The sequence below is a fragment of the Palaemon carinicauda genome, unplaced genomic scaffold, assembly GCF_036898095.1.
Source record: "Palaemon carinicauda isolate YSFRI2023 unplaced genomic scaffold, ASM3689809v2 scaffold48, whole genome shotgun sequence".
NCBI lineage: Eukaryota > Metazoa > Arthropoda > Malacostraca > Decapoda > Palaemonidae > Palaemon > Palaemon carinicauda.
Window position 1 is genome coordinate 256,811 of NW_027171739.1, and position 103,190 is coordinate 360,000.

The window sequence follows — 103,190 nt, forward strand, 5'->3', positions numbered from 1 at the left end:
TTTGGCTACGATGTTAAACGTGTGCGTGAGTTTGTAAACAGGTATAACAACCAATCACAACTGAGAAAATACAGCCAATCAGAGGGTTGGATTATCCCGCCAAGAGAGAGTTCCTGCGACCATCTCGCCTTAAGTATATTTAGCGGGAAATATCTGTTGTTTCATTGGCTGATTCGCCCTCTTCTGTGATTGGTGGTTTTAGGTGATGTCACTAATCGTGTTTTTATGAATGAATGCTAGTGTAAGCCCCAAGGGGATGAACCAATGCCCATTTCAGATGAATTCGGGCCTTAAAAATTAAATTTTACAAAAAATAATCTCAGTAATATTATCAATTTCAAAACAAAATAAATAAGGAATCTTATTAAAGGCCGTAAGTTAAAAAAATAAGTCATATTCGAAGGAATAATTGACTAACATTCTGGCTACGATGTTAAATATGTGTGTTCGTTTGTGTGTGAAACCGTAGTACTGAAGGCAATAACCAATCACAGCTGAGGAAAATATAGCCAATCAGAGGATTGGAATGTACCACCGAGAGTTACGGGAGCTTATGAGTTGCTGTTGAAGAAATCTGCCCAAATTCCCGTAAATTTTACATTAAAACGGTTAACATATACGGTGGATAGATAATTAGTTAATTATATCATATCATATTGAGTCGAATACATGCATAATCAACCTTAATACATCATTATATGGATTAAATGCCAACAATATACTTATTTCAGATAAAGTATGGCTTAAAATTGCAACTTTTATTAAACAAACTCGAAAATAATAATTTCGTAATCAAATAGCATTGTTGTACGTACGTATAAAAGAAGAAATATGATGAAAAACGCCATTAGCTAGAGAGCGTTTGCGCAAAATCTCCCGTGAATCTGACTTTTTCGTCAACAGCAGCTCATAAGTCGGAGACTCGGAGGAACCCTCTCGCCTTATGCATTTTTAGCGGGAAATATCTGTCGTCTCATTGGCTGATACGTCCTCTGCTGTGATTGGCGGTTGTATGTGACGTCAGGCAATAGTATTTTATGAATGAATTTGACTCGGTAAGACTGAAGTATCTATACGTATTGCAGATTATTTTGGACTGATAAATTATAGTTTCCTGTAAAAATACACTTTTAATATAATATATTTCCAAATATAATAGATAATAAATCTTGTTCGATTGCCTAAGCTGAATAAATACGTCTTTTTTGAAGAAATAATCAACTAGGTTCTGGCTACGACGTTTAACTTGTATGTGGAATTTGTAAACAAAGGTGACAACCAATCACAGCTGAGAAGATACAGCCAATCAGAGGGCTGGAATATCCCGCCAAGAGGGAGTTCCTGCGATTTATGAGTTGTTATTTGAGAAACCAGTTACTTATTACATTAAAAGCTCAAAAGCTTTACCAATATTTATTTGTACACCAACAACAGCCCATAAACCAGAGGAACGGTCTCACCTTATCTGTACATTTAGCGGAAAATATCTGTTGTGTCAATGGTTGATTCGTCCTCTGTTGTGATTGATGGTTGTAAGTGACGTCACTAATCATATTTATGAATGAAATTACGTAGGAGGCATAGGAGGGAATACCTATACGGATATCAGATGAATTATGACTTAGAAAAATAGATTTTTTACAATAATAGCCTTATAAAGGTAGTACTCTTTTAGATAAACATATAAAGGCTCTTATTAAAGGCCGCAAGTTAAATAAATACGTCAAATTCGAAAGAATAATAGTCTGTGTTTCTGGCTACGCTGTCTAGTTACGAGAGGCGGGGCAGAAGATTTATTGTTTCATGGGAAATTAAAGATATATTTCAGCAAAATATATAGAGATAGTCCTTATAAGATGTTTATATAACATAATCTATCAAAAGGATACATTTTAATTACTAAATCTGTTTTTTATTAAGAAAATACGTTTTAGTGACGTCATCAAAATTAGGATGCATTTTAAACATTGGTTAAATGACTGAATAATTTTATTTGCTGGTTTGAATGAGGTACTGGAAAACACTAATATTGGACATGCAATATATACTATTGTTATAAAGAGGTTAGATAGTGACGGAACTACATAACTTTAATTCGTATTTTGTAGAATTTCAAGAGTAGCATAATTACTTGAAGGAATAAATGACTGTTTTGGCTACGATGTTTGTGTGTGAAGCTGTAGTATGTATACAATTTAAGCAAACATGAAACATATGATGAAACCCGTTGATTAATCTTATGATCTGAAAATTATCCCAGATGGTGTAGATATTCTAGGTAAATTAGTATAATTTGGTAATTAAATAAACTACACAGTTAAATTAGTGTGAATTAATAGTGATAGTATTTTCTAATAACTATCAGGAACTCTGATATTTAGCGAAAAAAGTAACTGGATTTCTTTATCAGAACTCTAAAACTTGTAGAGATTAATGTCTCTTATATATACTAAAACATCTGGCCCAACGAGCTGTTTAAATTTAGTATATTTCATTGTCTTTGTGAGCTATGGATGGGATGGTTGGAGACAATTTATGTGTCTACCTGTCGAGTCATTACCAGCCATTGTCTGGCCATAGCTTGAGTGCTGTGATCATATGTATATTTGATCAGTCTCTAGGGCATTGTCCCTTTCCCTTACCTCTATCACTATCTAAATATCAAGTTATGAACATAAGTTTCATCTGCAAATATCTTTTGATTGGTTGCTGAAGCCACCAGATAGTAGTCCAGTATAATAATACAATGTAGCCTACCTTAGTTTTCCACTGTCTTGGGTTAGTTCTCTTACTTGAAGGTACATTTGGACACTATAGTCTATCTTATTTCAATTCATACTTTTTATGTTTTTTTAGAGAACCATGACTTATGAACGTCACCTGTGTGTGACACTGTGAACGTTGTAGAGCACACCCCTCGCTTGTACATAAATAGGAACGATTTCCATTTGTATTTGGCATGTAAACAATGTACAAACGAGCTACAAGCGAGGGGTGTGCTCTACAACGTTCACAGTGTCACACACAGGTGACGTTCATAAGTCATGGTTCTCTATAGAGAACCATGACTTATGAACGTCACCTGTGTGTGACACTGTGAACGTTGTAAAGCACACCCCTCGCTTGTAGCTCGTTTGTACATTGTTTACATGCCAAATACAAATCATTCCTATTTATTTTTACTATTTTTGAAATATTTTGATTCAATTGTTCATTACTTTCTTGTAGTTTGATTATTTAATTTCCCCACTAGACTATTTTTCCCGGTTGGAGCCCTTGGGCTTATAGCATCTTGGTTTAGCACCATAAATGATATTCTCTATTTCATCTGAGCAGATGTTTAGCAGCATAAGTTATTAACAAGAAAATTCTAAATAGGTTTCATGCAAATGTTTATGTGAAATTTGATTGGCAAGGATGTATGGATTTTGGGACATTTGGCCTCCCTATGGGCTCAAAGAACCTTTTTACTTATGAAGTAAAAATGTTGGACAATGAAAAGGAAGAAAAGAAACATTAAATTCATGCTTACAGTACACAACATGAAGAGTACCTATCTCCATGTTAACAAAGGATGACCATTTGTATCAACATTAAATACGTCTTCAACGCTGTGAGTAACATCATCAGTAAGGATGGCATTTACATTGTAGATTAAAGCCAGTTGAGATACTACCGCTCGAGAGTTAGGGGGTCCTTTGACCGGTCAAAGAGCATTACATTGGATCCTTCTCTCTCATTACGGTTCATTTCCCCTTTGCTAACACACACACACTGAGCAGTCCGGCCCATTCTTTACATATTTTCCTCTGTCCTCATACACCTGACAACAGATTACCAAACAATTCTTTTTCACTCAAGGGGTTCCTACACTGTAATTGTTCAGTGGCCACTTTCCTATTGGTAAGGGTAGAAGAGACTCTAGCTATGGTAAGCAGCTCTTCTAGGTGGACACTCAAAAATCAAACCATTGTTCTCTAGTCTTGGGTAGTGCCATAGCCTGTGTACCATGGTCTTACACAGTCTTGGGTTACAGTTCTCTTGCTTGAGGGTACACTCGGGCACACTATTTTATCTTCTTTCTCTTTTTTTTAAAGTTTTCATAGTATATATAGGAGATATTTATTTCAGTGTTACTACCCTTCTTAAAATATTTAGTTTTCCTTTTTTCTTTTCCTCGCTGTGCTATTTTCCCTGTTGGAGCTCCTGGGCTCATAGCATCCTGCTTTTCCAACTAGGGTTGTAGCTTAGCTAGTAATGATATAAAACTTGAGATTTGAACAACGGGGAAAGAATAGTGTGAAAATGGATAAAAGCAAAGACTAAAATTGTTGCTGCCTAAGATGGATTCATGAAATTAGAGCTAAATACCCAGCACTAAGACCTACGAGACTCAGTGGAACTCAGGTCTATTCACATACTATAAATAAGTTTTAATTTCAATAATTGTTATCAAACTTTAAGAAAATATGCACCACATCAGAAATAAATAATACTACATAGTTGAATGTAATTATATCTATGATTTGCAATGCATTAGTTAGCTCTGTCCATCAACACGAGTTACTTCAGATCCCCTTTATGATCTGGATAATTTGCGATAAACCACCAACACAGTAATACTGTAGTGTTTCTTTCTTATCTTGCCAATTGAGTATCCTACGTGGGTTTGAATTTCCCTATTCAAACAGGTTATAATACTCTGGGAATGCAGTTTTGGGTTTGGAGGGCGGTTAACGATACCCAATGATCTGCCATACCTCCTCAAAGAGGATAACGTTCCCCTATTTAAGCAATAGCTGTTGGAACAATTCTTAGATACTGTACTGTGCAACATTTCATGCAAAGAGATGTTTTCCCATAATACCCTACACTAATTTCTCTCCCTTCTCATAAGGAAAAAACATGTTAAAGGCATAGATAATGACGTTTTAGTAGGTATCTTGCAACCTGTGCCTACTGGGAACAGTAACCAAATGGTGTACCTGCATGGTGGTGGTAGGCAAAACAGATGACACCTGGAGAAGGACCGTACATTTTCAGAAACTCATTGCATGCGGTAAAAGGGAAATCAGTCATACATTTCCATCGTTTGATATGGTATTAAAAGGGTAATATTTCAAGAGAGTCCCACCCAGCCATTACTGCTTGCCAGTAAATTGGAGCTTGATGTTTTTCTCCTTTTGTGAGTCAAGTACACGGCAGAGCAAAAACCATTAGATTTCAGTAATATTTTGATAGAACCCTTAAGGGTTTTTGCTCCACCGTGCACTCACTTCGCTCATGTAAAAAGAAAAACATCAGGCTCCTATGTACTGGCAAGCAGTAATGGCTGGGTGGGAATCTATTGATATATTACCATCAAATGTCCCTGTACATACTTTTAAGACTATGATTGATGTAAAGTTCTCAACTCATAAACTCAATAGATTTTCAGCAACAAAGGTCAACGAATAGTCCTGTTTCACATTGCAAATGTCTTGCTTATTGCAATAAATTATATATTGTTTTATCACAGTATTTCATTATGAACTTTTGATACAATATCTGAGATTCAAGATCTCCGTTGGATTTGTGTTTGTAAGTTGAGGACCTTCTGCTACCAAGGATTCCATCCATTAGTTGGAAAAAGAAAGTCGAAAGCTTAAGGCTTTCATAGCTAACTCTAAACCCAAATTAATTTCAGTTTGGTCAAAGGGATGAGAATTTTCTGGGTTATTGTGCTGGGCGCAATATCGATTTTCAAAGGATAAGCCGCTTACTATAAAGAAGTACCCGATGCCTGATCAGACAGTTTGGGCTGGTCAATCAGTTTGCTCCCCATTGCAATAACTGTCATGACACCACTGGTATCATGGTAAAACGTGCCAGTCCCAAGCCCGGATAAATGGGGAGAATTGAGTGGAGGGTTACACCCCTACCTTGGAAAAAATCTATTGTTACTGAAACTCGAGAAAGACATATACCGGATGGATCTGATGAAAACCCACGAGGAATTGGACAAATACTCTGGAAAACTCCTATAACGCTTGCTACGTGGAATGTGAAAAGCTTGTGCACAGATGAATACGGTAAAACTATTATTCAGGAATTAAAAAATCACAAGAGACAAGATGGACAGGATATGGAGAATTCATCATTGATAAATTTTACATTATATATATTGGAAAGACAGATATCCATCAACAAGGATTGGGAATATGTATGTCAGGAAAAGTGAGAAAATCTTTGATAGATTTCAAGGCAATCGATGAAGTATACGAATGAGATAAATGGTTTATCATAACGAAAGGTCTGGGGTGGAGATGGATGAAAAAGCCCCCTCCACCAACCAATTTTTATCAGATTCCAACGGCAGATTTAACACTTTACACAGATCTCCTTCTGAAGAAAGCAATAAAAGAGGTAAAATGCTTAAAATTTCAAGGACGTTTGTTCAGAGTGCCAAAGAAAGACTCGAAGAAACGAAGAGTAACTTAGATCTGTCTCATTTGAATACATACATTCAACGCGGCTAGTTCCATATGCTGACCGTCTCACAGGTGAGGACTTTATGTAATCGTGGGGCCGTCAACACCTCTATAGATCTTACAGGCGTTTATTTTCATGTTCCAATAGTATGGCTTTTTCGTCCTTTCCAAGGATTCAAGCTAGGCAAACGGGCTTACACCTTCAAGATGATCCCGTTCGGACTCAACATAGCGACCAGGATATTCACTAAGTTGGGGGAGACAGTAGTCAAAGAGATGAGGACTCAAGGAATACAGTTAGTGGCCTACCTAGACGATTGGTTTATCTGTGCCAACAGCGTCGAGGAATGCCACAAGGCGTCGGACAAAGTAATAAAATTTCTGGAATACTTAGGATTCCAGATAAATTTAAAAAAGTCCCGCTTTACTCCAGCAACGTGCTCCCAGTGGTTAGGTCTATAATGGATCCTGACCACACACAAGCGGTCGATTCCACCACAGAAGAGGATAGAGATAATAAGAAACACAAGAGGATCTCTCAAGGACAAACTAATGACCCGGAGAAACCAAGAAAGAATCCTAGGTTTACTCCAGTTTGCCTCAGTAACAAACACACTACTGAGAGTCAAGCTGAAAGACATCAATCGAGTTTGGCGGTCCAAAGCAAACGAGAAATATCGAGACAAAATTTCTCAGAATCCACCAACACTATGGAAAAGACTTCAACCATGGACGAAGGTAAAAAACCTAGCAAACTCAGTACCTTTACGATTCCCAGCGACAACATTGGTGGTCCATACAGATGACTCCCTGAGCGCTTGGGGAGGCTATTCCCAATACGAACAGGTCCAGGGGTTGTGGACAGTGACACTCCGACAACTACACATCAATATCCTAGAAGTCATGGAAGTGTTCTTGACTCTAATAGGACTTTCCCCATCAAAGAAACAACATATCAGTCTAATACTAGACAGCCAAGTGATAGTCCACTGCATAAACAGGGGAGGTTCCAAATCAAGTCACATAAATCAAGTGATGGTAACTATCTTTTCAATGGCAACAAGGAACCATTGGCACCTGTCAGCTGTTCACCTGGCAGGAGTAAGAAATGTGGATAGGGATGAACTTACAAGGATACCTCCGCGGGAGTCAGAATGGTCCTTGGACAAAAAGTCATTTAATTGGACCTGCCAACAAGTTCCGGGTCTCCAAGTAGACCTATTTGCCACGGAATCCAACCACAAGCCACAATGTCATGTAGCCCCCAAACTGGACCTTCTGGCCTATGTCACAAACGGCATGTCCATAGATTGGAACAACTGACGGAGGATTTACCTGATTCCATCTATAAACATGCTAATGAAAGTCCTGGACATGCTCAGGACTTTCAAGGGTTGCATTACCCTCAATTGGCCCAATGGAATTGGTTTCCTCTCTTGGTGGAACTAGGACTCCGACCTCGGCGGATTCCCGAACCAAGTAAGCACAGATGGTACTATCTCACAGTGTGTCTGCTTCCTCACGAATTCAGAGTGCCTTCACTTTATGGACTATATGAGATTTGCAACACAAAGAGATGCAGAGATTGACCCTCTTAACACATTGTTCCTAGTGTCAGATATACGAGATTCTACCATTTGGCAATATGATTCTGATGTAAGAAAGTTAGTCAAATTTCTGGAAGACTCAGAGGTTCGGACAATGACTATAAATCTGGCAGTTCCCTTTTCAGAACTTTCTTTGAAGGAGGCCTAGCCAATAATACTATTACTATGATTAAATCTGCATTAAAAGAAAATTTTTCAGATCGGGTTCAATATCAATCTTACAGATTCGTATTTTTCATCTATTCTGAGAGCCTGTACTAGACTAAAACCAGTAACTCGCTCCCACGCAGTTTCCTGGTTTTTAAATGATGTCCTTGATCTGGATTCTGACACTGATATTGACTCATGCACTTATATAGCGCTTCTTAGGAAGACGTTATTTTTAATAAGTTTAGTCTCAGGAGCCAGAATATCTGAACTCTCAGCATTATCTAGAGAACCAAATCGTATTGATTTTCTTTCTTCTGGTGGAATTTTATTCTTTCTAGACAGAAAATTCTCAGAAAAGAATGAGGATCCACAGAATAGATGGTCCCCGTGGAAGATTGTCCCACTTCCACAGGATCTACCTCTGTGCCCAGTTAACACTCTGGAAGAATATTTAAATAGAACTTCTTAAAAAGTCTTCATGACCTTTGTTTCTTTAGAGAGGATGGAGGAACCATTTCCCTGAAAGGAATCAGACAATAGATTCTTTATTTCATTAAACAAACCAAGCTGGAATCTGTCCCACAAGCCCAAGATATCAGTCAATTATTTTCGTCACATGAATTTTGAAGAATTAAAGATATGGTGGTTCCTCCAGATTTAACAAAAACCATTATAACAGGATCCTATCTTCATACATATTTTTCCCTCTTAGTGCCTTGTCTCCTAATAAGGAGCAGGGCGACACCTGCCTTGCCTATTCCCCCTACCTTAACATTGACCTTTATTTGGGTTGTAATTAATAGATTGGTATATTAAAGATTATTAGTAAAACTCTCTTAGTTAAACTACTCTATTTTTAACTCGGTTCCTTAACTTTTTGTGTTTCCACATAAAAATTCACAAGAGGACATGGGAATCATTAGATGATACTGTATTACATTTAATCAAATTGACCACATTTTTATTAATAAGGAACATAGAGATGCACTACAGGATGAGAGGAACTTCAGAGGAGCAGATTGTGACACAGACTATTACTTAATATGTGCTAAAATAAAAGCAAGACTGTCAATGAAAAGGTCAACACCAATGAAGAGAAAAATGTACGTTTTGATGTTGATAAAGAATGATAAAACTCTAAATAATTTCCAGGTAAAGCTTACAAATCGTTAACAGACACTCGATATACTGGAAGACCAGGAAGACTTAACAAGATTTCATGTGAATACAGTATGGAAGAAAAAACAAAAGCCAGAAAAATAGCATATTTAGCAACACTTCAAAATCCAAATAATGAAGAATTGCAAGGAATACTATGGGGAAGGAATAAGGAAGTAAATTGAGTGACAAGACAAAGAGAGGGACACTCAATGAAGAATTAGAGGAGACTGATAAAAACAGAAGGGAGGGTAGAGTTAGACAACACTATCAGGGAATTGGAAAGCTGAGGAAAGGACATCAAGCAAGACCCGCAATGATAAGAGACGATCAAGGAAATATGATAACAGAAGATGAGGAAGCAATGATTGAGAGGGAAACTACTTTGAAGAATTATTGAACAGACAAGAACCCAATGAAACATTTCCGACACGATATTATACGGTCATGAAATTGAAATGGAGGAACCAGCCTTTGGAGACATACTAATAAAAGAGTCTGATGACTGGGAAGAAGGAATCATTGTACCATTACACAAAAAGGGAGATTTACTAAATTGTAAAAATTATCATGGAATAAGTCTTTGGTCAACAGCTAACAAAATCTTCACAATAATATTAAAATACAAATTAGTTGTTTATGCAAAGGCTGTTGTGGGAGAATACCAGGCTGGTTTCTCGAAGATCAACACCAAACCAGCTATTTACAATTAGACAGATTACTGAAAATTAAATAACTACTGTACACCTTACACCTCTTCTTTGATTATGTATTACATAATTAAGGAACTATCGAGAATCAGTATTGGAAGAAAGAGATTGAAGTAAATGATGGAGGAAGAGAGTTGGAAAATGACTGTTGGATACAATTAAGTGTAGAAGAACCTAAAGACATTACTTTTCACAAGATCATATGATTTGGAAGATGCTACAATCAAAGAATTGTATAAGTTATAATGAAAATGTTTCGTTAGATGATTAATATGGACCCGCCCGAGAAGTAGTTCATTCGACTTCAGTGGAGGGTTGGATTTAAACCCAAAACAAGTAAACACGTAAGAAACGTTGGAAGAAATAAAATGAGTGACGATCCATCCGTTCTCTTCCTCTGCAATGTCAGTTACATTTTCGGGTTGGTGACGTTAAGTCATCTTTAGTATCGCCTCGTCACATTCTTCTATTAACGTCGGCAGCACCTGGAAAAAAATTCAGAGCACTTATAATTCGTCAAAACATAAACATTTCAAAAACTGTTGAACAGGTCCTAATAACACAAAGAATATATTGGATGACTATAATAGAAGATTGTTTAGCAGCTGCAAGGCTGGCCGGAGAAACAAGGATGTTTATGAAACGTAAGAACAGGTCGTTTTAAATTCACTTGCACAATACGAGAAATTCAGCCAAACACTGTTCAGTAGTTTGAATAAGTGAGGAGACTTAAGATGTGCCTTCAAGACAAATTAAACATGAGTTGGTTTCATCAAGTAGAAGACATGATTGATTGAAATCTATTGCAAAAGAAAATGGAAAAATAAACCTGATTGAGGAATGATCTTCCTAAAGAAACAGACCAATTCATTCTTACATCTACAACACATTACTACACTAACTTTTAAGAGAGGTTTCTACATCATACTTCAGAGGACTTGTTTCCCATCTGCTGTTCGTATGTGCATTTCATTTTCATCAAACAGTACAGTACTTTACCACCTCCCACGATTCAGTGTGATCAATGCCCTCAATTATTCAGGGCATGAATTAGTCTTAAGAGCCATTATACGGCTCACCACCCAAACAATAATTAACCTACTATGACCTTCTCTATTCAACCTTCGATTGGGACTGAAAACTTTATTTGGATACGAATACATGCTGACGACTTTACCTATTTCTTTTTTCTTGAATCACCCTTTTCAAACGTAAGTACTTTATTCTACAAAGACGGGTTTTACAATGTGCTGGTCATATTTGTTTTGTCCAAAATAATATTACTATCATCATTAACAATACATGAACCATATGTATTTTACAACTGGTTATCTTGTATTTATCAATCTCTCATACAGCATCAACAGCACACGAAACTCTACGGAAAATACGCGACTTTGGCTTCAAATTGGTCGACCACCCACCTTACAGTACTCCCCAAACCTGATCCCCTCCGACTATCACCTCTTTCCACAACTGAAGAAACATCTCAAGTGAACAAAATTTCACGAGTTTTCATAACCCAGTCAAAAAAGAATTATGAGGATCTCAGTGTGAAACTGGGCTCTTAGGTGAGGATTCTATAGTGGCATAGCTATATCTTGCTCCCCCAGATTGCTATTTTAGTCTCAGAGCTTTGAATCTACCAAAATTATCTTTATTTTCTAATTACTTTTTCATAAATATGCAACTTCCAGTGTACACTTGTCTTCTCTTATTATTATTATTAAATGCTAAGCTACAACCCTAGTTGGAAAAGCAGGATGCTATAAGCCCAGGGGCCCCAACAGGGAAAATAGCTCAGTGAGGAAAGGAAACAAGGAAAAATAAAATATTTTAAAAATAGTAATAACATCAAAATATTTCCCACATAAACAATAAAAACTTCAACAAAACAAGAGGAAGAGAAACTAGATAGAACAGTGTGCCCGAGTGTACCCTCAAGCAAGAGAACTCTAACCCAAGACAGTGGAAGACCATGGTACAGAGACTACAGCACTACCCAAATTCTGGCCACGGCTTCATCATAGTTTGCAGAATCAGCTAGTCAGTTTGAAAGCTCCATTCCTGAACGAAGTAGCAAGTAGTACTGTAAAGGGAAGAAACAAACACTGCAAAGAGTTTTTCGTAAAGATTACGGTGTGCCAGGCACGGCATATGTGCAATACCCCTTTCAGATCTGTTCCGTAATCATGAACAAACAGTGAGAAATCAAAATTGTTCTCCAGTCTCAGGTAGTGCCATAGCTTTTCACTGCCTTGGGGTAGAGTTCTCTACTTGAAGGTACACTTGGACACATTATTCTATCTTATAACTCTTCCTCTTTTGTATGTTTTTTTTAAGTTTTTATAGTTTTAATATGAAAGATTTATATCAATGTTGTATCCATTCTTAAAATATTTCATAATTGTTCATTACTTCTCTTGTATTTCATTTATTTCCTTTCCTCACTGGGCTATTATTCCCTGTTGGAACCCTTGGGCTTATAGCATCCTCCTTTTCTAACAGGGATTGTAGCTCACCTTTTCATAAATATTATGTGAAAGGGACAAATGTATCGAGTGTAAGCAAGAAAAAATTTAACAGAATCTATAAAACAGACATTAAATGTTAGAAATAAGTACTTCATATTGATTAGTCAAGTCAAGGCAATACATTTTTGGATTAAATTTCTAGAAAATCCCCAGGTAATTTCCAATTTACTTACCAGCTATCAAACAAAAGAAAGCATCTTTCTCTGGTGACGAGGGGACCAAGATGAGGCCCAAGGCTCCGATCAGACTGGAAACTGCTGGACACACGTCTGGGGGTGCCGTGAGATGCCCATCTTCCACAACATCTGCAAAACAAAGAAATAAACTGTACAGAAGGTCCTTAAACTTACAAACTTAATAGGTTACAAGAAGCTGTTTGTAAGTGAAATTTTGTTAGATTTTGACCTAGGGTAAGCCTAACCTGAAACTCATGACTACGATTTCCAGATAGAGAAGTCAACAAATAGTTAGGTTTCATATGAAATAGATATCAGGTTATTCCAACTGTTGGTTTGCTTATTGCATTAAATGATATATTATTGTTTTATTACAGAATTTCTTTATCTTATCTTTGTTATTTTCAGTTGGATTTGTGTTTGTATCTGTTAAGGTTTGTAAGTTGGGGACCACCTGTGCGATGAAAATGCACTTCCCCTGAATAATACATGTTCAGATTTTAATTATTATCATTATTATTATAATTACTAATATTAGTATTATTATTAACATTATTATTATTACTATTATTTTTACTTGCTAAGCTTGGTATGTTTCATGAGTAAAGAAGGTCCCAACCTCACAAACATTCGGACCTTTTCAACTGGGAAGGCCTATGGGGATATAATCAATTATATTGTCACATGAGGCATGTACATTGATGTTGTTGATGAATATAACAGTCTTTTAATATGTTTCAGAAGATTCACAACTGTTCATAGCTATCTGATACTGTGCACTGATTGAAGCTCACAAATAGTATTGGCAAATAAAGACCTGAAGAGTGCCATTAACAACAATGGGACATGCATGAGGTCACTGAACGTGGAGCAAAAGAAGGCTTGAAATGGAAATTTATTCGTTTTGCAAATGCTGTATGGCAAAACGGTATAAGGCATTAGTTAATTAAAATATTTTAATTATAAAATAAATTTTTGAATATATATAGCTGCAACTCTGTTGCTCGACAGACAAAAAAAAAACAGTAAAACTCGCCAGCGATCGCTATACAGGTTGCGGGTGTGCCCACCAGCGCCAACTGTCGGCCAGATACCATACTCGATGTAAACAAAGACTCAATTTCTTCTCATCCCACTGCGTCTCTATTGGGGAGGAAGGGAGGGTCATTTAATTTATATATTCACCGGGTAAGTATATTCAAAAATTTATTTTATAATTAAAATATCATTTTTAAATATTTAACTTAGCCGGTGAATATATATAGCTGATTCACACCCAGGGTGGTGGGTAGAGACCAGTTAAATATGTTTACATCGTTTAAGCTAAGAGTTTTTATTTCATTTTGGAAGTTATCAATATAACGAAAACAAAATAAATAGGTACCTGGTAAGGAAGTCGACTTAGACGATTACTCTGCCTTGTAAGTACGTCTTCCTTACGGAGCCTCGCGATCCTCTTAGGATGCTGACAGACCCCTAGGCGCTGAAGTATCAAGGGCTGCAACCCATACAACAGGACCTCATCAAACCCCTAATCTGGGCGCTCTCAAGAAATGACTTTGACCACCCGCCAAATCAACCAGGATGCGAAAGGCTTCTTAGCCTTCCGGACAACCCATAAAAAACAACATTAAAAACATTTCAAGAGACAAATTAAAAGGATATGGAATTAGGGAATTGTAGTGGTTGAGCCCTCACCCACTACTGCACTCGCTGCTACGAATGGTCCCAGTGTGTAGCAGTTCTCGTAAAGAGACTGGACATCTTTCAAGTAAAATGACGCGAACACTGACTTGCTTCTCCAATAGGTTGCGTCCATTATACTTTGCAGAGATCTATTTTGCTTAAAGGCCACGGAAGTTGCTACAGCTCTAACTTCGTGCGTCTTAACCTTAAGCAAAGCTCGGTCTTCCTCACTCAGATGTGAATGAGCTTCTCGTATTAACAATCTGATAAAGTATGACAAAGCATTCTTTGACATAGGCAAGGATGGTTTCTTAACTGAACACCATAAAGCTTCAGATTGGCCTCGTAAAGGTTTAGTACGCTTTAAATAGAACTTAAGAGCTCTAACAGGGCATAAGACTCTTTCTAGTTCATTGCCTACGATCTCCGATAAGCTGGGAATATCGAAAGATTTAGGCCAAGGCCGAGAAGGTAGCTCATTTTTGGCTAGAAAACCAAGTTGCAGCGAACAAGTAGCTTTTTCCGACGAAAATCCGATGTTCTTGCTGAAGGCATGAATCTCACTGACTCTTTTAGCCGAGGCTAAGCATACCAGGAAAAGAGTCTTAAGAGTGAGATCTTTCAGGGAGGCTGACTGTAAAGGCTCAAACCTGTCTGACATGAGGAATCTTAGTACCACGTCTAAATTCCACCCAGGCGTAGCCAAACGACGCTCCTTAGTGGTCTCAAAAGACTTAAGGAGGTCTTGCAGATCTTTATTGTTGGAAAGATCTAAGCCTCTATGCCGGAAGACCGATGCCAACATGCTTCTGTAGCCCTTCATAGTGGGAGCTGAAAGGGATCGTCCTTTTCTCAGGTATAAGAGAAAATCAGCTATTTGGGCTACAGAGGTACTGGTCGAGGATACAGAAACTGACTTGCACCAGTCTCGGAAGACTTCCCACTTCGATTGGTAGACTCTAATGGTAGACGCTCTCCTTGCTCTAGCAATCGCACTGGCTGCCTCCTTCGAAAAGCCTCTAGCTCTCGAGAGTCTTTCGATAGTCTGAAGGCAGTCAGACGAAGAGCGTGGAGGCTTTGGTGTACCTTCTTTACGTGCGGCTGACGTAGAAGGTCTACTCTTAGAGGCAGACTTCTGGGAACGTCTACTAACCATCGAAGTACCTCGGTGAACCATTCTCTCGCGGGCCAGAGGGGAGCAACTAACGTCAACCTTGTCCCTTCGCGAGAGGCGAACTTCTGCAGTACCTTGTTGACAATCTTGAACGGTGGGAATGCGTAGAGATCCAGATGTGACCAATCTAGGAGGAAGGCATCTATATGTATTGCTGCTGGGTCCGGGACTGGAGAGCAATAGATTGGAAGCCTCTTGGTCAGCGAGGTTGCAAAGAGATCTATGGTTGGTTGACCCCAAGTGGCCCAAAGTCTCTTGCACACATCCTTGTGGAGGGTCCATTCTGTTGGAATTACTTGCCCTTTCCGACTGAGACAATCTGCTATGACGTTCAAGTCGCCCTGGATGAACCTCGTTACTAGGGAGATGTCTCGATCTTTTGACCAGATGAGCAGGTCCCTTGCGATCTCGTACAACGTCAGTGAGTGGGTACCTCCTTGTTTGGAGATGTACGCCAAGGCCGTGGTGTTGTCCGAATTTACTTCCACCACTTTGCCTCGAAGGAGATACTCGAAGCTTTTCAAGGCCAGATGAACTGCCAACAGCTCCTTGCAGTTGATATGCATGCTCCTCTGACTCGTGTTCCACAGACCTGAGCATTCCCGACCGTCCAGCGTCGCTCCCCAGCCCAAGTCCGATGCGTCCGAGAAGAGAACGTGGTTGGGTAACTGAACAGCCAGGGGAAGACCCTCTCTTAGGTTGATATTGTCCTTCCACCAAGTCAGACAAGACTTCATCTTTCCGGAAATCGGGATTGAGACCGCCTCTAGCGTCTTGTCCTTTTTCCAGTGGAAAGCCAGATGGAATTGAAGAGGACGGAGGTGTAGTCTTCCTAGTGATACAAATTGCTCCAGGGATGACAGCGTCCCTACCAGACTCATCCACAGCCTGACTGAGCAGCGTTCTTTCTTCAGCATCTTCTGGATGGAAAACAGGGCTTGATCTATTCTGGGGGCTGACGGAAAAGCCCGAAAAGCTTGACTGTGAATCTCCATCCCTAAATACAGAATAGTTTGGGATGGGACCAGCTGCGACTTTTCCAAATTGACTAGGAGTCCCAATTCCTTGGTCAGATCTAGAGTCCACTTAGGATCCTTCAGACAGCGACGACTGGAAGAGGCTCTGAGAAGCCAGTTGTCCAAATAAAGGGAGGCTCGGATGTCCGATAAGTGGAGGAATTTGGCCACATTCCTCATCAGCCTCGTAAATACGAGAGGAGCTGTGCTTAGGCCAAAGCACAGGGCCCGAAACTGGTAGACCACATCTTCGAAGACGAACCTCCGAAAAGGTTGAGAGTCTGAGTGAATGGGGATGTGGAAGTAGGCGTCCCTTAAGTCTAGCGAGACCATCCAGTCTTCCTTTCTGACCGCTGCTAAGACTGACTTTGTGGTCTCCATGGAAAACTTCGTCTTTGTGACAAAGACATTCAGAGCACTGACGTCTAGCACCGGTCTCCATCCTCCTGTCTTCTTTGATACTAGGAAGAGACGGTTGTAAAACCCCGGTGATTGAAGGTCCGAGACTTTGACCACCGCTCCCTTCTCTAGCAAAAGAGACACTTCCAGTTTCAGGGCTTGTCTCTTTTCTACCTCTCTGTACCTGGGAGAGAGATCGATGGGGGACGTCACTAGAGGGGGTTTGCGTACAAAAGGGATCTTGTACCCCTCTCTGAGTAACTTCACAGATTGTTGATCTGCGCCTCTCTTCTCCCAGGCTTGCCAGAAGTTCTTGAGTCTGGCTCCTACTGCTGTCTGAAGTTGCGGGCAGTCAGACTCTGCCCTTAGAGGACTTGGATCCTTTCCTCTTCCCTCGCTTCCCTTCGGCACGAGCACCTCCTCTGCTGGAGGCTCTGCCACGAAAGGGCGGAATAAAGCGAGACGCTGGAGTGTCTAACCTCGGTCTAGCAGACAATGTACGCAAAGGGGGAGCTTTGCGAGCCGAGGACGCAACTAGATCGTGGGTGTCCTTCTGAACTAAAGATAGGGCAATTTCCTTTACCAAGACTTCAGGAAACAGGCACTTGGAAAGGGGAGCAAAGAGTAGCTCGGATCTTTGGCATGGCGTCACTCCAGCAGACAGGAAAGAACATAGAGACTCTCGCTTCTTCAGGACTCCGGACGTAAATGAGGCGGCTAGCTCGTTGGACCCATCACGGACGGCCTTGTCCATGCAGGACATAATGAGCAAGGAAACGTCCTTATCTGCAGAAGAGATCTTCCTGCTCAGGGCTCCTAGGCACCAGTCTAGGAAGTTAAAGACTTCGAAAGCCCTAAAAATCCCTTTAAGAAGGTGGTCCAGGTCCGATGGTGACCAACAAATCTTCGAGCGTCTCATGGCAAGGCGGCGGGGAGAGTCTACAAGACTTGAGAAGTCGCCCTGGGCAGAGGCAGGAACTCCCAAGCCGAGAACTTCTCCCGTGGCATACCAGACGCTCGATCTAGACGAGAGTTTAGATGGGGGAAAGGCAAATGCTGTCTTTCCTAAACTCTTCTTAGTCTCTAACCAGTCTCCCAACAGCCGCAAAGCTCTCTTGGATGAACGAGAGAGAACGAGTCTAGTAAAGGCAGGTGTGGTAGCAGGCACGCCTAACACAAACTCTGACGGCGGCGAACGAGGAGCCACAGAAACAAAGTGGTCAGGGAACAACTCCTTAAATACAGCCATGACTTTTCTAAAGTCCAATGATGGTTGAGTTGCCTTAGGTTCGTCAAGGTCTGAAGGTTGATCCTCTTGCGGTTCAGCAACGTCCTCATCTGATAGTTCCTCATCCGAAAACTGATGAGGAAACGGCAACGGAGTGGGCAACATTTGGCTCGCTGAGTCCGGTCGCACTGGTGCATGTGTGACGGATCCGGACGCAACGTCATGGAACTGCTGCACAGTCTGTGAACTGTCAACAACCAAGGGTGCGCGAGGACGCACAGCGTCCACCCGAGACTGTTTAGACCGTCTGGGTTGTGCAGTCAACACCATACCGGGTTGCGGAGGTTGACGCACCGCGTCAAAACAAGTCACCTCTGATGGTTGTTGAACGTCCTGAACGTCAACAACCACCTCCGTGCGTCGCCTAACGTCAACGTGCGGCTGGCAAACCACACTGGGTCGCATCGGTGGGGGTACAACCTCAACTGGTAGACGCGAGAAAGTAACCTCAGCGTCAACAGGACGCACAACAGACCGCTTGGATGGTTGTTGGCCAGAAGGTTCAGCAGCAACTTCTCCGCAATGAAGTCCTCCATCAAGGACGCAAGCTTGGACTGCATGTCCTGTAGCAATACCCATTTAGGGTCTACGGCAGCAGGTGCGGCAACAGATGGGGTGAGCGACTGAGGCGGTACCGCTTTGCCTCTCTTAGGCGGCGAGCAGTCATCAGATAACGGCAACGAGTCCGAACTGACCCAGTGGCTACAACCGGGACGTTGGACTTGTCCTGAAGGGACCGACTTACGCTTCAAAGGTTGTGAGACATTGGTCCAAAGTTTCTTACGAGAAACACCTTCGGACGACGAGGTAAAAACGGGCTCTCTCGTCTTACGTTGGTAGGGGCGATCTTGGGGAGATACGCCCGATACCATAGAGGGAACGTCTGTTCGCTGATCAAAGCCTCTCGAACCCATGCGTCGTACGACATTGCTTCTCCCCTGGGCTTGGGAGCTTGCAAGAGGTCCCGGACTAGGAGGACGACAGGCACGAACAGACGAACCCTCAAGCGCAACACTGTTCACAACACTTTGAGAAACACTAGGCACTTTATCACTTCCCGCGGCACTTTGGCACTTTAGTTCCTTAACATCCGCCATGAGTTGATTGCGGTCACTTGCAAGGGACTCAACTCTCTCCCCCAAGGCATGGATAGCACGCCTCATGTCAGCCATCGATGGTTCCTGAGTGCTAGGAGGGGGGTTAGGAACAACCACTACAGGGGAAGGATTAGGTTGAGGGGCATGAGGAGAGGAAAAATCTACCGACCTAGAAGAACTTCTCCTTACCCTATCTCTCTCTAGTCTGCGTGTATACTTCTCAAATTCGATAAAATCGAATTCCGAAAGGCCCACGCATTCCTCACACCGATCTTCCAATTGACAGGTTTTACCCCGACAATTGGAACAAACAGTGTGAGGGTCGAGAGAAGCCTTTGGAAGACGCCTATGACAGTCCCTAGCATTGCATTTTCTAAACTTGGGAACTTGTGAAAGGTCAGCCATTTTGAATTGGTCAAGGGAAAATTCAAAAAAACGATCTAAGTCATCAACAATGAATCCGATACAAAAAAAGAGTTCAAGGATTTATTTGAAGAAAAACCCTGTACTGCGAAAGCTCATAACCAAATTAAAGTACTTCACCAAATATGATGGGAAAAACTCCAGGTTTCAACAGCGAGTAAAGTACGTCTTGTCGACACGTCGACAGAGAAGAAATTGAGTCTTTGTTTACATCGAGTATGGTATCTGGCCGACAGTTGGCGCTGGTGGGCACACCCGCAACCTGTATAGCGATCGCTGGCGAGTTTTACTGTTTTTTTTTGTCTGTCGAGCAACAGAGTTGCAGCTATATATATTCACCGGCTAAGTTAAATATTTAAAAAATAGGTTTCTGTTATTGCTCGTAGGGGCTACTATTTTAATATTTATGTGATTTACAGAACTTTTTTTGAAATACCAGACTTAATGAATGGCAGGCCTATTGGATTGAAACCTGATATGGATGTGGAATTAGGAACATTGTGTGTCCAAACTATTTACTTTTGGGTACAGCATGAAATACAGTACCATATGGTTCATGGTCTACTTCAGGTGACACTAAGAAGTGTTTAAACTTTATACAAAATGTTGTCAACACTTTTTGGCATAAGTGGCAGAGAGATTTCTCCACGCTCATTGTACGGCGAAAGTGGCACTCGGAAAAGAGAAACATACAACTCGGTGATATCGTTATAATAAAAGATAAAAATGTTGTGCGAGAGAAATGGAAAATGGGACATCTTGTAGGTACAGAACAGAGCTGCCAGGTTTCTAAGTGAAAAAAGGCCAACTTCTAATCAGCTGTAGCTTGAAAAGGCCAACCCATTAGAAAAAATGGCGAAAAACATAACATTTAAGGCCAACCTTTCTTATTATGATATTGCTAACAGCCAACCAATTTAAAAAAAAGGGCCAAAATTTGAAGTTTTTGACCTGAAAAAGGCCAACCTGGCAACCCTGGTACAGAAACAGGCAGAGATAGTAAAGTGAGAGATGTGAGAATTAGATACAAAATACAAAGACCAGAAAAATATTAGAGACATGGTGACAGTTATTAATAGATCTGTTCACAAGTTGGTGGTATTGCCACCCACTGAGGAGCAATCAAAGTGGCAGGAGTGTATTATTAGTTACAGACACTAATATTATTATTATCATTACTAGCCAAGCTACAATCCTAGTTGGAAAAGCAAGATGCTATAAGCCCAAGGGGCTCCAACAGGGGAAAATAACTCAGTGAGGAAAGGAAATAAGGAAATAAATAAATGATGAGAACAAATTAACAATAAATCATTCTAAAAACAGTAACAACGTCAAAATAGATATGTCATATATAAACAATTAACAACGTCAAAAACAGATATGTCATCTATAAAAAAAGACTCATGTCAGCCTGGTCAACATAAAAACATTTGCTCCAACTTTGAACTTTTGGAATAAATGTTGCCAGGCATTTACCGTTTTAAAAACGGACATATTGACGTAAAGGAGTGATAATACAGTCACTAACCTGTAAAAGATAATAACAAAGTAGGGTAGAAATTACGGTCGCCTGTATTTTTAGGAAATACGGCTGAGAACAGTATATTTCTACGGAGAATTTCCGATTAAAATTACATTTTTTTCATAAGTGTAGAATGTAGTTTTTTTCTTTGTCGTAACTTTCTAGTTTAGTAAACTGTGCGATTGTCGATGCTTACTAATGAAGTGTAAATTTAAAAAAGATTTTAGTTAAGAAGAGATCAATACCATAAGCGTGGAAAGAAAATGAAAATTGCATCTACCAGAATGATCAGCTTGGTTAATGTTGTTGTGTCCAGTGTCTTCTAGGAGATAGACACTCCAAAATCAAACTATTATTCTTTTGGGTAGTGCCATAGCCTCTGTATCATGGTCTTCCACTGTCTTGGGTTAGAATTTAGAGTTCTCTTGCTTGCGGGTACACTCAGGCACACTATTTTATGTTTCCTCACGGGGGTATTTTCCCTGTTAGAGCTATTAGGCTTATAGCATCCTGCTTTCCATAGTAGGGTTATAGGTTAGCTAGTAATAATAATAATCGTAATACTGTATTCAACTGTAAGGACACAACCCATCTAAACTAATTCAGGGTAATTAAGAACACCACTTACTGTACTTGATCTACAATATGGATACCACTCACCTTTTCATAAATAATATGTCTCCTGAAAGGGACAAATGTATCAAGTGAAAGCAAGAAAAAAGTTAACAGAATCTATAAGACAGACAATAAATGTTAGAAATAAGTTTTTTGGAAAATCCCCAGGGAATTTCCATTTTACCTACCAGCTATCAATAAGGACAGCATCTTTCTCTCGTGACGAGGGGACCAAGATGAGGCCCAAGGCTCCAATTAGACTGGATAGAGTTGGACGCACGTTTGGGGTGCCGTGAGATGCCCATCTTCCACAACATCTGCAAAACAAAGAAATAAACTGTACAGAAGGTCCTTAAACTTACAAATTTAATAGGTTACAAGAAGCTGTTTGTAAGTGAAATTTAGTTGGATTCTGACCTACAGTAAGCCTACCTGAAACTCATGACTATGATTTCCAGGTAGAGAAGTCAACAAATGGTCGGGTTTCATATGAAATAGATATCAGGTTATTAAAAATGTTGTTTTATTAGAGTATTTATTAATCTTATTCTTGTTATTTTCAGTTTGTTTCTGCAAATATTTGTGAGTTAGGGACCACCTGTACGGTGAAAATGTAGTTTCCCTGAATAATACATGTTCCGTTTTAAATTATCATTATTATTATTACTATTATTATTATTAATACCTGCTAAACTACAACCATAGTTGGAAAAGCAGGATGATACAAGCCAAGGGGCTCCAACAGGGAAAATAGCCCGGTGAGGAAAGGAAACATGGAAAACTAAAATATTTTGAGAACAGTAACATTAAAATAAATACATAATAATCATAATCATGCTCCTTTCTATGTGAGCGATTGTGACGCAGTTCCGGTATACTAACAGTCATGCCTTCTCAATCACAAGACTCAACAATACACAATATTCTGGAAGTTTTATTCCAGCCGTGACCAGATTGTGGAATGACCTTCCTAATCAGGCAGTTGAATCGGTGGAACTTGAGAAGTTCAAACATGCAGCGAATATTTTTATGTTAAACAGGCTGACAGAAGCCTTTCCTCATTGTTTATATATGACAGATCTAATTCAACGTTGTTACTCGTCTCAAAATATCTCATTTCAATTGTTCATTACTTCTTATATAGTTTATTTCCTTACTTTCTTTTTAAACTGGAATATTTACCCACTTGGAGCCCTTGGGCTTATGTCATCCTGCTTTTCCAATAACAGTTGTAGCTTAGTAAATCTTAGAGCTCCTGTAAATAAGGCAACAGCTCCTCATACTCGGGACTTGTCTGAGAGTATCACAGCATTTATCAGTAGCATTCAAAATATCTGTCATTTTACATACAGCCATGGTCGGCTTTTCGTGAGTGTTACGTTCCAAGACCCCTTGCAAAATGCAAATCCTCGATAAGCGGGGGATGACTATATACATTAAACAATTCTTCTTCACCCAAGGGGTTAACTACTGCATTGTAATTGTTCAGTGGCTACTTTCCTCTTGGTAAGGGTAGAAGAGACTCTTTAGCTATGGTAAGCAGCTCTTCTAGGAGAAGGACAATCCAAAATTAAACCATTGTTCTCTATTCTTAAGTAGTGCCATAGCCTCTGTACCATGGTCTTACACTACCTTGGGTTAGAGTTCTCTTGCTTGAGGGTACACTCAGGCACACTTTTCTATCTTATTTCTCTTCCATTTTTTTTGTTAAAGTTTTTATAGTTTATATAGGAATATTTATTTTAATGTTGTTAATGTTCTTAGAATACTTTATTTTTCTTATTTCCTTTCCTCACTGAGCTATTTTCCCTGTTGGAGCCCCTGGGCTTATAGCATCCAGCTTTTCCAACTAGGGTTGTAGCTAAGCAAGTAAATAATAATAATAATAATAATAATAATAATAATAATCCCTCAGGTCACTCTACAAAAAGAAATCTTAGTTAAATAATTTTATAAGTGTACTTTACAGTACTGTACTTCACACAGAAGCTTAATACTGTATACGGTTTATATAAAATTATAGCAGATTATAAGTAATGAAAGCTCTCAACTTAAAAACTTAATAGGGTCCAAGAAGTCCTTTGTAAGTCGAAATTTGATAAATTTTGACCTAGGGTAAGCCTAACCTAACTCACACGCCTATGGTTTTCAGCTGCAAAAGTCAACAAACAGTTCGATTTCATATTGTAAATGTCTCTATGACGAAAATTAAGGCTGTTAGAGCAATTTTTAAAAAATATACTGCAAAATGTGCTTGAAAAAAATTAACCCCTGGGGGTTAAGGGTTGGAAATTTCCAAATAGCCTGGGGGTAAAAAGGTTTAATTAAATAATTTTGTTCAATTACAGTATTTCATCATGAACATTTGATACAATATCCGAGATTTAAAATTTCAGTTGGATTTGCATTTGTACGTCTGAATGTTTTTAAGTCGAACATTTGTGATTATAGAGTGAAAATCAACTTACGTCAGGTTTCTAGGAAATCTATTAACCCTTTTACCCCCAGGCTATTTGTAAATTTCCAACCCTTAACCCCCAGGGGGTTATTTTTTTCCCAGCACATTTTGCAGTATATTTTTTTAAAATTGCTCTAACAGCCTTAATTTTTGTCATAGAGAGGTCAGGTTGGTCTCATTCTCTTGGAAAATGCCTGAAGTTTCTTAAAAAAAATATGAAAAAATATGAAAAATGTTATTTTCCTTAGTAAAATAAATTTTTGAATATACTTACCCGGTGATCATGTAGCTGCAGCTCTGCTGCCCGACAGAAAAAACCTACGGGCGGGATACGCCAGCGATCGCTATACAGGTGGGGGTGTACAACAACAGCGCCATCTGTCGAGTAGGTACTCCAGTACTTCTTGTCAACAAAGAACCAATTTTCTCCTCGGTCCACTGGGTCTCTATGGGGAGGAAGGGAGGGTCCTTTAATTCATGATCACCGGGTAAGTATATTCAAAAATTTATTTTACTAAGGAAAATAACATTTTTCAATATTAATCTTACCCGGTGATCATGTAGCTGATTCACACCCAGGGGGGTGGGTGGAGACCAGCATACATGTTAACATTAGAAGCTAAGTATCCCGTATTTCCTTTTAGCAGTTATTCAAAATAACAGACATAAAATAATAAGTACCTGGTAAGGAAGTCGACTTGAACCATTACTCTGCCTTTTTAAGTACGTCTTCCTTACTGAGCCTCGCGATCCTCTTAGGATGCTGAGCGACTCCTAGGTGCTGAAGTATGAAGGGCTGCAACCCATACTAAAGGACCTCATCACAACCTCTAATCTAGGCGCTTCTCAAGAAAGAATTTGACCACCCGCCAAATCAACCAGGATGCGAAAGGCTTCTTAGCCTTCCGTACAACCCAAAAACAACAATAAAAAGCATTTCAAGAGAAAGATTAAAAAAGGTTATGGGATTATGGGAATGTAGTGGTTGAGCCCTCACCTACTACTGCACTCCCTGCTACGAATGGTCCCAGGGTGTAGCAGTTCTCGTAAAGAGACTGGACATCTTTAAGGTAAAATGATGCGAACACTGACTTGCTTCTCCAATAGGTTGCATCCATTACACTCTGCAGAGATCTGTTTTGTTTGAAGGCCACTGAAGTAGCGACAGCTCTAACTTCATGTGTCCTTACCTTCAGCAGAGCATGGTCTTCCTCATTCAGATGAGAATGGGCTTCTCTAATCAAAAGTCTGATGTAATAAGAAACTGCGTTCTTCGACATCGGTAAAGCAGGTTTCTTAATGGAACACCATAAAGCTTCTGATTGTCCTCGTAATGGCTTCGTACGTCTTAAATAGTACTTAAGAGCTCTTACTGGGCATAGTACTCTCTCTTGTTCGTTTCCAACCAAACTGGACAGACTTGGAATCTCGAACGATTTGGGCCAAGGACGAGAAGGGAATTCGTTTTTAGCTAAAAAACCAAGCTGTAAGGAACATGTAGCCGTTTCAGATGTAAATCCTATGTTCCTGCTGAAGGCGTGTATCTCATTGACTCTTTTAGCTGTTGCTAAGCAAACGAGGAAAAGAGTCTTCAAAGTGAGATCTTTAAAAGAGGCTGATTGAAGCGGTTCGAACCTTGCTGACATCAGGAACCTTAAAACCACGTCTAAGTTCCAACCTGGTGTGGCTAACCGACGCTCCTTTGAGGTCTCAAAAGACTTAAGGAGGTCCTGTAGATCTTTGTTGTTGGAAAGATCTAAGCCTCTGTGGCGGAAGACTGCTGCCAACATGTTTCTGTAACCTTTGATCGTAGGAGCTGATAGGGATCTTACCTTCCTTAGGTGTAAAAGGAAGTCAGCTATCTGCGTTACAGAGGTACTGGTTGAGGATACTGAATTCGCCTTGCACCAGCTTCGGAAGACTTCCCATTTTGACTGGTAGACCTTGAGAGTGGATGTCCTCCTTGCTCTGGCAATCGCTCTGGCTGCCTCCTTCGAAAAGCCTCTAGCTCTTGAGAGTCTTTCGATAGTCTGAAGGCAGTCAGACGAAGAGCGTGGAGGCTTGGGTGTACCTTCTTTACGTGCGGCTGACGCAGAAGGTCCACTCTTAGAGGAAGAGTCCTGGGAACGTCTACTAGCCATTGCAGTACCTCGGTGAACCATTCTCTCGCGGGCCAGAGGGGAGCAACCAACGTCAACCTTGTCCCTTCGTGAGAGGCGAACTTCTGCAGTACCTTGTTGACAATCTTGAACGGGGGGAACGCATAAAGGTCTAGATGGGACCAATCCAGAAGAAAGGCATCTACGTGAACTGCTGCTGGGTCCGGAATCGGTGAGCAATAATTTGGGAGCCTCTTGGTCATCGAGGTAGCGAACAGATCTATGGTGGGCTGACCCCACAGGGTCCATAGTCTGTTGCAAACATTCTTGTGAAGGGTCCATTCTGTAGGGATGATCTGACCCTTCCGGCTGAGGCGGTCTGCCATGACATTCATGTCGCCTTGAATGAACCTCGTTACAAGCGATATCTTTCGATCTCTTGACCAGGTGAGGAGGTCCCTTGCGATCTCGAACAACGTCATCGAATGAGTCCCTCCTTGCTTGGAGATGTACGCCAAGGCTGTAGTGTTGTCGGAGTTCACCTCCACCACCTTGCCTAGAAGGAGGGACTTGAAGCTTCTCAAGGCCAGATGAACTGCCAGTAGCTCCTTGCAGTTGATGTGTAGTGCTCTTTGATCCGGATTCCACGTGCCCGAGCATTCCCGACCGTCCAGTGTCGCACCCCAGCCCGTGTCCGATGCGTCCGAGAAGAGAAGGTGGTCGGGGGTCTGAACAGCCAGTGGTAGACCTTCCTTGAGAAGAATGTTGTTCTTCCACCAAGTCAGTGCAGACTTCATCTCTTCGGATATAGGAACTGAGACCGCTTCTAGCGTCATGTCCTTTCTCCAGTGAGCAGCTAGGTGATACTGAAGGGGTCGGAGGTGGAGTCTCCCTAACGCGATGAACTGGTCCAGCGATGAAAGCGTCCCTATTAGACTCATCCACTGTCTGACTGAACATCGGTTCCTTTTCAGCATGCTCTGGATGCATTCTTGGGCTTGACTGATTCTGGGGGCCGACGGAAAAGCCCGAAAAGCTTGACTCTGAATCTCCATACCTAGATAGACTATAGTTTGGGATGGGACGAGTTGGGACTTTTCTATATTGACCAGGAGACCCAATTCCTTGGTCAGATCCATAGTCCATTTGAGATTCTCCAGACAGCGACGACTTGACGCAGCTCTTAAAAGCCAGTCGTCCAAATAGAGGGAGGCTCTGATGTCTGCTAAATGCAGGAATTTGGCAATATTCCTCATCAGTTTGGTAAACACTAGAGGTGCCGTGCTTAGGCCAAAGCACAGGGCTTGGAACTGGTAAACCACCTTCCCAAAGACGAACCTTAGGAAAGGTTGGGAATCTGGGTGGATGGGGACGTGAAAGTACGCGTCCTTTAGGTCTAACGAGACCATCCAGTCTTCCTTCCTGATCGATGCTAGCACCGACTTCGTCGTCTCCATGGTGAACGTCTGCTTGGTGACAAAGACATTTAGAGCACTGACGTCCAGCACCGGTCTCCACCCTCCTGTCTTCTTCGCTACTAAGAAGAGACGGTTGTAGAAGCCCGGGGATTGATGGTCCCGGACTATGACTACCGCTCCCTTTTGTAGCAAGAGAGACACCTCTTGCTGTAAAGCTAGCCTCTTGTCCTCCTCTCTGTACCTGGGAGAGAGGTCGATGGGAGTTGTTGCTAGAGGGGGCTTGCGCAAGAATGGAATCCTGTGCCCCTCTCTGAGTAACTTCACAGACTGTGCGTCTGCACCCCTGTTCTCCCAGGCCTGCCAGTAGTTCTTGAGCCTGGCTCCCACTGCTGTCTGGAGAAGATGGCAGTCAGACTCTGCCTTTTGAGGACTTGGAACCCTTCTTCTTTTTGCCACGTTGACTATCGGCACGGGTACCTCCTCTGCTGGAGGTTCTGCCACGAAAGGGCGGAATGAACCTAGACGCTGGTGTGTCCATCCTAGGTCTAGGCACGGAAGGTAAAGCTGTGATTTTACGTGCGGATGACGCCACCAGGTCATGGGTGTCTTTCTGGATCAACGAGGCGGCAATCCCCTTGATCAGCTCTTCAGGAAAGAGACACTTGGATAGCGGAGCAAACATCAGCTCTGACTTCTGACAAGGTGTGATCCCCGCTGACAAGAAGGAGCAAAGGTGATCTCGCTTCTTAAGAACTCCAGACACGAAAGAAGCCGCAAGCTCGCCAGACCCATCCCGAATGGCTTTGTCCATGCAGGACATGATGAGCATGGCAGAGTCCTTATCCGAAGGGGAGGTCTTTCTGCTCAACGCTCCCAAACACCAGTCCAGGAAGTTGAAGATCTCAAACGCACGGAAAACTCCCTTCAAAAGATGGTCCATGTCCGAAAAGGTCCAGCAAATCTTGGAGCGTCTCATAGCCAGTCTGCGGGGAGAGTCTACCAGACTTGAGAAGTCGCCCTGGGCAGAGGCAGGAACTCCCAAGCCGAGAACTTCTCCCGTGGCATACCAGACGCTAGATTTGGAAGCAAGCTTGGTCGGGGGAAAGATGAAGGATGTCTTCCCAAGTTGCTTCTTGGCCTGCAACCACTCTCCCAGTACCCTTAAAGCTCTCTTGGATGAGCGAGCGAGTACGAGCTTCGTAAAGGCAGGAGCTGCTGACTGCATGCCTAAAGCGAACTCAGAGGGAGGTGAGCGTGGAGCTGCAGACACAAACTGGTCCGGATACAACTCCTTAAACAGGGCAAGGACTTTCCTAAAGTCTAAGGAGGGAGGCGTAGTCTTGGGTTCATCTATGTCGGAGTGTTGATCGTCCAAATGCGCAGCTTCGTCGTCATCAGAGATTCCTTCATCCGAATGCTGAGGAGGAAGCGGCAAAGGAGGAGAAGAAAGCTGAACGGCTGAATCTGGCAGCACGGGAGCATGCGTAGCTGCACTGGATCCAACATCATGCCGCTGCTGGTCAGTCTGAGAGCTGGCAACCACAAAAGCGGAGTGGTGGTGCGTGGTGGGGACTGCCGTGGGTTGCGGAGACTGCCGCATTGCGTCAAAACACGGCAGCTTGACTGCACCTTCCCACTGCTGATGCGGTAGCTCACGCATGTCAACGGAGGGTGCCGCACGTCGGCTAACGTCAACATGCGTCTGGCAGGGTCGACTGCGCATCGGTGGTGGAGCTCTCACAGCCGGAGTGTGGGAGCAGGCAGCCGCAGTGTCAGCTGAGCGCACAACCGTGGCAGGTTGTAGGTTAACGGGTGCAGCGTCAACCTTCTCAGCACGATACTCCTGCATGAAGGAAGCTAGCTGAGTCTGCATAGACTGCAGCAAAGACCACTTAGGGTCTACAGCGGTTGGTGTGGCAACAGACGGAGTGATTGCCTGCTGCGGAACCACTCTACCTCTCTTGGGAGGTGTGCAGTCTTCGGAAGACTGCGGCGAGTCCGAACTGACCCAGTGGCTACACCTGGGTCGTTGGACTCGCTCGGAAGGGACCTTGCGCTTGAGAGGTCGTGAGACCTTGGTCCAGCGTTTCTGACGAGAAACTTCTTCCGCAGACGAGGAATGAATGGGCTCACTCGTCTGTTTGTGGGTGGGACGATCTCTGCAAGATACGTCCTCAACCACTGAGGGTACATCTGTACGCTGATCAAGGCCTGTCGAACCCTTTGGTCCTTCGACATTGCTTCTCCCCTGGGCTTGGGAGCTTGCAAGAGGTCCCGGACTGGGAGGACGACTGGCACGAACAGATGCACCCTCATGCGTAACACTGACACTTTTCACAGCACTTGCACTCACTACACTTCCCACTGCACTTTTCTCCTTCAACTCTTTGACGTCGGCCAAGAGTTGATTGCGGTCATTCGCTAATGACTCAACTCTGTCACCAAGAGCCTGAATGGCACGCATCATGTCCGCCATCGAGGGTTGCTGAGAGCTAGTAGAAGGGTCGGGTGTAACCACTACAGGGGAAGGAATAGGTTGTGGGGCATGGGGAGAGGAAAAATCAAGAGCGAGACGAACTCCTCCTGATCCTATCCTTCTCTAGCCTACGTGCATTCTTAAGGAATTCTTGAAAATCGAATTCCGAAAGCCCAGCGCATTCCTCACATCGATCTTCCAATTGACAGGCTTTACCCCTACAATTGGAACAAACGGTGTGAGGATCTATATAGAGGCCTTCGGAAGACGCCTAGAACAGTCCCTAGCGCTACACTGCCTGTACTTGGGGACTTGAGTAGGGTCAGACATCTTGAATTAGTCAAAGGGGGAAATCCAAAATCTATCCAAGTCGTCAACAAATAATCCAAAATCTAATCAATGAAAGCTTGATAAGGTATTGATGATAACTCCTGTACAGCGAAAGCTAATAACTAGAGAGAATACATCACCAAATAGCGTGAAAATCAACTCCAGAAACAACAGCGTATCAAGTAGGTCTTGCCGGTGGCACGACAGAGAGAAAATTGGTTCTTTGTTGACAAGAAGTACTGGAGTACCTACTCGTCAGATGGCGCTGTTGTTGTACACCCCCACCTGTATAGCGATCGCTGGCGTATCCCGCCCATAGGTTTTTTCTGTCGGGCAGCAGAGCTGCAGCTACATGATCACCGGGTAAGATTAATATTGAAAAAAAAATTTTATAGCATTTTTTTGCAAGGACGTACCGGTATGTCCATGGGGGTAAAGGGATGGCTTTTGTGAAATGTACCAGTACGTCCTTTGGGGGTAAAAGGGTTAAGCAGACCTGAATATTACTGTACCTGGAAAAGCTGGGTGTTTGAAGTGTCCGATCACCAGGACTAACGAGCAGACCGTGTAAGACACTATCTAACCCCCTGCAGTTGGGCCGATTAGTTTCTCGAACATCCTGAAAGAAGATGGATCCTTCAGATTTAATGAGATTGATTGAAGATTGTTACCAAAAGTGTAAACAAATACATAAGAAAAGACTCATCACTAATAAGAGTAAAACCACAAAATATCAGGGGAGCAAAAATAAAAAATCAGAACATCATTTTAGGGCTATGAAAATGTCCATACCTGTTGAAATTACATAAAAATATTATTACCATTACTAGCTAAGTTACAACCCTTATAGAAAATGCAGGATGCTCTAAGCCCAAAGGTCTCCAAGGGGAAAATAGTCTAGTGAGGAAAGAAATTAAGGAAAAAGATGTGTGACTGAGTGTACCTTCAAGCAAGAGAACTCTAACCAAAGACAGTGGTACAGAGGTTATGACACTACTCATGATTAGAGAACAATGGTTTGATTTTGGAGTATCCTTCTCCTAAAAGAGGTGCTTACCGTAGCTAAAGAGTCTCTTCTACCCCTACAATGTAGAAATTAGATACAGAACAATTACAGTGCAGTAGTTAACCCCATGGGCGAAAAAGAGTTATTTGGTAATCTCAGTGTTGTCAGGTGTATGAGGACAGAGAAGAATGGGGAAAGAATAAGCCAGACTATTCGGTGTATGTGTAGGCAAAGGGAAAATAAGCTGTAACCAGAAAGGGATCTAGTGTAGTACAATCTGGCCAGTCAAAACGGCCCAATAACTCTCGCAGGAGTATATCAACAGATGGAATATGGATGGATAAGCCGAATGAATAGAGGAAACGGCAGTAGAATTGATGTACAGTAGAACAAGAGGTTTGTTTTTAGGTCAGAACATATACGATTAAAAGCCAAGTTTATTAACGGCCAAAATACTATAAATTTTAAAAGTAAGTTGTATTTTTCTTAGCAATACAAACCTGAGTTCTTTATATGGGTTAGCTCTGTTATTGTTTTGTTACAAAAAAAAATTGATGAAATATCGTGGCGCAGCACTGCCCTGGTCTCAAGGGGTTAAGAGTACCAAAGACACGGTCCAAGACCGTGTCCTTGCCCTCTCGAGGAGGGATCTCTGGGTCGGAAAACCCATTGAGAGCCCTCATTAGAGTCAGAACTTGCCAAAACGCATGTTCTGACTCTTGCTGGTCTCCTCCTGCTGTAGGACTTGCAGCGAAGTCTCCTGCTATCCCCAAAGGCTCTTCTTGGGGAGAGTCGCGGACATTCCCTGAGGGGCTAGCTGGCTCCATCCTAGTCCTAGTAGAGGACTTCGGCAATGTTTTGGAGTCCTTAGATTCCTTCCTGGGAAGGATGTAGGACTCCAACATTGACAAGGGTGGCATGTTCCTTTCAATCCCCGACTGAGTACAGTAGACCCCTCGGCGCGAGGAGAGATTCCCCCATTGGTGCGATGGGGAAAAAGTCTCTCTTTGCGTGATTCCCTTGGGGACGGGAAATCTACGTCCGAAAGGGAAGGAGAGGAAGTCTGAGGAAAAGAAGGAACCTGCCTCGAAGGTCTGCGTGGAGTCAGTTTCGCCCTTGGGGAAGTGACCGCGTCTGGAACTCCTCTTTTTCTCTTCAAAGGGGTAGGGGTAGAAGAAACCATGGTTCTGTGTCCCAATTCACAGAAGACCGACTTGAAAGCCTGCGTTACGGCTCTGACCAGTGCACCGAACCAGGGCTGTTAGCTGACAGACGCGCTGTCAGACATACCCCTTGAAGGGACAGGGATTGAAGGATCACTGGGAGGAGTCCCCACCATTGGTGGATTTGCCTGTGGTGGCTTTGGGATCCTGGACCCATCTGGATGTTTCCCTCCTCCCACAATGCGCAGCGGTATGCGCTTACGTGGAGGGGAATGAGGCGATGGCGACCTTGCCGTGCGCGCGGGAGGATATTGATGCTCGAGCGAGGGAGAATATCGGGGCTCGCTCGCGGGACACTGTTGGCGCGCGCGTGCGGGAGAGTATTTGCACTCGTGCAGGATTATCACTTTGAGCGCAGACGCGCGAGAAAATGTTGGCGCGCATCTGTTGGAGAGGATGGGCGAGAGTGCGCAGGGCGCGCGTGTATCCTTGTGGATGCACGCAGGAGAAGGCTAGCGCGCAGATGAGCGCTGGCGCGTGGGAGAAGCCAGCATTGCTGACTTCCCAGAAGTACTACTTTCAGTAAATCGTTGGCACGCGGGTTTTTCCTGGCGAGTATGATGATGCGCAGCATGGTGCCGAGAGCTGGATGTTGGGCGCGTATGCGCGCGGGCAGGAGCCTGATGGCGCGCAGGTGGTTTGCGCACAGGTGAGTGTTGGCGCGCAGCTGGGCACGGGCACGTAGGAGAATGTTGGCGCGTAACTGCGGGGCGCGCAGGAGAAAGTGGGCGCATATGCGCATGAGGGCGCGCATAGCGTGTGATGGAGCTATGCTCCTGTTGGAGCATATGCGCATGTTGGCACATATGCCCTTGATGCCCTGAGTTAGGGTTTAGTGATAAGGCCTGACGAGCTACTAAGGAGCGTTCATCAGGTCTCGTTGGCAGGTAGCGCATATGTGGTTGGCGCGCAATAGCGTGCTTTGGTGGAGCCTTGTTAGGCCCATGTAGAAAAGGTGACGGCAGGTTGGTAGGTCTGTCGGATGGAAGGTCGACGTGCCCTTTAAAAGGACGATCTTCCATCGAAGGAGATCGCGAACAATCTGCAGAAAGGTCCAGGACCAATGCAGGAGCAGTGATGGATGATTGGTCTCGACGCTCCCCTGTGGTGGACTGCATCGAAGATGTTGAACCAAAGAGGCGCCACCTCACCTCCCACAGGAGAAGGAAGGCCTCTAAGGCGAAGAGGAAGGCGAGCCTTCCGACGAATGCGCCCTCTGGGGGCCATTGGATCAGCACGCTGACCTTCCGCAGTCCTCCGAAGAGGAGTCTCTGTAAGTGAACTACCCTGAGGGGGAGAAACACTAGCAGGAGAGACTGACGATGGACTTAGTCTCTCCCTCGTAGGTTGAACAGGAACGGGAGAAACTAAGCCGTCGGCTATCGTAGAGTTTGGAGAGGTAGAGGTGATGGGTGATACCACATTGGATACCTCTGACACCACAACGTCGACAAGAGACAGAGGATCAACTTCTGACGGTGACGACGATTGCTTGACAGCGGCACCCAATCAGATGTAGTTAAGCAAAACCTCCTTGGTGGGCGAACCCGTAAGCCCCAAGGAGGACCAAGGCTGGAAAAGGGAGGTAAATGACATATCCTCCCCCGGGGGGAGAGGTGGAGCTGCTTCGCCAGGGGAAGCACGTCATCTCTCGAGTCCCGAGGTTGGTAAACAATACATCGGTCTACGCTACCACTCGACGGTCTCTCGAAAGAGACCGACCGAGTGGGAGCTTCAGAGGAGGTGTGGGCAACGGAAGAAGAGGCCTTGGGTTTTTCTCCTTTCGAAGCAACCTTCGAAGGAGAAATATCCCGTTTGAACTTCTTATCGTCGCGAAAACCTCTCCCACTGGGAGGTAGACCACTCCCTACACCTGTTGTTGCTATCACACCGTTGGCTTCTACAAAAAGGGCAAAGGGCGTGAGGATTAGTCTCGACCGCCAATATGAATGTTCCGCAGGGGCGGTCGGGATACCCAGCGCAAGTGCGCATGATTGCAGAGGCCAACTTCACATATACAGAACTAGAAAAAGAAAACACAAAAGCAATTAAATGGCTGCCAAATGACGGCGAGGATGAGAGCTGACACGTCCGACCACCATCAGAGCCGAGAGCAAAGTGAGCTCAAGCACAGGTGTGTGATGGGGGGGGGGGATAGCAAGCTACCCTCCCCTACCCCCGCTAATTAGCGGTGTGGGTAGTAAACCCTCGTTAAAAATTAATGGCTCGTCATTTCAGCTACGCCGAAAGTAATACCCCTATTAAATAGCGTGGTTTGTATTCCAGTTACGGAGCAAATAAGCTCAGTTAGGTTAAAGTTCACGTAGTGTAAGTCAGAGTAAGTTACGGTACATTATCGCAGTCACCATCTCTACCTCCTCGCCGATTGTCCGTCTCCTCCTGCGTAGCAAATCCTACACCTGCGTAAGGTAAAGTGACATTAAAAACCCCTTTTTTATTTATTATTTCTTTATAATTATTCTTTTTTACATCTCTCTTATACAATGCAATTGTATTATTGTTATGTGAAATCATGTGTAGTAATTTACTAAGGAGTTATCATAGGTTTTTGGGCTGTAGAACGAATTATTCAAATTACAGTGCATTCTTATGGGAATATTTGCTCCAACATATGATTGTTTTAACATACGAAGCAGGTCCCGGAACGAATTAAGATCGTATGTAGAGGTTCCACTGTATATGACTACCGTAGGCTCTAGAGACTTTAAATATGCTGTCCAGAGACTAAACAATAAGCTCCCACTAGACATCCAAAAGACTGAAGATATTAAGCCTTTCAAGAAGAAACTGAAAACTTTCTTGTTCTCAAAGTGCTTCGATAGTGTGGAATTGACAGTAAACTAGCAATATGCGTTGTGAAATGTTGAATGCTTTCAAACGAACATGATAAAATGACTGTGGAGGTCCTATAGAGAGTAGGGTTCCCCTGTTGCATAGGACCAGAAGAGCAGGCCTTAAAGCAAAGTAAAGTATTTCAAATTAGTTCAATAATAGATGCAAAATTACACTAGTACCTGCTCTAAATATATACCGTTTTCTATTAAATCTTATCAAAGAAAATTAAAAAATTCTGATAAGATAATCTTAGATATTCTGAGAGAGAGAGAGAGAGAGAGAGAGAGAGAGAGAGAGAGAGAGAGAGAGAGAGAGAGAGAGAGAGAGAGAGAGAGAGAGAAAGGTGGAAAGATTTTGTACGTAAACATGTAAACATTTCAAATATTTATTCTAGCCCCTGAAGCCTTATCTCCTCTAACTTCTGACTTCACTAAGATTAACAGCTACCCACAATAATTACCTCCGCCAACGAGCTTGGGAGGAGGTTATGTTTTCGGCCGTTTGTTTGATTGTGAACAACTTCCTGCCCACTCGTAGGGAAGTTATTCAATTTTGAAAGTCCAAGGTTAAAGGTTAACGGTCAAGGTAAATGTTAAAGGTTAAGGTAAAGGTCTGTGCTCTACTGAGCGCCCCTCTATTTTACTCTTCTTTTACCCTAACTGGTGTTACTGTTTTAAAAATGAATAGGGTTTTAACTCACCTTAAACTTTAAGTTTTAAAATCCATTCCCGTTAGGCTCTACTTTCGCCTCAAGTTCAACAGATATTCCTCCGCTTGTCCTAGTTCCTTCAGTTGAAAGTAACACAATTTAAATGTCTTATTTGCCATAGTAGTTTTCATGTAAACCGCTATACACACCTGGAAGGGAAAATTTCACTATTTATAATCTAAAATTGTAAACTGAATGGAAACAGCTATTAACATCTGAAAATATTAAATTACGCTTTTTTTATAACCTGAAAAAAAACTTAAAAGTAAAAGCATATCTCACAAAAGAAAGCATTAATGTTATGATAGTTTATCTCTACAATACACGACTTCTCACAATCTTCTCAGGGAATTCGTGAATTGCCTAACTATAAGCTAATTGTTCAAGTACATAACAGACATTATGATGTCGTAAGTTCTCCTTCATAAAAATAAACTATATTGGCATTTCTTTGTTGGGGGAAAAAGGGAAAACTCCTTATTAAACATTTTAGTTTTTCATACAGTGCTTGCTCAAAGCAAGAATCAGAATTTCATCTTTGAAAGTTAAAGGGCTGGTTGCTCAGAAACTCACTTAAGGACATGAAGAAAAGTGGAACAGCTTTTGCGCTAAAGTAAATCTGTAACGGGAACAAGAATGTAGATCCGACAGAATGTACTGATAACTGTTAGTCAGCTGTAGCTATCGGGGAAACTTCAAACACTTTCTTCTTCCTTACAGCCCTTGTACATTACGATCTACCAACTAATTATCTATAATATTAAAGCAGTCAGCTGAGAGAATCGGTCTTAGGTCTGTATAACCGACGGCTGAAAACAGAGAGCTCAGTGTTCTGTCGGGTGGGTGGGCTTCCTTGCCACCTGGAACAAGTCACTTCATTCAAGTTTTTTATATCCAAGTCATTTCACTGAAAACATATTCCTATCAAAGGGTTTGTATTTGTGAAAAACAAATACCAAAGTTTACTTGACTACTTTAAATAATGAATAAACCTGATATTCTACATGATAAAGATTTATTCAAATAATTATAGAAGAAATAATGAAGTAAACTCCAATAAGTAAGGGTCAACTTAAGTTATTTCAAGGGATGGATACAGTAGATGCAATTTTTTTCTGCATTGAAACATACACTGGAGAAGCAGAAGAAACCAGAAAGGACTACACTTGATATTATTTGATTTGGAAAAAGTAAATGACCAGGTACTAAGGCAAGAAGTATGGAGAAAAATGAGAGAAAAGGCAATATCTCAAAAATTATGTTAAAGCAGTACAAGATGAGTATATAAAGGTAACCTTACAGATAAGAGCGTGGGAAGTACAGAAAAGTTTAGGGTGAGGAATAGCTCTTAGTCCCTACAATTCTGACCTTGTGGTAGACATCATAACATCAGGCGTAAGAGAAGAGATCCCTAGAGTACATCCTTTTCTCCTAATTTTATTTGGGCAAACTCAAAAGCTAGAATTATGGAACAAGCGCTTGAAGACCAAGGCATTAGATAAGCATGAAGACAGAATTTCTATGAATGATAGAAGGAAAACAGGGCACACTGATAGAGGCCTGCAGAAGCTTGTGTGTGAGTGGAACTAACAATGTGGTTTGTCTTAAACATAGGAACTTGAGCACCAAACCTATAGTTCTTAAGACTTACCTAATACCTTCCCTCACCAAGGTATTGGGGACATAAAGTATTCTTCTATTCTTAGGAGGCACAAGGGAAATGAGTCTTACTTGCAGCGAGGTGAGGTCAGCTATGCTGAGGCTTGCAGAGCTGTTTTCCCCAGACGGGAAAAGGTGAAAGGAAGAAAGGATCCAGTTATTCTTACTCATTCACCACTGACTAACCCGGGTAACCTCAGCCCTCAACCCTCTGCTACTTGTCCATCATGGAGCCTGAGGTGTATAGACCATTTGTTGTGCGACCACCGCAGGACCAATGGAAAAGGTCTCAATGTTCCGGTGGGTTACGTCTTTGCAGGTAGTGGGCCGTGAAGGTCGACTGACACTTCCACAAGCCCACTTACAGTATCTGCACCAGAGTAGTTTCTTGAAACCCAGGGACGTAGCAACGCCACTGACGTTACAAGCTCTGGGTCCTAGGATGGAGGAGGGTCTAGATTGAGAGCAAACACAATAGCCTTCCGATACTGGAGGGCAAGGGAATCCTTGTGATCCTCCTCTTGATCTTCCCTATGCGGGTCAACATTGCCGACTCACAGGGGCGAGCTGGTGTCATTCTCTTAAGGTAACACCACAGACTCCGCACTGGGTAAAACCTCAGTTGAAAGGGTCTTCGGTTACAGAACGAAGACTCGCTATCCGGAATGGGCTGCACCTAGGGTACCGCACACTTGGATTTTGAGTCTTGGCAATCAACTCAAGAACGCCGCTGAGTATTACTTCTTCCCGTCTCCTAGAGTAGGAGACATCAGAAGATGGATCATACAACTCACTAACTCTTAGTCAAAGCCCAAGTGAGTAGAAAGACTGTCTTCCATGTAAGAAAGCAATCTGTTGCCAGGCATAAAGGTTTGTAGAGAGGGTATTTCAAGGACTGAAGGACCCAAACCATGTTCTCAGGAGGAGGTTGAGATCCGACGGGGGACAAGTTATCTCAAACTTTGTATGAGTAAAGGCATCGAAGGGAGAGAACCCACTTCCACGGAATCAGTCACAAAGGACCGAATACTTCGCCTGGGAAACTGACACTGAAAAGTGTCTGAGGTGTCTAGACATCTTTTCCGCAACTCTCAGAGAGAGGTGTAGGACCATTTCTGGGCGTGAAGTCAAAGCTAAGCTACAGCTTTCGGAACTGTTGGCATGTGGCTGCTTGGACAATCGTGTCGTGAAGGAAGGTCCCTCGGAACACCGTCGGGAGCTGCAGAAGGTCAGGGAACCATTCTGCGTGATGCCATAGCGAAGCTATTGGAGTCATTGATAAGATCTTGCTTATCCTGACTTGGATGAGGACTTTCTCACCAGACCAAATGGGGGAAAAAGCATACACCTCTAAGCTGCCCCACCGATTTTGGAATACATCTTGTTCGAGGGCCTGGTGTTCCGGGACGGGGGAACGGTCGAGCGGGAGTCTGAATTTCAGGGCCAATGCGAATAAGACCAGTCGGGGGACCTCACAAAGTTAAGACTTTGTTGGCTACAAGATGGTTCAAAGACACCAGGAGCCCACTATCTGAGTGGTCCTGTTCAGATTATCTGCAAGCACATTCCTGTACCAGGAATGACTCAAGCGGATGGGGGCACCTAGCTGTCCTCTGTCCATCTGAGGCTTCCTACTGCTAGATGGTTCTCTAAGAGAGATGAATACTGGTACCTTTCTGAATCAGGCCAACAGATGAAGATGGAATAGTGCGGCATATGGCCCCACCACTCCTCTTTTGATGCATCGAAGAAAGCATCAAATCCAGAGGGGAGACGAGAAGATTGGCCTCTTTGCAGACGCTCTTGTCTGCCACACACCATCCGCGGTTTGTCCAGCGGGGGGGGGGGGAGAGATTGCATAGCAATAAACACATCTTGAGGTCATGTTGAGACGTGTAACTATTTGCACGTTCTTACAATGAAAGGGAGGAGCCTGTTCTCCCTCCAACTGCCACGAATCTAGGGGGGGTTGGCCGAATAAGACCGATGCCAAACGGTAAACCAGAGAGTGAGTACAGCTTATGTTATAGGAGCAAATCTCCATAGAGATCGCCTTACGGACAGGAGACCGGTCGGTAATCACCAAACACATCCCACAACCCCAAGAAGAGATTGAGACGTATCTTCAAACTATTGTTGGATGGCTAATAAGCATAAGTCGACTGTAGCCCGACTTAAATTTGTGTCCAGAACTCAGTTGGAGAACGTTGAAAACGTGTGTAATGGTGATTCCTCCTTTTTAGGACGAAAACGTTCGTACTTCTCCGTCTCCAATCGGTAAACTAGCATAAGTACTGAATGTTCCTTACAAGGGAACAGATATGCTTATGAGAAGTTTCCGGTCAAAGTCGTTGTAGGAGACTAAGACTTCCAATCGAAAGAAAGGAAAAAGTGCCTATAAGAAGCCAGAACGTAAATGCCGTATGTCTGGTTACAAGAAAAGAGCTAAGTAATGTACTGAAGAACCTGGTTTCAGTAAGGGATATAGCTATACTGTACAACTTAATAGAACGGAGTTCTCGTTGCAAGATATATATAGCCCTTATTGGCAGAAAGATCGCTTGCACGCATATATACTTGCACATCTGCATTAGTACATGTGTATTCTCTGCCTCCAGGAAACGTTTGCAACGGATCCGGTTGCGGGAATAGTGTATGTGCGACGAATCGCAACATTATTGCCCAAGGAATTTTTTATCGTTGACTAGCTGTAGCAAATTTTTGAATGAGAGCGCATACATTCTCAAACAAAATATACAGTTATAGAAGCGATCATTTCTCCTTTGGTTTGCCCCTCCTCTTTAGGTGAGAGGCTAGCCAGCGTTCATACACAAACAAGGATGCGTGGTTCGCTGTAGACGGGGTTTGAAACGTTCATAAACGTAATAAAAACCTGCCCATGCTGTTGCTATCGTAAGCTAACACTGCTCCTTTGGGACTAATTGCTTGAGACAATAACCCTGTAAGAATAAAATGAAAAGTTTCAGAAGTCTATCTTGTAAAACGGTAAGCAGTTGTACCCGACGTACGATGATGGGATGTGGCTGACTCAATCAAACGGTAGAACCCGAGTTTATGACAGTACCCTCACAGTTTTGTCTTGGATAGAGCGCATGCTCCGCGAAGGCTTACGGCCTTTATGAAGTTTTAACAACACCCGTTGAAGTTATGCAAAACTTCTCCGGAACAAGTGTCTCCCGAAAAGGGTGAAGTCTCGTATGTGGGGTCTGCTTCAACAAGACCAGACATAGATTGCCCTCGACCGCTTAACTGAAGGAGTTGTCATTGAACACTCTCGCTAGCAAGAAAACTACGGTCAGGCAAGGCCTGCCAGGGGAAATGAACTGGATTGTAAATAATGTTTCATTCCCCACTAGTTTCCATACCGGCAGTTGAGGGTTTCTCGAGGACGAGAAAGGATCATAAGCCCACTGCTAACCCAACCACTCGAAGAAGAGGGTGGAGGGAAGATGACGGTTGTTCGTTAGAAAACGAGAGGATCGGTGCTGGCGAGACCAGCCTAGTTGACATAGTAATCAGCTGGGAATGTATTGTGACGTAACAAGTCACGCTACGCTGAGGTTGACCATAGAGTTTTCAGAAAAAGCTCTGGATCGCTGGAACCGAGAGATTTGGCGTGACGAGAACCTATGGGTTCTGAATTTATTTTGTGAATGCCTTTCTCCCGACCCTAAAGGATCATGAATCTATTTCGCATGACCCTAAGGGATCGTTGTGACGAGAAACCCCAGAAACTCTGTCGCTGATTTTCTGATGGGATCTTCAGAAATCGTGTCATGTGAACCCACGGGGGTTCACGAGACCAGAAGCATGATCAGAACCCAAAGGAACTATGCCATATTACCTGTATGGAGACGGAAACCACTAGCCAGCAGGCATCCCTCAGGGTTTAGGAACATCGGAAGGTTTCTGAACCTTCTTGCCTCTGGGAGGCTTCCCGGCAGGCAAGAGCGGTACAGGCCTACCCTTAGGGATAGGGTCTGGGCATTGTTGCATGGGCAACTGCTGTAACTGATGCAATGGAGGCCTATGAGATTGGAGAGACTGATGGGTGTCTCTCCTTGCAGGAGAGTTACCCTTTGCAGCCAAAGAAAGGAGATGGTACTTCGTCCGAGGATGAGGTTACCGCCAAAGCGAGTTTGGTACCGTGAGGATGGCAAACCACGAGAACTCTCTCTCGACTGAGATGTAAAAACGTCAAGCGCTGGCGCTTGGAAAGCGTCGCGAGATGCAACGCAAGAAAGAGCTGGGTCCAGAGCCACAGAGGGTTGTGAACCCCGATTGCGCGCTCTGTCAGAACTCGCGTGGTGAGGAACCTCGTCGCTAACTCCTGTTGGATGGAAAACCGGACGTGGGCTGCGTGAGCCTGAGGGTTCAACAAAGCGTTGATCACGTGAGCCAAGTGAGGAAAAGAAATAAGGAAATAAACAATATGAGAAGTAATGAACATATTTTAAAAACAGTAACATTAAAACAGATATTTCATATATAAACTATATAAAGAGACAAATCAGCGTGTTCAACATAACTACATTTGCTGCAAGTTTGAACTTTACCAATTCAACTACTCAATTGGGAAGATCATTCCACAATTTGGTTACTGTATATCACTTTAGCAAAAAGCAAACTTTTCTCAAAGACCTATAACACCTATACTGTTGTTTGTCCCCTATTTTCCCTTATCAAACCACAATAAAAACAACAAATTTGAAAGTAATTTGTATTTTTCCTAGTACAGTATACAAACCTGAAGCTATTCATTTTGGGTCGATGGCAAACTCCTGTCAAAGATTTATGACACCTGTACTTTCGTTTCTCTCTTCTTTAATCAAAATAAAAAAAGTAATAACTTAACCTAATCAAAATACAATCTACAAAAAGAGACCAAGAATGTTCAGAAACTTCCTAAGAAGCAAAATTATTGAAAACCAGTTTATCCTGCAAATACCAAGTTTGAAATTGAAAGAAAACTCTCATTTCTGTTGCATATCATTTTGATGTCATCAAAATGGCCACTTACCATATATGATTTAATGAAAATTTCTTATTTATGGTCCAATTTCAATTATTTAAATCATTGTAAAGGGAATTTCATATACTGTACATAGAAAATGATCTAAACATTTTTTTTTATTTAATGAAGTTTTTGAAATAAAAAGCTTTAAAAGTATTTGTTCATGATATTTCAAGTTTAAACAATATACATTACTGTACATCATGATATCACTTTTAAAAAACAAACAAAATAATTATTCCTCTTATAATAAAGCTTCATTTTTATGTGCCCGAATGGAGTTGTGAATGAAGAAAATTCTTATAGAAGTAAAATGGAACATATGGATGATGCAAGTATACCCTAATCAGAAAAGAAAAAGGGGCTTACATTTGGTTTAAATGTTAATCTATATTTACTATGTCAGTCTCAAAGAAAAGAAACCTTGGTTGAAAATTCGAACTGTGCTGAAAAACTTGTTGACAGTTTAAAGATTCAGAGTGACTGCGATGGTGAAAATTATATGCATGTTTCTCAATATCCGAAGGATAAATCTGTCGAAGCCTTACTGAAGAGCATTGTAAAAGGGCATCTTTCTTGCTCATACTAAACTAAGCATAAATGCTGTGAACTCAGAGAAGATCTAATTACATTGGGAGAATGGTCCAGAAAATGGGAAATGCCTTTCATCTGTGGGAAACGCAAAGTTATGCACATAGGTTATAGTAACCCACAAACAGATTACTCATTGCTATCTAATGAAATACAAAGGGTAGACAAAGAGGAAGATATCAACAGTACTACATTGGATCCTTCTCTCTGGTTACGGTTCTTTTCCTTTGCCTACACATACACCGAATAGTCTGGCCTATTCTTTACAGATTCTCCTCTGTCCTCATACACCTGACAACACTATCAACAATTCTTCTTCACCCAAGGGGTTCACTACTGCACTGCAATTGTTCAGTGGCTACTTTCCTCTTGGTAAGGGTAGAAGAGACTCTATAGCTATGGTATGCAGCTCTTCTAGGAGAAGGACACTCCAAAATCAAACCATTGTTCTCTAGTCTTGGATAGTGCCATAGCCTTTGTACCATGGTCTTCCACTGTCTTGGGTTAGAGTTCTCTTACTTGAGGGTATTCTCGAGTACACTATTCAATCTAATTTCTCTTCCTCTTGTTTTGTTAAAGTTTATATAGGAAATATTTATTTTAATGTTGATACTGTTCTTAATATTTCATTTTTCCTAGTTTCCTTTCCACACTGGGCTATTTTCCCTGTTGGGGCCCCTGGGCTTATAGCATCTTGCTTTTCCAACTAGGGTTGTAGCATAGCAGATAATAATAATAATAATAATAATAATAATATTATGTAGCAAAGATTTGAAGTTTACCAAACAGAGCATAAAAGTTGAAAAGAGAGCATAGAAACTGAGAAAACACAGAGTTGTTGAGCTACGGAAAAAGGAATGCAGATGGCGCCGTCGGCGGCGCTGTGCACACACTCGAAACGGGATAGGAGAGGTACCTTATTAACGGCTCTCCTTTCATTCTCGTTTTTCGTTTTCTTGCCACTTTGACCCCTCGAAGTGTTAATTCTATTCGGGGTGTAGATTGCTATGTGGCGTGTCAAGAATACGTCCTCTGATATTATGCGATATCCCATGTTAAGTTTATTTAGGGATATTCGCTCCAGGAGTTAGAATTCTGGATACCTTAAGGTAAATTCTCTGGGAATATCATCGTAGTCAAATATACCCTAGGAAGCTACCCTAAAGGAACTTCCATCAGGACAACATGGCCTGAGCCCCAAAAAACTAATAGGTTACATAAAGAGACAATTCAAATACAGAAACAAAGACATTGTCCTGGAGCTGTGCACATCGCTAATAAAACCGCATCTAGAACAAGGAGTCCACCCTGGGCTCCAAGTATTCAGAAGGATATAGATAGATTTAAAGCAGTACAAGCTAGGGCCACCACACTAATCTCAACACTAAGACAATTAAGACATCAGCGGACAACGGAACATTTGAACTTATCTGATCTACAACCTCGACAACTATGGGGACAGCTAATAGAAACATTCAAAATTCTTGAAGGAATAACAAATGTTATAACATTAATATTACTGACTTAATACTTATCATTTTATTAATACTATAACACTGATTATTATTATTACTAATATTATCATCATCACCATCACTATTTTTTAATTTATTATCATAATACTTATCATTATTATCATTTTATTATTACTATAACACTGATTATTATTTTCATTACTATTATTATCATCATTACCTTCACTATTATTGTATTATTATAATTTTACTAGAATTTTTCTATTATTATACACTATTACAATATTATTATTAGTAGTATACACTATAACCTAATAACATTATTCTATCATTATTATTATTATTACTATTAGACTAAACACTATAATAGCATTATTTTATTATTCTTTATTATTATTATTATCATTAGTATTATTTTATGATCATTAGTATCATACACTGTAGGTACATTATGAATACGATTATATTTCACAGATTATCATGACACAAATATCTACCTTTTCATTATTTACACAGGGACAACTCTTTACTTTACATCCTCCATCTCGAACAAACGCTGACAGACCAAGTGTTGATGCCTTTGTATAAAGAAGGACAGGGACACATGCCTAAAACACTGTCTAGCCTAAACTTCTTCCCCTTAACCTAAAAGACGTGTCCTCACCTAACGGCCTGAGACTCGACTCCTTACTTTACATCCTTCATGTCCAACAAACGTCGACAGACCATGTGTTTTGTTGGAGCCTTTGTATAACCAAGGACAGGGACACGTGCCTAGATCATCATCTAGCCTAGACTTCCTCTCCTTAACCTAAAAGACGTGTCCTCACCTAACGGCCTGAGACTTAACTCCTTACTTTACATCCTTCATGACAAACAAATGCCGACAGACCATGTGTTTTGTTGGAGACTTTGTATAACCAAGGACAGGGACACGTGCCTAGATCACCATCTAGCCTAAACTTCCTCTCCTTAACCTAAAAAATGTGTCATTACCTGACGGCCTGACACTCAACTCTTTACCTTACATCCTTCATGACAAACAAATGCCGACAGACCATGTGTTTTGTTGGAGCCTTTGTATAACCAAGGACATGGGCCACATGCCTAGATCACCATCTAGCCTAAACTTCCTCCCCTTAACCTAAAAAATGCGTCTTTACCTGACGGCCTGAGACCCACCTAGACAGCCGTAATCTTAGCAATGGGGTTGAAAATGGGGGAGTTATGCACTGATTCTCATAGACAGTGCAAAAATATGGTAGACACTACAGTAATACCAAAAATACAACCGCTTGTGTGAAGAAAGGTAACACTATATATTTCGTAAATCCTAAAACTAGTTTCATGTTACCTTCTTTCAGACCAAAACTAGAGGGGCAGACCTTCACCTATGCAGCTTATTTCTCAACCTTTTGCTCGACCTTGACCTTTAACCCTAACATGTATTAATTGGCAAGGATTTTCATACACTTAAATATGAACCAAGTTTGAAGCTGTGACAACGATTTCTAAACTTGAGGCTGATTACGTGAAATGGACATTTAACTTCGCCTTGATTTTCGACCCTGACCTTCCAAAATTTAATCCTTTCCAGCTTTTTACATAACACTTAATCCCTGCAAGTTTCATTACTCCAAGATTAAAATTGTTTCCAGGAAGATGTTCAGAAACAAACGCACACAAACAGGGGCAAAAACATAACCTCCTTCCACCTTCGTTGGCGGAGGTAATAAACAACTACTTGCCCATAAACAAAACTGATTTGCTAAGTAATAAGACATAATAATAACACGTTTTATTAATATAATAACCTTGAACTTCCGGTCTACCGGTTGTCAATGGGGCCCTGTGACTACCAAGTACCAACTTACCTTTGGATTTTCACTCGATATTTCGTACCCATGGCCACAATTTATATTTTAATGGTATTATTACATAAATATAATCATTATCAAGCACCCAACATTTCTATACTTCATAATTTACCTCAGTCAATGCTAAATTGCGTCCAGAAAATTGTAATCCAAATGTCCGAGAAGTTTATCAATCACTGGGTTTCGAACTGTAAACAAATCTGCGCAAAACAGCAAAAGTGCGTACTGCGCTTCACGTGTTTCCTTATAATATAAACAAACACAGTGGTGCCAAATCTCAAATATAAACACAGTGGTGCCAAATCTCACATAGTCAGATTATGCGAAACTAAAAAGTTAACAATACCTGGTTCAAATTATTACTGTATTATTATTATTATTATTATTATTATTATTATTATTATTATTATTAATATTATTATTATTATTGTGGCATTTGTTTACAAGAGCGTGCTCTCCATTCATTTCAAAATTGTGCAGTCCTGCAAGCTCTCCTCTTCTTGTACAGTAATTAGGGTTTTTAAATGGGGGAAAGCAAAAAATGGCAAGATATGTTGAGCAAGGGGGGAGGGGTTATAAAAACACTAGCTTGGTTTCCTCACTAAACGACCTGGAACTAACATCATCAACATAATCAACCTAACAGAAGTTCGTGATGACAACGTACATAAACAGATTATTATTACTAGCCAGGCTACAATCTTAGTTAGAAAAAAGCAGGATGTTATATGCCCAAGGGCCCCTACAGGGAAAAAAAGTCTGGTGAGGAAAGAAAGTAAATAAACTACAAAGCAGTAATGGAAAAATTTAAATAGAATGTGTTAAAACAGTATGAACATTATGATAAATCTTTCATATACAAACTATAAAAACTTCAAAAAACAAGAGGAAGAGATAGAATAGTACGCCCGAGTGTACCCTCAAGCAAGAGAACTCTAATCCAAGACATTGGAAAACCATGGTAAGGAGGCTATGACCCTATCCAAGGTTAAAGAACAATGGTTTGATTTTGGAGTGTCCTCCTTGAAGAGGTGTTTACCATAGTTAAAGTGTTTCTTCTAATCTCATCAGTAGCTACTGAACAATTCTAGCGAGAGTTACTCCTTGGGTGAAGAAGAATATAGGGTTCTTTGGTGGTCGCTAACACTGGCCCAACTAATAAAGGATTAATACGTAATTGGAGGAAAATTATAAAATTTAAATAAAATAGTCAAATATTTAAGTAAAGGTCCCTTAACGTTAGGAAATATAATGAACAAACTGGTTGGTATAACAATAGAAATTACTGTATTAAAACCATAATCTTCTACTGTGATTTCTGCTAAATCTAGAAAAGAAGCACTAAAAGCAGCAGTGGGATTCAACCGGTTCGCTAGAACCGTCTCATGGGATTTCTTGAGTTCGGCGAACCGGCTACCAAGTGTTGCCAAGTAAGCAGATACTGATTTCATCATGAAATAAGTATCGATTATTTTACTTACAAAATTCTCACGACCCTGTGGAGGCTGAGGTTCCTCAAATTGTACAGAAAGCTACAAGTATTATCAATGCTATTTCTGTGAGTTTTGCAGAAGCTGAAAGAGGGTTTTCTGAGAGCTTTGCAGAAGCTGAAAGAGGGTTTTCTGTGAGTTTTGCAGAAGCTGAAAGAGGGTTTTCTGTGAGTTTTACAGAAGCTGAAAGAGGGTTTTCTGTGAGTTTTGCAGAAGCTGAAAGAGGGTTTTCTGTGAGTTTTGCAGAAGCTGAAAGAGGGTTTTCTGAGAGCTTTGCAGAAGCTGAAAGAGGGTTTTCTGTGAGTTTTGCAGAAGCTGAAAGAGGGTTTTCTGTGAGTTTTACAGAAGCTGAAAGAGGGTTTTCTGTGAGTTTTGCAGAAGCTGAAAGAGGGTTTTCTGTGAGTTTTGCAGAAGCTGAAAGAGGGTTTTCTGTGAGTTTTGCAGAAACTGAAAGAGGGTTTTCTGTGAGTTTTGCAGAAACTGAAAGAGGGTTTTCTGTGAGTTTTGCAGAAGCTGAAAGAGGGTTTTCAAGAATGGATATAAAATATTTCGATAAAAAGAGTCACCTTACTGTTGAGAATGTAGCTAATCTTATGATAATTAATCTAAATGGTCTCCCATTTAGCTCAAGCTCGACATTTTCTTGTATTTTCTGTAACCTCACCCATCTTTGTAAGCCAGGTTTGAGGGGAGCAATATATATCTACCTATTGAGTTATCAGCAGCCATTGCCTACCCCTCCCTGGTCCTTACTTGTTGGACATGAATCTTAGGCTTGTTGTTGTTGTTATTGTGGTATTGAAGCCAACATTTCCTGTTGGCACGGGCCTTTCCCTTGTTCGACCCGTAGGTGATCTGAAAAATTTAGAAGGTCAGTTGTTAAACAAGAGGAAATTTGAAAAGTTTTTAGTTGTAGAGACAGATGTGAACAGAGGAAAGTTGATGGTGGTAGTGGAAGGGGGCCTATCATGTCTCGGATAGTGGTAGTTTGAAGGATTGTAGGGCCTTTGTAATGTAGAGTCATATTTCAGATAGGGTTGTCCAACCCTTTACTCCCTAGGGTCCCTGCTGAGTATTTTAGTAGTAGAAAAGGTTATGGAAAAATGCAGATGATGATGTGTATAGGGCCTTACAGTGAGGGGATGAGATGAATTTTGATGAGTTTTTCAGAGGTTACATTACCTCGATGGACGTAGGTTTGAAAGCAACTGTCTGTGGATTTCTAAATTCTCAACAATTGCTTTTACCAGTTTGGCTGTAGTTTGCATGACGTCTTGTGAGTTAACGTCTGCTTGTAGGTTACTCCTCAGTTGCGTTGTCACCCTACATTCTAGCAGGTAGTGCAGGAGGGCCTGTCGTGGTGTCTCTTCACAGTGTTCACATGGTCTTACACTGTTTTCTAAACTCTCCCAGCATGCTTTGTATCCCAGCCTGGGTCTGTGAATACTTACAACCAGTCCTCTTGGTGTGTGTCTGTCAATGTGGGTGAAGGGGGCACCATATCTGTGGCCCACTTGTACCATTTGGTAGAAGGAGAACTATTTTCTATAGACTTGTGTAGGTCTTTGATCATATTTTATGTGAGCTATGGCTTCATTTTATTTTTTATTTGTTGAAGTGCAGGCTGTATGTGCACCTGTACCCTGTCTCATCTGCTTCCTCATTCCCTGGTATTCCAATATGGATGGGACTCCAGTTGAGGGTTGAAGGTCTGCTTTTTTCATTGTGCTGATGTAGTAGTAGTGACTTGATATCAGCTAGTAGCCTAGCGCCTTGTTTTCTTTATTTTTTTGCTTGTTGCAAGGCTTGCCTTGAGGATCTTGAGTTAGTATGAATGACTACAGGTCCTTCTTCGTTTTAAATAGAGTATTTTTTGTGCTTGCTTCATTGCAACAAGCTCTGTCTGCATGGTGGAGGCATTGTTGGAGGTTCTCAAGCAAGCCGCAAAGTTCTTGGAGTATACTGTAGCTCCTATTGTCTGAATTCTAGGATCCACAGTGCCATCTGTGTAGTAGGTCTGTGCCCCTGCAATTTCTGTGCTCACTATTGCCTCCTGGGCTGCAGTTCTTAGCTCCTTTATTGTGCAGTCTTCTTTTGTTTTTGGAAGTTTTGTATATCTAAAAGACGCCACTTCCTTTTTCCAAGGTGGGATGTGCTGTGTACCTTCAGTTGCAGAATTAATTCAGCTATTACCAGGCTCTTTAGATTATCACTGTGATCCTTGCCATAGGAGCTTGGGGTCTGGATCTGAATCTTGGGCGCTGATCATATATATATATGGCCAAGTCTCTGGGTCATTGTACTGCACTTTGCCTCCGCTATTCACGAGTTACCTTTAAGTCAATCATATACTTGTACTTTACCAAAACTCAAAATTAAATGTACTATAAGCCTTAAAAGATATTTTTAATAATATCATTTAGTATTTAAGGAAGATATACGAGTAAAGTATAAATTATATCGCCATAGTTGCATTAAGAACATAGTTACCCAATGTAATTACGTTTAGTGAAAGAAAACGATCTATTACGTTTTAAAAGAAAACGTTTTAAGGGAAACTATTATATTTTAATAGATCTACAAAATTGATTTTAAAGTCTATTTTTTAAAGACTATTTAACAAATTTCTCGATTTAATAGCGAATATGAATAAGATCTAAATTGGTAATTTTGTATATTATTCCATACTGTGATTTCGCACAAGAAATATATGATTTCCTATAGCAAATAACGTGATTTAACCGATTTTGATGATAATTTCAATCGCAAACAAACAGATCAACCAATTCGGTTAGTTGTAAGTTGACGAATTGGTTGTGATGTTATTACGGATGAAATGAATGAGAAAATCAGTTAAACCACGATATCTACTATAGGAAATCATATATTTCCTGTGCGAAATCACACAATGAAATACAATACAAATGAACCATATAAATATTAACACTGCTGACATATATACTGAGTTAAAATATTTAAACAACAGATGTGCGGGGACGATAACATTAGCAACGTTACCAATGGTTGACAGAACTACCAACGTTGACGAATGGTACACAGTATTACCAACGGCATGATGTCATTTCTAGAGATAGAAATGCTAAATATTTCCATACGTAAACTAAATAATATTTCCATATAACTATCAAACAATAAATAAAAAGTACCAAAAGGCCACAGAACCTAACAAACCCACCTAACCTTGCCTAGAAGTACCCCGGTCACAAAACACGTATAATGGCTATTGAGGAATGACTTACTTTTATGAAGAAAACGTCGAAGTATTCGGTAACCTGGGAACAGAAACTTCTCTAATCGACACTAGTTTTCGAAGATATGTCGATACCATCCATGAGGGTCTCATGGTCCGAATGTTTATGCAAAAAGTGGATGGCACATATTAGCTTTCATGGGGGTAGACGACTATTGTCCAAAAAAGTACCTTTATAGGCAGTAAAGGTATAACCACAACGGCGTTTCTTCTTAGTTTTACGAATGATGGATGAAATAGCAAGAAAACACGTGATTGACTTGCCTATAAGATAAAACAAAACGACTCTATAACTTGCTCCATCGCAATATACGAAAAAAAACCGCACTTGTAATGAACACCTCACCTGCTCAAAGGTTACAACGGGAAAGGCATTTGAACAAAGGCTATCATAAGTTAACAACAGCCCAATGCCCATAAACTAGAGGAACCTTCTCGCCTTATCCATTTTATACCGGGAAATATCTGCTGTCTCATTGGCTGGTTGTGTGTGACGTCAGACCCTCGTATTTAGAAATGAAGGTTACGTAGAAGGCCTAGGAGTGAAAAACCTATACGTATTTTAGATTTAGTAGAGCTTGAAAAAATAAATTTTACAAAAAATGGTATTATTAATACTATTGATTATAAAATAAAATGAATAAAGAATCTTATTAAAGGCCGTAAATTAGATAAATAAGTTGTATTCGAAGGAGTAATTGACTAACTTTATGGCTACGATGATATATGTGTGTGTGTTCGTTTGTGTGTAAAGCCATAGAAAAACCTATACGTATTTTAGATTAATTAGACTTAAAAAATATAATTTTACAAAAAAATAATCTTGATAATACTATTAATTTCATAATAAAATGAATAAGAAATCTTAATAAAGGTCATAAGTTAGATAAATAAGTCATATTCGAAGGAATAATTGACTAACTTTATGGCTACGATGTTTCACGCGTGTGTTCGTTTGTGCGTGAAACGAAGGTGATAACCAATCACAGCTGAGGAAGATATAGCCAATCAGAGGACTCGAATGTACCACCAAGAGTAACGGCATCTTATGAGTTGCTGTTGAAGAATCCTGCCCAATTACCCGTAAATTGACATTAAAACGCTTATGAAAACAAAATAGGATGAAAAAAAACGTCATTAACTAGAGCGTTTGACCGAAATAGCTCCCGTGAATCTGACTTTTTCGTCAACAGCAGCTCATAAGTCGGAGGAACCCTCTCGCCTTATGCATTTTTAGCGGGAAATATCTGTCGTCTCATTGGCTGATATGTCCTCTGCTGTGATTGGTGGTTGTATGTGACGTCAGGCAATAGTATTTTATGAATGAATTAGATTCGGTAGGCGTGAAATACCTATATGCATTGCAGATAAATTAGGTCTTATAAATTATGTTTTTTCATAAAACCAAACTAATGATAGAATTAATTTACTATACAAATAGATAATGAATCTTGTTCAATTGCTTAAGCTGAATAAATACGTATTTTTTAAGGAATAATTTATCTACGATTTGGCTACGATGTTACCTAAGGGTAAAAAAAACTATACGTATTTTAGATTAATTAGAGCTTCAAAAATTAAATTTTACAAAAAATAACCTTAGTCATATTATTACTTTTTGAATAAAATAAATAAAAAATCTTAATAAAGGTCGTAAGTTAGATAAATAAGTCATATTCGAAGGAATAATTGACTAACTTTATGGCTACGATGTTTCATGCGTGTGTTCGTTTGTGCGTGAAACGAAGGTGATAACCAATCACAGCTGAGGAAGATATAGCCAATCAGAGGACTGGAATGTACCACCAAGAGTAACGGGGACTTATGAGTTGCTGTTGGAGGAACCTGCCCAAATACCCGTAAATTTACATTAAAACGCTTATGAAAACAAAATAGGATGAAAAAAACGTCATTATCTAGAGCGTTTGTTTACCCGAAATTGCTCCCGTGATGCTGACTTTTTTGTCAACAGCAGCTCATAAGTCAGAGGAACCCTCTCGCCTTATGCATTTTTAGCGGGAAATATCTGTTGTCTCATTGGCTGATACGTTCTCTGTTGTGATTGGTTGTAGTATGTGACGTCAGGCAATAGTATTTTATGAATGGGTTCGTCTCGGTAGGAGTGAAGTATCTATACGTATTGTAGATAAATTAGGACTGATAAATTATAGTTTATAGTAAAAATGAACTTTTAATATAATTTATTTACTAGTATAATAGATAAAAAATCTTGTTCGATTGCTTAAGCTGAATAAATACGTCTTTTTTGAAGAAATAATCAACTAGGTTTTGGCTACGACGTTTAACGTGTATGTGGGAATTTGTAAACAAAGGTGACAACCAATCACAGCTGAGAAGATACAGCCAATCAGAGGGCTGGAATACCCCGCCAAGAGGGCGTTCCTGCGATTTATGAGTTGTTATTTGAGAAACCAGTTACTTATTACATTAAAAAGCTCAAAAGCTTTACCTCTATTTATTTGTTAACCATAAACCAGAGGAACGGTCTCACCTTATCTGTACATTTAGCGGAAAATATCTGTTGAGTCAATGGTTGATTCGTCCTCTGTTGTGATTGATGGTTGTAAGTGACGTCACTAATCATATTTATGAATGAAATTACGTAGGAGGCATAGGAGGGAATACCTATACGGATATCAGATGAATTATGACTTAGAAAATTAGATTTTACAAAAAATAACCTTAAAAAATGTAGTACTTCTTTAAATAAACAAATAAAGGCTCGTATTAAGGGCCGTAAGTTAAACAAATACGTCAAATTCGAAAGAATAATAGACTGTGTTTCTGGCTACGATGTCTAGTCACGAGAGGCGGGGCTGAAGATTTATTGTTTTTTTTTTTTTTCGGGAAATTAGAGATGTATTTCAACAAAGTATATAGATATAGTCCTTATAAGATGTTTATATAACATAATCTATCAAAAGGATACATTTTAGAGACTAAATATGTGTTTTTATTAAGAAAATACGTTTTAGTGACGTCATGAACAGTAGGTTGCATTTTACAGATTGCTTAAATGACTGAATAATTTTGTTTGCTGGTTTGAAGTGTTGAAAATCGCTTATGAGGAATATTCAATAGATGATATTATTATAAATAGCTTATATAGTGAAGGAACTACCCAACTTTAATTCGTATTTTGTAGAATTTCAAGTAAACTTTCATTATTTAAAGGAATAAATGACTGTTTTGGTTATGGTGTTTGTGTGTACGGCTGTAGAGTGTAGTATGGAATTTAAGCAAACATTAAACAGATGATGAAAAACGTAGATTAACTTATGATCTGAAAAATATTTCAGCTGGTGTTGTAATATTGACATTAGAAGCCTATAATTTGATATTCAAATAACTTATATAGTTAGATTAGTGTGAACTAATAAGGTTAACATTTTCTAATAACTAGAGGGAGCTCTAAAATTTAGGAGTAAAAATTAGCTGGATTTCTTTTTAAGAAACTCAAAACTTGTAGAGATTAATATCTCTCTTATACATAGTAAAAAATCTCGCTCAACGAGCTGTTTAAACTCTGTATAACTGATTATCTTTGTGTGGTATGGATGGGGTGTTTTGGGGCAACATATGGATCTACTGGTCTTACACAAGGTAAGGCAATCTATACAGACAGACAGACAGATCTACTTGCTGAGTCATCAACAGCCATTGCTTGACCCTCTCTGGTCCTAACTTGAGAGAAGAGGGGGCTTAGTGCTCATCATATGTATATAGGATCAGCCTCTAAGGCATTGTCCTCCTAGAGTGTTGTCGTTTTACCTTGTCTCAGTCATTCTTTAAAGAGAAAGTTATAAACACTAAAGAATCCTTGAAACATGAGTTTAATATGCAAATATATTTTGACTTGTTACTGAAATCTCCAGCAATTCAAGTTTAGATCTAGTCCATGATAATAATACTATAAGTGAAGCTACTCACAGGTCTGGTAATTGCTTGGACCTAGTATGCACTGACTCCCCAGGCATTGTTACAAGTGAGGTTGGTTTTCCAGTCGGGACATCTGATTATGCCTTGGTTTTATTAGTAGTGAAGACTGAGCAGCCTGTCCCTGATGTATCATACTCTTGTAAAATTTATATGAAATCCCAAGCAGACTGGAATAGGATTTTGCATGATCTTTTGTGCTTGAATTGGTCACAATTATATAGTACTGTTGATTCTGTTGTCCCTTTGAATGAGAATCTAGTCAACATAATTGACAGGTGTGTCCCTTCTCGTGTACTAAGGTACCAAGTGAAGGACAAACTGTGGCTCAGTGATGATTGTAGACGGGCTTATTTGGGGAAGCAGGAGGCCTATCATCTTTGGAAGGGTAACAGATCAGATTTGACCTGGAATAAGTATACTCAGCTTACATCTTTTGCTCAGAGAGTTTATGCTTCAACTGAAAAGGAATACAATTTAACCATAAAAGAAACCCTTTCTGGTACAACTCAGGAACATAAATGGTGGTCTACCCTTAAATCTGCACTCTTTGGTGTAGATGCAACTTAAACCAGATGGCTGTTACTCTGTCCAAAGGAAAAAGCAACCCTTTTGGCTGATGCTTTTTATAGTAAACAGAGTAATGAAAAACTTGAACTTCCTCATTCCTGTTTTCCTGAGGCTAAACTAACTAGTTTAGCTTTTCTATCTCGTGAAATTAAAGCTCTGTTGATGGACCTTGATGCTTATAGAGTTGTAGACCCAAATGGTATTTTTCCTTTTTTTTTTTTTATAAAGACTGCAGATTTCTTAGCTCCAAAGTTATCTGTTATTTTGCACAGGTTAGCAAAAAGAGCTTTTAGCACTTGTTGGAGAATTAGTAATATTACTCTATGTAAATGTGAGCTCAAGTCTTACTGATTACCGCCCAATTTCCATAACTCCCATATCTAAAGTTTTTGAATGTCTTCTGGTAAAACGTCTTAATAGGTTTGTTGAAGGTAATCATCTATTCCCTAGTCTGCAATTTGGTTTTCGTAAAGGCCTTGGAGCATGTGATGCCCTTCTTACAATCTCCAATGCTGTACAGAAATCCCTTGATTGTGGTCAGGAAGTTCGTATGATTGGCCTTGATTTTAGTGCTGCCTTTGACCGTGTTAATCATGAGGCCCTTGTTTTCAAACTGAAACAGTTGGGAGTGGGTGGGTCGTTTCTTATCATTATTATTGATTTTTTAAGTAATAGATCTCAAAGTTGTTGTTGATGGGCACCATAGTGAGTATAGGAATGTGATATCCAGTGTTCCACAGGGTAGTGTTCTTGGCCCATTACTTTTCATACTATATACACATGACATGTGGTTTGGCCTAGAAAACAAGTTTGTTGCATATGCAAATGATGCTACTCTCTCTGCATCAATTTCATCCCCTGAATGTAGATCTGGGGTTGCTGAATCCCTTAATAGAGATCTAGCTAAAATTAGTGCATGGTGCAAATTACGGGGTATGAAGTTGAATCCTTACAAAACTTAAAGTATGATTGTAAGTAGGTCAAGGACAGTGGCTCCTCAACCTCCGGATCTCAGTATTGATAATGTTTCTTTAAGTTTGACTAAAATTTTTTGGTGTGATTCTCGACAGCAAATTTACTTTTGAGAAACACATTAGGTCTGTGTCTTCTTTAATTGCACTAAAAATGGTTTATTGAGAAAGTCTTTCAATATTTTCGGTGATCAATCTATTCTGAAGAAGTGTTTTAATTCTTTCATTCTACCTTGTTTTGAGTATTGTTCTCCTGTCTAGTGTTCAGCTGCTGATTCTCATCTTAATTTGTTGGACAGAAACTTACGGTCTATAAAATTTCTTATTCCTGATCTACTGTAGATATTAATCTCTAGCACCGTCATTCAATTAGCTCATTATGCATGTTGCACAAAATTGTTCATAATTCTGACCATCCTTTGCATTCAGATCTTCCTGGACAATTCCATCCTGTTCGTAATACTAGGCAGGCAGTTAATTCTATATACACAGGCGTTTCTCCATCATGAGGCTCAATACTACACAGTATTCTAGAAGTTTTATGACAGTTGTTACCAAGTTGTGGAATGATCTTCCTAATCGGGTAGTTGAATCAGTAGAACTTCAAAAGTTCAAAGTTGGAGCAAATGTTTTTATGTTGACCTGGCTGACAAGAGCCTTTTTATAGTTTATATATGACATATCTGTTTTTGACGTTGTTAATAGTTTATATAGGACATATCTGTTTTGACGTTGTTACTGTTTTTAGAATGATTTATTGTTAATTTATTCTCATCATTTATTTATTTCCTTTCCTCACTGGGCTATTTTTCCCTATAGGAGCCCTTGGGCTTATAGCATCTTGCTTTTCCAACTAGGGTTGTAGCTTGGCTAGTAATAATAATAATAATACCAATAGAGTATCCTACATGGTGCACTGAAGGAATATTACTTTCGCAGATTGTTGGGGTTTCACTGAAGATTGCTGAATTACACCCCTACATTAGTAAGATGAGAAACAGCAGAAGAGAGACTGGCTATGGATCTAAACTTCTACATGCATTAGTTCAAGCAGGTTGGAATAATCCAGCACAAGGCAGGGGAAATAGTAAGCATATCATATATGAAGTCTCAACAGAGGATTTCAGACACTGTAAGCAATCTATGCATTGGATAAAAATCAGTAAGTTCCTCTGCGATGAGGCAGTAATGAATATCAGGCTACTCTGGAAAGACAAATGACAAGGAGCATAGACACTAAATTCTCTTCAGCCACTAGGAATGGTTTAAGGGTAGACGATGCCTTTGATGACCAATGAAAATTTCTCCAAAGACAGCGAACATAGCAGTTTTGAGGGATAATTTCTTCACAGGATGTCAAACAGGAGAAACAGCGAAAGAAATAAATCTACAGGTCCCAGTGGGAAGCCATCGAGTACGTGTTTGCGTACCCATAAATGCAGTGATGATTCAAGTGAAAACGCATTGGCATACTGAATCAAAAGCTATAACAGGATACTTCAGAACCCTCTGAGAAATCTAATTGAATTAGTGAAACATTGGAAAAAATGAGATTCAAGGAGGCAGCACAGGAATGTAGATATCCCATACAAAAAGGGGAGCAAAGGCAGTTCAACGAGGCAGGCATCAAGGGGGACGAGGAATCAGGTATGCCACAGTTAGAATAAGCAGCTGTAATTACAATATACCAGAAAAATAAGAGAGATGTGACAAAATCCAGCTACAAGGTAAAAGTGAAATGCGAGTTTTGTGCACCTGAGAGGCTCTGCCAGTTTCTCCGCTAGCGTTGGGTTATGTTTTTACTGCGGAAAAATCTGACAATTTGCAAACCATTATTATGGGGAAAAAGTCGCATGCCTAGCAAGGTCGCATTGGATGGTACAATAAGCACCATTTCTGCGAGTGATATTAGCGGCAACAGGCTAAAAAGCTGAAGACGACGTCAGTGGCTGGGAGGTCTGATTGAGATGTGTCCAATGTTGTTGCTGCGCCATACATGCAATTGACCATGAATGTTAGCTTCATTTATTAAAAGATAAAAAAGGTGCACATCAGAAATTGTAACTGATACTAAGGCTGAGGTATGCAATGCTGGGTCAGTACAGGTACTGAGCCTGGAAATTGCTGTGAAAAATCTAAATAAATCAGAATTAGATTTCCAACATGCACCAGAAGGTCACAGGTGTGTACTGTAATAGGATGTTGTCAGCAGGTTAACACCGAGTGTAGCAGCTTGTCAAAAAGTGAGTGTATGCATTTTGTCAATGGGACACACAATACTCTGATGCAGGTGTTGAGGTGCCAGTGATGGGAGATGAGAATGAGAGAGAGATTACAATAGATGAAGTGAGGAGAGCACTAGATGAAACAAGAGTAGGAAAAGCGTCTGGTATGGATAGTGTGAGAGCTGAGACGTTGAAGGAAGGGGGTGTGACTGTACTTGAATGGTTGGTGAGATTGTTTAATATGTGTTTTGCGTTGTCAATGGTACCAGTAGATTGGGTTTGTGCATGTATTGTACCACTATATACTGTAAGGGTAAGGGAGATGTGCATGAGTGTTGTAATTCAAGAGGTATTAGTTTGTCAAGCGTAGTTGGAAAAGTGTGTGGTTTTAGAAGAGGTAGGGGTTGTATGAATCAGATTTTTACAGTTAGGCAGATATGCGAGAAATATTTAGCAAAATGTAAGGAGGTGTATGTTGCGTTTATGGATCAGGAGAAAGCGTATGATAGAGTTGATAGGGAAGCAATGTGGAATGTGATGAGGTTATATGGAGTTGGTGGAAGGTTGTTGCAAGCAGTGAAAAGTTTCTACAAAGGTAGTAAAGCATGTGTTAGGATAGGAAATGAAGTGAGTGATTGGTTTCCGGTGAGAGTGGGGCTGAGACAGGGATGTGTGATGTCGCCGTGGTTGTTTAACTTGTATGTTGATGGAGTGGTGAGAGCGGTGAATGCTCGAGTGCTTGGACGAGGATTAAAACTGGTAGACGAGAATGACCATGAATGGGAGGTAAATCAGTTGTTGTTTGCAGATGATACTGTACTGGTTGCAGACACAGAAGAGAAGCTTGGCAGATTAGTGACAGAATTGGAAGTGTGTGTGAGAGAAGGAGGTTGAGAGTTAATGTGGGTAAGAGTAAGGTTATGAGATGTACGAGAAGGGAAGGTGGTGCAAGGTTGAATCTCATGTTGAATGGAGAGTTACTTGAGGAGGTGGATCAGTTTAAGTACTTGGGGTCTGTTGTTGCAGCAAATGGTGGAGTGGAAGCAGATGTACGTCAGAGAGTGAATGAAGGTTGCAAAGTGTTGGGGGCAGTTAAGGGAGTAGTAAAAAATAGAGGGTTGGGCATGAATGTAAAGTGAGTTCTATATGAGAAAGTGATTGTACCAACTGTGATGTATGGATCAGAGTTGTGGGGAATGAAAGTGATGGAGGGACAGAAATTGAATGTGTTTGAGATGAAGTGTCTAAGGAGTATGGCTGGTGTATCTCGAGTAGATAGGGTTAGGAACGAAGTGGTGAGAGTGAGAACGGGTGTAAGAAATGAGTTAGCAGCTAGCGTGGATATGAATGTGTTGAGGTGGTTTGGCCATGTTGAGAGAATGGAAAATGGCTGTCTGCTAAAGAAGGTGATGAATGCAAGAGTTGATGGGAGAAGTACAAGAGGAAGGCCAAGGTTTGGGTGGATGGATGGAGTGAAGGAAGCTCTGGGTGATAGGAGGATAGATGTGAGAGAGGCAAGAGAGCGTGCTAGAAATAGGAATGAATGGCGAGCGATTGTGACGCAGTTTCGGTAGGCCCTGCTGCTGCCTCCGATGCCTTAGATGACCGCGGAGGTAGCAGCAGTAGGGGATTCAGCATTATGAAGCTTCATCTGTGGTGGATAATGTGGGAGGGTGGGCTGTGACACCCTAGCAGTACCAGCTGAACTCGGTTGAGTCCCTTGTTAAGCTGGGAGGAACGTAGAGAGTACAGGTCCCCCCCCCCCTTTTTTTTTTTATTTGTTGATGTCGGCTACCCCCCAAAATTGGGGGAAGTGCCTTGGTATATGTATGTATGTATATCTATTTTAACGTTGTTGATGTTTTTAGAATGATTTATAGTTAATTTGTTCTCATCATTTATTTATTTCCTTATTTCCTTTCCTCACTGGGGTATTTTTCCCTATTGGAGCCCTTGGGCTTATAGCATTTTGATTTTCCAACTAGGGCTGTTGCTTGGCTAGTAATAATAATAATAATAATTATTAGTGTCTGTAACTGATAATACACTCCTGCCACTTTTATTGCTCCTCAACGGGTGGCAACACCACTAACTTGTGAACAGATCTACAGTATTGATAACTGTCACTATGTCTCTAGTATTTTTCTGGTCTTTGTATTTTGCATCCAATTCTCACATCTCTCGCCTGACTATTTCTGCCTGTTTCTGTATCTACAAGCTGTTCTATTTTCTATTACTCTCACACAACATTTTTATCTTTTATTATAACGATATCACGGACTTGTATGTTTCTCTTTTCCGAGTGCCACTTTCACCATACAATGAGTGTGAAGATATCTCTCTGCCGCTTACTCCAATAAGTGTTGACAACATTTTGTATAAAGTTTAAACACTTCTTAGTGTCACCTGAAGTAGACCATGAAACAGATGGTACTCTATTTCATGCTGTACCCAAAAGTAAATAGTTTGGACACAATGGTCCTAATTCCACATCTATACCAGGTTTCAATCCAATAGGCTTGCCATTCATCAAGTCTGGTATTTCAAAAAAAGTTCTGTAAATCACCTAAATATTAAAATAGTAGCCCCTACGAGCAATAACAGAAACCTTTTTTTAGTTAACTAATGCCTCGCACCGTTTGGCCATACAGCATTTGCTGAACGAATAAATTTCCATTTCAAGCCTTCTTTTGCTCCAAATTCAGTGACCTCATGCATGTCCCATTGTTGTTAATGGCACTCTTCAGGTCTTTATTTGCCAATACTATTTGTGAGCTTCAATCAGTGCACAGTATCAGGATAGCTATGAACAGTTGTGAATCTTCTGAAACACATTAAAAGACTGTTATATTCATCAACAACATCAATGTACATGCCTCATGTGACAATATAATTGAATATATCCCCATAGGCCTTCCCAGTTGTTCTTTTCTTTACATTATCTTTGATTTGAAAAGGTCCAAATGTCCGAATCTGTGAGTTGGGGACCTTTACTCATGAAAAATACCAAGCTTATGCTTTAGTTTTGCCTTAACAGTTCCCCTCTGTTGTTTTGCCTTCTTCTGTGCCTCCAGTAACATCCCAGCAATGTTGTCCTCTCCAGTAGAGCTGCCCTTTTTACCTGTCATGTTGAGTACTGCTGAAATGCTTGCTTGGATACCACATAAACTCGGGTTGTCTTAATAAAAACTTTATTTCGACCTGTAAGAATTACAGTATAACAAGTCAATAAAACATACCAACACCACAAACAATTTACTTATTCAATACAGCAGAAACATGGGTAATCACCACATAACATAAACATATATAAACTCACACCAATAATTATAAGAATAATCATTATCATGTCATTACACAATCACCATTACCACCAAGTCGGTACATAAGTAACAATTAACTAAAAAAAGAGTCACTTACGACAATGCCCCATCTCTGATACTTATCAGAAATATCTTGTAACAAACGTCAAGTAATTTCTCCCATCATCTGTAGCATTAACACATATCCTTAAAGAACACAAGTTACATGTCAACACCATTTTGGATAGCAAGAGGAATGCACAGTTGCACTTCTCGCTAACAACACACAAAAAACCCAGTAACGTGTACAACCTCCATCGGCTTCACAGTGGATGTGTTTACAGTCACACCACTGCCAACCAACACCACAATTATATGCACACACTTTACTAAACTTGAAAGTTATGACAAAGAAGAAAATATATTATTATTATTATTACTAGCTAAGCTACAACCTGAGTTGGAAAAGCAGGATGCTATAAGCCCAAGGGTTCCACGGGGAATAATAGCCCAGTGAGGAAAGGAAATAGATAAAGTACAAGAGGAGTAATGAACAATTATAAAATATTTTAAGAATGGATACAACATTGATATAAATCTTTCATATAAAGACTAAAACCTTAAAGAAAAAAACAAAACAAGAGAAAGAGTTATAAGATAGAATAGTGTGCCCAAGTGTACCCTCAAGTAGAGATTTCTACCCCAAGGCAGTGGAAGTCTATGGCACTACCTGAGACTAGAGAACAATTTTGATTTCTCACTGTTTGTTCATGACCACGGAACAGATCTGAAATGGGTATTGCACGTCTGCCTGGCCTGGCACACTGTAATCCTCACGAAAAAGTCTTTGCAGTGATCGTTCCTTCCCTTTACGCGTATTTCTTGCTACTTCGTTCGAGAATGGAGCTTTCGGACTGACTTGCTGATTCTGCAAACTATAATGAAGCTGTGGCCAGAATTCTCCAATGGGACAGAAGAGAAGACAAGTGTGCACTGGAAGTTGCATATTTATGAAAAAGTAATTAGAAAATAAAGATAAATTTTGTAGATTCTAAACTCTGAGACTAAAATAGCAATCTGGGGGGAGCAAGATATAGCTATGCCACGATAGAATCCTCTCCTAAGAGCCCAGCTTCACATTGAGATCATCGTAATTGTTTATTTTTTGACTGGGTTATGAAAACTCATGAAATTTCGTTCACTTGAGATGTTTCTTCAGTTGTGGAAAGAGGTGATAGTCGGAGGGGATCACGTTTGGAGAGTAAGGCGGGTGGTCGACCAATTTGAAGCCAAAGTCGCGTATTTTCCGTAGAGTTTCATGTGCTGTTGGTGCTGTATGAGAGATTGATAAATACAAGATAACCAATTGTAAAATAAATATGGTTCATGTATTGTTAATGATGATAGTAATATTATTTTGGACCAAACAAAATAATACGGCCGAGAACAGTATATTTCTACGTTGAATTTCCGATTAAAATTACATTTTTTTTATAAGTGTAGAATGTAGTTTTTTCCTTGTCGTAACTTAGAATTCTAGTTTTGTAAACTGTGCGATTGTCGATACTCACTAATGAAGTGTAAATTTAAAAAATATTTTTAGTTAACAAGAAGAGATCAATACCATAAGCGTGGAAAGAAAATGAAAATTGCATCTACCAGAATGATCAGCTTGGTTGATGTTGTGTCCAGTGTCTTCTAGGAGATAGACAGTCCAAAATCAAACTATTATTCTTTTGGGTAGTGCCATAGCCTCTGTATCATGGTCTTCCGCTGTCTTGGGTTAGGGTTTAGAGTTCTCTAGCTTCATTTCCTCATTAAACTATTTTCCTTGTTAGAGCTATTGGGCTTATAGCATCCTGCTTTCCCTAGTAGGGTTATAGCTTAGCTAGTAATAATAATAATCATAATATTCGACTGTAAGGACACAACCCATCTAAACTAATTCAGGGTAATTATGACCATAATTATGAACACTACTTACTTGATCTACAATATGGATACCACTCACCTTTTCATAAATATGTGAAAGGGACAAATGTATCGAGTGTAAGCAAGAAAAAAGTTAACAGAATCTACAGTATAAGAGAGACGTTAAATGTTAGAAATAAGTACTTCGTATTGATTAGAGAAGTCAAGGCAATAGATTTCTTGGATTATATTTCTAGAAAACTCTCAGGTAATTTCCATTTTACCTACCAGCTAAGAACTAAGGACAGCATCTTTCTCTGGTAACGAGTAGACCAAGGCTCCGATTAGGATGGAAACTGCTGGACACACATCTGGGGTGCCGAGAGAAGCCCATCTTCCACAAGATCTGCAAAAGGAAGAAATAAACAGTACAGAAGGTCTTTAAACTTACAAACTTAATAGGTTACAAGAAGCTGTTTGTAAGTCCAATTTAGTTAGATTTTGACTTAGGGTAAGCCTAACCTGGAACCCATGACTTTGATTTCCAACTAGAAAAGTCAACAAATAGTCAGGTTTCATATGCGAATCCTCGATAAGCAGGGGATGACTATATACATTAAACTGGAAGTGTTGAAAACTCAAATATTCCTTCGGCTTATGAATATATTAAAAAACCAACCTATCGTTTCAAACTTTGGTTATAAAGTTACAGAGTGAGTTGTCAAATAAAGTGTATAAAACAAATGCACTACAGTACATCATTTTAAATTAATTTTGCTTCATTACTAAAAATCCAATTATAAAGAGAGTATTTATACTGAATATGTTAGTGAAACAGAAAAATTGCATTAAGAAAATATAAATGAATGAGTCTCTAAACCAGTGTATATCTTCAGCATCAACCAAGCTGACCATTCTGCTAAATGCAATTATATTTTTTTTCTTTTTTTTACAGTATTGGCCTCTTTCCAACTACTCTTGTCCTTATGTTTTTATAAATGACTTTATTTTCTCTACACTTTTAGGCTTTTGAGAGTATGAAATTCTTATAGTAGCATTTACGTAAAATATTTCTAATATACTTTTAAACATAAAATAATTCCAGGGTTGTATAAAAATGCCTTAAAATCAAAACTATTAATGCTATAAATCCCTCCAAATTTTAACTAGTTCACCAATTCTTTCAAAAGACACTTTACTCCAATCCTAAAGTAATTTCTAATATCTAAAAGAATATATAAATCCAGGTATGTATAAAAATACCTAAGAAGCAAAGCTATTATTACTACAAGTTCCTCCAAATTTTAACTAATGCACCAATTCCTTTCAAAAGGGCACACTGCACTAAATGGAAACTGGGGACATTACATAAAAATTATCTCAAATTTTAGTAAATAATGATGTGGATTTTTACTCCAGAAGTCAAATATAAAATTCAGCAATATATTGTATGAATAAAAAACTAATTCTAAACATTTCCTGAAAGAAAATGTTATGAAATAACATGAAATGGATAGAAAGTGACCTTTACACTGATAAGCCCTTTTGACAATGCAGTAATACTCCCTCTTGGCATGTCAGTTCCAACTTTAGGTCAGTCTACAAAAATAAAATCTTAGTTAAGTAGTTTTATAAGTGTGCTTTACAGTACTGTACTTCACACAGAAGCTTAATACTGTATAAGGATTATATAAAATGGTAGCAGATAAGTAATGAAAGTTCTGCATTAAATGAAATAATTTTGTACAATTACAGCGTTTCATCATGAACTTTTTATAAAATATCTGACATTTAGAATTTCAGTTGGAAATGCGTTTGTATATCTGGATGTTTGGAAGTTAAGAGCCTCCCTTTATAGAGTGAAAATCAACTTACATCTGGTCTCTTGGAAACCAATGAACTAAATGGAAGAGTATATTACCATACCTGGAAAAGCTCTGTGTTTGGAAAGCGTCTGAGCAACAGGATTAACGAGCAGACTGTGCAAGACGCTATTTAATCCACCTCAGTTGAGTAACTTAGTTTCTCAGACATCCTGAAAGAAGATGGATCATTCAGATTGACCAAGATTGATTGAAGATTGTTATCAAAAGTGTAAACAAATACATAAGAAAAGACTCTTTACTAATGAAATGACTAACAAAATATCTGAGGCACAAGAATAAAATCTCTGACCATCATTTTAGGGTTAGGAAAATGTCCATACCTGTTAAAATTACATGTAAATAATATTATTATTATCATTACTAGCTAAGCTACAACCCTCATTGAATATGCAGGATGCTATAAGCCCAAAGGGCTCCAGCAGGGAAAATAGTCTAGTGAGGAAAGAAAATAAGGAAACACAAGTGTGACCGAGTGTACCTTCAAGCGAAAGAACTCTAACCCAAGACAGTGGTACAATTATGGCACTACCCAAGACTAGAGAACAATGGTTTGAATTTAGAGTACTGTATCCTTCTCCTAAAAGAGGTGCTGACCATAGCTAAAGAGTCTCTTCTATCCTTACCATGTAGAAAGTAGATACAGAACAAATACAGTACAGTAGTTAACCCTTTGAGGAAAAGAGAATTGTTTGGTAATCTCAGTGTTGTCAGGTGTATGAGGACAGAGAAGAATTGGGAAAGAATAAGCCAGACTATTCGGTGTAAGTGTTGGCAAAGGAAAAATGAGCCGTAACCAGCGAGGGATCTAGCATAATACTATCTGGCCAGTGAAGGGACCCAATAACTCTAGCGGTAGTATCTCATTAGATTGAATATGGATAGAATAAGCCGAATGAATAGAGGAAATGGCAGTAAAATTGATAAACGTAGATGGAAATAAAAAAATCAAGGAATATCATTTTGTAATGAAGTTTCTCATGTTTTAAGAACAAGAGGTTTGTTTTTAGGTCAGAACGAATACGATCAAAAGCCAAGATTATTAACGACCAAAATACTACAAATTTTAAAAATAAGTTGTATTTTTCCTAGCTACACAAACCTGAGATCTTTATAAGGATTACCTCTGTTTAGTTACAACAAAATTGATGAAATATCGTGGGGTTAGCAACATTGTATGGTTGCAGATTATTCCCACCTGGCTCAGGGTGTCGGAGCTAGCTCCTTTGTTATCACTCTGTTCTTGGTCAGGACTTGTCGCGTGAATGAGGTGGGAAATATTAATAAACTAGAGGGGCACTCAGTATAGCGCATTCCTCACCACAGAAGCTTGCACTTAAACCTTGACCTTTGACCTTGACATGTATTAATGTGCGTTGATTTTCATACACTCAAATATAAACCAAGTTTGAAGTCACTGTGACAACGATGTACGAAATTGTGGCTGATTACATGAATTGGACATTTTCCTTGACCGTAACCTTCCAAAATTTAATAATTTCCAGCTTTTTTACATAACAGTTCATCCCTGTAAGTTTCATTACCCTACAATTAAAATTATGGCCTGGAAGCTGTTCACAAACAGGGGGTAAAACATAACCTCCTTCCAAATTTATTGGCAGAGGTAATGATTCAAGTTTGCATAGCTAGGAAAATTACAAATTACTTTTGAAATAAGTACAGTAGTTTGTTCCTACGCAAATACAAACGCTTGTCACTTATATGGGAATCTTCCTTAGAAAGTCCTCGGCTATAAAATTTAGGGCGTCTATCTAACCCCTAACCCAAAGTATCCATTCATGCTTGGCTCATGAGAGAACCGAAGAACAGGACACACAGCCTTATTCGAAATAACGGTAAGTGACGGAATCACAACCCAACATAATTGCCCTTTTGTAAGAGCGTGCTAGAAATAGGAATGAATGGCGAGCGATTGTGACGCAGTTCCGGTAGGCCCTGCTGCTTCCTCCGATGCCTTAGATGACCGCGGAGGTAGCAGCAGTAGGGGACTCAGCAGTATGAAGCTTCATCTGTGGTGGAAATGTGGGAGGTTGGGCTGTGGCACCCTAGCAGTACCAGCTGAACTCGGCTGAGTCCCTGGTTAGGCTGGAGGAACGTAGAGAGTAGAGGTCCCCTTTTTTGTTTTGTTTCTTGTTGATGTCGGCTACCCCCCAAAATTGGGGAAGTGCCTTTGGTATATGTATGTATGTATGATCTAACCCCTAACCCAAAGTATCCATTCATGCTTGGCTCATGAGAGAACCGAAGAACAGGACACACAGCCTTATTTGAAATAACGGTAAGTGACGGAATCACAACCCAACAAAATTGGCCTTTTGTAAGAACATCATCAAAGTTACTGGACAATATATCTGCCCACAGTGGGGAGTTTACCTGTATACGCAGTCATCAATGTAGGTATTCCCAAGAGAATAAAGAGGAAACCATTCACTCTACTCTCATACCATAATCGTCGTCGGCGCCCACTCGTGTCCGAGTATTGGGTTCTGTCGTTAGCCATCAGCCTGCTGATGAAGAAGGGTGGAGGAAACGACAGAGTGCCAGTAGCTGGGTATATTGTTTTGGGTGGTCGTGGCTTTGCAACGGCCACGCACACACACTTGGCCCACACCATTTTCACCGCGGCTCAAGACATATGAGACAGGCGGCTTCTCCTATGTTGGTTGCATCGGGCTGCCAGGTTCTTGTTAAGGCCCGCCTTGTTACCTGCCCGACAGGCATTGCCTCTTCCGCCGTCGCTGGGATGCTCCGCCGTTGGGGTCTTGTTTGGTTTGATTTTGGAGTTTTCCTTCTCCCCATACCATAATAACAATGAAGTAATCGATGATGCAACAAAATGCTAGCTGTCCTGCAGGGGCACGGGTCTTTATATAAACTGTTGGGCGGCTACCACAGGACCTAAGGAGAAAGTATCCAGAGACCTATACGAGCAGTCTTTCAAATGATATGCAGTGAAGGTGGTCTACCTTTTCATACACCTGAGCCGAGTACCTGTGTTTCCAAGTGGTTCTTGCAGAATGCCAAGGTTGCAGCAATACCACGGATATCATTATTGTTTCTCAGAGCCAGAATAAGATAGTACTGTACTCTCAGTTTTTCCCTTCTTGTTTTGACCTGTGCATAAAAACAAGTTAGGGATGCCTGGACAAAAGAGTGCAGTCTTCTTTGAGGAAAGACAGACTGCCGTTACAGGACATAATAACAAACTATCTGAATCATCAGTTACTTCCTTGATTGATGAAATAGAAAAGCAGTTAATTCGGTTGTCATTAATGGATTTTGGGTCTTAACAATATGCGGTACCTAAATCTGCCTGATCAAAAGCTACAATGGCTCCACTGTGTGTGTCTTAATCTTCTTTCAACTATGGGAGGTGGTTCCATCTACAGAGGGACTAGACAGTTATGGCATCTACCGGTTACCGTAGCTCTTGCCTAGGCAACCTCACTAAAGGCCTCAGTGTGATGGTAATTGATTTAAAATAAAGCCAATTACACCCATATGATCTGTTAGGGGGACCAAGCTGCACATATACATACATATACAAAGGCATTTCCTCAATTTTGGGGGGTAGCCGACATCAAACAAATGAAACAAAAAAGGGGACCTCTCCTCTCTGCACACTTACTATACCATAAACAATAATGCATGAAAGTAACTGTTGTTCAGTGGCTTAAAAACTCCTAAAAAGATCAGCAAACAATTGTAAGCAGCCTTCAAAATAAGCTGATGGACATGGCCTTATAAAATGAGGAGAAGGACCGACGACTGAGAGACATTACCGGCTGATTGGCAGGAACTTTCAAATGATGGAACATAGGCAAGAAAACACCTCAGCACCAACCCCAATTGCATTACAGGTAATTGGATTCCATCAATCCAAAGTTTCCCAGAAAGATGTCGCTTACCAACTTAAAATAAACAAGGACAAGGCAACCATTAAAGATGGCTGAGAAGATATGAGTCTTTCAGTCAAGAAACATGCCATGTGCCATTTTTAAAAAGTGTCAGAAATCACGATTGAAAATTGCCAATTTTCAATCGCGAATTACTCGGTAAATATAACAGCTAGGAGTTTCATATTTGTTATAAATATAAAATTTGCTACTATATATAACAAATATGAAACTCCTAGCTATTATATTTACCGAGTAATTCGCGATTGAAAATTGGCAAACTTTAATCGCGATTTCTGACACTTTTTAAAAATGGCACTTGGCATGTTTCTCGACTGAAAGACTCATATAATAAAGGAGAAGGCTTAATAAAATCATAACATCAAAAGCAAAGAAGTGCTAAACAAATTTATGGGTATCAAAGCAAACAGTTTACCATGGCAAGAGAGCATTTGAGGTTATTTATATTCTCTTGGCTTTTAAGCCAAAACAAAATCAACACATTCTCGCCCTTCAAGTTACTTCCTTAGACAATTGGAAATTCAACTACAAAGCTTTTCAGAAAATAATGGGCTTTAGTTAAAAATAACTGTGTTGATAGATCTAAGACATAGCACTAAAATCATTATGGAATAGCAACTACTACTCGATGTAAAGTTAGGCTTCAATAAAAGCACCTCCATTAATGAAGTAGCAGCCCAAGGGATTTCTTTAAAGAATAGGTCTACGGTAGTAAATCAATAAAATAACAAATTGACACTTTGAAAAACTAGGAAAACAATATTTCTTTCATATTTTTCATTTTCAAAATGTAATGTGTAATATTTACTCATACTGTATTAATGCCTCCCCTCTGATGGTCCAGCACTTTGCTGCAGTAGAGGGGCTTGAGTGTCTCAATGATGGGCTGGGCAATGGCAGTGGGGTAGTTTATCCACCCTGGCAGGCTCAACCATACCGCTAAGGCCAGTTCTGAGGGACCAGACCAAGACTGGACTCCTATAGGCCTTCTCCTTTATTTAAGATAGGCAAAGACTAGGAGAAGGAAAACTCCAAAATCAAACCAAACAAGACCCCAACGGCGGAGCTTCCCAGCGCCGGCGGAAGAGGGCAATGCCTGTCGGGCAGGCAATAAGGCGGGCCTTGGCATAACAAGAACCCGGCAGCCCGATGCAACCAACATCGGAGAAGCCGCCTGTGTCATATGTCTTGAGCCGCGGTGAAAACGGTGTGGGCCAAGTGTGTGTGCGTGGCCGTAGGAAAGCCACGCCCACCCAAAACAATATACCCAGCTACTGGCATTCTGTCGTTTCCTCCACCCTTCTTCATCTCTTTCTCAGGAGGCTGATGGCTAACGACAGAACTCAATGCTCGGACACGAGTGGGCGCCGACGACGACGACGATTAATGGCTGACATAGCTGAAAGACACACACATGAATCCAAATTCTAAATTAGAAGAGCAAGTATTAGATGTCGAGTAACAGCTCACCTTTATAGAAAAGTTCTTAAAATATACTTGGGTGCATAAATATAATTTTGACTTACAATTTACTTTTCTTGAGCTTGGAAATAAGAATTGCTCCGGTCACTTTCTTATGAAGACGTGCTATTTCTAAATCTCTCTCTGTGGTTGGTTAGAGAAGCTTCCTTTTCAATAGCGAAACACTAGATCCTGCATCAATCAGCGCTCGAATGGACTTACCTGGTAGGACAGTCCTGATGGTTCAGATTCCGAGCTGCCATTAGGATCCCGATAGGGGAAACACGAGCTAACAACCTCATTTGGAATACCGTCGCCTCTGGCCCCTGTCTCTAGTGCTGTGGGGGTGAGGTTGGGGGTACAGAGGGAGGTGCAAGTGCCAGCATGTCCGTTGGGTGTCATTCCATTGTACCTGCTGTCTTGTAAGGGGCTGTTAAACTTCCTGCCCCACCTTTCCTCTGCCTCCTCTTCCTCGGGAATTTGGCAGTGGGTTGTGTAATCGGCGTCATTGACCTCAGATGTCAGGATGCCTGAAAACTTTAAATCAATCAATCAATCAATTCCTGTAAAACATTCTAGATTATTAATATACCCCTCCAAAAGAAGAAACCTTATCATAAATATTACTCAAATTTAGACTTCCTCAATATGGTCACTAATCAGTTGATAAAATAATCACTACGGTACTGTACACTACATACGAGTTCAAATTTGGTCTTGACTGTGTCACTCTAGTTAATAACTGCATTAACCCTTTTACCCCCCAATGCTATTTGGAACTTTCCAACCCTTAACCCCAAGGCTTTTTTCTTTTTCAAGCACGTTTTGCAATATTTTTTTTTAGATTGAGCTGACAGCCTTAATTTTCGTCATAGAGAGGTCAGGTTGGTCTCATTATTTTGGAAAATGCCTGAAGTTTCTCATGAAGTTATCAAAAACATGCAAAAAAATGCAAATAGCAGATTTTTGCAAGGACGTACTAGTACGTCCATGGGGGTTAAGGGATGAGTTTTGTGAAACGTACCAGTGCGTCCATTGGGGGTAGAAGGGATAATACAGTAACCCCAATCTTGTCTACAACTCTAAACAAAGTTCTTATATTATGGCCATATTAAACTTTAGGATGAGTATATATATAGATACCTTCTCTGGGTGTACTGTATACAGTATTACATTGTGATTTTCACAGCTATTTTGTGATTTTATTATTTCAAGTCTGTACATTTCTCAATGTCAAGTTTCATGACTCTTATTACTGCATTCTAATTGGCTTTATAAAACTTATGAGTTATTGCCCTTATATTTCAACCATCTAACATCGCTATAATTTTTTTGATTTAAGAATTACAATGATGTCTCACAGGATTATAATACAGGAGAGGGGGTTCCTAGCCTCCTCGTCCCGTCCCTTTTAGTCGCCTCTTACGACACGCAGGGATACATTGGCGCTATTCTAATTGTTTTTATTCCCCCGCGGCCACAGGGGGCTGTGGCACCCTAGCAGTACCAGCCGAACTCGGTCGAGTCCCTTGTCAGGCTGGGAGGAACATAGAGAGGAGACGTCCCCTTTTTTGTTTCATTTGTTTGATGTCGGCTACCCCCCAAAATTGGGGGAAGTGCCTTGGTTATGTATGTATGTAAGAATTACAATGGAATAAGTACCTGCATACTATTAATTGAAGGAAATGCTGCATCAAAGTTGAACTGAAAAATAGTCAACATCATTCACATACAAAAAGAGAATATTATGTAAGTAGTAAAAAAGGGATTTTGATAAAGGAAAAATCTATTTCTGGGCGAGGGACCTGTGTCGCTCCATGAAATGCTCCTTATAGCACCATTTCTAAGGTGTAAATACTGCTAGATATACCGGAGAAAAAGTTGCACGGAATGCCAGGAATATAACCAGCTCGCTCACCCTTATAAGTTTGCCTTGTCAAAAATTATTTGTTTGCCCATATCAAAAGAAATGAAAATTACAACATTTTGTCTAAGAACAAAATTTTGAGAAAAGTTTCTAACTGAAAATGTTGGTGAATCTATCAAAAACCTTTGACAATTCGTGTCCCAGGAATTCTACCTTCTCGGCCCTGAAAGTGCATTTGTCAAAACGCACTACGAGGCCGTTTTCTTGTGGTCATTTCAACACTGTTCTTACGTGCTGAAAATGTTCGTCCTGGGACTTAGGAAATACCAGGATGTCGACGTATACAGCGCAAAAAGGTAGGTCCCCCAGAATGTTGTCCATTAGGCGCTGGAAGGTGTTTTTTATAATTCATGATCTTAACCTTGACCTATGGTCCAATCTCTTCCAAATTCTAATCAAATTGCCCTTGGATTAAGGCCAATCATCTCACAAAATTTATGATTCGGTAAAATAGTTTTTGAGTTATGCGAATCACAAACACACAAACAGACATACAAACAAATACACATCTATCAAAATATAACCTTCCCAAAAAGTTAGAGAAGGTAACAAGACAGCACTATAATCAAACTGGGCATTAACCCTTTTACCCCCGCTGGACGAACTGGTACGTTTCACAAAACTCATCCCTTTACCCCCATGGACGCACCGGTACGTCCTTGCAAAAAAACTGCTATTTACATTATTTTGCATATTTTTGATAACTTAACTTCAGGAATTTTCCACAAGAATGAGACCAACCTGACCTCTCTATGACAAAAATTAAGTCTGTTAGAGCAATTTAAAAAAAAAAATATATTGCAAAATGTGCTTGAAAAAAAAATGCCTGGGGGTTAAGGGTTGGAAAGTTCCAAACAGCGTTGGGGGTAAAAGGGTTAAGGATCTTGGATATGCCGCAGTTCTCTAAACCTAAAGCATCTTCCAATGGATTAAAAAAATGATTTTGTAAATTACACCTTGGAGCTTATATTGATCAAGTGAAATCTAAATCAGCTGTGTTGGATCATCGGCAGTACAGTGATGCCTCAGGATACGAAAGTAATCCGTTCAGGATACGGTTTCGTATCCTGATTTTTTCGTATCCTGAGTCGCGTTTTACATGTAAATAGCCTAATCCGTTCCAAGCCTTACAAAAAGTCACCTTTTCTCTCATAAACACGCTAAACTGTAGTAATAAACATGCAATGCAGCCATTTCTATCATTCAATAATTAACCCAACCGTTAAAAACAGCCTAATCCATTCCAGAAACCACCATGAGATTATTCAATAATGTTCGCTGTACAGTATGTGTACTTATGGACATGAACACACCAAGAGAATTTCCTTTATTTCTTCAGATCTTTGCTCAGACAGCATCTATAAAGCTTACTAGGCTTCCAGAGGGCTAAAATCACTGCAATATCTTTGATCAAGCAGCTCCAATAAATTGGGAAAAATTGTATTAATTTATGAGCTCGCTCCTAGAACAAATTAAACTCACAAACCATGTTACAACTGTATACTAAAACTAGTAAAATATTTATCCATTTCCTTCAACATTTTGCAAACAAATTCTACAGCACTAACCTTGTACATGAGACCGGGATTCCTTAGTGCTCAGGTAATCGGAAGTTATGCTATTGATATCCCGGGATGCTTCTGACAGCCATTCCTGGAGTTCTTCAACAGCCATGCGGAGGTCTGAACGTTCGCTTTCACAATTCTGTGTTTTCAGAATAACTACCAGGCATAGAGGTGAAAGCGCAGGACAGGACCTAGGAGATGGATATGTACTGATCTATCGTGGAGTAGATGCAGGAATCAGAAAGCATGGTATTGCTATGATCGTAGGACCTAGACTTGCTCCCCATATACAAAAAGTACATTTGATCAGCAAAAGACTTATTAGTTGCACATTTAGAGTAAAGAACACAAATTATAATGTCTTTCAGATTTATGCACCACAGCAAGGCCATACACAAGAGGAAAAAGATACTTTTATGGAACTTTTAGAATTACATTTGGAGGGACAGCCAGAAGGCATCAACCTACTACTAGGAGATTTTAATGCACGGATTGGCTGTGAGAGAAGAGGGATAGAGAGTGTAATAGGCCCATTTGGAGAGGAAACAAGAAACGTTGAAGGAGAAAACCTAATATTTTTTTGCATAAGAAATCTCCTAATGATCATGAATGGATTCTTTAAACATGACAAATTCGTAGATAATTTGTATTTTCCTAACTATACAAATCTATAATCATGCCTAGGTATACCAGTCTTTGAGTGGGAAGCAGTGAAGATTTCTCAAGGTTTACCATGATCCCCAGATCTTGGCAAAGTCTCAGAAGTTTGTCTCGGTGTTAAAGAAGGGTTGACACCGAGTCTGCTAGGATTAACCAGTCGTCCAGATAACGGAGGAGACGGATGCCAATCCTGTGTGCCCAAGATGATACTAGGGTGAACATTCTGGTGAAGACGTGGTGCTGTGGAGAGACCGAAGCACAGCACCTTGAACTGGTACTTTCTGTTGTCTAGGCTGAATCTTAAGTACTTCCTTGAAGACGGATGGACTGGGATCTGGAAGTACGCGTCCTTTAGGTCCAGTGTGCACATGAAGTCTTGGGGTCTTACTTCTAGTCTGACCATGTCCGCCGTCTCCATGCTGAACGGAGTTTGTTTGACAAACTTGTTCAGAGCTGAGAGGTCGATGAATGGTCTCCAGCCTCCAGATGCATTCTTTATAAGAAAGAGTCGACTGCAGAAGCCTGGAGATTCGTCGAGGACTCTTGGAGAGCGCCCTTCTTCAACTCCCTTGCCGATCCCATGTCAAGGGAGTTCAATGACACTGGATTCGTTGTCAGGGGAGGTAGAGATGTTATGAACGGGACGCGATATCCTAAACTGATCACGGAGATTGTCCAGGAATCTGGCCCGAGTTGCTTCCACCTGTTTGAGCAACTTTGTAGGCATCCCCCCTCTGGTGGACATGCAAGGGGACAGCCTATCCTAGCGTTTGCGGCCTCGGCTGTTCCCTCTAGGATTCTTGCCGTCCCTGGAGGATTATTTGCCTTTCCTTAGGGCTTAGACACCAAGGTCTTCGCTGCTATTGTCGTCTTAATGGTCTTGACTGGACGGGACTGCTGTGGTGCTGGAGGCTTATAGGGCTTGGATGTTAAAGCCCTATGAAGGAGGGAGTCTTGATGAGACTTCCTCCACCTCTCAGCGGCATGTTCCACATCCTTAAGCTCAAACAAGACGGAACCCTCTAGGGAGGACTGTCTGAGCCTATTGATCTCGGTGCTAGGAACCTTCTGATGGAATCTCTCAGCTACTGCATCCCGACATTTCAGGATGGTATTTGCCCACAAGTTCGAGACTTGGTGGGCCAGAAACTCGATCGTGCGAGTACCTGGGAGAAGGAAGGTTTCCATAGCTTTCCTGGTACGTTCTTTTGAGAAATCCTCAGAACGTATCAGGATACCTAAGGTCCTCAACCAGATATCGAGCCACAAAGTGGCTTGCATAGTACACTTCGCAACTTTCTCCTGGTTGAGGATCTCGGCTGCCGAGAATGAGACCTGCCGGTTGGAGAGTCTCTCAAGAGGGACTCCCCTGGTTAGCTCATCCAGCGAGAAAGAGCTAAACAAGGCTCCTCAAGGATCTCTAAGTAACTCCGCTGCTGTACGCGAGGAGGTGAGAGGAGCTTGTTGGTGGCTCCAGAATGGTTGGAGGAGGACATCTCGGAGAGCTGTTGTGAGATCTTGTCCCTGGTACTCTTAACCCCTTGCCAAAAAGCATGGTCTGACTCTTGCTGGTCTCCTCCTGCTGTAGGATTTGCAGTGAAGTCTCCTTCTATCCCCAAAGGCTCTTCTTGGGGAGAGTAGCGGACATTCTCTGAGTGGCTAGCTGGCTCCATCCTAGTCCTAGTAGAGGACTTCGGCAATGTTTTGGAGTCCTACATCCTTCCCAGGAAGGAATCTAAGGACTCCAAAACATTGCCGAAGTCCTCTATCCTCTACTAGGACTAGGATGGAGCCAGCTAGCCACTCAGAGAATGTCCGCGACTCTCCCCAAGAAGAGCCTTTGGGGATAGAAGGAGACTTCACTGCAAATCCTAGAGCAGGAGGAGACTAGCAAGAGTCAGAACATGCTGTAGGACTCCAACATTAACGAGGGTGGCATGTTCCTTTCAATCTCCGATTGAGTAGACCCCTCGGTGCGAGGAGAGGTTTCCCCATTGGTGCAATGGGGGAAAGTCTCTCTTCGCGTGATTCACTTGGGGACGGGAAATCTTCGTCCTAAATGGAAGGAGAGGCAGTCTGAGGAAAAGAAGGAACCTGCCTTGAAGGTCTGCGTGGAGTCAGTTTCGCCCTTGGGGAAGTGACCGCATCAGGAACTCCTCTTTTTCTCTTCAAAGGGGTAGAAGAAGCCATGGTTTTGTGTTCCAATTCAGAGAAGACAACCTTGAAAGCCTGCGTTATGGGTCTGATCAGTGCACCGAAACCAGAGCTGTTGGCTGACAGATGCGCTGTCAGACATACCCCTTGAAGGGACAGGGATTGAAGGATCCCTGAGAGGAGTCCCCATCATTGGTGAGTTCGCCTGTGGTGGCTTTGGGATCCTGGACCCCTCTGGATGTTTCCCTTCTCCCACAATGCACGGTGGTATGCGCTCGCGGGAAGGGGAATGAGGCGATGGCGACCTTGCCGTGCATAGTTTAGTAGTCTCGCGCGCGGGATGATATTGACGCTCGTACGAGGGAGAATATCGGGGCTAGCGCGCGGGCGCGCAGGATTAATACGTTGAGTGCGCGGGCGTGCAGGAGAGAGTTCACGCGCATCTATACCAGCTGTAGGGTGCGCTTGCAGGAAAAAGATCCCTAGCACGCGGGCGCGCAGTTGAATCATGTGGGGCGAGTGAGAGAATGTTGGCGCGCATCCTTTGGAGCGGATGGGCGAGCGTGCGCACGTATCCTTAGCTGGAGCCTTGTTAGGCCCATGTAGAAATGACGACGGCAGGTCGGCAGGTCTGTCGGATGGAAGGTCAACGTGTTCTTTAAAAGGACGACCTTCCACCGAAGGCGATTCCGAACGATCTGCAGAAAGGTCCAGGACAAGTGCAGGAGCAGTGATAGATAATTGGTCTCGAAGCTCCTCTGCGGTGGACTACATCGAAGATGTTGAACCAAAGAGGCGTCTCCTCACCGCAGGTGAAGGAAGGCCTCTTAGGGTGAAGAGGAAGGCGAGCCTTCAGACGAATGCGCCCTCTGGGGGCCGTTGGATCAGCAAGTTGACCTTCTGCAGTCCTCCAAAGAGGAGTCTCTGTAAGTGAACTCCCCTGAGGGGGAGAAACACTAGCAGGAGAGACTGACGATGGACTTAGTTTCCCCTCATAGGTTGAACAGGAAAGAGAGAAATTAGGCCGTCAGCTACCATTGAGTTTGGAGAGGCAAAGGTGATGGGTGATACCGCATGGGATACCTCTGACACCACAACGTCGACAAGAGACATAAGATCAACCCCTGACGGTGACGAAAATTGCGTGACAGCGGCACCCAATCGGATGTAGTTAAGCAAAACCTCCTTGGAGGGCGAACCCGTAAGCCCCAAGGAGGACCAAAGCTGAAATAAGGAGGTTAGTGACATATCCTCCCCCAGGGGTGAGAGGTGGAGCTGCTTTGCTAGGGGAAGCAACGTCATCTCTCGAGTCCCAAGGTTGGTAAAATATACATCGGTCTACGCTACCACTCGACGGTCTCTCGAAAGAGACCGACCAAGTGGTAGGAGCTTCAGAAGAGGATTCGACAACGGAAGAAGAGGCCTTGGGTTTTTCTCCTTTCGAAGCAAACTTCGAAGGAGAAATATCCCGTTTGGACTTCTTCTTCCGTCATCGCGAAAACCTCTCCCAATGGGAGGTAGACCACTCCCTACACTTGTTGTTGCCATCACACCGTTGGCCCCTACAAGAAGGACAAAGGGCGTGAGGATTAGTCTCGACTGCCGACATGAATGTTCCACAGGAGCGGTCGGGAAACCCAGGGAAGGTGCGCATGATCGCAGAGGCCAACTTCACATATACAGAACTAGAAAAAGAAAAGGCAAAAGCAATTAAAGGGCTGCCAAATGACGGCGAGGATGAAAGCAGGCACGTCCGACCACCATACGAGCCGAGAGCAAAGTGAGCTCAAGCACAGGTGTGTGAGAGGGGGGGTGCAAGCTACCCTCCCCTACCCCCGCTACCTAGCGGTGTGGGGAGTAAATCTTCGTTAGAATTTAATGGCTCGTCATTTCAGCTACGCCGAAAGTAATACCCCTATTAAATAGCGTGGTTTGTATTCCAGTTACGGAACAAACCAGGACTCACACAAATACTAGAGGTAGTAGGTTGGCCAGGGCACCAGCCGCCCGTTGAGATACTACCGCTAGAGAGTTAGGGGGTCCTTTGACTGGCCAGACAGTACCATATTGGATCCTTCTCTCTGGTTACGGTTCTTTCCCTTTGCCTACAGACACCGAATAGTCTGGCCTATTCTTTACAGATATTCCTCTGTCCTCATACACCTGACAACACTGAGATTACTAAACAATTCTTCTTCGCCCAAGGGGTTAACTACGGCAAAGTAATTGTTCAGTGGCTCCTTTCCTCTTGGTAAGGGTAGAAGAGACTCTTTAGCTATGGTAAGCAGCTCTTCTAGGAGAAGGACACTCCAAAATCAAACCATTGTTCTCTAGTCTTGGGTAGTGCTATAGCCTCTGTACCATGGCCTTCCACTGTCTTGGGTTAGAGTTCTCTTGCTTGAGGGTACACTCAGGCACACTGTTGTATCTAGTTTCTCTTTCTCTTGTTTTGTTGAAGTTTTTATTGTTTATATAGGAAATGTTTATTTAAATGTTGTTACTATTCTTAAAATATTTTATTTTTCCTTGCTTCCTTTCCTCACTGAGCTATTTTCCCTGTTGGGGCCCCTGGGCTTATAGCATCCTGCTTTTCCAACTAGGGTTGTAGCTTAGCATTTAATAATAATAATAATAATAATAAAGATGGAATCAAACCACAGGGCAGTATGATAAAAAATCAGTAATTGATTATGTCGTTATATCAGATAAGAGGCTTGTAGAAAATGTTAAAGTATTGCCTGGAGTCTCCCTTGATTCAGATCATAGACTAGTCATAGGAAAAATTTACATTCCTCCCATAAGAACAGAGCAAACAGAGAAGAGAAAAATGATAAAAACAGAATCCTTGAAAGACCCAGTTATCAAAATGAGATTTCAAAACAAGTTTACAGAGAGGTTGCAATACCTGGAGCAGCGGGATTGGAAGGGACAAAAGGAGAGTGCCTTGGATGTAGGGGAGAAGGAACTTGGCTGTAGGTTTGTTGGAGGTACTAGGAAAAGACGTACAACTTGGTGGAATGACGAAGTAAAAGGTGCAATAAAGATGAAGAACAAAATGCACATGAAATGGAAGAAAGAAAGGAACCAACAGACAAGAGAAGAATATGTATCTTCTAGGAATCAATCAGAAGAGATTAAGAGAAGATCACGGATAAATGCAATATAATATAAAGGATGAAAATGGAAACATTATTGGCACGGCTACAGAACTTAATGTAAAATGGACTACTTATTTCAATAGGTTACTAAATGTAACTACAGAAGGAAATGAAGAAGAATATCTCTTTCAATTTGACAGAGAAAATAGGGAGGATGTGATTACTTATCATGAGTTTAAAAATGCTTTGAAAGAGATGAAAAATGGGGAAATCCCAGGGTATGATAATATACCAATTGAGTTATTCAAAGGGGGAGGGGATATTATATGACCTAACCTTGTCATTCTGGTTAGAGAGCACAGTTACTGAAAACTGGGGAAAACATATCTCTGTACCCCTTTATAAAGGTAAAGGTGATTCAGGCAAATGCGAGAATTATAGAGGTATAACGCTCATATGTCATGCAGCAAAACTTTATGAGAGGATTTTAGAAAAAAGGGTGCGAAACATCATTGAACCTCAGCTAGGCGAAGAACAGCATGGATACAGAAAGGACAGAAGTACATCAGATCTCATATTCGCCTTGAGGCTTGTTATTGAAAAATCATGGGAATACAATAGGCCACTGTATATAGCATTTATTGACTTGGAAAAGGCATATGACTTGGTACCTAGGAACAAATTGTGGTGTTTAGGAGAGGTTTATGGACTCGACGGTAGATTGGGAGCTGCAATAAAGAGCACGCACGAACCATGTATGAATAATGTAAGGACTGGATACAAGAATGAAAATTGGTTTAGAGTAACAACAGGTGTTAAGCAGGGAAGCGTTCTTTCCCCACTCTTGTTCATTGCATATATAGATGTAATTATAAGAAGTTTTAAGGAAAGAATAAATATCTCGGGAGACAACATGATTTTTGCTGATGATATTGCTTTCTGGACATATGATCGGGAAAAACTATCAAGAGCATTGATAGCCTTGAATGATGGTTTAACAGAAGCCGGACTGAAGATGAACATTAAAAAAAAACAGAAATATTAACCCTTTTACCCCCAGGCTCTTTGGAAATTTCCAACCCTTAACCCCCAAGGGTTTATTTTTTCCCCAGGACATTTTGCAGTATATTTTTTTTAAATTGCTCTAACAGCCTTAATTTTTGTCATATAGAGGTCAGGTTGGTCTCATTCTCTTGGAAAATGCCTGAATTTTCTCGAAAAATTATCAAAAATATGAAAAAATAATTTTTTATAGCATTTTTTTGCAAGGACGTACCGGTACGTCCATGGGGGTAAAGGGATGAGTTTTGTGAAACGTACCAGTACGTCCTTTGGGGGTAAAAGGGTTAACAATCAACAAACAAAAACAAGCTCCAACGAACATCATGATAAGGAATACAGTAATTAAGTACACCAACGCATTCAAGTATTTAGGGTGTATGTTTACAGACAACGGCTATAAGAACAAAGAAGAATTTACTGAACGAATAAAGAAATATAATAAATGCTGTGGAGCACTCTATCCAATTATGAGAGATGCATACGTACCTATAGAAGTAAAGAAAACCACTACACTAATTTGTATTTTTATTAACTATACAAACCGAAGTCCCTTTATAGGCATAGGATTTCAGTGAAGCTGAAAACTCAGCTATTGAAATTCATAGAGGTGTCAGTGCCCCTTCCCACCCCCTGCCACCTCACATATTAGCCACTTTTACCTTCAACTAGGACTTAGGGGTGGATGAGGCAGAAACTATAGCTTTAAGGACTCGGGTTTATATACCGTTGTTAGGAAATATACGAATGACTTTAATTAATGACATTCTTACAAATATACAAAACCCTTGTCCCTTAATAGGATACTTACCCTTAGGATGGTGTTAGTCCTATAAGAAAACTGATTGGCTTAAAATCCATGTTGCATAAGATTTTTCATAACTCTGACCATCCTTTACATTCAGATCTCCCTGGACAATTCTATCCTGTTCGTAATACTAGGCAGGCTGTTAATTCTAATAGCCAGTCCTTCTCCATCACGAGGCTCAATACTACGCAGTACTCTAGAAGTTTTATTCCAGCTGTTACCAAGTTGTGGAATGATCTTCCTAATCGGGTGGTTGAATCAGTAGAACTTCAAAAGTTCAAAGTTGGAGCAAATGCTTTTTTGTTGACCAGACGGACATGAGTCTTTTATAGTTTATTTATGACATTTTTGTTTTTGATGCTGTTAATAGTTTATATATGACATGTCTGTTTTGATGTTGTTACTGTTTTTAGAATGATTTATTGTTAATTTGTTCTCTTCATTTATTTATTTCCTTATTTCCTTTCCTCACTGGGCTATTTTTCCCTGTTGGAGCCCCTGGGCTTATAGCATCTTGCTTTTCCAACTAGGGTTGTAGCTTGGATAGTAATAATAATAATAATAATAATATCAAAACATTCGGACCTAAGGAGGAGCGAGAGCGTTGACTCCAATTCACCTTCAATGACCTGAATTCCGAATATTAAGCTAGGTTTCTACCATTAGACTGACGATCAGGGAAGAACATGTATTCCCAAGGGATCTGATGTCTTCAATGTAAGCCTTAAAGTAAAGTGATTGGTTTACATTACTCTCCATCCTCCCTCTCGGCAGGAGGATGAGGAAAACATTTCTATAAGAACCTAAAATACAGTGGAATAGTTACTCGATATGGTAGCTTATCTGCATCAAGATTTGATCCAGCGACACATCTGTTCAACTGCTGCACCCCAAGGATGGACGAGGAAACTAAGAAAAAAGCTAGACATTCTTACTCCCGTCTTAGTCAAGATGCTTCTTGTCCTACGAGGGAGCTAAGAACATTCCTGTACACAACTCACTAAGCAGCTACCACGGGTTCTAAAGAAAACGTATCAAATGACTTGTGGGTGCATTTCCTAAAGGCTAACATCATGCCTCCTCCTCTAACATCGTGAGTACGAGCCTGTGATGGTTCCTCTGGTTCACTGACTGCCTGGGTTTGTGCTCCATTTACTGTACAAGTAATAATAATAATACAGTAATCCCTCGCCATTTCGCGGTCTCAGTGCATCGCGGAATTTCAAAAATATTCATAAAAAATTAGAAAAAATGGTGCGAGAGTTACGCGAGCGCTAGCAGAAGGCAGTGAGTACAGTAGAACATCAAGTATCATCAAGGAGATGGCGCGCAACTTAAAATCCCCCTCTCTGATTCGCTGGCCATCTCGGCTCCAGAATCTCACAAGCTAATTGGCCGAGCCGCTGAGACGTTTTATTAAGCATCTCTCCCTGCTGTGCGCCCCGTGAAGGGAGACCGCATTCATAGTTCTCTCTCGCTTCGCTTGTGTTGCTTAGTGCTTGTGACGCCCTTAAAAATGGCTCCTAAACGTCCTCTACCCTCTACATCCTCTAGTGAACCCAAGAAGAAGAGATTAATGATGACGGTGAACGAGAAAGTGAAATTATTGGACATGCTTAAGGCAGGCAGTAGCTATGCGTCTGTTGCCCGCATTTACAGAGTGAATGAATCGACGGTTCGCTATATGATTCAAACCAAAGCCAAAACCCTGTATGATAGCCTAGTTCCTGAGGGAAAATCTAACTAAGACGACGAAGGTGATGATGACGACGAAGATGATGAGCCTGCCCCACGAGAAAAACATGGTTTTGTTGCTAGCAAGGGCTGGTTCGAGAAATTCAAGAGGAGGTTTGGCCTTTGCAGCGTTCGTTTGTACAGGAGGCTGCCTCGGCAGACCAAGAGGCAGCTCTTCGTTACGTCGAAGACGAGTTCCCAAAATCAATTAAAGAAGGTGGCTATCTCCCGGAGCAGGTGTTCAATATGGATGTACATGTACACTTACACTATTTATATTATTTATATATAAATGTAAATGTACATACATTATACGTAATATGTTATTTTTATTAGTAAAATAAATTTTTGAATATACTTACCCGATAATCATGTAGCTGTCAACTCCGTTGCCCGACAGAATTCTACGGGAGGGATACGCCAGCTATCACTATACTAGAAGGGGGTGTACTCACCAGCGCCACCTGTGGCCAGGTACTACAGTACTTCTTGTTGACACCTCCTCAATTTTTCCTCGGTCCACTGGTTCTCTATGGGGAGGACGGGAGGGTCAATTAAATCATGATTATCGGGTAAGTATATTCAAAAATTTATTTTACTAATAAAAATAACATTTTTCAATATTAAACTTACCCGATAATCATGTAGCTGATTCACACCCAGGGGGGTGGGTGAAAACCAGTGTACAAGATTAAAGGATAGCTAAGTATCCCGTATTTCATATAATCAGTTATCTCAAAATAACAATGAAATAATAAGTACCTGGTAAGGAAGTCGACTTGAACCGTTACTCTGCCTTTTTTAAGTTCGTCTTCCTTACTGAGCGCAGCGTTCCTCTTAGGAGGCTGAATCAACTCTAAGGTGCTAAAGTATATAGGGCTGCAACCCCTACTAAAGGACCTCTACACAACCTCTAACCCAGGCGCTTCTCAAGAATGAATTGACCACCCGCCAAATCAAAAGGATGCGGAAGGCTTCTTAGCCTACCGTAACAACCATAAAAACAACAATAAAAGCATTCAAGAGAAAGGTTAAAAAAGGTTATGGGATTAAGGGAATGTAGTGGCTGAGCCCTCACCTACTACTGCACTCGCTGCTACGAATGGTCCCAGGGTGTAGCAGTTCTCGTAAAGAGACTGGACATCTTTAAGATAAAATGATGCAAACACTGACTTGCTCCTCCAATAAGTTGCATCCATTATGCTCTGCAGAGAACGGTTTTTATTAAAGGCCATCGAAGTAGCTACGGCTCTCACTTCGTGGGTCCTTACCTTCAGCAAAGCAAGGTCTTCCTCCTTCAAGTGAGAATGGGCTTCTCTAATCAGAAGCCTTATATAATACGAAACCCCGTTTTTGGACATGGGCCTCGAAGGTTTCTTGATTGCACACCATAAGGCTTCTGACTGTCCTCGAATAGGTTTTGACCTATTAAGATAATATTTCAGAGCTCTGACAGGGCAAAGAACTCTTTCTAGCTCGTTACCTACCATGTTGGAGAGGCTAGGAATATCAAACGATCTAGGCCAAGGACGTGGAGGAAGTTCATTCTTAGCTAAGAATCCGAGCTGTAAAGAACATGTTGCAGATTCGGATGTGAACCCAATGTTCTTGCTGAAGGCATGAACCTCACTGACTCTTTTAGCTGTTGCAAGGCAGACGAGAAAAAGAGTCTTGAGGGTAAGGTCCTTGAAGGAAGCTGACTGGAGAGGTTCGAACCTAGGTGACATAAGGAACCTTAAGACTACGTCTAGATTCCAGCCTGGAGTGGGTAGACGACGTTCTTTAGAAGTCTCAAAAGACTTAAGGATGTCTTGAAGGTCCTTGTTGGAAGAAAGGTCCAAACCTCTGTGGCGGAGAACTGAAGCCAACATACTCCTGTACCCTTTAATCGTAGGAGCTGAAAGGGATCTCTCATTCCTAAGATGTAATAGGAAGTCAGCTATTTGGGTTACAGAGGTATTGGTAGAGGAAACTGCATTGGCTCTACACCAGCTCCGGAAGACTTCCCACTTGGATTGGTAGACTCTACGAGTGGATACCCTCCTTGCTCTGGCAATCGCACTGGCTGCCTCCTTCGAAAAGCCTCTAGCTCTAGCGAATCTTTCGACAGTCTGAAGGCAGTCAGCCGAAGAGCGTGGAGGTTTGGGTGCAACCTGTCTACGTGAGGTTGATGTAGAAGGTCCACTCTTAGAGGGAGAGTCCTGGGGACGTCGACCAGCCATTGTAGTACCTCTGTGAACCATTCTCTTGCAGGCCAAAGGGGAGCAACCAGCGTCAGCCGTGTCCCTTCGTGCGAGATGAACTTCTGAAGGACTTTGTTTATGATCTTGAACGGTGGGAATGCGTAAAGGTCGAGATGGGACCAGTTCAGCAGAAAAGCATCCACATGAACTGCTGCTGGGTCTGGAACTGGGGAACAGTACAAAGGAAGTCTCTTGGTCATGGAGGTGGCAAAAAGATCTATTGTCGGCTGACCCCACAAGGTCCAAAGTCTGTTGCACACGCTCTTGTGGAGGGTCCATTCCGTGGGGATGACCTGATCCCTTCTGCTTAGGCGATCTGCTGAGACGTTCATGTTGCCCTGAATGAACCTCGTAACTAGGGTGAGGTTTAGACTTCTTGACCAAATGAGGAGGTCCCTTGCTATCTCGTATAGGCTCCTCGAATGGGTCCCTCCTTGCTTGGAGATGTAAGCCAAGGCTGTGGTGTTGTCGGAGTTCACCTCCACCACCTTGCCTAGCAGGAGGGACTTGAAGTTCAATAGGGCTAAATGAACTGCTAGTAGCTCCTTGCAGTTGATGTGGAGCGTTTCCTGTTCCTCGTTCCACGTTCCCGAGCACTCCTGTCCGTTCAAGGTCGCGCCCCAGCCCGAGTCCGATGCATCCGAGAAGAGATGAAGATTGGGGGTCTGAATCGCCAACGATAGGCCCTCCCTGAGAAGGAGATTGGTCTTCCACCACAAGAGAGTGGTCTTCATCTCTTTGGTGACCGGGATAGAGACTGCTTCGAGCGTCAAACCCTTGTCCCAATGAGCTGCTAGATGGAATTGGAGAGGGCGGAGGTGGAGTCTCCCTAGCTCGACGAACAGGGCCAACGATGAAAGGGTCCCTGTGAGACTCATCCACTGTCTCACCGAGCAACTGCTCCTCTTCAGCATGCTCAGGATGCAATCTAGGGCTTGGCTTATCCTTGGGGCCGATGGAAAAGCCCGAAAATCCTGACTCCGAATCTCCATTCCCAGGTACACAATGGATTGGGAGGGAATGAGCTGGGACTTTTCTAAATTGACTAACAGACCCAGTTCTTTGATCAAGTCCAAAGTCCAGTTGAGACTCTCCAGACAGCGACGACTCGTGGAGGCTCTCAACAGCCAGTCGTCTAAATAAAGGGAGGCTCTGATGTCCGATAAGTGGAGGAATTTTGCTATATTCCTCATCAGATGCGTAAACACCATAGGAGCTGTGCTTAGGCCAAAACACAGGGCTTGGAATTGGTAGACAACCTTTCCAAAAACGAATCTCAGGAAAGGTTGGGAGTCTGGATGAATAGGAACGTGAAAGTAAGCATCTTTCAGATCCAACGAGACCATCCAGTCCTCCTGCCTGACCGCTGCTAGGACCGACTTCGTCGTCTCCATAGTGAACGTCTGCTTGGTGACATACGCATTGAGCGCGCTGACGTCCAGCACCGGTCTCCAACCTCCTGTCTTCTTGGCCACCAGAAAGAGACGGTTGTAGAAGCCCGGGGATTGATGGTCCCGGACTATAACCACTGCCTTCTTCTGTAACAGGAGCGACACCTCCTGGTGCAACGCTAGCCTCTTGTACTTTTCCTTGTAGTTGGGAGAGAGGTTGATGGGAGATGTGGTCAGAGGGGGTTTGCGGCAGAATGGTATCCTGTAACCCTCCCTCAGCCAACTGACAGACTGGGCGTCTGCACCTCTCTTTTCCCAGGCTTGCCAGAAGATCTTGAGTCTGGCTCCTACTGCTGTCTGGAGAGGAGGAGAGTCAGTTTTTGCCTTTAGAAGCCTTGGAACCTTTCCTAGACTTGCTCCTGGAAGAGTCTGGACGGGAGCTTCCTCGGCTGGGGGCTCTACCACGAAAGGGCGGAATAAACCTCGTAGCAGGAGTATCAGCCACTGGGGTGCGATAAGTCCTGGGGACTGAGGGAGCAACCTTAGTCTTACGAGCTGAAGAGGCCACAAGATCATGGGTGTCCTTTTGAATCAGGGCCGCAGACAAGTCCTTAACAAGCTCTTCGGGAAACAGGAACTTAGAGAGCGGAGCGAAAAGGAGTTGAGACCTTTGACAAGGTGTGATGCTGGAAGAAAGGAAGGTACAAAGCTGCTCCCTTTTCTTAAGCACTCCTGACACAAACATTGAAGCAAGCTCGCCAGATCCATCCCTAATAGCTTTATCCATGCAGGACATTAAGAGCATGGCTGAGTCCTTGTCCGCAGGGGAGGTCTTCTTGCTAAGGGCCCCCAGGCACCAGTCTAGGAAATTGAACATCTCAAAGGCTCGGAATACACCCTTTAGGAAGTGATCTAGATCGGAGAAGGTCCAGCAAACCTTAGAGCGCCTCATTGCTGTTCTACGAGGAGAGTCTACCAAACTTGAGAAGTCAGCCTGGGCAGAGGCAGGTACTCCCAAGCCTGGTTCCTCTCCTGTGGCATACCAAACGCCCGCTTTAGAAGTGAGCTTAGTCGGTGGGAACATAAAGGAAGTCTTTCCTAGTTGTTGCTTAGACTGCAACCACTCCCCTAAAATTCTTAAAGCTCTCTTAGAGGACCTTGCAAAGACGAGCTTAGTATAAGTTGACTTGGCTGGCTGCATGCCCAGCGAAAACTCAGATGGCGGAGAGCGGGGGGTAGCAGAGACAAAATGGTCTGGGTATACCTCTCTGAAAAGAGCCAGGACCTTACGAAAGTCAATAGGAGGAGGAGAAGACTTGGATTCATCCACGTCTGATGAGGGATCCAGGTGTGCAGCCTCATCATCAGAAACCTCATCACCAGAGTGTAGCGAAGTGAGAGGTAAGGTATGCTGAACAGCAGAATCTGCACGAGCGGGAGCAAAAACGCTTGTGGTTTCATCCTCAAGTCTCTGTTGCTGAGGCAAAACCTGAGGTTCAGGCTGCAAAGGCTGGTCAAAAGGAGTAGCAGAAGGTAGGCGCATGGGTTGAGGAGGCTGACTCCTGGCATGAGTGTCTTGACTCAAGAGTTGCGCTTGCTGTAAGGTTAGCGGATGCGCAGTAGCAGGTTCCTGAGGAACGAGTTGAGGTTCCTGAGGTGTGAGCTGCGAGAGTTGAGGTAGTGGCTGCGCAGAACGCAGTACTTGTCTCGCGAGTTGAGGTTCCTGAGGCGCAAGGCTAAGGTGTTGAGGCTCTCGCCTTGAGGAGGGTTGAGGTCGCTGCAGCAAGAGCTGAGGTGTCTGCCTCATGGATGGGAGAGGTTGTTGTACCTCAAGAGAGTGTTGCCTCACTGGTGGGACCGCAAGTGGAAGCGGAGGAAGTAAGGTATAAGCTTCCTGTTCCCATTGCTGAGGTTGCCTTAAGGAAGGCGGAGGTAGCTGCACACCGCTGGAAACTGGCAACTCAGTACGTGGTAAGGTATCCTGAGGAGCCTCAACATCGTACGCCTGGCAGACAGGACTGCGGTTAGGCGGAGCGATCGCAGGAGGAGGTGTAACCTTCTCAGCCTGACACTCACGCATCAAGACCGCAAGTTGTGACTGCATGGACTGCAGTAGAGTCAACTTGGGGTCGGCAGACACTAAGGTCTGCTGAGGCAAAGCCTTAACAGAAGAGATCTGTTGCGGCAGCACCTTACTCCTCTTAGGAGTGCATTCAACTGATGACTGCGGCGAGTCAGAGCTGATCCAATGACTGCAGCCAGGTTGTAGAGCTCTTGAGGTCTGGACTTTGCGTTTGAGAGGTCTTGAGACCTGAGTCCAACGTTTCCTCCTTGACAATTCTTCAGCAGACGAGTAAAAGACGGGCTCAATCGTCTGCGGGTGGGAGTGACGGTCTCTGGAAGACACGCCCGCAACCACCGAGGATACTTCTGTGCGCCGATCAAGGCCTGCCGAACCCTTTTGCCCTTCGACATTGCTTCTCCCCTGGGCTTGGGAGCTTGCAAGAGGTCCCGGACTGGGAGGACGACTGGCACGCACAGAAGTACCCTCACGCACCACACTGACACTGACACTAGCACTGCACTGACACTAGCACTTGTCACAGCACTGGCACTATTACCACCCACTGCACTCTTGACCTTAAGTTCCTTGACTTCGGCCATAAGAGACTTATGATCACTAACCACCGATTCCACTTTGTCACCTAAAGCCTGAATGGCACGCAAAACAACAGACATATCAGGTTGAGGGCAAATAGTAGGTTCGGGGGTAGCCACTACAGGGGGAGGAAAAGGTAGGGGATCATGAGGTGAGGAAAAAAGTGAAGAGCGAGAAGAACTCCTCCTAACTCTCTCTCTCTCTAACTTGGTTGAATATTTAAGAAATCGGACAAAATCAAGTTCCGAAAGTCCGGCGCATTCCTCACATCGATCTTCCAACTGACAGGGTCTTTCCCTACAGTCAGAACACGCGGTGTGAGGATCTACCGAGGCCTTCGGAATACGCCTATTACAAGACCTACATCGTCTATGGGGTGGGGCTTGTGAAATGTCAGACATCTTGAATCAAAGAGTTAGCCAAGTGGGGATTCCAAATCAAGCAAAAAGATCGTTAACCATTAATCAGAACTAAATAATAGCTATCTAAGCTAATATAGAAGTTTTCCAGTAAAGCGACAGCCGAAATCTGAGAGAAATACTTCACCAAAAGCCGTGAAAATACTCCAAGATCATAAGCGTATCCCAGAACGTCTTGCCGGAAGCACGACAGAGGAAAAATTGAGGAGGTGTCAACAAGAAGTACTGTAGTACCTGGCCACAGGTGGCGCTGGTGAGTACACCCCCTTCTAGTATAGTGATAGCTGGCGTATCCCTCCCGTAGAATTCTGTCGGGCAACGGAGTTGACAGCTACATGATTATCGGGTAAGTTTAATATTGAAAAGTATTAAATACTGTATTTATATTACAGTATTTATACAGTACAGTACTTTATTTTATGTCCAGTATATAATTTATATCATCAATATTTATTTACATGATTCTTTAATGTTCTAATGATAACATATGCATTTATGGGGTTAGTACACTTATTGTTATTATATATACATGTACACAAAAAAAATGTACGTATTCCAAAAATAGGGAGGGAACCTACTTCGCGGTCGGTTCTGGTCCCCATTAACCGCGATAGGTGAGGGATTAATGTAATAATAATCATGTAAAAGAAATTTACAGAAACACAAGCAGGGTATTAAGAAGCGTCGACTGTTTCGTGAATGGATTTCCCAACATGTCAGTCACTATGGTAGCTGGGGGATAAAAAACTTCCTAGTTTGAAAATAAAATCCTCCTAACAGACCAAAAGTGCAAAAACTAACCTATACACAGATGTGTACACTAAATGCGTTTGTTTCTTCATTATGATCAGAGAAACATAAACAAAACATTAGTTGCCATTTTTATTGTGCTTTTTGGCGTGTTTAGGAAACGCAGGATATAAAATCGCCTTTAATATTTGTGCCTGTTTTAGTTTAGGGTACTGTAGTACATGCATTAAGTGTTCTGTACATTAAAGGGTAGTTTGTTAACAATACTATGTACAAGGGAAGGTTTTAACCCTGGATAGGTACGGTCTCTCGGACACCCCTTTAAGGGTATACTCGGACGCGAACGACCCCGACGCCAAAAAAAATTCTTGAAAAATCAGTTTTTGCAGTAACCTCCTTTTTTCTTTTGCCAAAAAAAACTTCAATGAATGCTTAAAACAACTGTATAGATAAATACTACTCATCTGCAGAAAAACTATTTATTATAAATATTTTAAAAAATTAAGTAGAAAAAAAAAAAGACCTGACATAAAAATTCATAAAAAAAAAGTTTATACATATATACACAAATCCTTTTAGGAATTGATTCTTGAATGTTTAGGACACATCTTGATGTATTTTGGATGAAGTCAGACCCATGGAGGTGAAGATCTGAAATGAGAAAAAAAGGGTAACTTTTTTTGGCCAAAAAAATTTGTCCAAATTTCATGAATTTTTTTGGGTACCCAAATGAAATAGGAAGTGGCTAATTTTTTTAGGGAATAAACATATGTTATTCTAAAATAGAAATATGTAAAAAAATCTTCATTATTTTGTAAATTACATTTATATCAGGGGCCATATCTAAAGGTAATTTTTTGAGTACTTAGAAATTCCGTAAAAAAATACATATATTTAATATATAATATGATATTTATGCAGGTAAAAATATACCAAAATATCACAAATTCTATAGGGAACAAGAATATATATAGATAGGGCAGCTTACGCTTCGGATATGTCCACAAAATGGCCGCCAACCACACTGACTCAGACTCCCTAATCTGCCACTTGAAATGTAGGAAGGGTATGTCAATTTCAAGGTGTTATTTACTAATCTAATTATTATTGGATATGCATAAAAATTGTATGGTGGGTTGCTGGATAATTGTCGATTATTTGACGACTATAAAATTAAAATTCTGACCCAAAAAAATTTTTTTGAAGGGAAATAAAATCGAAAAAAAAAATGTAAAACAATATTTTAGCTAAAAAAATTTGATGATATTCAATAAAAAAAAAGTAAACAAAATTTTCCGACAAATAAACATCTAGAGGAATCATTACTCTGTGATAGTTCCTTAGTACGTAGTAATTTTGAAAGAATTGGGAAAAAACGAAAAAATGGCAATCACCGGAAAATCGAACACATACCTATATATACGCCATATCTGGCTAAAAAAAAGATAGGCATGGGTAGCCAGATCATCTAGAAACACTTTCCAACACTATAAAAATATAAGTTTTGCGACACTACTTGCCAATTCCTTACGGTAACATGACTAAGCAAAAAAATGCAAAACAAATAATAAGGGGCACTCGAGGAAAAATGGCTAACATTCTAATATACGGCATTTCAGAAAAAAAAAAAATTCAGCCACGTGCTAGGCAAACCATCAAGGCACATTTTCCGACAAATAAACATCTAAATGAATAATTACTCTGTGATAGTTCCTTAGTACGTAGTAATTTTGAAAGAAATGGGAAAAAACGAAAAAATGGCAATCACAGGAAAATCGAACACATACCTATATATACGCCATATCTGGCTAAAAAAAGAAGATAGGCATGGGTAGCCAGATCATCTAGAAACACTTTCCAACACTATAAAATTATAAGTTTTGCGACACTACTTGCCAATTCCTTACGGTAACATGACTAAGCAAAAAAATGCAAAACAAATAAATAGGGGCACTCGTGGAAAAATGGCCATTCTAATATACGGCATTTCAGAAAAAAAAAATTTCAGCCACGTGCTAGGCAAACCATCAAGGCATATTTTCCGACAAATAAACATATAAATGAAATATTACTCTGTGATAGTTCCTTAGTACGTAGTAATTTTGAAAGAAATGGGAAAAAACGAAAAAATGGCAATCACAGGAAAATCGAACACATACTTATATATACGCCATATCTGGCTAAAAAAAAAATAGGCATGGGTAGCCAGATCATCTAGAAACACTTTCCAACACTATAAAAATATAAGTTTTGCGACACTACTTGCCAATTCCTTACGGTAACATGACTAAGCAAAAAAATGCAAAACAAATAATAAGGGGCACTCGCGGAAAAATGCCCAACATTCTAATATACGGCATCTCAGATAAAAAAAAAGACATGCACGTGTTAGCACAACCATCAAGGCACACTTTCTAACACATAAACATGAAAAAAAAATCAATAATATACGGCAATTCCTTACTACGTAGTAAATTTTTACAAATATTGAAAAAAAACAGAAATTGGCAACCGCAGTTAAATACCCAATATACCAATAACTACGTCGTATCTGACAAAAACAAAATCACGCATGGGTAGCCAGATCATCTAGACACACTTTCCAACACTAAAAAAGCAAAAGTTTTACGACACTATTTCGCAATATCTTACGGAAAAATGACTTGGCAAAAAAATGAAAAAAAATGAAAAAGGGACACTCGCGGTAAAATGCCCGACATTCTAATATACGACATCTCAGATAAAAAAAAAGACATGCACGTGTTAGCCCAACCATCAAGGCACACTTTCTAACACATAAACATGAAAAAAAAAATGAATAATATACGGCAATTCCTTACTACGTAGTAATTTTTACAAATATTGAAAAAAAACAGAAATTGGTAACCGCAGTTAAATACCCAATATACCAATAACTACGTCGTATCTAACAAAAACAAAGTCATGCATGGGTAGCCAGATCATCTAGACACACTTTCCAACACTAAACAAGCAAAAGTTTTACGACACTATTTGGCAATATCTTACGGAAAAATGACTTGCCAAAAAAATGAAAAAAAATGAAAAAGGGGCACTAGCGGTAAAATGGTCCTCGTGGTGATGAACGACATTTTAACTAAAAAAAAAAACATGCACATGGTAGCCAAACAATCCACCAAGACTTTCCACAACTGATAACCTATACAAGTTGCACCATTCTACGACAATTTCATAATACGTAATAACTTTGATAATTATGCAAACTACCCTAGAAGGGTAAACTCGGACGCGAACGACCCCGACGCGTCTCAGAAATCGGGGAAGGAGTACAGCTACAGCAATGCACATCTGGACACTACTAGAGCGTGTAGGGGAGACACCTCCTGCAGGTCGATCACCCAAAAATTCAGTCACGGGGGTGAGTCACGTGAGAAAAACCTGTTTTTTTTTGACGCTCGGGGTCGCAAACGACCCACCGTACCTATCCAGGGTTAAAAGTCAGAATATACATGTTAAATAAATAGGTAAATATGGTGTCACTACTTCGGGGATTTTCACCTATCGCGGCCGGGTCCGGAACCTATCTACCGCGATAAACGAGGGTTCACTGTATATCAACATGTTCAACATAAAAACATTTTCTACAAGTTTGAACTTTTGAAGTTCAAACTTGGGTGCTTCGAAAGTTTCTAATGACGAAAACTGGCGAAATGAGTTGTGGTAGTCACCACAAAGACTGCTCTAAATACACAAAATCCAACTTAAACAGCATCTAATATCAGAAAAACAGAGGAAAATACAAATTTTGTACATGACTGTCCCATCATTGTACACAGAAAACCTAACCTGTGTAGTTATCAACCCAAAACTGATGCTGTTTTCCTACAAAACGACCACAGTGAACCCTCGCTACTTCGCGGTTCGACCATCGCGGATTCACCACTTCGCGGATTTTTTTCATAACCCATATACATATACATATTGGTAATAACAAAATCAACATACTGTACTGAATAATCAATATAATCGATGCAAAAACTAACCTATACACAGATGTGTACAGTAAATGCGTTTGTTTCTTCATTATGATCAGAGAAACGTAAACAAAACATTGGTTGCCATTTTCTATCGTGCTTTTTGGCGTGTTTAGGAAACGCAGGATATAAAATCGCCTTTAATATTTGTGCCTGTTTTAGTTTAGGGTACTGTAGTACATGCACTAAGTGTTCTGTACATTAAAGGGTAGTTTGTTAACAATACTATGTACAAGGGAAGGTTTTAAAAGTCTGAATATACATGTTAAATAAATAGGTAAATATGGTGTCACTACTTCGCGGATTTTCACCTATCGCGGCCGGGTCTGGAACCTATCTACCGCGATAAACGAGGGTTCACTGCATTTAAGAAAACAAAATACTCCAGCAAATGCAGAAAAAAATGTTGTAAAAACACAGGAAAACGCACATTTTGTACGTAGGTGTCCCTTCATTATACACACAAAACCCCACAATAATTGTATTTTGTGTATTTGGCCCCAAAAACCAGTTATAATCACTCTAAACAACAAACACGTTCGTCATTAACGTACAGTGAACCCTCGTTTATCGCGGTAGATAGGTTCCAGACCCGACCGCGATAGGTGAAAATCCGCAAGTAGTGACACCATATTTACGTATTTATTTAACATGTATATTCAGATTTTTAAAACCTTCCCTTGTACATAGTACTGTTAACAAACTACCCTTTAATGTACAGAACACTAAATGCATGTACTACAGTACCCTAAACTAAAACAGGCACAAATATTAAAGGCGATTTTATATCATGCGTTTCCTAAACACGTCAAAAAGCACGATAAAAATGGCAACCAATGTTTTGTTTACGTTTATCGCTGATCATAATGAAGAAACAAACGCATTTAGTGTACACATCTGTGTATAAGTTAGTTTTTGCATCGATTATATTGATTATACAGTATGTTGATTTTGTTATTACCAATTTTTCTTAGGACTTCCAAATGAAATGTTTCTCTTTATGACGCCGCCGTTTCAGGCGGCGTCATAAAGTACGCTCCATCTTCGATTCGATCGTAATAAACAAACGAAGGCATTTAACGCGCATGATGAAAGTGATAAATAATGATATTACAGTAAAAGCTTTTAGAAAATATGTTATTACAAATATTATTTACCGTATCTATATAAAATCATACATACGTAGCAAAGCAGGAAAACAATTTACGAGAGAGAGAGAGGGAGAGAGAGAGAGAGAGAGAGAGAGAGAGAGAGAGAGAGAGAGAGAGAGAGAGAGAGAGAGAGAGAGATGTTTTACGTAGTTAATGTAAATTTTAAACAAAAAAATAGACCCATTTCATATAAAATAGGTTATTACAAATATTTTACTTTATCATATTACAGTAGTCTGTACAATACTGTAAAGTTCAGTACAGTATGTTGTTGTTAGTCGTGGCGATGAAATTCTCACGAAACAAAAACACGGCATTCGATTACAACAGCTGATTCATTCATCTCTCTCTCTCTCTCTCTCTCTCTCTCTCTCTCTCTCTCTCTCTCTCTCTCTCTCTCTCTCTCTCTCTCTTTCTCTTCGTGTTATACAATACTTACATATAGATGAAGAAACTAAAATTAGTTTTCTTAGTGTCAATTAAATACGAAACCAAAAAAATTATGCCTAGTTTACATCCATTTCAATCGTTGCTATAAATACGGCATCCGATTTCATCAGCAAACCACCATTTTTTGGGAAACATCATTTTATTCTAGAAAATTGCTACTCTTTAAATAGTTAACTGCACATTAAGAAAGCGTGTGCTTTTGTTTTTAAATTTCGGGTGTGTTTTAAAAATCGAGTATTGTTGACTTCTTTTTATTTTACTTTTGGCTGTGATCAGATCAGCTGACGTCTAGCTGCCGCTCTTGAGAGCGTACGAATACACTAACAAAGTATCGTTTATATCATTTCTTAACTTATTCAAACCGTCTATACAGTTGATATTACATAAGCACCAATGTGTTAAAACCTATCAAATTTTTTGTTTATTACATTTAAAACAACACACACACACACACTCTCTCTCTCTCTTTCTCTCTCTGTGGGCTACTTTTCACTACCTCCCATTCCTTACCTCTCTCTATCTCTCTAACAAATGATATCTTTGTTGCTCCTCAAAGTTTCATTTATATTGTAAATCAATCAGGATTCAATTTTCCTTACTTTCTCCAATCTAGCACCATCGGTCACATCGCGGTATTTTTGAAATTTCCGGAAAATCTGCGATATATGTATATACATGCGTTATGAAAAAAATCTGTGAAGTGGTGAATCCGCGAGTCAAACCGCGAAGTAGCGAGGGATCACTGTATTTCAATATCGCAAAAACCATAATTAAAAATGCACCATTTTAAAGGGACTGTTCCAACATTCTACACAGTAAACCCGACGTTAATTTGTGCCACTGTAGTTAACCTAAAAATCCTTCGGCTTAACTATACCATAGGAGCCTTTGTATATCAGCGGCCAGTTCCTCCCGAGTGCACAGTAGATGGACACCGGCTAACCTAAACTCCCCTGCCCTAACCTGACCTCCAGGCTGTGTCCTTACCTACTTAACTAATGGGGGGGGGGGGTTTTAACGCCCCCTGCAACCCCCCTTACACTGCCGTATTCTTAGCCGGCCGACACCATACATACAGGTGGCCGCTATCACACATACACCCCTTATCAGTGCACTGTTCCGAGTAGGAACGGAGTCACCAAACTGATATTAAGTCACTGGGGTGCCAAAGTATAGCTACCTTCCTACATTGGGTTAGCGGTGCAAGGGTAAATATAAGCCAATTTTATGAAAATAATGCTAATACCAGTTCCCTAGTTAAACTATATAGGTAATTTACTGCATATAACCATAATAAAACCGAAACATGATATATGATAATATTCATCGATTAGCTTCTTAAAATATTATTATACACCGAAAACTACATTTGAGACCCACCACCGTATGACTATTTTCGATCTAGCCTGAACTAATGGCTTTTCCCTGTTACAATAAGATTGAATATTATTTATCAATTATATATTGATATATATATAAGATTAAACTGTTATAGAGGAAATTATGTTAATAATGAAATAATTAACACCTTTTTGTGGTCAAAGGTTAAAACGATCGTAAGCGGGACAAGATATTTGGGACTGAGATTCAAGTATAATTCAACGAATTTAAGTCTATAATCTTTATATTTATCATAAATTCATTTTATAAAGTATTACAAATATTGAAATTACTCTTACCTATTCATTTCACATCTAAATAAAGCACTGTACAAGTGAAAATGCCTTTTTTAAACCTGTTGTCGAGGATCAACAAAGTTTGTTTTTGTTTACATTCATCCAATACTGGGAAGAAAAGTAAAAAGGTTCCAACTTGTAAATTTATTTTGTTTTTTTTAAATATATATATGCTTTATTTGAGTTTCTATACTTGTTTAAAGGTTTTTATATAAATTTTTAGTTCTATTCTAATTTATTTTATGTCTTTTTATATGAAAATACAATACGAAATATGAAATATTAATACATATGTTGGCATTATTTGGGCCAACCGAACAAAGGCCATTTTGTGTATTGTAATGCAGTTTCCAGAATATTATCATAACTTTATTCATCATTATATGCTAAAAATATTTAATATAATACTATATATATATATTAATTACAATAAATACTCTATTATAGTATTTTAATAAATTTACCTAAATTACATTATATTTTTTAATTTCTGACTTTCATAATTTCATGATTAAATGTGCATTACATATCATGCACAAATGACCAATATTACATTGAAATACAATGTTCAATCCATAAATAAGGATTTAGTTATTTCAGCACAATAGGAAACATTTATGTTGATACGTATAGGCCTATATATAATCATATAAAAACATATTAGCAGAGTATACATTAATGTATGTGCTATCCATACATTATTATATGTCTAAGATATTTAAAACAGGTTCCATAAGTCAGCATATTGCTATTTTCATTCTTGTCCATAAACAAAACGAATTGCGAACCTTCTTTTCTCTCTTCAAAATCATCTCGTTTACTTCACTATGAAGGTTCATATATTCAGTTCTTAAATAGGTAAAAAAAAATCGGCTGTTTTCCTTTAATGATTCAAAGTCAAGTTTTGCTATTCTTCTTTTCTTTATTAGTTTCCATGTTACACAACTCGACCATTTCTTTCGTTTTACTCCTCGTCTGATTGTGATGTTGGCAGATTCTTTTAAGATTTAAACTTATTTTACGATGAATATTCGAATCTATTTCTACTTAATCATCAGGTAACATTTCTAAGACTGCAAATCTGTTTTGGCATTATAACAATCCTTTTCACTGCTTGTGTTATCTTAGTTTTTCAATGTCACATCTGTTAATTATGAGGTAAGTTTGCATTATTTTTCCTGGTCTTCAACTTGTGTCTCAAGTGTCGAGCCTAGAGTTTTGTTGCTTCATATATCAGGTCTCGGTCTTAATGTCATACAGTAGTGACTTCATATTACCTATTTATTGCTAAATGGTCATTTTGGCCGCGATATTTTCCACAAAGATATCCAAGTATAATCTGGTATATGTTTTCAAGCAGTGTTTCCCCATTATCAGCTCATTAGAAAATAAACCTACTTCCTTATATGGAGTGCCATGCTCTCTCCCAGAATGTAAAAAACCACTTTCCTCCAAGGCTTTCCTTTTCGAATCCAGTCTTGTCTTCCAGTGAATACACATATCCAGGCCATTCTTTACAAAAAACCGACAAAGGCTGCTCTTATTTGCCGTCCTAGTTCAATTTTGGACACTTAAGTTTTCTTATAAAACCTTACTCTGGATTTTTAAACTTAATCTTACTTATGAGATACTTTGCACCCTTCTCCCACTTGAAAAAGTCTGCAAGGGACCCATGGACATTTCTACCATCTGAGAGTTGACTAAAGGCCACAGATCTTTCTCCTAACTCTGCCTCTCCCTTGCTGAAGGCCTCAGTTTTATGCTTTTACGAGTAAAGAGCGAATTAAGAGTTTGTATAATAATATACATGCACATAATATATAGGTATATATGTTACGCTACTGGTAACAAAGCCGAATCCGTTTAAAAAGACTGCTTTTTAGGATTTAGTATATAATAGAGAAAAACTAAAGGAAAACTTAAACTTAATTTATATTTGAATAAGACACTATGTATAAATACTTTATATAAATCAATGCTTAGCTTTTTAAAACTCTCAAATCACCACATAAAACATAAAAACTTTTAAAAATCATAATTCTAAGGGAATAAAGTAAGGACTTAAACCAATTCCTGGGGGAGAATATTACGAAAATGAGAATTGAAATTAATCATTTACAGATTAGTGAATCTGATTCAACAAATAACTTTCAAAGATTAAACTAACAGAAAGAATAACTTTATTAGAGTACATATTGGGGAACACAGAAATATAAAGATATACTTCATTTCATAATGTGTCCCTCCCTTTAAGAAGAGACAGAACATTGTAGATGCAAGTAAGAAGCTTAAAGGTTTAGTATACAGAAGCTAAAGTCAGCATCTGGAAAGCATGTCAGCAATGAAGTTTAATCTTTCCTTCGATATGCAATATCCCAATGTTATACTGCTGCAGGACCAACGCCCATAAGTTAACCTTTAAGTTTATTTTTATTTTACTACAAAACACAATGGATTACGGTCAGAAAAAACTAAAGGAGATTGATTATCAATTTTATTTACAAGAGACAAATATGACATGCTAATCAATTTTTTCAAGAGCATGAAGGAGAGCCCAAGCCACTTCTTCCACTGTAATCTAGGAACTCAGGCTTCAGTTTACTTTAATAAGAAAACTGGGGTAGCAAATCATAGTCACCAGTCTGCACCAAAGCTGCTCCTACAACCCCATCACTAGCTTCTACTTTGAGACAAACAGCTTGTCTGATTCAGATAGCCTTCAACACAGAAGGCTATTTCAATAGCTGCAAATGCACGTTGACCATCTGCTGTCCACTAGAGTCAATCTTAGGGCTGGCGAGATTATTCAGAGGTACGGCAAGTTCAGAAAAAGTTCGGACAGAGCCTCTGATAAAATCCAGCCTTACCAGTAAAGAGCTGAACTGCCTTGTTTATAAGAGTAGGCAATTTTTATATGAAAATATCCTTGGATGCAATCCATTTCGCCCCCAACATTCATGCCCTAAGTTGAAATTTCTTCCAATGGTAGTTTCTGCTAGGTCTTCAAGGCTAAGGACAGGTCTCACGATCTTATGTTCTTTCCAATTGTTGTCGGGGATCAATGAAATCAATGGCAGCATTTCTCATCTGAAATAAGGTTGAAAAGTTTCAACAGCATTTGTCATTTCAAAGGGGAAGAACAGTATTAAAATTGATCTACAAATATGATATAGGAAGAAGCTTGCTTCATCTGAAATAAGGTTGAAAGTTTCAACAG

At 40.7% G+C, this 103,190-nt stretch overlaps 1 protein-coding gene and 3 long non-coding RNA genes across 6 annotated transcripts in view; all 4 read right to left on the minus strand.

The window, feature by feature from the left end:
• Positions 1-9,151: 9,151 nt before the first annotated feature.
• On the minus strand, positions 9,152-36,770 carry LOC137636992 (uncharacterized). Of its 2 annotated transcripts, XR_011043338.1 has the most exons (5): positions 36,592-36,770; positions 31,319-31,425; positions 22,214-22,342; positions 12,803-12,934; positions 9,152-10,580 (listed from the first exon to the last, which is right to left on the minus strand). It is a non-coding gene; the product is annotated as an uncharacterized lncRNA (long non-coding RNA). The 2 variants fall into 2 exon arrangements; XR_011043337.1 differs by lacking the exon at positions 12,803-12,934 and having other exon boundaries at positions 36,592-36,769.
• An 11,982-nt stretch (positions 36,771-48,752) lies between these two features.
• On the minus strand, positions 48,753-49,395 carry LOC137636993 (S-antigen protein-like). Its single transcript, XM_068369312.1, has 2 exons — positions 49,392-49,395; positions 48,753-49,240 (listed from the first exon to the last, which is right to left on the minus strand). The coding sequence occupies exons 1-2, from the start codon at positions 49,393-49,395 to the stop codon at positions 48,753-48,755; spliced, it is 492 nt and encodes a 163-aa protein (XP_068225413.1).
• Positions 49,396-63,554: 14,159 nt separating this feature from the next.
• LOC137636988 (uncharacterized) lies at positions 63,555-100,069 on the minus strand. 2 transcript variants are annotated; one of them, XR_011043330.1, is made up of 5 exons: positions 99,977-100,069; positions 72,439-72,746; positions 66,861-66,969; positions 65,223-65,340; positions 63,555-64,355 (listed from the first exon to the last, which is right to left on the minus strand). It is a non-coding gene; the product is annotated as an uncharacterized lncRNA (long non-coding RNA). The 2 variants fall into 2 exon arrangements; XR_011043329.1 differs by having other exon boundaries at positions 72,439-72,753; positions 99,977-100,054.
• A 2,703-nt stretch (positions 100,070-102,772) lies between these two features.
• LOC137636989 (uncharacterized) overlaps positions 102,773-103,190 on the minus strand; it is a 1,512-nt gene continuing 1,094 nt past the window's right edge. The window contains exon 3 of the long non-coding RNA XR_011043331.1: positions 102,773-103,060. This is a non-coding gene — a long non-coding RNA (uncharacterized lncRNA). The remainder of the gene's footprint in view (positions 103,061-103,190) is intronic.